Raw genomic sequence first — 117,470 nt, 5'->3', positions numbered from 1 at the left:
TGAAGGAGACACTTCGGCCTAGATTGAGTTAAGATATGGAGGAGGAAGAGCATATGCTGCATCAGCACAACCAAAACATGAGAAAACTGCACCATTCAGCCAACACTGAAAGAGGACAGCTGCATAATATCGTTCGTCAAAAGAAGGAAGCCAGTGTGAATTCTATAATATTGCATGAGTAAATAAATCAATTAACAGTGAAGCGACACATTATAATTGTAACCCAGCTTTTACAATCCCTTATCTCTTATGCCTTTGCACCAACAACGGCCGGGGCCAGAAGCATTATGTTAAAAGTTATACACAGTACATGCTGTATGAGCAAAGGTAGGATTTATCGGTTGCTGTTTGTAAATGCACCACTCAGAGTTGGCCCCTGGCTCCTCTCTGGTTCAAGGAATTAGAGAGGAGCAGTGGAGCAGCGATGTTCGAGAGAGGTAGAGAGTGAATGAAGTGAGGGAGCAGCCTTTGTGAGAACAGAATAGTGAATCAGAGAAATACAACATTATTTTATGATTGTTCCACAGTGGTTATGCTTTAAAGCACAAGCACAGTGTCGTGTGCCCAGCGCGTCTTCTTTATCGGCTCGCTTTCGGTCATCTCATCACTTTCTAAATAAGCTGCCAAGACGGTGACCTAAAAACCCAATCCTTGCCTTAACCCCAAAATAAACTCACAGGCGAACTTGCACCTAGCTCTAACTAAAAATAGGGATGATTTTTTTGATTTTGGTTAGTATATGTAATATACTTAAGGATCTGTATCTTGATGTCAGTGTCGTATCTTGCCCAAATGGGCTTACAAACATCAAGTAAACTTATCTCATATTGTATGTGTGTATTATTCAGTCTAGACTACACACCACTGTCCACAAGCTGATGTCCAGAAACATCCCAAACACAGCAAAACAAGAAAACACAGGCCGAGGTCGAAGCATCTGCAGATACAACCACCACCACACACTTCTAGTGGGTCACGAGTGAAGACTGAGAGCAGTTATTTTAATGAGACTACATTGTTTTGTTTTGTTTTGTTTCCAGAAAAATCCTGCTTAGTAGGCTTTTATCTTTGAATCTAAGGATTAGCGATGTTACTTTTTACTTGAGAAGTCTGAATTAAGCCTCTGATCTTTGGTATTATATGTAAGACAAAAACCACATCCTGTGACTGGAGTAAACAGCAGAACACGTTTTTGTTTTCAACAGAGATACACATACCGATAGCTCTCAAAAATTTTTTAACACTACACGGGAAACACTAATCAGGTTGAGTTTGAAACCAGCCACTTTGGGTCAAAACCATTTTTGACGCAACACCTGCCTACATCTCTAAAAGCACCTAGTGAAGGTCACAGTTTCCACTCTAACCTCTGTTACTGAAAACAACGTCTGACAAATTCTGTAACTCACAAAAAAAAAAACCCAAAAAAAAAACATGGGGGTGAGAGATGCTGCCACATTTAACCGTTTTTTTTTTTTACTTTATCCCTGATAGACAGCACCTGTGTGTGTGTGTGTAAGTGGGTTATCAACCCTGATATTGAAGCCTCTGACATAAAACTTATCTCTGCATGAGGTTTCTTCTGTTGTTTTTGTAAACACACATCACTGCAGCTATTGGCTGTGTAAAACTGGGCTAGATTACTATCTCTCTCTATGTCATATGGTATTTTTGTACTTCTTGTTCTGACATACCTTATCATTTGCTGTTTCCTGTTACAGGTTAAGACAGGTATGGAAACTGCTACAGTTGCACAATCAGGACTTTTCTGCTCTGAATAAGATGGGACATTTGAGTTAAAAAAAAAAATGTCACACTTAGATTAACTGTGACTTCGTGGTGAAAATGTTTTTGGCTTCTTGCTGCAAATGCTGGTTTTTTTTCTTGTAAAAGGGGGGGTCTCAGTTTCCGTTTGTATGAAACCACTCACCTCAAAGTACCGTTTCTCACTGGACGGTTTACAAGTTCCTTTAAGTGGTCCCCCTGTGCACACACACACAGACAGAGACCTATTGCCTACTCACACCACTTTACCCTGCTGCTTACCCCACATACAGGCGTAAACACACATTTCATACTTAAATGCTTTGGCTGATCTTCGCTGCTCGGTGAAGGAAACAAAAAGTCACAGCTTGTGACCACACAGAGACAAGTGACAAGTAAACACTCTCCCATCTTGTTTGTGGCTATGAGATGAAGTTCTTTTTTTTTTTTTTTTTTTTTTTTTAACATTTTAATGTTGAATAACAGAGCGTGTCTCCTGAGTTTGGATGCGACTTGTCCTGACTTATATTGTTTGAGCTGCTTCTTGATTTACAGTGTTTGACGATCCACTGTTTGCGTTAGTGAATACATGTGCTAGGCTCCACTTGGCACTGGTAGTAAATTATTGCAATGTTTTTCAAAAGGTTCTTTCTTCTTTTTGTTCTTCATCACGGACCAGGGCTTGCTGAGAAAAAATGCATTTGAAATTATTCTACTTCTTCACATAAACAACCCTCTGTTATTATTATGCTACAAAAAAAGAATAGTGTGTCAATCATAATAGAATTGACTTCACCACACTGACTGATGTGGGATGTGGTGGCTTAAGCAGGGTGAAAATTTGAACCACAGACATGTGGCAAAATAATTATGAGAACAGGAGAGGTTTTACCTGAGTTGTTTGTTGGTTCCCAAGACCCTGACTGATACTATCACATGCTCAATTATCCACATAGTTCCAATGCCACACTTCTTCTTGGCTTCTTCTTGAAAGGATGAGGTTCTACCCAGAACCATTATTTCTCAAGAACCATTTTGTGAAGAAATGGTTTGTCAAGGGTTTTTTGTAAGATTAAGGATTCCATTAAGAAGCCTTTTCATCCAAAGAACTCTTTCTGAGGGAGAGAGGATTGTTGAAGGATTGTTGAAATCCATGAAGTCAAGGGTTTGTCAATGGTTCTTTGTACCATAACATACTAAAAGGGTTCTCTCTCTTTAGAAAATATTCTACCAGGAGCCAAAAAGGGTTCTCCTATCGGGACAAGTCAAAAAACCCTATATGGTTCCGGTTAGGATTTGTATTTCTAAGAGTGTACACACCAGTCACTAATGTTTGAATCAAAGCTCAGAGACAAGATTTGAGTGGAGGTCTGGGAGTAAAAAAAAAAAAAAAAAAAAAAAAGTGGGGTTGGGGGGTTATTACCAATGTTACTAATTATGGTCCTGTTCCATTTAGTGCGGCAGAATCTTTCCAGTGAACCAACATGCACAATACCAGCATCCTGATTCTGTTCGACCTGAGTGGAACAGACGTGAGCGTGATCACTGAGAACGTCTCTGTTTTTTTGTGGTTGAGCCTCCAGTCTTCAGCGTGACAGAGCTTCGTCAACCTTTCGCCAGCGAGGAAACAAACACTCGTCCGTCTCCGCTCGCTGCAAAACAAGCACATTCATCTGGTTTCTGAGAACAGAGATGACTCACTAGACTTTTTTTTTGTGCCACTTCCCTTGCGAACCGGCACGTTAAAGCAAGACTATATAACTTTTAAATTCACAGTGCGTCTTTCCTCTTGAGCAGTTAAATCCACCAGACCTTAATTCAAAACACACAGGGCTCCTATAGTTTTATATGGTCTGGTATGACCAATAGTTAATGATGGCTTGTTAACTTAGCAAACTTTAAGTAAATATAGCTGCCATTTCTCACTCATTACTCAAATTATGTACTTACTAAATTTTAGCAGATTGTGTTAGGTTGTTCAACTAAAGCCACAAAAGTGTAAGGTGCTAAATAAGTGTGTAGCAGAAATAACCTCAGAATCAGAATCAGTGATGACATTGAATACTCACACCTTTGACTGCTCGTCTGATTCAACCAGTTGTTTATATGCTTTTCTGGGTCAGACAGTGAGCAGGTCCGCCCACAGTTGTCAACGCTGATGTGTTTCTAATTTCAGTCTCAACACATCAGAAAGTTCATATTTCTTTGGTAATGAAGTTACTGACAAACGTGCTCTGAAAAGCATTTTTTTTTTTCCAGAGACTAATTTCAAAATCTACTTTTGGTGAAATTTGATAATATCGTGACGTTTTTCCTGTTTGAAAACACTTCCAAGAAGCACCCAGTAAGTGACATGCTCACAAACTTTTTTTCATGTTAAAGTTATTGAGGAAAAGCACTTGCCAATCATCAAGTCAACACTTGCATAATCATTTTGGTCAGTGCTCACTGATGAGACCCCAGAGAGTGATGGGATGGAGATCAGCAGAGTTCTGAGAAGGTCCGATGCATAAACCGCACCACACTTCCTGTCAGTGTCTCTTTAATGTAGCACGTCTTCTTCACCTTTCTTCTTCTTTGCTGAAGGATCGCTTGCATGTCTTTTAGGTTTTGTCCTACATGCCCAACCACAACTGTGTTATCTCTGGATGCTCTGCGGAGACCTTTGTTCCCAACATGCGACATGCCTCTGCAACTAGGAAGGCTTGTTGCTAAAAACTTATTCTCCTGACCTTGAAGTCCATCACTCCACCTTGCTCTGTGCATTTGCTCAAGGAGACGCCATCCATTACACAAACTGTTTCAAACAATCCCAACACACAGAATAGCATCCATTACCCAGCATTCATAGAGACTTTGACCTGCCTGGTTAACTGATCCAAGTGTGGTGTCTACCCTATAATGGGTTATTTAGCTTGTCCCTATAGGACAACCCATTTTAGTTCCTGGTAGAACCTTTTTTTAAAGGTTCCACTTGGTACAATTTCAATGAGTTCTACCTGGAACCCAAAATAAGGGGTTATATTTAGAGCCATCTGTGAAAGGTTTCACCCAGAACCCCTATGAGTGGTTCTACAGAAAACCCTTCTATGGTGTAATGGTTCCACCCAGACCCTCTCTTGGGGTTCTATCCAGACCTGAGCCAGGGTTTCTACCAAGAGCTCTTTTATACTCTTTTAGAACCCACCCAGAGGGGTCTACTGAGAACCCTTTTTATGATACATAGAACTATAAAGGATTATTTAATTTTTTTTTTACTTTTTGGTTCCCGGTAGAGCATTTTTTCACAAAGGTTCCACTTGGAACCCTTTCAGAGAGTTGTTCCTAGATTCTAACATAAAGGGGTATACCTAGACCCATCTTTAAAAAGCTTCACCCAGAAGCACCTGTAAGAGGTTCTAGAGAGAACCCTTCTATGGTGTAAAGGTTCTGTCCACAACATTGTCTGGCGGTTCTCACCAGAATCTTTACAGAATATGGATAACCCTCTTGTCTTTTCAGGGTTCTATGAAGGTTTCACCCAGAAGGCCCTGTAAGAGGTTCTACAGAGAAGAGAGTTATTTTTGTGAAAAAAATTCTTTAAAAGGCTATTCTGTAAATGGCCTGGCACCCTTTGTCTTGTGTTCTGGTTGTGTTCCTTTTGGTGTCGTATTTTCTTTGTATGGTTCTGTATGTCCCTTTAATATATCTTCTAATACTGTAAATAAAGTAGTAGAAAAAATAATGATGTGATAATAGCTTTCTGAATTGTCTCGATGGACAGCCCTGAACATGCTTTCAATAAACTGAATGAATGAATGTTCAGAGCTGGACATGCCAGATAATACAGATATCTGCTGTTTCGAAGCAGGCCAGAGTGCAGAGAGGAGGAGGACGAGACACGGCAGCGGCCACAAGAGGTCTCTGCAGCTCAGAACTGCAGCTCTGTCTGTGTGGCAGGATGTGAATCCAGGTCTACGGAACACGAAAGAGGTTGCCACAGTCTGACACGCAGAATCTTAAAAAAACAGATATGGGCCAACTCAACACGTGTCCTCGCCCTGCCAGGCAGCCGCAAAGTTTATAGGACAAACAAATTAGACACACACACACACAAGCCAGCCCACACAATACACACGTGGTGGTGTGTGGGTAACGACATGAGCTCTTTGAATAGTACCACTTCACACATGTAGACAGTGATTACCTGTAGAGTCACTCTAATTTTAAGGATGATCATCATGTCTGATAATCTTGAGGTTGACTGTTATCATTCAAATGTGTTTGTGCCCACTTTACATGTTGCCCAACAGACCACACTCTTAGAAATAAAGGTGCTAACTAGACCCATAAAGGTTTCTTCAGTTTGACCCCATAGGAGACCCCTTTTGTTTTTGTTTTTTAACTTTCCACTTGGAACGTTTTTAGATAAATCTACCTAAACGTATTAGTTATATCTGTAAGGTTTCACCCAGACCTTCCTATGAGAGGTTCTACAGAGAACCTTTCTGTGGTCTATTGGTTCCATCCATTACCCTCTCTGGGTGAACCATCCAGAGCCTTTCCAGCTTCTGAGGGTAGCAACAAGAACCCATCTAGGGGGTTTTACCAAGAACTTTTTTTCATATTCCGGTGGTTTTATCAAGAACACACCAAGGGGGTTCTATTGAGAACCTCCTTATATTCACAGGGTCTTATCAAGAACACACCAACAGGGTTTATCGAGAACCTTTCATACACCAGGGGTTTTATTTGGAATCCACCAAGGGGGTTCTTCTGATAACCATTTTCTATTAAATGGGTTTTATCCAGAACCCACCCAGGGGATTTTACTGAGAACCTTTTTTATATTTCAAAGATTTTATCAAGGACCTGCTGAAAGGGTTCTACCAAGAACTTTTTAATAATTCGAAGGGTTTTTATCAAGAACATGGAAAGGGGGTCCTATCCAGAACCCTTTTCTTTTCCAAGGGTGTTATCAAGAACACACCAATGGGGTTCTGCAAAGAACCTTTGTACATTCCACTGGTTTTATTTGGAACCCACCAAACAGGTTCTAGTGGGGTTCTCAAGAGGGTTCTACCAAGAAAATCTTTATGACATAGTACAAAAAACCCTTGATGAAAGAGTTCTGCTATAGGATTTCAACAATCCTTGAAGGATTAAAATGGTTCTTTAAATGCAAATGGTTCTGGGTAGAACCTCAGCCCTTCAAGAAGAACCCTTTTGGAACCCTTACTTCTAAGAGTGCTGACCTGAGTACTACTGGATTTCAGGATGACCAAACTGTCCAGTTCAATGAATTTGTTGCAGATAGTTCAAACTTCAAACCCTTAATCCCGCAGTAAAAATGATTTAACCATGTCTTTACTGAACCTCTGGTCTTTGACATGCGAAAGCCTCCACATGCAGTCACTGCGCAGTAAACCACTCCCGCTCCTGGACTGGGCGTGCGTCAGGAGCGCAGGTGTGATTCTGTCCATTCCCAGCAGACTTGTCTCCCCAAGTGGCTCGCGCTGGAAATTAAGACGGGGAAAAAGTTCAGGAAGTTCGGGAAGAAGTGAATTTACCTGCGCCCAGGTGACCGTCCAGGAAACAGAGGAGGAAACAGAGGAGCAGAGAAAAAGAAACAACCTGGAAAAGTTACGGATGCAGACGTGCCCTTAACACTTAAACAGCAGAGCGATTCATCAACTCTCAACAGCTGTAAAACCACCTAAAGACTAAGAGAGGAAACATCTGCAGTCATGAAGAAGTCTTCATATACAGGTGAGTGTGTTTTCTTAGAAGAGATCTTCAGATTGTTGCTGTAGTTTGATTAGAGGAAAGGTTCCAACATGTGAAGTAGCCTGCTGTGTGGGCGTATAGAGCAGGGAGGACTGGCATAAATGCAGATTAATGTTTAACAGCGTTAACTGTGAATACGCGCTGTATCACTGCTCCTGCACAGATGTGATTATTCCAGACTTTCTTCTTTTGGATGCCTCCTTTGCAAAATAAGAGCCCACACACGGATCCGTGGGTGTGGTTGTAAAACATTTCCCTCTGGTTTTAAGTCCAAAGGCCAGATGATGTGTGACTGTGGCCTCACGCACACACGACATCATGGCACAGAGGTGGCACACAGAGCCGAGCTCAGTATCCTCAGGTTCTTTAATGCTCTGAAGAACAGAACAGAGAGGGAAGTTGAACGTACCACAAAAGAGAAGGATTCATTTATGGTTGGTTTAAGTACACTGTTTACTCCGATCATGAGACAGTTACCTCGTTATCTGTTTTGATTGACAGTTTTATGGACCAGTTCCTGCACTCCTCCCCACAAGCGCCCTGAAAGATGACTTGATTTATACATCTGAATCAAATCGACTGTACACAAGCCAATTGGTTCAAGTTTATTCTGGGACTGGCTGGATGTGATTCAGGTTATTGCGAAAGAGTTTTTGCTATGAAACACACAGATTATCTGGGTATTTGACAGCTTGCATCAAAGATCCTTGGAAGACTGCATTGTGATTATCCTGATCAGGGTTCAACATTTTTTTACTTGCCTATGAACAGGTGCAGGAATACCCAAAGTCAGTTTTTACTTGCCCCCTATACAAAATGTGTTATTTATTAGCAGTTTTCAAATAATGCATTCTTAATCATACTTGACATCTTTTGAAAGAAGAGTTTGAAAATGTAAATGACATTTGTAGGGCTGCAACTAGCAATTTTTTTCACAGTCGACTAATCGGTCGATTATTTTCTCAATTAATCCATCCATAAAGCAGGAATTATTCACATTTAAGAGGCTGGAATCGGAGATTATTTAATAATAAGTATGGGAACTACTGGATATCTTTGTAGAACTTTTTAATAACAAATTTATTAATTCATTTGTGCTACAACATTTTTCCTGTGAGTATAAAACTTAATTTTCATAAAAACATCAGACTTAGGAATCTAGACAGCAGATAAGGGAAATCCTTCAGTATCGGTACCCAATACCAATATTGGATCAAACTGGTTCCAACTGTAGAAAGGATTTCTGCCTCAAGGCTTGAATCAAAGCTGGTTGTTTGAAGGAAAGTCTCACTAACCAAAAGGGCTGCCTTGTTGTCACATGCATCATGTCCTGACTGATATTAGTTACATCCCTCTAGGTTCTTCCTCCCTCCTTCCTTTGTCTCTCTTCTCCTCTGAAGCCCCCTTTCTCTTCCCCCTCTTCCCCCTTCTCTCTCCCCAGGACTGCTTATTGTCACTTCCATCTTCTTCTGCCCCTCCTTGCCCCGTTTCACCCCCCTCTTCCTCCCTCCCTCTAAGCTCCGGCTCAGTCCAGTGTACACAACCATATCCCACGGAATGCCGGCTTTCCCGGCTCCTCTTCCCTGAGTCTTTGTGCGATGGAGCGTCCAACGGTTTTCCATCAGAGCCAAACACATGTTGGGTCATGCCGCCTCTCCTCTTCCACTGTGTGTGTGTGTTCTGCCTCTGCCCTGCCGTGCGATGTGTGTGGAGCTGTCACATTCCTTGTCAGAGCTTCACTCGGGGAAATAGTCTAATAACAAAGTGTGTGTGTAGTCTGATGTGTGTCTCTAACGTGTAGGGGTGTTTAGACAAGCATCAGAGATGTGGAGGGGTGACTTTGAGAGAGAAAGGTCCACCTATGTTTTGTACGCAAATACCATTGTGCACACACACAAACACACACACACACACACACACACACACAGACACACACACACACACACACACACACACACACACCTGAAGTTTGAGTTTTAGTTTGGCTTCACACGATTAAACTTTCAAGGATCTAGTTTGCAAACTGCAGGAAACAATTTCCATACAAGTATAGTATAAAATTGTAGCTTGATATGTGATTATATTTTATATAACAGGTCTGATTCTCATCCAGAGTTAATATATAGCATAACTATAATTAAGCTAGCAATAACGGTAGTCACCTGCTAACTGCAACATAAACAAACTTTGCCTCGCTCATGTTTGTTTGTTGCATCTATGATGACCATGAAGATAATCTTCTTCTGAAAACAACCACAATTCTATGTTTGTAATGTGGTGTGTTTGACGTCACCGTCTGACCCATTATCAGCGTTTTGATTGGCTGTTGCACGAAACTAGTTTCACAAAGTGAAACAAACATGTTTCAAGCTCTGTTTACACAGTGTAGCTCATTTGCAACTTAGCTTTACCTTAAGCTGGGTTTTACACAGTGAAACGTTCACAGGACTTTAGTTGGTTTATATTAAGGTGGCACTAAGTTGCAATTGAAGCCCTCTGCAGCACCTTGAAACTTGTCTGAAACTCAGCAGCAACAGTTGCAAAACTCTCAACTTTGTGAAACTAGTTTCATAGTTTCATAGCCAATCGACATGCTGATAACGTCAGATGATTGCATCAAACATTCCACATTCCAAACACCCCCAACTGATCTGAAGACTGATTTCAACTCGACACTGTCTCAATATTACTACTATGAACAGTTCAGAAGGATGGTAACACTGTCAATAAACAAATGTGAGCTCATCAAAGTTTGTTTACATTACAGTTTGTTTACAATTAGTTAGAAGTGTGCCATTTTGATGAGAATCAGCACTGGTATAAAATACAATCATAAATCAATCATCCAAATTGATATTATTCAGTGAGAAAACCAAACGAAATAAGATACAAAGATGCAAATGTTACAATGTTACATGAAAACAATTATTGCTAAAAAGAATTACCAATCCAGCCATCTTATTTTTAGTAACATTAAATAAATTATATCGCATGAGAGTTTTATCTTTGAACTGCTTCATGTAATTGTCAAATTACATGGGATTTGTGTTTCATGCAGTTTGCAACCTGAAACTAGTTGCATAAACCTTTCACCGTGTAAAGCCAACCTCAGACCTTGTGTATAGAAATGTGTGTATATGTTGTATTTTTTTTGGAGGGGGGGTGTTTATATGAATACATTAGTGTGTGTGTGTGCCTGTGTTCACTCATACGGCTGAACCCTGCTCGTGGAGCCAATCCCTGACTTGCACACCACTCCCTCAAGTTGTCTGGATCAATGAGTAACCTGCAAGAATAACAGCTCTCTCTCTCCCCCCACACACACAGAGTCATTATTTTCCAAGTAGCCTACACTCCTCCTGGTATGTGCTTTTATGTCCCACTCAAAACACACTCATACACACCTAATTCTACTTGTACCTCTGTGACAAATGCCTCACTTACTGCACTGTGCATTACGGCTTTTAGCCTGTTTATACTGGAGAGTCAGCAAGGACGCTTTGATACGGAGCCTAAAGCTATTGTTGGATGGTAACTTGAAAGTCAAGCTATAAACTGTGTTGAGACATATTTGCCCTGTCATCTAGCAGAGCATGCCGAGGATGGTCTAACCCTCAATTTGGCTTCCTAGAAGGCTGTGAATAATGGGCTAATAATGTATTGGAACACGTGGACATGCACGTACAGTAGCCTAGTCAGTATGCTCTACAATGCTGGACAATGTGGCTTTCAAATAGTTTGATTTAAAGGTGTTATTGCTAGAAATCCAAATATTAATATGAAACAATAGTGTGAATACAGGTGTTAACAGTGATTAAGGTCCTGTTCTATTAAGTGTAGCAGGGCCTTTCCAGTAAGCCATAACGGATGTGGGTAGGGCATGAAAGAGTATGACTCAAGGGACTGTTTTCCAGCATTAATTTAGTCCTGCAGAAGACATTATCACACATTAATTGCCTTCTGGTCATCTATAAAACCTGTATCAGGAGGCAAAACAACACAAAACAGCTTGGTAATGTAATAGTATTCAACAGTTAACATTGTGCACCAGAGGTTACAAATAAATGGCTCAATTTCCAAAGAAAACAATAAAATAATGCAGAAACATTTTTCCATACAAGTTACCCTCAGCACTGTGAAGGGCTGACTGGAGGGGCTACGGAAGCCCAGGAGGGACAGAGGGGGAGGGGGGGGGGGGGGGGGGGGATACTAATAACAGTAAATAAAAATTATTCAGAAGAGCTCGTATTTTCTTCAGTCATTGTTGAGAAACAAGCCAACAAAACTTGCTAGCTATTATTAGCTATTGTGTTTAGGGGATTGTTTTGCCTCTACCTAAACTCCACCCACAAAAAAAGCATCATAATGTTTACTAAAAAGATAGGGGTCTATTGACAGGTGTAGGAACAGTAACTAAGGGGGCGTGGCTTTGTGAACACTGGCCATTTGTCTCAGACTTATTTCTGCAGAGGTAGCTTTGTTATTACTCACAAACCTCTCTGGTTATCTACGAGGCTTAAACGCATTTAACTTATCAGTTACTTCACCACTTTGTACTACACTTTACTCGATAGTGTTTGAAACACAGTGTCATAGATATACTCTGGAATGTGGAGTTCCCCTGATTGCAGGAGACCTACAGTCTATGTCTTGTCTCTGCTGTGTATGGTCCTCCCCTCTCAGCCGCGTGGAGCCTGCTCTGAAGTGTCCACTCTGCTCTGTGTTTATTATCTACAGCCAAGAATGCAGCTCTGTGATGCTGGCTGCTGCTGCTGGCTGCTGCTGGGGGTGTGAACTGATACAACAGACTGCCTGTACTGTAGGCCTGAGGCCAGGAGAGATCCTGTAAAAAGATAATAGCAGGCTCAGAGTGGTTCTGATGTGTGGTGGAACATGTGCACTGACATCTAAATGTGGGTATTAGAATAATAAAGTGCATGCACTGTCAGGCACCATTTAAATTACAAACCGGACTGCAAAAAAGTTGTAATGTTGTGTAAATGATTTGCAAATATAGAGATATTTAATGTTGAAACTAATCATATTAATTGTTTTCAATTAAGGCAGGCCAGTCAAGTATCTGAACTCTTTTACTTTGAAGCCAGACTGTTGTAACACATGCAGAATGTCTTGGCATTGTCCTGCTGAGATAAGCAGGGACGTCTCTGAAAAAGATGTCATCTGGATGCCGGCATTAGCATTAATGGGGCCTTCACAGATGTGACTGTAAGCCATGATGCCATGGGCACTAACATGCCCCCATACCATCACAGATGATGGCTTTTGAACTTTGGGACTGGTAACAATCTGGATGGTCCTTTCCTGATTGTCCATGACTTTCATAAACCATCTGAAATGTGGAACTAGAGACGTCTGCAGGATTTCTAGATGTTGTTGATATATGGCTTTGCATGGTAGAGTCTTAACTGGCATTTGCAGATGCAGCAACAAACTGGTTTTACCATCAACGGTAAACAACAGTGTTCCACGAGTCCACGTAGTAATATCCTGCACACAGTCTTAATGCAGTGCCTCATGAGGGATTGTAGGTCAGGGGCATTCAGTATGTGGGTTTTGGCCAGATACTATAACCTGTTTTTGATTTGTAAATCATTGCATTCTGTTTTTACATTTACATTTTACAAAACTTTTGGAATCAGGGTTTGTAGCTGTATTTACTGAAATACTTCAAACTTACCATAACTTCAAGTTCATTGCACCAGCACCTGATTAACTTACAGACTTGACAGGAAAGATTTTCTCCCTATCTAACAGAGACAGAGCACATTCAAAGAAACAATAGGAACTCCACTGCTTGGCAGAATCAACCATGTCCTGTTGTGACATGAATACATTTTTTATTGCAACTAGCATTCACTTTTAAGTGTTAGTGATTCATATCTGTTCAGAGAGCGTATTGGAGCGGAGATAGTGCTCCTGAATTAGCAAGATAATGCATGTTAGCTGCATGTGAGTCATACTGTTGGCAGCGCACAAAGTCTTGATCTAATTTTTAGCACAGATGTGTTCAAGACAGCCACTTTTTTATTATAACATTAAGAAAAAACAAAAGAGAAAGAACACAATTAAACCCAACAAGTCACTCTAAGTAACGTTATGCCGAAGTTACAGTTGCTGTCTGCTGCTTTGCAGAGACAAACTGTAGAGGTGATGATGGATGAATAAATGCATGAATGGATGAATGAATGAATGATGATCTTTCCTGGTAATTTGATCAAATTGTTGTAAATATCACTGTTTCTCTTCTCTCACTAGGCAATGTTGAGTTTGCCTATACAGCTTTTCCTCTCTGGTGGACGCAGGGTGTGAATTGTTTGACATGCTTAAAATTGATGTTCTTAGCTACACTATAAGGGTTCAAAAACGGTTATTTCTGAAGGCTGAGGTTCTGCCAAGAACCATTTGCATCTGAAGAACCCTTTTTTGAAGAAAGGGTCCTTTGAACCTCTAAAGGTTCCATTAAGAACCCTTTTCATCCAAATAAAAGAAAATGATTTCTACACAGTCATTTTGTTAGCATTTCAGCCCTGTTTTCCCCTTTGTGCTTTTTCTCTTTATCACAAAAGAAACTGGATATATATAATAAAGTAAAATATAAGTTTTCATGCATATATACTAAACAGTGCACATACAAGTGTGTGTTTGTGGACAGACCACCATGCAAACATGGAAATCCTTGTGAACACACAGATGCTAAAACCCACATTTCTGAACTTGCACATAGATGCAAACAGTCACCTGTGACATACAGTAACTACATGTTTCCTGAGGGAGTTTCAACCCATAAAGCTCTATTGACTCTTTAACTGACTCAAGGTTTTAACAACCTCACAAGAAGGAAGGCTGATCCTTATCTACCACACCAGTATTGTTTTATAGACTGCTGTGGTATCCTGTCTAACCCTGGCTTAAAACACTTTTATATATATATGGGCTTGTGTTAGCATTGTGGAGAGTACAGAGAGGTGACTGTGTGTTTGGCAAAGCTGTGCTGGTTTTCAATGAGAGTGGTGAGTGAGCAATGGGTTTGCGCTGAAAGCGCAGAGGTAGGAAAAGGTGTTGCCGGTTCATACCTTTGGCGCCAGAACAACAGCTATTCATTTGGGAGGAGTGCAGTTCAGGGTCATGGCCAGTGTCTTTTCTTGATGTGTGACTACATGTGTGTATGACTCTGCCTGTGTGTGTGTTTGCTGTAGTCCGTCTTCATTAAGAATCCATCCAGGTAAAGGCCTTATCCGGGCTGTGAAAACAATCTTGAAAAATGGCTGTCCAGTCGTTGAGTTTGTCTTGCTTTCTTTCTTTTTTTTTTCTCTCATTCCCTTTCTCTCCACCCGTACATCCGCTCCTCGCTCTTTCACAGGCAGAGTTGTGAAACGCTGTATTTGCAGCCTACTCCTCACATGTGTAATGAGGGCCATAAAAACACAATGGAAGAGGTGGAAGAGCAGAGACACAAAGGAGGGAGGGATGTAAACTTTTTACATTTTGAGTCTGACAAAGTGATTGTGAAAAAATTGCGATACATGAATAATTATCCAAAGTTAGAGCATCTTTAGTCTCCATCATGATGCATTTCAGAGTCAAACTAAATATGTGGGTGCATTCTTAGAAATAAGGGTTCCTCCTGAAGGGCTCAGGTTCTCTACAGAAAGATTTACTCCTGAAGAGGGCAAAAAATATGGAGAGAAACTAAGTTGAATGAGCCTGATTTATTTAGGGAAAATAGAGTTTGCTGATGTTATCATGCTTTTATCATTTTTTATTAGATGCTTCCCCAATTTTTGTTAATGATTAATAGAAATTGTGGGATGGGGTATGAACTCTTTTTTTGCTTCTGAAAGGGGGCATGTCTGGAAAAGTTTGAGAACCACTGGTTTAAATTAACAATGTTTACACAGTTTAAAAAAAAAAAAATCCCCCAGGTGATGTGGCATTAGACTGTTTAGTGATGATAGCTTTATAACTGTGGGCAGAATGGAATGACAGCAATTATTATCAATTAGATGCTTTTCTTTTTTTTGTTAAAAATACCTCTTCCATAACTCCAACAATGTCAGCCACACAATTGATTCATGTTTTAATCAAAACACCCCCTAGCCTCAAAGGAAAATGTGGAAGTAAAAGAAGACAGGGTAAAACGGAGGGAAAGAAAGAAGGTTAGGATCTTCCTCCTCCTCCTCTGCCCTCCTGCTCACATAAGATACAGCAACACCTCCTTTTGCAAACACGAAAAATCTCAGATAGCTACACAGCATGCATCATAGTGTGTGTTTGGTACACCCTTGCAAGTCTGTGTGTGTGTGTGTGTGTGTGTGTGTGTGATTGCTCTTCTGTTTCAAGCATGTTAAAGTGCTGCACCCTCTGCCCTGTGTTTACTCTCTCTAGTCATCTGAGACAAATAACTAATCAGTCGACATGTTTGTCCAGGCATAGCCATGCACTTGACCGGTCATGTTACATGCACACACACACGCGCGCGCACACACACACACACACACACACACACACACACACACACACACACACACACACACACACACACACACAGAGCTTCAAGCAGTGCAATTGACATCAATCAGCGAGGCCTATAGTAAAGACACATACAGCCATACATTTACTCCCTGCTCAAATAGTGCAAGCATTATACGACATAACTCCAAACAAAGTGCAACGGAAACTCTTTCAACCGTTCTAGTCTCATATATGTGGCTTTAAGAAATCCAGTTGGGGAAAAGTATTGAAAAATGCTGAAATCTGCGATACTACAATTTCCCATTGCAGCTATATTAAAAAACAAAAACAAAAATTAATTTATGAATGTCTTCTTGTCTGATGACCACACAAAGGGTTCAGTGGCGTCCACAATCAAACTGGAACTGTGCTTCACATGAGACGTGGAGTGTTAATCAATGCCAGCGTTAATATGGATTAATGCCAATTTATGCTGTCTTGTATTTAAATAGCCTATACTAATATTTTGATGTTGATTTAAACCCACAATATGTATTTATTGTGCCACTAGGAGTCTCTCATAATAATAAAGACGTAGTTTGATGATGTCATGAAGTAGCGTGGGACCATGGCGGTTGTTAACTTCACTTTTAAACCACCACTATAGCTGATGAAAATCTACCTAACATGACTCAGGCAGAAATGATGTTCATGGATGAAGTAATATAAAGGTTTTGTTTATATTTATTTGTGCTTGGTTACATTTGCCGACTTCCATCCTCACTCTCTGACGTATCTGACGTATCCTGTGTTTTCCCAGAAGTTTATAGCAACTAGCGGCTAGCAAAGGAATGCACTCTTACCTTGAATAAATCCATCCCATATTGTTGCACCTAAAATTCCTTATTTCACAGCAGCTTTTCTAAAAAGTTGAGAAATGTTAATTTCAAGGACAAACCTTGTATTCTTTTCAGTACCTGTGACAAAATAAAAAATAAAAATAATATAATGATAAACAGTAAAATATTGGGTCAGTTCACTGAGACACTGACACATACATGGATGACATTTCTAATAAATAAATGATATTGAAATAAAGATAAATGAGGAGAAATTATGGATGTCTCTTTGTGTTGTTAACATTTTGGATAAAGTAATCACACAATGTACCAAAATATAAAACATGTCTAGTTTTTTTTAGACGTTTTAATGCAGAAATGTCACATATTATAGCTTTAAATTGTTATTTTAGGAAGTAAAAAAGTAGTGCCAGGTTGGTTAAGAAACACCTTTGAACCTCCACTCGGATCTCTTTTATGGTATAAACATCTGTCAGATTTTTTGTTGTAGTTTGTTTGAGGTTCACCACTTTGTTCTCTCAAAACGCCTGAACTAAAAAAGGCATTTTTGTAAGGATCATATTTAAGTGGTTTTCAAAACTTTCCTTTTATACGATTCTTTAAGGCTTTTTTTGCTCTCATTCAGAACACGCTGAGGACACAAAATCTGCTGAGTCTGTTTATGTTGCAATTTGTGTGAGGTTGACCCACACTTTTGGGTAAAATGCCTGGACTAAAAGTGGGTTTTTTCCATGAGCATAAACACTGGTTTCATTCTTTTCACGTGTCGTGTGTGTAATGACCTCTGTTGTACAGAGCAGTGTCATAAGACAAATATGACCTCAGAAGATGACAGAAGATTACAAATCCCCCTGAAGTGGATCATTGTGTCAGGAGATTTTTAAGAAACTCGTTCGAGCTGCAATATGTGCTCTGTGTGTGTGTGTGTGTGTGTGTGTGTGTGTGTGTGTGTGTTCTTGTGGCCCCAGACAAGACTGAGCAGGTGAGTACCGCCACAGACTCTGCATGTAGAATCACATACACACACACACATATACACACACACCTTTGTGCCAGTTTAACTTTGCAGGTGTCACTCCCTCAGTTTGTATTTAAACTGGCTGTGATTGGCTAATGCATATTTGCTTTATGTCTGTCAGCACTTTGCCCTCACTTTAAACCCCACAGCTACTGGCGGCTATGTTGAATTAAATAATTTCAATGCCAACTATTAGCATATCAACACAACTTTGTGGTGTTGTTACGGCTTCTGTGGCACATTACTCTGTGGCAGTATTAAACTTTGGATGGTCTGTTTGAAGCACATTGTGTTTTGTTGTAAGGGTGTGTGTGTGTGTGTGTGTGTGTGTGTGTGTGTTCACCTCACCTCTCTCAAACTGTATTCCCAGCTCAAAGAGTAAATAGGCACAGGCATGCTTTTTTGGCTGCAAGGCTTGAAAGACTTGGCTGGGTTTTATTTGTTCAGTCATTTTTCCATACACTAAAACACACGTAGATGTGTACACACTCACATATTAGACTGATGCTGTTATCACTTGGCTCATGGCAGATTACTGATTTACACTTGAAGCAGGATAAAAGAGTCGACTCTTTGACTATAGCAACTTTTGACAGCCTGAACGCCCAGTTAGTGATTTAAAAAGCCTGAAAAAATGAGTCAGTACTTCCTCTTTGAATCAACAATGAAGCCAGAAGCAGCTCTGTTACTGGCATTTAAATCAACATTAGATTTACTTTTACTGTAAAACTCTACTGTAGAGAAGAGCAACATTTCCTCCACTGAGCAGACTGACACAGGTTTCTTTAGTTAAATCTGTGCTGCATAGATAGTTGAAAATCAATTTTAATCTGTTTTGTTGGAGGTCAGATATTCACATCATGTTCTCTAACTGCTGGGAGTTCTACGTAGAACACTTTTATATTGTGATACAAAGAACCCTTGACGAAAGATTTCTTCCATGACTTCATCCGCCCTCTCTAGGGTTCTGTCCACAATCTTTCCAGTTTCTAAGGGTGCTAACAAAAATCCACCCAGGGGGTTCTACCAACAGTGCTTCTACATTCCAAGGATTTTATCAAGAACCCAGGATTCTATATTATGGTACAAAGAACCCTTAACGAAACTCTTTCTTCCCTTAATCTTACAAAGAACTCTTCTTCTTTTCTTCATAAAAGGGTTATTTAGAAGCAAACGGCTCTCGATAGAACTTCAGCTCTAATTTCTAAGAGTGTACATACATGTTTTCTGTTTCAATACTTTGACAAGGTGCTTTGTTTAGTTATCTGCTGTTGACAGTAGAGGCACACTGATACATCAGTTTGGATTTTATATAATCCAGTATTGGTCGGACTCTACAGGTTACAGGTTATTCTGACCTGGACACAGACACACTGACCGGCTCGTTTTACTGCAATGCTCTTATCTCCACCTGACATAAATTCAAAATAATTTACGCTTTTTAAAGGATCCAGCCTCCTCTGCCAATTTTATTCACAATCCTCCCTCCTGTAAATGGTGCAAGGAAGAGAATAATACTGTGATCACAATACCACGAGTCCGCTGTCTAACCTGGAATGACGGCGCTAGGATTGTTGTAGGTATCAGGGTAACCGCAAGGTGTCACAGCAAATGAAAATGACCGAATACATAGGTCATTTTCATTGTTGTTTTTTAGTCTAGGTAATATGGATTTTTTTTGTTTGCTATGTGTTTATTGGCCATTTGCTTAGGTAGAGCAGGACTGTAAAATTAGGTGAGGGCAGCAAAGGACACTAGCAATGGTAGATAGCAAAGTGCTGTCCAAAGTTAAAATATTTTAACTTTTTGCCTCCTTCCACCATGGAATTTACAACTGGATTATTTCTAGAATACTTACATAAAATGATAGAAATTATTTTATTCAAAATGTTTTCTTCCTTCCTTTGTAAACAATATGCACCCATCCTGCCATTTTGTCACCCTGTTTGTTTTTTCCTGTGTTGTCCAGAAGGTGTTGTTCATCTGCAGTCTGTAGCATTGCAGAGACAGTCTGACACAGACGGCTCCCAATTTTGTTATCTAAAAGATGTGGGCGGAGGGGATTTTTGAAGGTATTTAACCATCTGTTTTGATGAAGCTTACTGGCAGCTTCACTTCACACCTTCTATTTCTCACATTGAAGATGCAGCGTGGTAAAATCTTGGCTTGTTTCATTTAGTTTCATCTGCTACACAAATTGTTTGTTTGGTAGTGTCAGAAACAGCGGGATACTGATCTCTGTTTGTCTGTGAAGCAGACAAAAGCCCTTCTTAAACAGAGATCCGGCAATACTGCCATAAAGAAGGCCTGTAATTACCCCAGCTTTGCATTTTTACATGGAGATAGTATGCCGGAGCAAAAGCAAAGGAGGGTTAATGTGTAACAAAACTGCGTTGGTGTGTAGTTTAACAACTGTGTCACTACCTCTGCTACCTTCTCAAAGCTAAAGCAACAATGACGCTCCATTCCATGTTTTTACGTTTTATACAGAACAGTGAGGCAGAATAATGGCGCAACATCCCGCCTTTAACAGGCTACAGAGAGAAGGCGCATGCCTAATCACCGAAGAAGTGCACATCACCATCACTTGACAGTAGTTTCTTTTATTTACTCGCCTCTCTTAAAGAGTGGCCGACTTCTCTGACTTGGTTTCTCTCACCCTCTCTCCCTCACACACAAACACACATTACAAAAGCTTTAGTCACATCTTCCAGTCATACAGTGGCACATTCACTCCCTTTTCCTCGGACCAGCTGTCTTTGTGTTGAAACCAGTAACAACACAGGCAGAAAACCACCATGTTTGCCGGGGCATTATTGGCAGAAAATGAATGTCACGTTGCGCACTTATTTGTGGTAGGAAGTATTTCTAAGAACTTAAAAACAGGACGGTACGACTGACTCACCCGGCACCGGATGAACTTACCTCATCTGGTGACTGGGCTGTTGGAAGTGGAAAGAAGAAAAGAACTAGTGTGTGGTTGATCTCAAAGAGCTACAGCATCTTGTTATCATGCCACCACCTGGTCTAATAAGGCACAGCTGTGCTTTGAGCTAATTGCTAACGTCAGCATGATAACATGTTCACAGTGACAACACTAACATGTTAATCTTGTGCAGGTATAATGTTAATTATGTTTACTGTCTTAATTTACCTTGTTAGCATGCTAGCATTTGCTAGTTAGTGGGGCTGTGACGTATGGATTTTGTCTTACTGTGGTGAAAAAGCAACGTGTTCATGCAGGAGACTTTGTAAAATATATCCATAATGATAAATAATTCAAAATAGTTATTGTTGTTATTGTTGCTGGCAATGTCATGATGCCTTCGGTTGAGTCTGTTGACCAATCAGAGACTGTAGTCCTGACTGGTCATATGGTATGTGTGCCAGCTTTAACCTCAAATGCATTGTGCAGTGGAATAACATGAGATTGACCCTACAAAATAAAATTTGTGGTGATGATCTCAACCCTGTGTTAGGCATTATATGACGGGAATATTGCAGTCATGCGGTCATCATCCCAGAAATACGCACTGGCACTAAACAAAAAGTACAACTGAGGCTGATGGGAATGTCATAAGTTTTGAGGGTATTTGATCACAAACCAAAGTATTGGACAAATTTAATGTGTACCTGGTGAAAAGGTTGCCACAATTACTCTCAAAGCAGGACATGAATGTATGTCCAGTATTTCATGGCATAATAGTTGCTGAGACATTTCTCTCAAAACCATAAATGTGAACCTTATGCTGGCGAGAGGAAAAGTCAGGGGATCACCAAAGTCATTAGGATACATTGTCTGTGGACCACGAATGTCTGTACATAATTTCATGGCAATCCTTCCAATTATTCAGTAGATATTTTAGTCTGGACCAAAGCAATGGAAAGACCACTGACTCACCATCTGACCATCAGACACAATGACATTGTCATCTGTAGATCTCCACGCTGCCTTTGTGGCTTTAAATACACCAAGAACATACAAACAAAAACCATTTAGACGTTGTGATTCTTTTACTCTTTGTATGAATATAGCCTTGAAATATTAAACCACACAGTCATATGTACCATTTAGTTAGATACTTTACAGAAAACAGACTTCCCTACTTTCCTAATGGTGTTGAAGCACCCATCTGAGCAGACAGCAACACTTGTATCTCTGTTTGGCCCATTTCCCGCTCATGCAATGGCTGGTGATTCAGCAGAACTTAACACACACGCCCACACACACACACACACACACCAGAGGCAATCAATGAGAGATTACCCGGAGCATTCCACTAGTGTCAGGATCCAGACCACCAGCCAAGAGGAAGTGGCATTCCTCTGATTCCTCAACCAGCGGCGTCATGGAGGACCTGGCTGTTTGCGCTGGGGGCTGTTAGATGAGCATGAATGAGGATGTCGTGTGTACAGGACCAGGTCTACAGTATCAGGCAACTGAGGTCAACACAGTGACATCTGTCTGCTTCTTATCCTCACTTGTTTCCTTCATTACCACTCCTTTGAAAGACAAAATCAATTTTAGAAGATAACCTTGACTTACCTTGACTTATTGACAGCATGTTTCCCTGCAGAGTTCAGGTTGTTCCACACTTTTATTGGCCCTTGCTGTGTATATTATTATATTAACTTACCTGCTGGTATTTATTAATGCCCTGTTTCTTCATTTATTCCTTTGATTTTCCACTTGACACATTAATTTTAACCTGACATTTATTGAAAGACAGTGGTTAGATGATCATTTGTGTTGCTTGGGAACTTTCCACGTGACAACTGTAAATTATTTGGTGTCAAGGAGAATGTTAAGTTCCCACTTGGTGCTTTACTGTCAAAAACCAAACCTGCCACCCAGGCTAGTCCTCTTCAAATACGTCACTGCAGTGAAGCATTTATCAGAAATTGTGTATCAAAGTCATTCATACCCAGTCTTGGAGCTCATTGGCTATCTTCTGATGATGGTTTAGCCTCTTGGGACAACAGCCAGGGGGTATAATAACGATATAACTTTCTCTTCTACGTGCCTGTGATTCTTCCTTCATATGCAGATATCTGCTTTGATGGAGTGGCGTGGTACACCTGTTGGGTGCAGTACAGTTTCTCTTGACTTCACTCACTTGTCCTTTTGTCCTTGTCCCCATTTTCAGCGAGATCAGCCAGTGCTCGGGTGAGGAGAACTGAAAGAGAGGGATCTGGCATCACCAGTCCCAGTAAGTAGACTGCACCACTGTCATTTTTCATCTCTACATACATTTCATTCATACACTCAATATCTAGTATAAACATACATTTCTTGTTTCCACATCTGAAAGACAGTCCACTGACCAATCCATGTCTGTGTATCTGTCAACCGTCCAGATTTGGTTAATGTCAAAGTCTACACTGCCTTTTCCAGCTTCCACTTAATCACTCACTATTCCTGTTAAGTATTACATAAGTCAGTGTCATTGACCTCAGCATGGTAACACTGAGGGCAGAGCAGGTACTGTTTCCTTTCCAGACAACAGCTGATAGCAGGTAAACAGCAGATCACTGACGCAGTGAAAAAATCCAGTTAGTGCAGATAGTAAGCTAGTTAGCCAGACATGTTAATGTTTGCAGCATATGTCAGAGCAGATACAAAGTTTAATTCATTCCTTGCACATCTGTTCGTTATGTTTTTGAAAGACTGCAAAAAAATGTGCCACCCTCCAAACTGAGTATCATCTTAGAGTCCCATGCACACTACCTCAACATGGTTGCTAATCTATGATTGGATAGTTGCTGCAGGAGAGGGGCTTAGCAAAGAGCCAAATAATGATGTTTCTTTGCGACTTCTTTTGCCGCTGTTTGCTTTTTCGCTGTCAGAAATAAAACAAGAGGGAAGTGAAACCAGGTGTCCAAATGAAAACAGATTTCCATTAACCTTCATCATCAGCCAAGCAAAATCTAAAATCACATTTTCTCTATTTTCTGAGGTTTTTCTTCTTTTAATGTGCAATTTCATAATGTGTATAAAAACATGTTTGTGTGTGTGTGTGTGTGTGTGCTGCACGTAGCTAATACACTGAAGCTGTGGCTGTGGCTCACCACTGAGGCATCTTCTGCAGCATCAGCACATAGAGGGGAGGAAGACAAGAGAGGAGGGGGACAGAAGCAAACACACACACACACACACACACACACACACACACACACACACACACACACACACACACACACACTCTCACACACACAGATACATGCTAGGTTTGCACACAAACTCACTGTGTGAGGGGCCGTGTGTCACGCATCAAATTTGCAGCATGCAAATTTTGACTTGAAACATACACACTTTCTGTTCATTTTGATACCTTTAATGCATGAGCATCCAAAGTTCTGTAAGACTCACAAATATATCTGTTTGAGCCTGTTCAGACCTGGTGTTAACATGCATCCACATGTGATCCGATCACAACTGGAGAGGTCGTAGCCCATGAGTTCACATCTGGCATGAAAATATGTCTCCAAATGCGTCTCGAATCACCACCTGTGATCAGATGTTGTTTCCCTGTTGAATGACCATTTCCGTCCATGTGGTTGTGCAATATGAACAACTGACTACTCGTTTAACTCCAGTGTCAGTCCACAATGAGCCTCACGTTTTACCTGCACTGTCAGCAGCTGCTCCGTGGGGCTCAGGGTTTTTTATAACAGAACAATGAGCACAACTCACAATGTTGATGACAAAGAAAGCCATTTATGACTGATTTGTGACATTTATGATTTAGAGTCAGAGAAAGTAAAAGTGTTTCCCAGCAACAAAATGTTTTGTACAAGGAAAGAAACAACTTAATTACATTAATACCAAAATTCCAAGAAGGCACGACTAATTAAGAATTCACTGTAGCTGTTTCACTTCCTCTTTCTGTATGAAAAAAAAACAAGTTTGCAAAATGTGTTGTTGTTTTTAACGGATGACTCAACAGTAAAGTATCTTTTTACTCAAAGAAACTTTGCCAAAATTATTAGAAGGCACAAATAATTAAGAATTTGTAGTAGAGAGTATTTAAAAAAGTTTATGAAGTTTCTCCTCTCTCAACATCTCTCAAAATAACATAATTTATAAAGGGGGTGTGGAGATATTGCAGTTATTAGTGTGTTCACAAATACCTGCTGCAGGTAAGAGAGTCTAAACACATAATTTGCATTACAGTGAACCAAATGATGCACTTACAGGAAGTCAGTTGAGCAGGCGGTCCTTCAGTGACGCCCAGGACACACTGTGTTCACACTGCTGAAAGAACGCATGTTAATACCAGGTCTACACAGGGCCTGTTAGTGAACTGACCCCAGGATGTGTATTCATCTGACAGACAGCTGACAGGCGATGAGACAACAAACACATTCTGACAGTGCTGGGTGGTTGTGTGTGTTTCTGCATCCACACAGATGTGTATCTGGAGAGTGTACTTGGTTGTGTGTTTGTGGCCGTTTATATGTCTGTGGAAGGTCATTAAATACAAACAAAATGTGCAAGCACAAAAAATGAGAAGTGTGTGGAGCACATGAGCACAGCAACATGAGCATTAATGTAATAATGTAATGAGTACACAAGAGGAATTGTTTGCAAAATAAATTCTTCCGTGTCCTTTTCAGACACACACTTTCTCCCATTCATGCTCAGAATTTTCCTAAACAACAGAGGAAATGACACAAAATCAAAAATAAGCTCCACATTCAGTCATTGTAGTTTTATTCTGGGTTTTATTCCGAGCATATTGAGTTCTTGAACTGCTGTGCCCTACTATCCGTGATACACAAACACACAAAAAAAGGCCAACAGACAGAAACACACACACATTTCACAGATGCAGATATGCCTGAGCAGATACACACACGTGCAGGTTGTAGGGAATTGCTTAAGGCTGAGGATAAGGCCTTGCTTGTCAGCAGACCTCCCTGACGTTGATGCTGTCGCCACAGGGCAAGTTTGTGTGTGTGTGTGTGTGTGTGTGTGTGTGTGTGTGTGTGTGTGTGTGTGTGTGTGTGTGTGTGTGGGTATGTGTGGTGTGTGTGTGTGTTCCCAGTTGGCATTTGGAGGGAGATGTCCCATACAAAACATCTGCCAACGGGGCAGATTTACGAGCTGGCAGGCGGGTGTTTGTGAGGATGCTTTACTGTAACCTCAACTCATACACACACTCACACACACACATACACACACACACACACACACACACACACACACACACACACACACACACACACACACACACACACACACACACACACACACACAGGTCTATCCAATACTGTCACTATTGTTTATCTGCGTGCAGTTAATTCCCATCTGGCAGTCAGCAGATCCTGCTCTGTTGGACACACACACAGAATTAGAGCGGATCACAATCTGAGGTGTGCACGTCTACGAGGTGAAATAAACAAGGAGTCAGCAGGCTACACTTACATTTCCTCTCACCTCATCTCATTTGACTAAAGATTTATTTTCTCATATATCATTTGATTTAATCCATAATTACCCAGGTTTTATGTTCACATGTGTTGCCTTTATCATTGCAGATCCAAAAGAACTGCCAAAAGAAATAAAAACATACTGTGTTTGTAAGCTGTGTGCCTTTTACTCATGGCAACTTTTACAATTAGAGCCTGTCAGTCAACCAATATTATCGGCCCGATATTGTCTTATCACAGCTATATCAGTCTATATCAATATTGTTATATATGTTGCTGGACATGCGGCTATATGAAAAAGTTTTTTATCAAGCAATAAAGCAGATTTTTTTATTTGTTAGCTTTGCGGGCAGCATTGTATCTTTATGTTTGATCCATCTATGAGAGCTGGCTTTAATTAAGAATTAATGAAGATGTGGCTAGAGATATATAAACACACAAACACACACTAAATGCTGACATGCATACACAAACACATGATACACTCAGGTCAACCGCAGCAATCTGCGTTGCACAAGACTTCAGACTGTCATGTCTGAGTGTGTTTGATCTCTCTATCGGAGCTCAGACGCTTGCCATGTGACCTCTGACCCGCAGCACAGTGTGAGCGGCGTGCCAAAGGTCAGAGGTCATCTGAGTTTCCTGAACACAGAGACGCACACTCACTAGTCCTCCAGTCTCGGATATTTGCTCTTGCTGTCATTTTTCCTCGCCGGTAACACACTGCACTGCCTCTCCTGCATTAACCCCTGAAACATTTCTGAGAAGCAAGTTCACATACACTCTCAGGAATAAAGATTATAACTAGAACCTGAAAGAGTTCTTGGCCTTGTCTGCATGGGAGAACCCTTTTTGGTTCGTGGTAGAACCTTATATAAAGGTTCCGCTTGGAACCCTTTCAGAGAGTTCTACACAGAGCCCAACATGAGGGGTTATACTTACCATCTGTAAAAGATTTCACCCAGAACCTCCTATTAGAGGTTTTACAGAACCCAGAACCCAGAACTATCTCTGAGGGTTCGATCCAGAACTGTTCCACCTTCTAAGGGCGCTATCAAGAACTAACCCAGGACGTTCTACTGAGAACCTTTTGATCCTCCAACAACTTTACCATCAGGGGATCTACCAAGAACCTTTTTATATTCCAAAGGTTTTATGTAGAACACAGTGGGGGGTTCCGCTGTGAATCTTTTCATATTCCAAGGGTTTTACGTAGAGCACTGTCAGGGGGTTGTACAGAGAACCCTTTTATATTATGGTCCAAAGAACCCTTGATGAAAGAGTTAGTCAAGGATTGTTGACATCCCTGTGGGGTTCTTTGGATGAAAAGGGTTCTTAATGGAACCCTTAGTCTTACAACAAACCCTTGACAAACCCTTTCTTGAAAATAGGGTTCCTCAGAAGCAACTGGTCCCGGGAAGAACCTCAGCCCTTCAGGAAGAACCTTTCATTTCTAAGAGCGTAGCGTTCCCCCCTCTTGCTTCCGTCCTGTATTGTTTTTGCGTGTCAGTGTTATTTCAACAGGCTGTCATCCCTCCACACGTTCACTGAGGCCGAGCTGTATCTGATCCATTATGAGGAAGTCTGGAGGTAGTTCAGGGAATGTCTTTCACTCCGGCTTGACAAGATTGTTGTTGGTATCAAATGAATCAAGGCCGAGGCGTGCACACACACACACACGCGCGCACACACACACACACACACACACACACACACACACACACACACACAAGAAGCATTATAAGTTAGCTGACGGAAGAGTTTGCACATCCAGTGGGTTATTTTAGTCTGTAAGGAGCCTGTCCATGTCACATGGTGGAGCTAATGGTTTCTATTTTCAAGATACAATGCTCCTTCAGTCTTTTGCTCTCATCAGAGGAAAGAGAGGGTGAAGAGCGAGAAAGAGACAGAGAGCGGCGAATGCAACATATGATCAGCACATGGGGATGTCGTAATTCTGAATTCATTAGCAAGACACACTGAAGGAATCAAACTTGGGGAGGAGGGAGGGAGAGCAGAGAGCCCAAAAGGAAAGAGAGAGTAAGAAGAGGAGGAAGAGGAACAGAGGGAGGGAGGGAGGGAGGGAGAGAGAAAGGGAAGTCCAAAAAAAGACAGAGAGGGAGAGAGGGAGAGTGTGTGGAGTCAAAGAGCAGACACTACATGTGGCTGTGGAGGGAGTGATCTGGTTATGGAGGGGGACAAATTCTCAGGTAAGACAAACTGTCAGCCCAGATGACTTCATGCCTCTGAATGGAGAACAAAGTAGTTTAAAGTTCTTCAATCGGCTTTTTTACTGTGATCGAGTGTCTATTCTGTAAGAGCCTGCCTCTATTTTCCCCCTCTATGGTATTTTCCACTCTCTCATTCTGTCCTGTTTGCTGACTGCATGTTTTCTTTGGGGTTTGGAGCTGGAGCTGTGCAGGGTTTGTGGAGCAGCTTAAGCGGACCTGTTTTGGTTTTTCTGCCTTTATCTGTTCTGTGCGTTTGCAGGCTTTTCTATCTCTTGTTGTCTGTCCCATTGTTTCAAGTTAAATATCTTTGTCGCCACCTCTTTTTCCAATCTCTGTCCGCCTGTCTTTGCACATTTTTCACCTTCACTTTGATTTCTGTGGCAAAGTGATACAGAAACAGCACTTATTTCTAAGATGTTTCTCTTTTTTTCTCCATCTGCATTCTCCCATTCTTCTTTGGTGTGAAAACAGGAAAGGCTCTGTTTGAACAGTACTACTCTTGTCCCTTGTGGCTCTGATCCCGCTTCGGCCATCAGTCAGTCCCTCCTTTAGCTAACAGGATAGAGAAAGCCACTAGCAAAGAGTCAGCCGACTCTGCAAAAATAAATAGTTACTCTTTATGCCCCGTTGGATGCTGTAAACAATATACATACTTAATTGATAAGAGTGACTGTGTGTGTGTGTGTTGTACATTATGCTAAAGTCATTAGTGAGGCAATGCTGTCTGCTTCTTAATGGTATTTTTATGAGTGTTAGTGTGACTGTTGTTAAAAAGGCATGAACAAAAAAAAAAAAGCTGGAGTGGAAATGGTGAAGTGGCTGCAGCATGTGTGTGAGGTTGTGTGTGTTTGTGACCCAACATAGCTTGTAGCACCTACACGGTGTGTGAAATGTGGATGTAGGTGAGACCATTGACAAGTGTGTGTGTGTGTGTGTGTGTGTGTGTGTGTGTGTGTGTGTGTGTGTGTGTGATGGAGGTATCACCCCGCTTTCTCTCAGTGTGGCCCCTTGTCTCCAGGTGCTTCCTCTAGGGAGCTGTAATGGCTTCAGCAGGACATACTTTTTTTGTGTGTTTCTGCTTTCAGAGAACCTTCACTGGAGGATTTATGCATTTGTTCACACTTTCATATACACAGTGTGTGTGTGTGTGTGTATGTATGTATGTGTGTTTTTAGGTCAGTAGGATGTTGTTCCACATGTGCAGAAATGTTGCTATTAAAAACAAGAACATTAAAGGAATGCTTCAGATTACTTGAAGTGAGGTTGTATGAGGTACACATCCATGGTTAATGTATTAACTACAGTGGATGGTGGTCGACACACCTCCAGTTAGAAGAAGCAGCATCGCGGAAGCTGAGCAATGAACTGCTGAGGACAGGGTCAACAGCAAAACATAGCCACCTAAAAAAATGTCCACCTTAAAGAAATCAATATCAGTGTAAGTGTATGGTATATTTAGAATATTTTCAGTGTTTTACCTTGCCGTCAGAGAGCCTCTTCTGATAGGAAACTGCTGTTAAATAAAAATAATATTACTCTCCCCAAGCCAACCAAACTCCACTTCACAGGGAGCTGCTGGTTTACCGCTGCCTCGATCTGTTATACCATTTTTACACCAAAAACTTTAGACATGGGTAAACCCGCTAAAAATAGCCGAATCATCCCTTTCCCATTGCCAGTAGATCTGCTTGCCTGTCTTTTTTTTTCTGGACCAGGATTTTGATTTTGAATGGATCTCCGTGGTTTGAAGTTTAGATTCTCTTCTGCGTCACTATTTGTCCTTTGAGATGTGTCTCATGTTCACTTTCAGCTGCAGGGGAGTCAAGTTAGAAATGCAACATTTCTTTATTATGCCGCTTCAAAAGCTTAAATTACAAAATGATGGGGTACTTTTATTGTGGAAAAATTTATAGAAAGTAAAATGTTCATCCATCTTTTAGCCTGATTGCGAGTGCTTCATCATTAATACCTTCAGGCTGGTGCAATTGTTGCTGTGCTGGGCTGCAGCATCGAATCAAACTGAGTCAAGCAGTTTGTGTGGGTGAAAAAGGAGCAAAACAGGCAACAAGCTTTCACTGCTTCTGCCAAAAAGGACTGAAAATAGCCTGTTTGCCCTGTGTTGAGTTTACATTACTGCCAATAGGAGCAGGAGACGATAAATACCCATGACCAGTGCAGAGTCATTTGACTCGGGAGTGAATGCTGATTGTGCCCTTTTCCCTTGAAGAAACAAGGCAGATATTAGTGGGTGTTTCTGTCCAGTGCAAAAGGGATTTTAGTTTGTTTGTGTAACTCTGTGATTTTGACTAATCTGAACTATCCTTTGAAAACAATGAAGCCACACAGTAACACAAGCAAACTTACAGGTTGATAGACCCATCAAGCAACTCCTGTTTTCTGTAACATAGAACTGACAAAAGCTATCTGATGGCAAGATAAAGCAGTGAAAATGTTCTCAATATAGCATGATATGCATGTTGATCATCACACACTGACTTTCATTAAGTACTTCGTACAATGGCCCATCACATCACATCCAAACAGGACACATTTAAAAATTTTTTTATATACATTCAAACATAATAGAAGTTACATGAAAAGGAGCAGCAGGTGCTCAGTGATGAGGACTGGGTCTTCAGGAGGTTTCAAAACCAGAGTGGGACGTCTGGAGGTTTTCCCCCAGTTAATGTGGGTTTCATAAACTTTGTTTCCTGCATTCTGGTGTTTTTTTTTTTTGCAAACAGATGCCTGCAGATGACACATGAGACCTCAGCATTTAGCCTTATGTAGTCATCCAATTTCAAGTTTGATCACAAAAACAGAAAGTTTTTCTAAGCTTTTAGAGAGACGATGCATGCCAACCTTTGTTCACAACACACAATACAACTAAGCAGTTGTATTGCAATTGTCACTGTACTTTAGAATTTTAAGAAATATATACATTAAAATGTTTAAAATGGCCTAGAAATAAATACAAAGAACATGACCTCAGTGTCCTCAGTGGTAGCTATGGGCCTGGCGTTAATGCTGATTTGCGAGGCTCCCCCTTTGTTTCCTGTGTTTTCTTCTCACGTGAATCAACAGTGATGACGCTTCGGAAAACAGAAACTGTCTATCAGCTGCGCAGAGATTGTGAATAAAGCATGAAGGGGGCTGATGTGTGTCCCATTCATTTGAGTCAGACTGAGGTCAGCTGATGATGCTTGATGAAAGTCTGTGTGATGCAGCCACAGTCAGCAACCACCGGCTCATGACTTATAAAACGCCCTCATGGGAACCTTTTAATAAATTCAGTTGCAACGATTAATTGATTGACTATTCTGGTAACTGATTTATCAGTTTAAGTAATTTCTAAGAAAAAAAGGAAAAATTCTTTGATTTCAGCTTCTTAAATCTGAATATTTTCTGGTTTCTTTACTCCTTTATGACAGTAAACTGAATATCTTTGGGCTGTAGGAGACAAGACATTTGAGGACATAATATTGAGCTTTAACAATTTTCACCATTTCCTTACATTTTATAGAACGAACAATTAATTTATTAACTGAGAAATAATGGGCAGATTAATCAGCTCTGAAAATAGTAGCCCTAAATTCAGAGAAAGATGTCAGTCATCTTGAATCTGTGCTGCAAGTTGTCTGTTTAATGTAATATATGTTTTCCCCACCAGGTGGTGGTGCTGGACCAAAATACTCTTTTTACGTTACCCTCTATCAGTTGTGAACACTGTCAAGAGGCCACAAGTGTTGTTTCTGGTTGATTTCTGTTGTGTTCTTCGTCACAGCCTTGTTGTTGTGAATATAAGCCTCTATAGGTTAAAGGAGAGCTTTTATTAAAGGAAATTGCAGGCCGCGTTGCTTCCTGGTGAGACACGCTTGGTGTTGTTGGGTGGGTTGCCATGGCAACGTGCTGAACAGAACAATATGTGAGGGAGAAGCGAGGATGGCGTTCACAATGCTGGCTTGTTGACGCACCAAACAGTGTTACTACCCGGTGGAGCGATGGAGCCGAGGGCGGAGGTGGGAGAAAGAGAAAGAGAGAGGCCTACTGAGAGTCGTCCATGATGGAGGACAGCTGCTCTCTCTATTTACCGAGCCATTCCATCCCATGCGTGAGGGAAACACACACACATGCAGGCAGCAGCATGTGTGCAGACAGTCGATACACTCAGTCACACACACACACACACACACAGGCGCCGCTCACTGCAAAGAAAACCACTGAGTGAAAGCAATTCAGGGGGTATGCCAGCGTGTGTGTGTGTGTGTGTGTGTGTGTGTGTGTGTGTGTACAGTGCAGTGCAGTGGAGCCATGTTTCCAACAGGTGCTGTATTTGATTAAAGTTTGCAGAGCCTGGCTGGGTGCTGCTGTTTAACATTTGGTTAAGGGCAGCTGCTGTCACCACAGCTGTGCATTTACTTTAGACGAAGCTACTTCACCATGTGGGCTCTGGGGCCACGCGAGGGGTTTTCGTGTGTGTGTGTGTGTGTGTTGATAATATGAAATTGTCTGGCCTTCTGTGACATGTAAGGGATCAAGTCCTGATTGTGGGCATTATCCTGCTTCTATCATGGTCACTTGTCAAAGAAAAATAAGACTATTCATTTACATTTTCATGTGTTTTGTTGAGTTTTTCAGAATTATAACATTGTTTCTTTACTAAAGCCTGAGGGTTTGACTAATGCCTGGAACAATGATTACCACCCCACAATTTTCTTATGCAATGTAAATGTTGTTCACTACTTCAGTATATAAGATAAACCTTGGATATGACTTGGCAACAGGATATGTTCCCAGTCGCTCAGCTCATAGAAGCCCTTGGCTCGGCTATAAGCCAGAAAGCCATCGTATCTAGTGTGAAAACGCCATTCATTATATAAATATATATTGGGGGGCACAAAATTAACCACCTGTTAAGTACAAACAGCAAAAGCGGTAATGATGATGTCAAAACAAGGACACTGACAGCAATTTTTGTCATTTTGTCAATGTATTTCAAAATAGTATGACTTTGCGCTCAAATCACAGGAAGAAGTAACTTCCTACTTCACAAAAACAAATACTTGCGGACTTAAAAACACGATGGATGATATATACTTACGCATGTAACTCTCTACAAACTCTCCTCAACTGCTTCTCACTTCCTGTCCCTGTCACTTATACTGGTCTCCCAGCAACATTTTTCAGCTATCTTCAGAATTTTGTTTTATTTTTAACATAAACAAGCACCTAGCATATCTACTTACAAGAAACAGGAGAGGAGAAGGTTATTGGCGCACAGAGCAAAAGGGGGCGGGACTTAGGAAGGGCAAACCGAGTATTCATCAAGACCATGGTATCACAGGAATTAATAGACACCCTGCAGCCAATCAGAATTGAGTATTCACCCAGACTGTGGTATTAATGTCTCTAATTCAGAAAGTGTGGGCAAGTGCTTAATTGTCTTTTGTTTGCAGTTGTTTATTTAACATATGGGACAGTCAGCGATCCTCACTGCAGCGCAGCGTTTGTCTCTTGCCATTCATTCCCACATTTAGCTGAAAGCACAGTATTGTACTGAAAGCCAGGCACTTTTCTGGTTATGTTTACAGGACCAGTGCTGCTGATTCCATTAGTCATGCTAAAGCTCTTTTTCTGTATTTCTGTCTTTCTCTCTCACACACAGCAGGGAGAAATATCCCTGTTTCCTAGTTTCCATTAGAGTCATCTCTCTGGTTCTATGTCTTTCTCTGGCACACCTTTCCTGACCTTTCCCCTTTTCTTCTTCATGTCTTGTCCATCTACCCCTCCTCCTCTCCTCTCCTCTCCTCCTCTCCTCCTCTCCTCCTCTCCTCCTCTCCTCCTCTCCTCCTCTCCTGAGTCCTGAGCCAGGTAAAGCTGCTTATTATGGGGGTTGCCATGCAAACAGAGCTGTGGTAACTAGCTAGTCACATCCAAAGTATACACACATGTACACATGTAATCAATGCAAGCAATGAACATACTCGCCAACACACAACATGCACAGACTCTACCTCTTCCAGATGGCTTACTTGATACAGCCTGACTCACGAGTGAGTCGTCTGCATCAAGACCAACAAAGCTTTTGTTGTTTTAGGATGTGCTCAGCAGGAAGCTGGGGTTTCCTCTGTTGCTGATACTGGTAATGTTTGAAATAACAATGACTGTCCAAACCTGACATGAGCTGATGGAAACACTGATCATTATTGTCAATGTAAAACAGCTGGCTGCTGGTCACTCTTGACTTTCAGCAAATATAATGTTATTAAACTGTTCTTCTTCACAGTACCATACATTTCTATTTATAAGTGCATCGAGTCATTTGATAGATTAGTATTGACACAGTTATTGACTAACACGGTGTCACAATTCTCCGAATCTATGATTAAATTTGACTTCTGACAGCTATGCCATTAGGATATTGAGTCTTGGATTTTAAAGAGCAACAGATCATTGGTCATTTTGCAATTTCAGATTCTTTAAAAAGAAAGACTCTGTGATGTAAAGTGTACAATAACGCTGTGTCGTTTTTGAAGTGTTGTTTTTTTCTTCCCCTTTCTCGAAAACTTGTTTCGATTTACAGTTTTTACCCACTGCGTACACACTTGTTGGAGAATTTGGCTCACTGTGTCAAAACTCTACAGATAAGCCAAATAAGACACGGCACTTGGAGAGGAACATCTGACTTACATGAGAACATAAAACTCTGCAATCAGAACCTCACAATCGTCTTACAAAACGGCATTTTTGCAACAAAATGATACACGCATGCACCAATTATTCTATCAGACCAGCAGCAACACACTGATCTCTTATCTGTGGAAGATGAAAAATGGTAATATAATAATAATAAAATAATAAATAATAAACAAAATAATAATGATAGTATAGAAAGTCAACCACATACCTGTTCTCAAGTCTAAGTGTCCGACCCCAAGTTCTCAAAGAGGAGGTGAGTGCACCTTAAGTCTATTTGTCTATTCGACTCAGAATGATTGCAACATTAGTGTATTAATGTTTTCGTGTGTGTGTGTGTATGTATGTGTGTGTATGAGTTGAGGTTACAGTAAAGCATCCTCACAGGTGTGTTATTTGTATTTTGAATAGAGGTGTTTTCCCTTCTTGAACCAAGTGTTTCGTGTAGGAAACAGCCTGTATTGTTTTGCAAGTGTGTGTGTGTGTGTGTGTGTGTGTGTGTGTGTGTGTGCAGAATTGCAAAGCAGAAAATGTCTTTGCACTTTTGGTGCCTTTGTTTAAGGCTTTTATGCCTTTGTCTTAGCAGTCACTTTTAGTGTGTAAGCAACGGGTAAAAACTGTAATATGGAATTTGTGACACCCCTTGACTTCTTTTTCCCAAGATAGTTCCCGTTTCCCATCCATTGTTTTTATTATTGTAAGAACTTACAGTTGACTTAGCTGCTGTTTGGAATAAAACAGTTCAGGTGTGTCCTTGCATCCCAGTGGCCAGTGTTGGTTTAGTTATCATTGCGACATTTCTTTGAGCTGCATCTCAGATTTCAGGACATCTGTCCACTGGCACAGGGCGGTGGAGGGGGAAGACTAGCTCCAATGCATGCAGACCTGTTGGTGTCTTTGTGTGTATGTGTTTGTGTGAGCGTCCATGTGCAGATCAACTGCTGACATTCACAATCTGCTGTTGCCCTGGCATTGCCCCAACAACCTCCACACCAGCCTGGCATCCGTTTATAGAAGTTATCCTCTTCTCCTCCCTCTCTGCTCCTCTCATTTTTCACTTTGGAGTGGTGGTGGTCTGGGATTCTTTTAGCAATAGGCGGCTGTTTCTGTCTCTCTTCATCTCTGTGCCTCAGAGCAACATAACACCAGCAGCTGCCCATTCAAATACACTACAATACGGATACAGTTATGTACAGGAAACCTCAGGCCCCAAGAGGTTCATAATCTGGATTTAACGCATTAGTTATTTAAAATGCTCAATATGTAAGATATGGCCAGAATTTTAGTTTAAAATGTTCAAAAACTACACCAACATTATCGACAAAATGCAAAGAAGAAACAGATCTGACACACAAAGATGTCTATTCACTGGGTTGCAGAGATATCTACTGAAGTTTAGCATGCTAAACAATTAGCCCCAACTAGCTTTGTACCTCAAGAGGCAATAGTGTAATAGAATAGCTCAGTCCTGCTGCGCCTTGTAGTGCTCCATTTCACAAACTCTGTTAGATTCTTTAGTTCATTGAATCAATAAAACAAACTCCCAAAATGCCAAGAAAATAAACATTTTCACCCCTATTTTCTTCTTATTATATTTCTTATTGTTATTTATTATTAAACGCAACTGTACACCTTCTGAATTTAATTTCTCTAGTTCACCATACAAAAACTAGATGAATTATGTTGTTAAATCATCAAAACACATTAGCATTGCTATTTCCTTCTTGGGATAGTAATGCCAACGTTGCTGTTAGCACTGCATTATTTCTACATCTTTATTATCAGTGATGACAAGGAAAAATTTTAGTTAGAAGCAATCCCTCCTCCCTTTACTCATAAAGAAGACAACCGTGACGCGGAAATAAAGTTTACCAGAAACATGAGTCAATAGTGGAATCCACACAATTATTGGTTAAAGATTTCAGTGCTGATGCATGGAAAAAACATGACCTTGTATTACCTTTCATAGTCATACAAACATCTAGGCCATTAGATACTGTATCTGAGGCATATGCTCTGCTAATGGCAGATTAAAACTGTTTTCATAGCGGTGCATTGCTTAGCCTTCTGCGTCACTATGACTGCTATGATATGAATGAAGGTCTTCACAGATCAGGGTGAAAAGCATTCAAGTCCTCTCCTAGTGTGACATTTGTTATAGCAGATTGGATTAGTGCTGTCTGGGCTTGCTGGAGCTTGCAAGGATATACAGTGGAGGGCAATGTGCTTTTCTTTGTGTGTGTGTGTGTGTGTGTGTGTGTGTGTGTGTGTGTGTGTGTGTGTGTGTGTATGTTTTTCAGCGAAAGGGTTGGGTGCTTAGCTGAGTGTATGTTCTGTGTGCACGTTCGAATTTGTGCATGCATCTGCCACACACATAGTTGTTGCCTGTGTGTGTGTGTGTTCGCATGCAGCTCTGTGTGTGTCTGGATATGAATGTGTGCCAGGGAGTGGAGGAATCCGACACACATATGTTGGACAGGAAAAACTGTGTGGGTTGAAGGGTGTGTCTGGAGCAGGATTCTCCTCATGTCTCCATCTTTATCTGTTTCCAGATCACATTACTGTATGTAGTGACACTGCTACCACTAAAACACTGTTGCCTATAGCAACGGGTTTTATTTATAGGAGCAACACTGACCCCTGCTGGAGAAAGTGACACAATGCCAGATGTTGTGAAGTACGTGTGATATACTATATGGATATGTGCATAAATGAGTGGGGCAATTATCCTAAAACTTTTGAACAAGACATTAAATGTCGTTAGTCAGTCTGTTACCTATACATTAGATGCCAATTGACAAGCCCCCACTTTGGAGTACATCAGTTTAAATGTATGCTTTATTTGGAATATTTACGCCACCTTACCTTGCTACCAGACAGACTTTTCCCATAGGAAACAGCTGTAATGTAAGCCAAATATCAAAGCAAAGCAAAGCAGCAAGACTCTGTTGGCAAAAACAGTAATTTTATCTTGCAAAACACTCAAAGTTTTTCTGCAGATCCTGTCCACAGCAGCTTCCTCCCCTGCAAGCCATCTTCTGTCAGTAATACACTAACAAGTACCTCATACAACCCCACCTCAAATAATCCAAACTATCCTTATAAATCTCTGCTGTCTTCGTGAACACTACCTTGCTCTGTCAAACAATCAAGCAAAAGGCTCCTTATAATCTGGTTTTCATCTGGTTTTCACCTGTCCTGACTTTTAAAAAAAGACAAGTCAAGTTTGCATGTTAGCCAGATATTCAGTGTTTTCCCACGTATTTTGTGAGTTACATACTTTGCATCGTTCAATGATGGGGGAATGCAATGTACAATTAATCTCAGATTGCAGGTTTTGGTACAGTAAAGCCTCATATTTGTTTTTAAATCTGTGTGTTAGTATGTGTTTGTGCACTCGTGCACATCTGTGTTTAGGATTGGTAAACACGCCTAAATCAACAGAAAACGCAAACTCTGATTCCAGTGTAAGCAACAAATTGGCGGTAACCTCGCCAGACATGCAAGATTTTGGTCCCAAACACATTTCCCGCATCTCTCTACTGTCTATCATCTCTCCAAACACATTTTTCATTTCATGCATCTTCTCATTTTTGCCTCAGGTGTTGGTGTCTCTCAGGGCTGCCATTATTTTGGAAGCAGTAAATCTTTGCAGTTTCCTGACACATACACATGCAAGTGTGCACACACACACACACACACACACACACACACACACACACACACAGCAAGACACACACACTACTGCTACTAGTACTACTATTACTACTACTCCTACTCTTTATGCATTTAAAGTGAAAGATGCACTTTTTAAACTGAAACACAGAGTTTTATATCTGGAACACAGACTTATAAATCTGAAATATCATCTACTTTTAAGCCGAAACATGCATTTTCTTTACAGTAATCCCACAGACAGACTTTTTAATCTGAAACATGCACATATTCAATTGAAACATGGCGTGTTTCAATCAAAAACACAGATTATTCTATCTGAAACATGGACTTTTTGATCTGAAGCATACACTTTTTAAATTGAAACATGCCTTTTTTACAGTAATCTGATACACAGAGTACAGCATTCTGAAACAGAGACTTTTCAATAAATTCTAAATGGTTAATTTTAGTTAAGGATGCCAGCTGTAGTGGTTCACTGCCATTGGCCTGTGGCCTACAACCAACGCCCCTGTCCACCCTTCCCTCCTCCGCTGCCCCCACACACTCACAGAGGCTCATTCACATGGTCATTAAGTCATTAGGCTACTTATTTATTGATGTTTGCCTCCAGAGCGACTGAGCATGTCAGACGATCTACTGAACGCCTGCATGAGCCTGTCCTGACCATATTAGTCCATAGTATGATTCTGTCTCCACTCTGGATTTATTTATCCATCTAACTTTTTACTCCATCCACTGTGAGACGTGTTCGAGTGGAGACGTGTCTTTTTCCAATGTGACTTTAAGTGAGTGGGTCGATTTATGTGCTTATTACAGGATGCTGATGTTGGCATATTCAACAAAGTAAGGCTTTAAACGTCTTAAAAGTGTGTTTCATCAGTTGCCGAGAGTGTTAGTCATGTGATCGAGCCCAGAGGAAGTGAACGTAGCATGCGTATAATTTGACCAGCCAAGTCAAAAATGAGAGCTTTCACAGAAAGGAAGCAGTCAGAGAGGAGAGGACGGCTGCAGAAGGGGAGGGAGGGAATGGAGGGAAGGCAAAATGGGGGGGAGGGAAGACAGTGAGCTGGAGCGAGGGTGGGTGGGGGGTTGTCATCGCTGGCTCATTCCAAGCTCTGGAAGTTGAGAAGGAGGAGAAGAGAAAAATAAGTTGCTGCTTTAAGACAGAGAGGAGAGATAGAGAGAGAGTTCGGATCAGTGAGCTGCTCAACTCTTGTGTTTTTTTCTTCTTCCCCCTCCCCTCTTTTCTCTTGCACGGGCTCCTAATTTGGGATTTGTTTAAAAGCGGGACTGCGCCCCAGGAAGACTTCTCCTTGCTGGGGAAAGGGAACCCTGCTCCCTCTCTCTCGCGTTATACACACCCGCACACACACACATTGCTCCCCAAAATGTCTGATTCCACTGTCAACGCTCACTTGGAAGGGATCATATCAGACTTTGAAGGTTAGTTTTCTTTGTTTCCACTGCTTTTCTTCTTTTTTTTGTCACTCTGTGGAGCGGGGCGCTCTTTAACCCTGCCATGAGGACACTATAGATAGTTTCCACATGTTTGATTGGAACTGAGCGGATCTGGAAAAATGGAGCGTGTGAAGAGCTTGCTGACGTCTGCGGTGAGCAGTGGTGTTTTGAAAGGGAAATCATGCTTAAAGTGTTGCTTTTTACTGCTCTTTGACTTTTGTCAAGATGCGCTAGTGTGTTTGTTATGGCTGTCATGTTTGTATCCGATGCTAGGATGGGAAAGTGTGCAACTGATTCAGCCTCTAACCTGCATGATAGAGAGGCCATGTGAGTGTCTGACCATACGGCTGTGAGGGGAACACCTGGAACACCCCCCCCTTCTGCTCCCTGCTCCCTCTTCTCTTCCTTTTCATCTCTCTGCCCCTGGCCCACAGATTCCCCCTGTCATCCCTCTCCTCCCTCCTCCTCCTCCTCCACCTCCTCATCCCCCTTTCCCCTCTCTCAGCAGCTCGTTCATCCTCAGCCCCTCTCCCCTCGGCCTGGCTGCTGCTGGTGGTGGATGCGAGGAGGCTGGGTGGGTGAGAGGGGGGTTGACAGGCCCGACACCTCTCCCCCTAACCTGTCTGTCTATCTGACAATCTGTCTCCTGTCTCTCACAAACACATAGCCATTAGAAACGCATCCGCACTTGTCCGGAGCTGCTCCTCTGTCAACACCAGTTTGCTTGTGGTATGTATGTACGGTGGATCTCTCTGCCTCTCAGCCTTGTCTTCAGGTCTCTACACCACCAGCTTACACAGTGCAACAGAGCAGAAAGATAAGTGGTGTTCAGAAAAGAGAGTGTGCTTCAACCATGTGGCTCAGAGTCATGCTTTCAGACATAATGGGTTACTGTTGTGATTGTCAATGGTGTGTGTTGCCCCTGGTTTGGGTTGAGTGTGTGGTAATACCTTAGTGTCACCACCATGCACCATGATGTATGACCCCGTGTGGCTCACAGAGCACAGCATGGCACAGATGCAGCAGGGGTGTGATTCCCATGAGCCAGCAAGTCAATAAGAACCAGCTTTGTAAAGTAAATCATTTCAAGTGCTCATCTCACAGTGGCAGAGCAGCTTTGTCATGTGCTTTAAGAAAAACACTCCACTTTCAGTACATTAAAGCTGCTGTTTATTAAACAGCCTCGGTTTATTACTGATGCCTCCTATACATTAATTTACAAAACCATCAGTGAGAAGATATTTCTGTGGAGTTCTTAATGCCTGCCACCGAGTCTCCTTGAAATCAGATGAAACACACCTATGTTTACATTTTCCCAAGCCAAGTTACAATGAAAGGTACACTGGCCAGTTAGGAGAAGGGAGAAGATTTTTATTCAGATGTTATCTTGGACTTTATATTTTGTGGTTGCTATAGTGGAAACTCTGCCACTTGTGTGCAGGGGCCTCCAAAATCAACACATTATGAACGTTCCTCAAAGTAGCTTTAAATATGATAGAATATTTAATTAAAGGAGAAATATATAATATATTTTCTGTACTAAATAAAAAATGACTATGGTTTGCCATCATAGATTAAGGAAACTAAATGCTAAGAAATACTGGCTTCTCTGACAACAGTGCTAGCCTTTCATGTTTTGCATGAGTTTTGTGGCCACCATAGGTTCTGACAGAGGTGTTTGCATGCTGCAAGCTCAAAATTCGACACCACTGAAGTCCACTGAAATTATTAGAACCTCTAAATTTGTGCAAGTCACTGCCACTATAACACAGTATATACATATATATTGTAAACACTATACAGTAAATTTGTGAATGAAAGTAGGAAGAGTAAGTAACAGTGTGTAACAGTGTGCATATTTGGTGTGTCCATTCACTCTGTCATGTCCATAGCTGATGACGGCAGTGAGCTGAGAGACAGAAGACAGGATTTTCTTGTCCATGAGGTTGATGACCTCAGCTCTGACTTCACCCTCGCAAACTGACACAGATCATTGACCAGGCCACTGGGCCTTCCGCTCTGCAGAATCAACACACACACACACACACACACGCACATTCACAGAGTGTCATTTTTATAGTTCCTACAAAGAGGTCTGTTCTTTCTCTTGCAAAAGCCCCTTGTGTTTCTCTCTCGAACACACTGGCACCACTTCATATTAAGGTGCCTCTAATAAGCATTAGTTAATAGGTAATAAGCCCTTTATAATAGTCTTATCAAAAGTCTTGGTGCATAACCATGTTTATTGTTAAGTCATTTATAAGCACTTATAAGCAACTTGTTACCTTGTCCACTTTATTTTGCATTTATTAGCAGTTAACTATGCTATTACAAAACAATGATTTAAAAAAACTTCAACAGTCAATAAACTGTTAATAATGCCTTATAATATAACAATAAACATGTTTCTGTTTTATTATTTAGATTTTTTATTTTACTTGTTAATACTTATATAGTCTTATTAACACATATTAATGTTAGTAACCATCTTATAAGGACCTTATTACTATAAACAAATGCCTATTGTAGGCACCTTACTATAAAGTATTTTCAGAATATCTATATTTTGGGGGAAAATAAGTTGTTTAATATTCCATGAATCATATATGAACCAGATATCTGCCTTATGTTGATTCCTATTTCAGTGGCAGTGGAAAAGCTGCCACTGCAACTGGTCTCTTTCCCTCTCTGTATGTTGAGGGAATTTACTGGTCCAATGAGAGGAAATTCCACAGGAGTGGATTTCTGTGGTGGGTGAAAATGTCTTGGTAGGCAGCGGAGAAGTGGAAATGAGCACAGCCAGGCCTCTCTTTACAGATTCCCGTGAGGCCCAGTCTGTGTGGCACTGACTAACCAATCACAGTGACACACATTTTGACCATCAACAATGAGGTGGAGTTAAAAATGTAATCAACAGGTACATGAGGTGTTGATGGATAAATAAAGTAGAACTGAAGATTATAGATACAACACCTTCATGAGCCCACCTTTGAACTGCTATTGTTTTCATAGGTGCTTTTTAATTACTCTAAGTTAGTGGTTCTCAAATCGAGGTTATAACAAACAAACAGCAGCAAGGGTGCAGGCAGTGTGGTAGTTTTGTTGAATATGTTAGTCTTTATCTGATTGAGGTTAACGAAAGTCAGAATGAATGGCCCCGACCTTGGCTCTGAAATAACAGTAGCCTAACTGGGCTGTGTGATTTTTCTGAGTCCTGCGCTTCTGTCCATTGTGTTTTTAAAAAATACAGAACAAAAATAGTCATTCATGTGTTGGTTCGTTAGTCATGGGTGAACAAAACAAACTTGCCCCTGTTAAAAATTAACAAATCGCCTACTGTCTGTAACCCATAATGCACTGGAACTGTTCTAATAAGCATTGGAATATGGGGTTAATGTGCTATTGATCTAAACCATTAAATCTCGGCCTTGTGACGAAACGCCACAAGGGGCCTCATTGATAGAGCTTGTGGGAGGAAGTGTCTGATGATAACCGTCCTCAGGAGTCTCCACGCTTATCAGGATCATCAGGGTGCTCTATACTCATCAGCTAGGACAGGTTTCCTGCTAATGACGCCAACAGCATCGGAGCTGCTGAGAAGCACCAAGGGTCACTCTGAGGTGCAGCGAACACAGCAGATCTTTGTTAGGCTTTAAAGGTACTCCTCGCTGTTTTTCCTCCATGTTGGACATGTGGAGAGAAATCTGCACCGATGCCGGCCCCAGGCAAGACCCCGGAGTTATCAGCAGGCTCCTTGCTATGGCTAAAATCAACTAGCCTCTGATGAAAGATTTTCTTTTTTACATTGAGAGGAAAGTGTTTTTTCCTGCGTGGAATGGAAAGTGTGTTTGACAACTGTAATAGACACCTCCAGGAAAGAGAGATGGACTTTAAATATAGAGCCAAATGCTCTTATTTCAGTGGTCCAAAGCACATTTTGACATGCAGAGCCTTTTATGGCTACTGCGGCAAACTGCAGAACCTTTTGCAGAGAGTGTATGCGCATCAGTGACTTCAGTAGAGTGCTCAACACGTCAAACTGGCGTTAGTATAAAGTTTTGATAGGTGAAGCTTAGTCCTGGCTGATTTGTCGACACCTGTGGTTACCATGGTAACAGAAAAAGCAGTTTAATACTGCAGCAAACACTTTTTAAGCAGAGCCTTGTACGGAGGAGATTTAACTCATTGACATATATAAAGATGGACAACATGACAGCTCCCCAAATCTGAAGCAAATCTGGATGGCCCCCTGGTGGCTGGCTGCAGTATAGGTCATAAATGCTGCCCCCTCTTTGTTATCAGATGGGACATGTGCCAAATTAAAACATCAAAGTACACATCAAATAAATTTAAACTACTTTAGGTAGTTCTTATCATGCTGATGTTTGTTCAAGTGTTACTTTTTCTGATAAGTTTAGTTTGAATTAGATAGTTGATGGCATAAAAAGGGGATTTCACCTTGTGACTGACAGCTGATCCCTACTCAGTTGAGCTGGCCAGATATATACGGCTCCAACCTAGATCACTACTGCTCAGACTCTGTTTCCAAATGATGCCATTGTTTTTGTACAGTGGAAGGAAGCGGAAGCACAGTGTTCATCTTTAGTATATTGTGTATCTGTTTACAGTGCAACCAAACAAACTTTTGGGTTACCTTGGTGAGGAGTTGGAAGTGTGCAGCCTGTCATCTGCTGCCCCCTCATCTAACTGCTCATTGTGAATGCACCGTCTTCTCAAAAAATTAAAAATCCACTGACAAAAATATTAATTAATCAAATGTAAAAAATAAATTAAGTTATGAAAATGGCCACTGTCTTGTATTGTTACAGAAACAATCATGGTCAGGGCTAACCTCTGTGACAAATCCACTGAAACTGCTGTGACAGCTTCACAATTAAAGCCATCTTGTGCTTCACTTGTTGAATGCTTTTAAAATGGAGCAGCAGCAGAAGCAAATGTTTGCAAGTGTTTGCATAAACAGTAACTTAATACATCCCTGATAAAACTGTGGGAGAGTGAATATAACAGCGAGCCTGATTGTGATAAAATGAAAATCACAAACATTAAGTCTGTTTCACATGCATGCCTCATGTACTGGGAGACTCTCATGCATGTGAAGGCAATTTGAACCTGCAGAATGATGGACCACCACTTACACTGAAAACTTTACTATATAGAGAAAATGTATAACACGCTGAATAGATGCCAAAAAGTGCCAACCATAAATAGTATTTTAAAACAGGATTTTCTTTCTTGAAAATCTTAAGGATTAGATCTTACCCTTTACAACCTTTTGGGTTCTAAGCATTTTTTTCCCTTTCCTATTTTTGGTTCACATATTGCTCGTACATTAGTTGCATGATTGATTGTGACAATAATTCACATTAGAGAGAAAACAGCATCTTCTAATGAGTTTAATTGAAAGAGGAATGTCAGGATTTCTTAATACTCTGGTATACCTTAGTATCTTGATGCCTACAGTTTGACAGAAGCCCTGCTTATACTGCAGTGATCCTTAGTTTCCCCTCAGTAACTGAGGACAGAAGACAGTGCTACATCTTGTTGACCCGTCCAGCTCATCTACCGTCATGCTCAGAGAGGCATAGAGAATGTCCATGTGGTGCTCATCCAGTAACGTTACATGCTACACTGGAGAACAGAGTAGCATCATCATATGATTTTCTGGCAGTTTAACCATGTTTCATTGAGTGTTGGTCGAAAAACATCAAGCTTGGCTGCAATTCCTTCCTTATTTGGCAGTTCAGTCCGCTAGCATGTTTAAAGTATAATTGAATGGAAGTCCAAAAATTAACAGGGTTCAAAAACCTTCAAAGCAGATGTTGTTTCAGTTGCAGGTTAAATGAGAGGTAAAGATAGAGGGAGAGGCAGCTAATGAGCAGAGCCAGAGAGAAAGAGAGAGAGCACTTTGGTTGACATTTGGTTTACACTGGTGCTCATTAGTATTATCTTAGCTTTGCTGAAAGGGCTGTAATCACTGCTATCGCCTCAGAGCAGTACACAGCAGCTCAGAGACATCAAGTGGTTTTATCTTTGATATCATGCACACAAACACACTTCTATGGCTATGACCCTGACACAAATCACAGCCTGCACAAACACACACACTGCCATCAAAACACAAACATTCTACTGTATGTAGTCATGCATAAACACATTTATGATAACTGAGATATTACAGAGGCAAAGCAAGAGTGCCATCTTTTTCATGCAAATACACAAGGAGAGAGTTATTAAAGGGGTAGTTTGGATTATTTAAGGTGGGGTTGCATGTGGTACTTATCAGGTCAGTGTATTGCATACATTAGATGGTGTTTGGCATGACGCCAGCCCACATGCACTGTTCTACCTTGCTGTCAGACATCCCTTTCTGACAGGAAGACAGTTATGTATTCCAAATATAGCTCTCTCTCGCCCAACCGGACTCCTTTGGTGGAATTGGTCGTTTTAGTTTGCAGAACACAAGAGGTACTGGTTTACTGCTGTTTCCATCTGTTAGTTTGTATTATTGTGTGACTAAGTGTGTTTTAAAAGGTTGGTTCTGATTCACTGAAGTAGCCACAGTAACACAAACAAACAGAGCAAAGCAGCAGTACTCCAGCAACTCCTGTGTTCTGTGAGATAAAATTGCTAATTTCACCAATGGAGTCTGGTTGACTGACAGAGAGTGACATTTGGCTTATATAATGATGATTTCCTGCTGGAAAAGGCTGTCTGACGGCAAGATAAATCGGTGAAAATATTATAAATATAGCAGACAATTAAACTAACAGATTTTTTAGAAATGGCTTAAATAAATGTTGTTGCTGACCTTGTCCACAGCATTTGATTGCTTAGTTTCCTACACCAGTATTTGGTTCTGTTTCTCCAAACTGGGGGTGTGCATATGAAACACATGAAAAGTACCTCATACAACCCCACTTCAAATCATCCCTTTAATGTGTGACCTCCTTATCTAGCTTCATTCATACACACACATCCCACACACATCCCAGGATGCACTGTGGCATGACGTTAACAGAGGCAGAGTTTGGTTCTCATCGGGGGTAGACCCGGCTGTGTTTGCTTTACTCTACAGCTGTGTTTAAACACACACACATACAGAGAGGCAGATAGAAACAAAACTGACAGGGCCTCTGTCTCCACTGTGTCTGCGAGGACCTCGCTGTGTTGGGCTCTTCTGTCACCACAGAGCAGGCACGCTTCACACAGTTAGCACAATTCAAGGCAAACAGGTCATTATATCAAAATCACAGTCAAACACAGTTTTAAGTGGTCTGTGGTACGTAGAATATGCTTTTTATGCTTTTTTACAGCTCGAGCTCTTAGTCTTAAAAGCTGAGCCTCATGCAGAAAGCTACATTAAATTAGCTGCTCCATTAGTTGTTCACTTCCTGTCCTTACTGGCAGGAAATTCTCATCCCTGTCTTAATATATTTCAAGCCTTCACTGCATCCAGTGAATTTTACTTCACTGTGACTGGTGGGTTCTTCCTGTGCTTGTTTCTCATAAAGAACTGCACACACTGACCCTGTCTTCCATGAAAATTTCAAGGCCAATTTTCTCAAATATAATTACGCTATTCCATGTGAGCAACACAGAGGGCTTATTATCAGAGATGAAACCCTGCGTGATTCATGCACACAGGGTTGGGAGTGCCATTTAAAAAATGTATTCTAATACCTATTAAAAATGTAGGTCAGTAATGTAATCCAAGTATTGCAATGTTGAAGTAATTTAACCTGATTACTTTCCATCACTTTTGAATTATCTCAGTATAAAATACTGCAAAAATGTTTAGTCAAATATAATGTTTTATGTTTGTTTAGGTTTATTGATTGTTTGTCCAACTATTACTTCCTTTGTCATGTGCAAATGCACATTTAGATCAATAGATGCAATAATACACATTTAAAGGTACTTTCACACCCAAACTCCTCTGCCATAAATGGGTTTGTGTTTTTACCCAGACACCAGCCCAGCATCCCCACCTGCAGTCCTTAAGTAGTATTTCATTCATTTAAATTTGGCTCATTTAAAATGCATTTTTAAATTGTAATCCTACTAACCCAATTTTTCCAAATTTATTTGTAATCTGATGATGTCTTATTTCTGTAACTATAAAAGAATAAAGTTACATTTTTTATGTATCCTCATTACATAACCTCATTACATGTAATCCATTACACCCCCCAAGCTTGCATGCACATACAGTCCAAGTTTAAATTTAATTTAAATTTGGCCTTGACTCTTATTTTTCTGGTCATTCTCTATGGTGTAATGAGAGTTAACTTGCAGGAATTTATGTTTATGGTTTCCTGTTTTTCAGAGGATTTACTGAGGACATGGCAAACCATTCCACAAACTTTTGAGGATACATTGCACCAGGGCCTATCTAGCAAAAGGAAAAGCATCTGTATAGTACTTGACATGCAGTGATTGCTGTTTGCAGTTGCAGTGAATGTATAGCTGCAGATATAGAGGGATTTTTGTAAGTGACTTATAGTGCGCTCATTCCAGGTATGAAAATTATGAATTATTTGAAGTGGGGTTGCTGACCTGCAATTCAAAGTTGTCATTAACCGCTGAAGGTTAGAAACATTAAAAGAGCAATATGTAGCAATTGTGGCTGGAAATTCCAAATGAGAACTACAGTCCAAATAGTGAAAAGCTCACCGCTCTGAAAATACTCACTCTGCCTGCCAAACTACATTAACACACTGCTCAATTTAACCATTATAAACATGTATGCCTTCTACAAGATTATTAATGGTTTCTTACAACTCATAAACCAACACTAACTTCTTCAGTGAAAATTCTGCTTTAATTTGAACTTAAATTACTATGAAATGGTTAAATAAAAACAGTTATTCCAGCCTGGAATAGAAATGGAGACACTGTGGTTGCAGTGTTGTTGTCAGAGATGGGAATGTTTAATCCTGACATGTTTCCTTGATCGTTGAAGACAAACTGTGTTAATTTTATGATTAATTTCAGTAAATATAGAGTTCTCCTTTAAAGGGTGAACTGTCCCTTTAACAGCAAGTCAAACTAACAGTGACCAAACCAATATTTTCTACATTTATAGTGAAAGTGTCACAAAGGAAAATTGTGAGGACTAATCTTACTGGTATAGACACCCAGCTAAACCAGTATTTCACGTTATACTCAGTGGATACTAAGCTGCCTGCTTCTCAGCAGACCCTCTGATATTAGACACTAAAACCTGCTCAAACACTAAAGATGTGAAGAAAACACAGAGTTCCAAGAAGGCGGTCTTCTACCATGCTGGTGCTTGGCCCGTCAGCCGTGAAGCAGGCCAGAAGCCTGCGCAGGCGTGGGTGTTTATCTGGGACAGAGGCCGTGTTGCTCCAGGGTTTGTAGCTGCTTCGGTCTGTGGGACGAGCTGAGGTGAGCCAGGTGCCAGCCGCACATCTGACATGGAGCTTGCCATGGCCAGAGAAAAAAAAAATCTATCAAACAACAACTAAAACAAAAGCCTGCTGGTGGAATACTAGCACATTAAATGGATGTGGAAGGAGAGGGCCTGTTAGCGTGGGAATGGATTTGAGAAAAGTGTACATTATGTATAGTGTACAGTGCACATTTTCACTTCTCTACCTTTGCATCACACAGCCTTTTCTGCAGGGAATCTGCCGTTATATAAATTAAATATTGCTCTCTCCAAACCAATCAAACTCTGCAGGTGACATCAGTGATTTTGCCTAGTAGAGCACAGATTAGATAAGTTAAGATAGAAGTTGATTCCAAAAGATTTTTTTGTGCCAGAAGTTGCTCCAAAATTACAGTAACATGAAAACAATAGAAAAGTGAAATATAAAAAATATAAAGTGTATAAGGATCAAAGACACAGTACCTAATAGAATCACAAAAGAAGTAAGATAAGTTGAGAAAAAACAAGTAAACTAAATTAGAAAAAGTGATATTGGCAGTAATATTGATATATAATAATGAATATTGCACCATATAATTAATTTAAAATTGCAGAATATTAAATGCAATATTACCCATGATGATAATATTCAAAAGTAATATTGCACATGATAATAAACATAATATTCCATTTCATATTAAATGTAACATTGTACATGATATTTACTAATACTAATACTGCACAGAATATTGGTATTATTGTTCTCAGTCTTGGTTGCAAAACGAAGCCTGAAAAGTACCCTGGATGGGCTGCTCTCTTCCGTTGCTCCCTGTTACAGTTGTCCCTGGTCTCCCCTAATTGGACCAAGAGGCCATGCGCAATTAGAGCGGTCGCGAGGCAGTCCTAATACTGTCAGGTGTGCGAGCTGGGTAACATATCGAGAGATGAAGTCCGTGTAATTTAAAAAAGCTTTACTTTGTTCGTTCAGTGGCAGCTACTTGTGTGTTTGTATCTGGCGATATTAATAAAATCAACTTGGTGGGAATTTAAAAAATATTCGAGTGGAGCAGAATTAAACTAAACCATGCTGCTGTCGAGCTATGTGAAGCGTGTCAAGTCTGGTAAGATTAGCCTCTTCACTTTTGACGATTTATTGGCTTCAGCAATGTGCAAAATGTTGTTAAGTGCATTTTCACTGACTTGGCAGCCGAAGTGTTGACGCTCATTCTGGCTGAACGTGTTTGTATGCAGCGGTTTGGGCCTGTCCTGTCAGATTAAACGCAGCCACATTCATCATTTTCTTCATGTTACGTTCAACGTTTCATTTGTTCCCAGCTGTTATTGGTGCAGACTGCTTCTCATCTTAAGTTTTGTTGGTCCCTGAGCAGTGCAGCAAGTCGAGGATTTGGGCTCAAACATGAGCTTTTGCGTCCCCACTTTTATTAAAAACAAACAAACAAAAAACAATCGTTGCCCTGAACTTTTCCCTCTAAAACAGCGCAGCTAAACAACGGAGGCTATTAGCCAACTGAGGCGACAAAATATAATATTTGCACGGAAATACAGTTATATTTATGGATTATATGGATTCCGAGACTGTTGACATGTGATGTCAGGTGTTAGACAGACACGTAAGGAATTATTAATATTTATTTTTCCCTGAGCAGTCTCCTCAACCAGTCAGACATTTAGCCTGTTCTCTGTGATCTCCTTTTGGCTACTAATGTCATATTTTTTTCACTTTCATTCACTGAGCCTCACCTGAAACTGTTTGGATACTTTGATAACATCTGTAATAGACAATGTCAGCATATTCAATAATAGATAGTGTCAGTTTATTTTTTCTGTCATGAAATGTAAATGAATTGAGCGTTAAAGAGAACTCAGACATCCGTATGTTATTTTTATATCATTTATCATGTAATATCGTTTATCATATCAGTGACTTTCTGTCTGATCCAAAACAAACATTTGAACGCTGTCCAATGCCACCACTTTGTTTCACCAAAGAAAAAGTCATGAGAGTTATCGCTGCTTCAGGGCCTTATGTTATCTGATTTTTTAAATGTTTTTTCTCTTCTTGTGTTGCATAAGAATCATAAGATGCTTTACAGATGCTGGTGCTGCAGCTCAAGCTAGTATAAGCATTTGCATGGGCTAAGAAACTCTTCTGTTTTTTGTCTAACCGTAAATGCTTTCTGTGTTTCCCAGCGCTGAAACGGTCGTTTGAGGTGGAGGAGACGGATTCATCCACGCACCCTTCTCCCCTGACTCGTCGCACCACCAACCCCCTCCGCTCATCCACCTCCTCCACATCCAGCCAGCGGAGCTACGACCTGAGCTCCCGCAACTCTGACTACTCTTCTTCCAGATCTTCCCCCTCCGAGTCTTCCAATCCACGTTCCCCAAAGACCGGCATGAGGCGCATTGAGTTATCAGGGGGTCGTAACCTTGACACAGCCTCTTCCCGCCGCACAGAAATCTCCATTGAGGTCTCTTCGAAGCAGATTGACAGCTCGCCCAGTGCTGGCATTGCCCGCTTTGGCCTCAAGCGACCTGAGGTGAGCCTGAGCAGTCGGAGTACTCCCCTGGACAGCTCCTCAAACTCCATCTCCAGCTCCACAAACAGACGGGCCGAACTCAGCATGACACGACCAAGTGAGCCCCCCGCCCCTCCCAGGAGGATGGACGCTCAGCTGTCCTCGGCTCCAGTCTCAAGGATCCCCGAGCCCTCTCAGAGAAGAGCAGAGCCCCCGTCCCCGAGCCTCAGCCCAGTGGAGGGGGCCTCCAGGAGGCCAGAGATGCCTGTCTTCAGACAGCCGGACAGTTTGGTGCAAGGCAGCGCAGTGGAGAACAACAACCACCCGCCTCCTGCACCTAGTGCTCCCCTGCCCTCCCTGTCCGAACCACGGGTGGAGAGGGTGCAGTCACCTGTCACAGAGCCGCCTGCAGCCCGACCAACAGACAGTGAGTACCTGATCAGTTCAGCACATTTTTAACTCTTATGTGTAAAATAGGGTGATTCAGTTAAATCTAAAAGTATCTAGCTATCTAAACTATCAGATACTTGGGTATTGCGATTCTACAAGTAATGCAATTCAATATTATGATCTATTGCAATTTTTGTTTGTTTTTTTAGCACCAGACCACAGGAAAAGTGAAACCATACACTTCTAGAGTCTTAATGTCATGATTAATATTTCCATAAAACAATGCACATCGCGTGTCAGTCAGTCTTTCAAAGTTTTATCTCAGCAGCATCATTGCTGTATAAAAGGGGTAAATAAAAAACTTTTTGAAGTAAACTGCTACATTTAGCTGTTCCTGCTTAGTAAGCTCGTGCCATAAGAAAATAGTAAATAAAATAAGACATTAGTGCTAGTTACATATGTGGGTCATTCTTCAACTGTTGCAATTTTTGTGTCCTTGGTAGATATTAAAAAAAAACAACAACCAGGCATTTTGGTCTGTTTACTCCTTTACAATCTGTTTGTGTTTTTGATTTAAGTGACCCTTGACTGTCCCCATTTTTGTTGTATCCGGTTTCAACAGGGCCCGTCTTTCTGAAGCCAATGACTTGCAACAGTTGGCAGCAATTAGATGTGATGAAATCATCTTATCGTTGTTTCTCCATGTCGCTGCTCAGTTTCTCTCCTCTGTTTATGACGTTTTAGTTTTTACCTAATCTTGCAGCAAACTCATCCAGTCTTTCTGAGGCACTCAAAGATCCAGACACGTATTCACACACACAGAACTATGCATCACATTTATATATTTCTCTTCACCATGATTCACTTCATTTAAATTCTCCTCTTTCTAGTCACCCACACACTGAACACAGTATTGAGTATGATTATGGAACAAAGCTTTGTAATTCAATATGACACAAATTTTGAAGCTCCACTGTCTTTATTTTGTATTACTCAGAATTTATACCCCACTTTGTGACCAACCAACCATTAAGAGCACAAGCTTGAGTCCTTGTGACCTCATCGGTCTAGACTAACTGTGAATGTAGGTCAGGGAGGGTGATGATGAGAATCACAGGGATAGTCCCCAGGATGCAGTTAGAAAAGAACTCAAACAAGCGAGCAACTAAACAGGCCAGCTCTCTTGAACTTGAATCAGAAGCTGGTTAAAATCTGTAGTGTCTGCTACCCAGTTCTCGAGTTGCATTTACTTATTTCTAAAGGAGAGGTTTAATTTTGTTGATGGACTTCAGTGAATCCAAACTAACCTTTTTAAAACATTATACAAATAAATCTGTCCTTGTCTAGACAATACAGAGTGAGTTTTTTACTTTTCAGATGCTGCTGACTAACCTCCCAGACATGTTGCACAGAGACGATGCCAAGCTCATACTGAGTATCAGATGTTTGTGTAGTAACTTGCACAAATAGTTTTGGTTTTGCTGAGAGAAAATATCAAGAAATGTCCCATAACTGTGGTAAGATACTGAATACTGGTGAGTCACTGTTCTGTTGGATTAACCTTTCAGACAGACCAGGTCAAAAGTGGAAGAACAAGGCTCTTGACTCTTTTAGCACCACCCTGTGGACAAACTCTATATTTTTAGCTGAATCACTGCTAAAGTTCTGTGAATGCTTAAATTAGGCTAAACTGTCATCTGGAGTGTAATGATTTACATCCTGACATGCAGGCTGAGAGTTATGAAGCACAGGTTACGTTACAGTTTCAGTGAAATGCTTTCACAGTAATTCACATGCAAGCTTCAACAGAGTTTGAGCTTGGAGCTGGTTCTTGCTATGGTGGGAAAATATGTGTTTATTTGTGTTGGTTTGTATGCAGTGGCGTCAAAATCTCCACTTTCCTTGCAAGTTATTTGTGCTGCTTCCTTTCCTAGCTCTTATCCTATTAGAACGGCTATGTGTCTGTCTCTCTGTGTGTGTGTGTGTGTGTGTGTGTGTGTGTGTGTGTGTGTGTGTGTGTGTGTGTGTGTGTGTGTGTGTGTGTGTGTAGCAGTGTTATCTGGAGACAGCTGTGCTCATGGGTTCCTCTCACTGGTTGAGTAGTATCCAGGCGTAGGCGGCTGGGAGGTGATACATTCCAAATCTGGAGGTCATAAAACATAAAAATAGAAAGCCTCCAATTTCCACTTTTTATGCTGTGTGTTGCCTCTCTGTGTCTCTCTCTCTATCCACTGCACTTCCTTTGCGTGCAGCTCAAGATTTAATCTCATTTCTTGCTTCTTGCTGAGGATATTTCCTTCCAATAGTTTCTTCGGTAGCACAGTATTGGTGAATCAGTTTGCAAATGTGCATGCTATCTGAAATGTGTCCGTAGAAGGGAAACAAGGAAGAGCAGGGAAGAAAGTACAGCTTTTTCTATTTCCCTCTTTACGCAGAGATGAATTTGTTCAGAGTATCCATATATACATACATATCCATGTATTTTTTTAATTTGGACAAAGCCAAATAAAGAAAAAAAAAACGTTCTGGGACAGTAGTAACTGTTTGAATCTAACTTAAAATAAGCAACTACTTACAACCCCAGTTTCAAAAAGGTTGGGACATTATGTGAAACTTGAATGCTGAAAACTGAATGCAATAATTTGCAAATCATTTCTGACTTGTGTTCAATTGAAAGGAGTACAAAGCCAAGATATTTAATGTTCAAACTGATAAACATTGTTCTTTTTTGAAAGTATACACTAATTCTGAATTTGATAGATGCTAACCATGTCAAAAAAGTTGGGTTGGGGCAACAAAAGACTGGGAAAGTTGCTGAATGCTCAGAGAACACCTCTTTGGAAAATTCAACAGGTAAACAGGTTAATTGGTTAAAGGTGATAAAATCATTATTTGGTAGTAAAGGGGCGTCCGTGAAAGGCTCAGTCATTCACAAGCATGGATAAGGTGAGGGTCACCCCTTTCGGGTCTGTTAGTGCCCATGACATGGCTAACTGTCACATCTGTTAAGGCACCATTAAGGCACATACAGGTTTTGGAGCAACATATGTTGCCATCCAGATGACGTCTTTCAGGGACGATCCTCCTTATTTCAGCAAGACAACGCCAAGACACATTCTGCACGTTGCAACAGCATGACTTCATAATAAAAGAGTTCAGGTACTAGTTCATATTACTTTCTGCTATATTCAATTTGAATATAGATCAAAAAGTTTTTGTAAATTGTTGCATTCTGTTTTATTTACATTTTACACAATGTTCCAACTTTTTTGGAATTGGGGTTTTAGGTCATCCTCGTCTCTCAACCCATAATCTCTATGACACTCTGTAAAGTCCAGTACAGTCAGCAATAAACCTAAATTTAACACAGAGGGAAGTTTCATTAGCTGTATAATCAAACTTGCTGTGACTTGCTGGTCACAGCAAGTTTGATTATACAGCTAATGAAACTTCCCTCTTGTTTCTGCAGTTTCATTTACAGGGAAACAGTACAAACCTGTTCTTACAAAAACACAGAGATTAGTCACCTTTTGGAAACAGAAATATGTGGTGCATTATGAAGCACAAAACACAACAACAGAGACCCTGGACTGATGAGTCGTATATCAAGAAAGATTTATTATTTTGCCCGTCTCTGTCAGGACAGAGAAACAAAGATGTGGGACGAATGTGAAGATTGAATAAATTGACCGCAAGACAAAATCCTTAAAGCAAATGTTAAATTTCATTATTGTATGAAATTAGTCCAATGCTCACCTTAGTGTATAATCACTTCTTACGGACTGTCCCTCAGATAAAATAGCCTGACATGCTCAAGCTCAAATATCTGGCCTGATGGGACCTCTAATGATCTTCATCCTAACGCTGGGCATTTCTTGTAAATCCAACTGTATACTGGGAAAAGTAGTATATCTTTCTGTCCCGAAGCTAATATGATAAATTAAACCTTCAATGATACAGATGATTTACATTTACAGTCTTCAACAAATAAACATCACCTTTAAAAACAGAAAGCACATCTGTTTTTTATTTTTTACTTTCAAAGTGAAAACAAAGTGGCAAAACTGATTGGATTGGGACGATTTTTCACCTGTGGACTGAGTGACGGGGTGGACTTTTTTGTGGACTTCCATGTTACATGAGAAAACGTCCGTGTTGCAGCCGTCCCCACGATACTTTGATCCCTGCTCCCCACTAAGCAAGAAAAAATGAGAGGATTCAGTCTCAACTTCTGCCACATTTGGCTCAGATTACCATCCTCCTGCTCAGCCGCGCATGTGGAGGGAGGGAGGCCCTGCCGGAGAAAAGCTCGGAGAGACGCGAGAAGCAGATAGGACGTGGAGATAGACGGAGAGGAGGGTCAGTGAGCAGAAGAGCAAAGGGAGAAAAATGGAGAGAGACATGAAGGGTGCGAGAAAAAGAGTGTTATTTCCTGTAAAGTCCGTCAGGGAGAAAACAAAAAGAGAAAAACCCACCTTAACCTCCAGTTGTTTGGGAGTAAAACTAAACCAACAGACCACACTGCTTTGACAACGTGCCCAAAACTACAGTTTACTTTCCATTTCCTCAAGAAGTACACACACTGCACGGATTCACGCAAAGTGTTTATGTATTTATTTATTTTTTGATAGTCGTTATGTTTACATAAACATTTTGGATTTTTTAGAAGGGAAAACTTGGACTGTTTTCAGTTTATATCTTTGCTGTTTACCCTCGGTGCAGCATGATCAGCACTATATCTGGTGGGATGCTCACTGAGTTTTTGTGTGGCCCATTAGGTTATTGCTTGACAGCGCGTGACATTTAAAGGAGAAATCTGTACTAAATCATGAGTTGAGAGATTAAGAGATTAAGCAAATATGCCGAGTTGAAAAACTTGCTTCTCTGTCAACAGTGCCAGAGCTGGTATGTCCTCCTTTGAAATTTCTGTTCTGCTCCAAAACTTGTGTAATTATTTGCCATTTTCACATTAATTAGAGTTCAAATGATGCTGAATTAGTTGTCTGTTCATGATTTGTAAGAAATCGTTAATAATCTTTTAGAAGGAGTAGATATTTATTACAGTTACAATTGAGCAAAATGTCAATGGAGTCTGGCAGGGAGTCACTGAACTCAAACTGTGTGTAGTCTCAGATTGTCGCAATGGGAAACGACTCACTTCAACCATAGGCTGTTACATATTGCTCCTTTAACTAGGATCTACCTGTCTCTGGGCTCTTGGTGTGCTCGTGTGTCTGTGCTCATGTGCTTACATGTATTCAGTGTTTACATTCACCCTCACAGAGATGACAAGGTTAAGATTGTCTCGCCCCGGGGGGGAGTGACGGATGAACATGCTGATAAGTGATAAGCTGGTTGTTTTTGTGTAAAGTACAAGGTGCTGTAATGACATGCTCCGTTTCAGTTCATTTGTTGGCTATAATGATGAGCAGCTGTATCCAGTAATGTGGTGTTTCAACAGGATGTGATCTCATGTTTAGGCCTACAGACAGACGCACACATTCATTCATTCTGTACACTGCTAGTCTTTCCTTAACCTTGATTTATTTTTTCCTGGCCGCTCTGTTAGGGAAAAGGCCCTTTCATTTTGCAAGCGTGAACTTAGCAACATTAAAAAAGAACGACTGGCTTGAGGACTGACTGAGATCTGCACAGAGGTGGAAGCAAAGGGGTAGTTCAGATTGTTCTTTAGAGATAATGTACTCTGTTATATTCTGATGGTGATACTGATGCCTGTAGCCATGCAGGCAAAGGAAGTTCCATGGTCAGATGTCAGAAAAGTCAGACAGGGTTCCACATCAATATTGTTTTTACATGCAACACGACACAGGGATGTTGTGTTTGTTTGTTTTTTTTACCCTGGATAAAATTTTGTTGCACTAAATTTTTATTTTGTCCTGACAGAATACCTTACAGTGTATATCATTCTACTATATATATCAAAAGCATTGAGTAAAAGCAAAAGAATGTTGGTGTTTTAACTTTCTAAATTTGTGCAACAAAGAGCCCTAAAATTAAACTTCTTGGTTAATTTTATCAATCTGTGGCCAACACACCAATGCAGCTAATCTACTACTTTATGTCTGTGTGAGACTGAGTAAACAGGCTCATTCTTTAGACATGTATTCATTCCGAATATATGTCTCAATTAGGGGTTTTACTGCAGTCTGTGACACACTTCCTCTTTCTTGTTTACGATCAGCTCTGTGCTATAAACAAACCAGCCAGCCAACAGTGTGTAAGGCTGGGGCAGAGATGCATGCAAAAAAGGAAAGCCCACATTACTGGTCAGAATGAGAAACACAACTACTTTGAAACATTATGAAAGACTTGGATATTAACAAGCATGTTTACATGTGTGCAAGTATCACAATATGTTCTCAAGAGGATGGTTAAAGGAATGAAATAGGGAGGCTGTGTTCCACTGGTAGATAACTTTGAAAAAATCTTATTTTGACACAAAGAAGCATCTGTAATCAGATTATGTGCAGCTACATGTAAGCAGGAATATTAGAGGAATACTCATCACCATATAAACAGCTTTGTAGGACTCGCCTTTTTCAGAAAAAGGACAACAAACAATATTTTGTGGATGTGAATATAGTTTGTGTGCACTGATATCATTACTCACAGGTAATGAATTAATATCCTGTTAGTGTTGGACATGGATTGATATTACAGTAGCACACCAGTGAGTGATTTATACCCCTTAAGTCAACTGATATTACTCTTTATTATTACAACTTGTCATTAACAATAAGTCTTCTTCATTAGAAGGGTGTTACCTTGATTACACCTGTGAAGATGAGGCGTGTGTAGGAGTGAAGCCACACACAGCAACTTGCAAGACCAGACTGTCAACATGATCCATTCCCATGCCATCCACCCAAACCCTCTCATCACTGACCTCTTTATGATCTCAGAGAGGCATTAAGGTCATCCCTGGTCCAAGAAATGGTGTTAAGCACCTTATACATTCTTTCAAATTAAATTGAGCAACTTCCAGGAAATATTAAATTTGAAGAGGAGTGTTTATCGAAACACAATCCTGTTGTTTAGCTTTGAAGTCATGCTGTGTGAATTGGCAATCTAAAACCGAAGGTAATAGTTTATCTGCTCTAATATTTGAGTGCAGCATTATGTGGGGTGTGTGTGTGTGTGTGTAAGAATGTGAAAAAAGGGAATTTATATCATCATTTAGTCAGAATGTTAAGCAGCAACAATTCTGACAATAGATAGATTAATTGTAGATTTTGTTTAATCAAAAAAACAATTAGTCTTTGGTTTCACCTGTTTAAATTTGAGGATTTGCTGGTTTTCTGTGGTAAACATGATCTCAAAGTGAACATCAAGATTTGAGCTGTTAATCAGACAAATTTGTAGAACTTGTGCCCACTTGTGTTTAATTTGATTTCATTAATAATTTAGTAGTTTTTTAACATTTAATATATTAAGCAGTTTATTTATGAATCAAAAACATAATTGACATTAATCCATAATGAAAATAATAGTTAGTTGCAGCCTCACCTTACAACTTTTTGTAACTTCCATGTGCATAAAGTAACTCAGTTACCCCTAGCTGAATTAAGGTTGTTACTACAGTAAGCATAACCCACCAACAATTGGGTTTTGGTTCTGTCCAAATCTCCAAATGCTAATGGACGAAATGGATAAAAATAATATTTTCTGCACATAAATGTCAATTATTGATGAGTATATTTTAATAATCTGTTTTGTTGCAGAAATAAGATGTTTCCTGCAGACTGTTGACCTGGTTGTAAAACAAAACATGTAGTCACACCTTGTTTAGAAAATGTTATAAACAAATGATGAAATTTGTCAGCTTTCAGACTTCTTTTTGTCTAACAGCAGTGCCTGTTTGTCATTAACAACTGGCTCTTGAGAGCCACGTTTGAATTGTATTTTCTTAAAGCTGAATCTGCAACAGTTTTTAATCATGACTCATTATCTTATGATCTGCTGGGTCTTGTGCTGGCTGGCTGAGTGCTATCCTAGTTTCCCCACACTAACAGTATTCATCTCTTACATACAAACATAAAAGCCCTTTGATAGGCCTGCCTGGGACTTGGCTACAAACAAGTACTTGTGCATGTCACAAGGGATGGAAACGGTCTTCCTGATTAATCGTTAATATGTGTGTGGGTGTGTGTTTGGCATGAAGCAAACATGCAGTTAAAAACTGCACCCTGTTCTTATCTGGTTTCCTTGAAAATAAAATAATAAACAGACAAACATGGGTCTGACTGATATATTATAGTTTAATAAACACATGATTGAATTTTCAAGAATCCAGAAGAATACAAAACCATAAATAAAATACACTCCTGTTTTTTAAAGCTTGTACTGTAGATAATCAGGGAAGACTGACCTTATCAGACTGTAGAGCCTTTGACTTATCTGTTCCATTTATCCAGCAATTTACATTCTCTTCATCTCTATCAGACACAGGATGAACAAGCAGAACATTTGGATGGAGTTTTTTTTATACCAAAAGGAAGTCCAAATGATTTACAGCAGATGTCTTAAGCGGTGCCATGTTGGTCAAAGTGTGCAGGTTTTCAGTCCAAACAGACATTACACCACCTTAATTTACTGATCACCTCTTCCTCTGTAGGTGAGGAAGACATGTTGATCACTAATAGTTTTAAGTCTGGTCCTGTAGTCTGAACGAAATTAAAGTACTGACTGGGGAGGACTGAAACTTTGACTCAGACCTTCATGGCATCGATTTTAAATAATTGGCCTTAAATCACAAGCAGTTGATTTTAACATTCACTAAAAGCTAATATGGTACACAATAGGATTAAACCTACAAAGGTAAAACAAACCAGGCAATTAAACAGCCTCTTGCTGATGTTGAAGTGTAGGTCGTAACTATACAGCCATGACAGTCTCTGTAGAATGCAGATTATATGGAATTAACACTCTACTTGCCTCCTTCCCTCCCCAACAAAACAGTGACAGAGAATTGAAACTCAAAACCACTGAGACTGAATACAAACGTAAAGCATAAAAGAAAACAACATTGAAAAACACACCAAATATAAAAGAAGCAAATGCTGCAAAAAATATCAAAAAAGATACAATTTCAAGAACATGATCGACAAAAAAGTGTTTTAATTAATTGTTTTTGGGTTTTTTTGGCTGTGTTTTATTTTTCAGTCACATCTTTTTTTAGACAGTATCTAGCAATGTTACTCTCCCTCATTTCATGTTACCTACTTTCAAAAAAATACGCTACAATACTAAATATATAATAAAATATAATTATGTATAAAACAAATTTAAATATAATGCTGATCTCTGAAGCAGCATTACGACGGTAATTTTGTCTGTTTCCTGGTCTGTTGTTACGTTGGTTTGAGGAATACTTTTCCTCGATCACAATGAACAAGAGCAGTCCAAGGCAGGCAAGGTTTCCCCATCTTTCTCTGATATAGAAATCATCAGCATCAGTCCCAAAGTGGTTTATGAGATGCAGCAGAGGTCGTTGGCCTTCTGTCACAGAAAACTGTCTGAGCTGTCTTAGGAGGTTAATAGTGATCTGATAGGTGTGATCTGGATCGTAACGTGTCCCCTGATATTCAGAAGTGTCATAATGCTGTGTGATAAACACTTGGTCTATTCTTCGCAAAGCTCCCCGCCCTGTGTTCTGCTCCTGGACTCTAAATATGATCCTGTCCCTGTTTTGTCCTTCATACTCTGTTGGGGGATCAACAACATAAGATGGAAGCTGCCTGGATGTCATGTCTTGATTGAGATTGCCTACAGTGTAGTACCTGTATCCTCGAGGCAGTGGGTCCAACATCCCCTCAAAGTTGCCGTAATGATGTGAGCCATAGTCTTCTCTGTTTGGGTCAAAGTTCAGCCACATGACATTGTATCTGTCGATGTCAACTGCGTTGGCAAACCAGTGGAGCAGTATGAGACTGTGCTTGGGCACAGATCGGCCAAAGTTGATTTCCTTCAAATCTTTGATTGAATCGAGCCTTTTATGTGTCGCTGACACAGAGCTCAGGACAAGCAGCAGAGCTACACAGCATCTCATGACTCCTCCTGACATCTTCATCATCCTGTATAAATATTTTAAAAGATATTGCTCATATTACTCATCCATGTTGTACATTGTCAATCCATATATGTGTTTGTAAGCAGAGAAGGGGTGTCCTTATCCCCAGTCCTTGTTCTGTGCAAAACTGAATTCCAAAGTTTATCTGAAGTTAATGAAAACAAATGAGCATCTTCCAAAGTTACAGTATTTTTCATACGAAACGCCCTCTTTGTTTTTCCACTGACAGCATTGGCAGGATAGTAACACAAAGAGGAGAGAACCCTCACTGAGAAGATTTGAGTTAAATGCTTCAGCAGTCATGTGAAATAGTGCCATGGTGAATCCAAAACTAGCAATTGGAAAATAAGAGAGCTCACCTTTGTTAATCTGTCTTGTGAGCGCAGGCATTTATGGTTTCTCTGTAAACGAAACTGCTGAAACAACCGTTGCTGGTTACAGGAAGTTTGACAGCGCGGCTGTTTGGTTGAGACTTCCTTCTGTATTAAATGTGGCTTTACTGTCGACTGTATTACGTGACATTACACAGTAGAGTGTGACAAGGATGACCTAAAACCCCAATTGCAAAAAAGTTGTTGTACATTGTGTAGAACGTATATAAAACCAGAATGCAACGATTTGGCCCATATTCAGTTGAATACAGTACAAAGTAGTATGAACTAGCACTTGAGTGTTTTCTTGTATGTACTTGTATGTACCTTTCAGCATTAATGAGGCCTTCACAGATATGACAGTATCCCATGATGCCATGGGCCCTAACACCCCCCTATACCATCACAGATGCTGGCTCTTGGAACTTTGATGGTCCTTTTCCTCTTTAGTCTGGAGGACACAGCGTCCATGATTTCCAAAGTAAATTTGAAATGCGGACTTGAATGCACACCAGTCCATCTCATCTTATCTCAGTTGAGCCCAGAGAAGACCTCGCGTCATCTATGCAGAGATTTCTCCAGATTATTTGAATCTGATATCATGGATTATACATGGTGAAATCCGTGAATTCGTTTTGTGTTGAGAAAAATTGTTCTTATAGTGTTGGACTATTTGCCCACACAGTTTTTCACAAAGTGGTAAACCTCGCCCCATCCATGCTTATGAGCGACTGATGCTTTCGACTATGCCCCTTTGATACCCAATCATGATACTGTCATCTGTTATAAATTAACCCGTTTACCTCTCGAATGTTCCAAACATGTCCCAGTCTTTTGCTGCCCCGTCCCAACTTTTTTTTTAATGTGTTGAAAGTACAAAAAAAAACATCAGTCAGGTGTTTAAATCGTGCCCGAGTCTCTCCTGAAAGTTGAAACTTGTCTTTATGATTTGATACATCTAACTTGTGCGCAACCAGTTTCCCTGAATTTAAAATAAAAACTCTGACACAATTTTTAACATTAAAGAAAGACAATACAAGAAAACATTCCCACTTTTATAGTAAAGCTACACTAAAGATACGCTATAGTGGTACAATGAATACATGAAACATGGACAAGACAATGCAACAAAATCCATAGAGAATCGAGTTATTACACTACAGTAACCTGACAGCAGAAGTCTCTGATTATAAACTTTTAAATGCGAAGAAATTGCAGCATAAGAGATTTTGTTTCTTTCAGAGGAGGTGGGGTTTCTGGTTGACAAGACAATGCTAGGAGAAACACTGCCTGACTTCTGTCAGTGCCAGTGTCAGAATACAAGTGCTTCAATACCCACATTTCCTTTTTCAGTTCAGGTTTTGTTTTCAAGTCATTATCCTGACTCCATACGTAACTGCCTGAGTCAGTGTTCCCAATCGACTTAAACATCGGTGGTGCATTATGATAACAACTTGGTTTAGATAATCTCTAGGAAAATTGGTCTCCTTATTTCTTCTCACCTTAGTGCAAAATAAATGTACAAAAAGATTAATAAAGCAAGAAAAGATAAAATAACTAATGAAATAAATAAAATACAGCAGATAGCTCTGGCACAATTACCACAATTACTTCTGTAACTTCTGTTTTCTGATCTGTTGTTCATTTCCATTCTGTTGTTTTCTGGTCTGTTGATGATTTCCATTTGGATGTTGATTTCTGGTCTGTTGTTGATTTTTGGTCTGTTGTTGATTTCCAGACTGCTGTTGTTTTCTGGTCTGTTGATGATTTCCATTTGGATGTTGATTTCTGGTCTGTTGTTGATTTCTGGTCTGTTGTTGATTTCCATCTCGTTGTTCTGCTGTCTGTTGTTGATTTCCAGACTGCTGTCGTTTTCTGGTCTGTTGTTGAGTTTTGGTCTGTTGCTGCGTTGGTTGGAAGAGTACTTTTCCTCGATCACAATGAACAAGAGCAGTCCGAGGCAGGCAAGGTCACCCCATGTGTCTCTGATGTAGGAATCATCAGCGTTACTCCCAAAGCGGTTTATGAGATGCAGCAGAGGTCGTTGGCCTTCTCTCACAGAAAACTCTCTTATCCGTCTTAGGAGGTTAGAAGTGATCTGGTAGGTGTGATCTGGATCATACTGTGTTCCCTGATTTTCGGAAATCTCATAATGCTGTGTGATAAACAGTTGGTCTGTTGTCTGCAAATCTTCCTGTCCTGTGTCCTGCTCCTGGACTCTAAATATGATCCTGTCCCTGTTTCGTCCTGCGTACTCCCTTCGAGGATTGACAACATAAGAAGGAAGTTGCCTTGACGTACCTTGATTGAGATTGCCTAAAGTGTAGTACCTGTATCCTCGAGGCAGTGGGTCCAACAACCTCTCAGAGTTGCGGTAATTATGTGAGCCATAATCTCCACTGTTTGGGTCAAAGTTCAACCATATGACATCATTATTGTCAATGTCAACTACGTTGGCAAACCAGTGGAGCAGTATGAGACTGTGCTTGGGCACAGATTGGCCAAAGTTGATTTTCTTCAAATCTTTGATTGAATTGACCCTTTGTACAGCTGACACGGAGCTTGAGACGACGAGCAGCAGAGCTACACAGCATCTCATGACTCCTCCTGACATCTTCATCCTCCTGTATGGATATTTAAAAAGATATTGCTTCCATTAATCATCCGTACTGTACATTCTCTATCTACATGTCTTTGTAACTAGAGATGCAGCTCATGATTACTTTCATGATTTGATAAATCTGTTTTTTTTTTATTATGATCAATAGGTTATTCTAATACCCAACAGATAGAATAACAGTTTTTCCATGTCTGTCCTAAAACAATAGTCAGACGGGCATACGAACACTGAAACAGGTTTTGCTTGTTGTGGTCATTAGTTCTCTTCATACTGGCCAGTAAGAGTTGGGCCAAAAATATAAAGGGATCCAAATGCACATACAGTCAAGTCAATTCAATATTGAAATTGAACAGAATGTCTCAAATCACAAATTTTCCTCAAGGGGCTTCACAATCACATCAGCACACAGCACGCTCTACCCTTCGAACCTCAATTCAGATAATGAAAAACTTCCACCACAAATCCTATGAAGGTGTTCAGCAGTCCAAGAAATCAAAGCAAGTATTTTCCAAAGATAGTCTTTTTTTGTACAGAATTCCTACATACAGCATCGGAGGGATGGGAACACAAAGAGGAGAGAAGATTCACAAAGAGGACTTGAGTTAAATGCTTCATAATATAACAAAAAAAACATAGTCATCAGAAAATAAGAGAGCTCACCTGTGTTAGTCTGCTTCCATCAGGCATCTGATCTGTTTGATCTGATCTCTATGTTTGTTTGAGAGCAGGCGCAACTCAGTTACCATTTTGCTGCAAACGAAACTGGAAAAGCAAGCATCAGATTTCCAGCACTACGCAAAGAACACACAGCCATTAAAGCTAATGCATTATGAATTACAGCCGTCCTTATCACCACAAAGCCTTTCACAATCTGTTTCATGTAACCATCAGATCAATATATAAGGTTGAACGATTGGATGAATATATCTTATATTGACGTTGTGCTGAATCCATCACCAGCTGTTTTTTTTTTTGTTTTTTTGTTGGGCCAAATTTTGGGGTGATATTTATCATTTTATTTAGCTGATTTAATGGTCTGCAGAGTGACAGCTGTTGCTCCCTACTGCACGCTCATCCAGTGGCACAGTACACACCCACTCAGCCAGACCGTGAGTGCACTGAGCTGGGTGCAGGGGGATGAGAAGTAAACGGTGTGCAGAGCCAGACTCCTTGCACTCTTTTTCACATGGTAAATTAAGGATTTATTACGACCAAATCAGAGTTGTTGGAAGAGTGGACACACTAACAAAGATGGTTTAGGTGAGTTTTGCATGTTTTTCTGTCAAATTTGAAAGAAGTGTGTTTTACAAGGAGTTAACGAGTCAATTAAGCTCGTCTTAGTTCGGTGAAAGAGAGAAAGTTTAATTTTTAGGGTGGATGGTTGTACTTCTCTGTTTAAAAAGGCATGAGGATATTTAATTTCTTGATGCTTTGTGAGTTTATTTTGTTTACTGGGTGTAGTGAATGTACGCAGTGTATGTAACAGGGGATTCAGGTGGGTTGGGGGCAGGGGTGATGGATGGATGGGCTGGCAGTGGTTGGTTGGAAAATTCTAGCCCTGTTACGTTCTCCACATCAGTAGCAGACACAGGATGAACTAGAAAAGGCTGCTCAGCAGAGTGCAGATCCCCGCCCAACAACAGCTGGTGAAGCATCTGCTGCAGTGCCACCACAACTGTCAGATGCAACTGGCAGAAATTTGCAGTTTGCGGTTAAGAAGACTGACCACTGTTAATGGTTGTATAAAACAGAGCAGTCAAAAAAAAGAATTACTGCTTCACAGTCGTATGTCTCTACCAACCAGTCAAGTTACAATTTACATCCATGTCTGTTCAGACTCATGTAATATATGTAGTAAAGACTATGAAGGAATTTAATATGCTACTTACCTCTATATCGACCTGTAATTTTGAGGGAATTTAATGTAAAGGATGTTCTCACTATATGTGTATGATTCCATTAAATAATTTCCAGTGAGGAACATTATGTCTTTATTTGGAGACTATTTTTTTTTTACAGAGGCATACAGAGGACTGATAGAAAGCTGAACATTATGACTTCACAGGATATAAAGTGCCATTACCTCATCATTGTAAATTATTAGATATTTGTGTGGTATTGTTCTGAACACATAATGCCACACACGAAAGCAACATAATCCCCTCCTGGCTTACACCTGGCAGGGATAATAAGAGCCAATTTCAGTTCCAATAGTTTTTGTTACAGTAAACAGTGCTTGAAATAAGAAGCTTAAAATGTCCAGATGTGTGTGGGGTGAAATACAACCCCGTTCACCTCCCCATTTGGTATAATAAAATGTAAAATTGTTCATCCAAAATGTCCATCTAAATTTTGTTCAGATTTATTTACAGCAGATGTCTCAAGCTGCACAATGTTGGTTAAAGTCTGCATGTTTTCAGTCCAAGCAAACATTGCACCACCACTGATTACCTCCTCCTCTCTTGGTGAGGAAGACGTGCCGATCAAGGACAGTTTTTGCCCTGGTCCTGTGGACGAAATAAAAGTAAATGAATGCCTTGGGGAGACAGAAGCCCTGAAGACTCTCAAGCCTTTATGACACACAATTTGAGATAGGTGATTTAAAGCATTTTGCCTTAATTACAAGCATGTTTTACAAAGCGTGTAATACAATCTTGTCTGAATTACATTTACAAAAACAATTCATATAGTACACAATAAAATTAAACTGAAGGCAAAACAAAGCATATAACAAGAACTGCTTTTTGCCAATGTTCAAGTGTACTGAGTTGATGCAACTCTTGAGTCAGGACAGTCTCTGTAGTGTGCAGATTAGATGGATATCACATTCTCCTTGCCTCCTCCACTCCAACCCCTCCCCTGCACACCAGAACAGTGCCAGAGAATTGAAACGGGAAACCATTAACATTGAATACACACCATCCGCGTATAAAAACAATAAATCAGAAGATTGTCTTTGAAAAACATTTAGCATGTGGAAGCATCCAAATAAATCCATGTAAGGGCAGCAAACTGAAGTGCCCTCTGCAAACCACAAAGCAATAAGCCACTGACATCTGGCAGGTGACATTAAACTCAGAAAGAAGAACAGACATGAAAAAGAAAGGAAATGACACTGATGGACAGCAATAAATAAACGTTTGAATAGACATGGAGGAGCACATTGGAACATCATCGGAGAGGTTTCTCTGTCGCAGGTGCAGCAAGGTCATGTGCTCCTCCACCTACCATCCCCTCAGCCAGCAGGCCACCGCATTAAAGATTCTGTGTATCACATTTGGATGTTTAATAGATTATTACCTTTTGAGGAAGGACAACGAATGGGATAAGATGCCTTGATGCGCACGAGCACAGTAGATTTAGCTGGTTTGCTGAGCAGCGTTATGTAAACTGAATGAACTGTGGTGGTGTTTGGAAAACTTTGGGACAACACATAACATGTCCATGGTGTCTGTAGCTGTCCATGTGCACATGCTTTTGGGAGTTATCCAGGCTGAAAGCCAGAGGGCTAAGAAAGCCAAGGTGGTGGAGGATCGTTTTGTCTCCGATCTGAGTTGAGGCTCCAAAACAACACCCAGGTTCTGAAGAATCTGTCTTGGTATCCTAATCATCTACGAGTGTTAACATTTGTAATTAGTATTTTTCGTAAAATAGCCTGAATTACTTTTACTTCATCATTATTAACATTTCACAGCACAAAATGCATTTTAGCTTTTGTGCATACTGGCCTATGTGTGGTTGAAGTCACTTTTGTCACTGACAAAATCGTTGCTGAATGCCACAAAAGTGTGTGTGTGTTTGCACAGACAATTTAACATTGAATCTCTGCATATGAACAATTCATGCATGAGGCCCTTTGATTCCCCTTATTTCGTCTCACCTGCTTGCAAAATAGCTGCTCAAAATGATAACAAAGATAATTATTAAAAAACAGCAGATCACCAAACCACGACAACCACAATGACTGTTTTCTGCTCTGTTGTTGATTTCTGATTCGATGTTGATTATTGTTTGGTCGTTGTTTTCTTGCCGGTTAATGTTTTCTTGTCTGTTGTTTTTTTCTCGGTGGTTGTTGTTTTCCCATCTGTAGTTTTTTTCTGGTCTGCTGTTGTTTTCATGTCTGTTGTTAATTTTTGGTCTGTTGCTGCGTTGGTTTGAAGAGTACTTTTCCTCGATCACAATGAACAAGAGCAGTCCGAGGCAGGCAAGGTCACCCCATGTGTGGCTGATGTAGGAATCATCAGCGTTACTCCCAAAGCGGTTTATGAGATGCAGCAGTGGTCGTTGGCCTTCTCTCACAGAAAACTCTCTGATCTGTCTCAAGAGGTTAATAGTGACCTGGTAGGTGTGACCTGGATCGTAACGTGTCCCCAGATTTTCAGAAGTCTCATAATGCTGTGTGATAAACACTTGGTCTATTCTCTGCAAAGCTAGCCGCCCTGTGTTTTGCTCCTGGACTCTAAATATGATCCTGTCCCTGTTTCGTCCTTCATACTCCGTTGGGGGATCGACAACATAAGATGGAAGCTGCCTGGATGACATGTGTTGATAGAGATTGCCTACAGTGTAGTACCTGTATCCTCGAGGCAGTGGGTCCAACAGCCCCTCATAGTTGCCGTAATGATGTGAGCCATAGTCTTCTCTGTTTGGGTCAAAAGTCAGCCATATGACATTGTTATTGTCGATGTCAACTACGTTGGCAAACCAGTGGAGCAGTATGAGACTGTGCTCGGGCACAGATTGGCCAAAGTTGATCTTCTTCAAACCGATAATTGATTTGAGCTTTTGTACAGCTGACACAGAGCTCAGGAGGACAAGCAGCAGAGCTACACAGCAACTCATGACTCTTCCTGACATCTTCGTCATCCTGTAAAGATATTTATAAAGATGTTGCTCACATTAATAGTGTTTATAACCAGAGATTAAAAATTGAGGACTTTCCATTGGCAACCAATTTTAGGCCTTTGGTTGTCATCAATGGCAACTTTTTAACATATAAAAAATAAGGACAACAAGCAGCAACACATGCACACTATAACCAGTTACATTTTTCATGTTTGTTGTTTTAGTGATATTCAAATATTCCTGTTCAACAACCAAAGTGTCCCACCAAAAACCCCTCAACAGGGGAAAAAATAGAAGAAACTTCAAGAGGAGCAACTGAGGAGGGATCCGTCTCTCAGCACGGACAGTCAGGATGATAAGATTATAGACTATCCTATCTTTTACATTTGGAGCTTCATATGTTCACAAAGTCCACAGTTATCTTTCTTTTCAAAAATGCCTTCCAAAATTTGTCTTAAGTTTAATTTAAAACAAGTCAGTATCTTCCAAAGATACGGTCCTTCTGTGAAGACTTTACAGACTTTACTAGTTGGAGGGATAATAACACAAAGAGGAGTGAAAACTCACAAAAAAGATTTGAGTTAAATGCTTCACTAATCACTTGAAATAGTGTCATTGTAAACCAAAAGCTAGCGATCAGAAAGCTTACCTGTGTTAGTCTGCTGCTGCCAGGTATCCGATCCGCTTGATCTGATCTCCGAGTTTGCATAAGAGCAGGCGTTACTTGGTTATCGTTTCACTGTAAATGAAACTAGCTGACCAAATATAATTTGTGGTTACAGGAAGTTTGATAATACTCTAATCTTCTTAGATGAAGCCTCTTTTAAACTCCCTCAGTGTTTTGTTGTTCTTTGCGAGTCATGTGCCTTTAGAAAAGCACAAAGGTGATCATTTTTATTTGCAGTTTTTAGTGTAATTATTCTATAAAACAAGTCACCTGGGAATTTTATGAGCAGGTTTAGGATGGAAACTAGTCTGCACATGCCAAAGTTTGACAGTGAGTGTGTCCTTTGGACTGCAGGATGAAGAACTAAGAGGTTTGTTGTAGTGCCTGGCTTATTATTAGACAGTATTCACTTACTACAAACCAATTTCAAATTGCAGTACACACATTCGTTCAGTTTCCTTGAAGTTAAAATAAAACACTGACATGAGTCTGACTGATATGTTACAAACTGTAGTTTAATGAACACAATATTTGACATAACAGAAAAAGTACAAACTGATAAGTAAAATACAAAAAAACAAATTTTCTGCGAAGGCTGGCCTTACCATATCTTAGAGCATTTCTCTTATCCGTTTCATTTCTCCATCAGATCAGTTTACATTCTGTTCATGTCCATCAGACACATGATAAGATAAACTTTATTTATCCCACAGCAGGGAAATTCCCCCTTTTTTCCCATTTCCAGTATTTTTGCAATAAAGACAGATTTCTCCAGTTAATAAAAACTGCAGTCTTGTCAATAGTGCTATACAGTTCAAAATAGAGATTGAGGAAGATGTTCTGCTGATTACTGAAAGTTTTACACTGGTCTTGTAGTCTGAATGAAGGTGAATCACTGACTAGGGGCAACTACAACCCTGAAGACTCTCAGACTGTCATTCTGGTTTTGTGGTTTTCATCATCCTTGAAAAGCACCACCATCACGCCTTGGTTTAGACGATATCTAGGTACATTGCTCCCCCTTATCTCTTGTTATATACTAAATATATGCACAAAAATTTAGCAAGTATGAATAAAATGATTATAAAACATCTACAGAAATCTGAAGCATCATCATGATAATGATTTTCTCTGTTTCCTTCGCTGTTGTTGTTTCCTGGTCTGTAGTGATCTGGTAAGTGTGATCTGGATCGTAAGGTGTCACCAGATATTCAAAAGTGTCATAAATTCATAAATTAGCCTGAATTACTTTTTCTTCATCATTATTAACATTTCACTGTACAAAACGCATTTGCATAATGGCTTACGTGTAGTAGAAACTGGAAGTACAGAATCGTCGATGAATGCCACAAAAGTGTGCGTGTGTGTTTGTCCACACAATTTAAGATCAAATCTCTGCACATGAACAATTCATCCATGAGGCCCATTGGTCTCCCTTATTCTTCTCACCTGGTTGCAAAATAACTACTCAAAATAATAACTAAGAAAACAAGAACAAATATTAAAAATGAAACCAAACAACGACGACCACAATGACTGTTTTCTGCTCTGTTGTCGATTTCTGATCTGATGTTGATTATTGTTTGGTCGTTGTTGACTCGTCGGTTGTTGTTTACTCGTCGGTTGTTGTTTTCTCGTCGGTTGTTGTTTTCTCGTCGGTTGTTGTTTTCCCGTCTGTAGTTGCTTCCTGGTCTGCTGTTGTTTTCTGGTCTGTTGTTAATTTTTGGTCTGTTGCTGCGTTGGTTTGAAGAGTACTTTTCCTCGATCACAATGAACAAGAGCAGTCCGAGGCAGGCAAGGTTACCCCATGTGCGTCTGATGTAGGAATCATCAGCGTTACTCCCAAAGCGGTTTATGAGATGCAGCAGCGGTCGTTGGCCTTCTCTCACAGAAAACTCTCTGATCTGTCTCAAGAGGTTAATAGTGACCTGGTAGGTGTGATCTGGATCGTAACGTGTCCCCAGATTTTCAGAAGTCTCATAATGCTGTGTGATAAACACTTGGTCTATTCTTCGCAAAGCTCCCCAACCTGTGTTTTGCTCCTGGACTCTAAATATGATCCTGTCCCTGTTTCGTCCTTCATACTCCGTTGGGGGATCGACAACATAAGATGGAAGCTGCCTGGATGTCATGTCTTGATTGAGATTGCCTACAGTGTAGTACCTGTATCCTCGAGGCAGTGGGTCCAACAGCCCCTCAAAGTTGCCGTAATGATGTGAGCCATAGTCTTCTCTGTTTGGGTCAAAAGTCAGCCATATGCCATTGTTGTCGATGTCAACTGCGTTGGCAAACCAGTGGAGCAGTATGAGACTGTGCTTGGGCACAGATTGGCCAAAGTTGATCTTCTTCAAACCGGTAATTGAGTTGAGCTTTTGTACAGCTGACACAGAGCTCAGGAGGACAAGCAGCAGAGCTACACAGCAACTCATGACTCTTCCTGACATCTTCATCCCCCTGTAGAGATAATTATAAAGATGTTGCTCACATTAATAGTGTTTATAACCAGAGATTAAAAACAGAGAACCTGCCATTGGTAGCCTACTGAGAAATTGGCAACCAATTCTAGGCATTTGGTTGCCATGAGTGGCAGCCTTTTAACATAAAAAAAATAATAATAATTGAATTTAAAAATTACTGTTACAGTTGGAACCAAAAACACAACTGGAACCAGACAATGAAGGACATGCATTAGTGTTTTAAGGGCCGTCAACACCGATGGCTATAACTAAAACTATAAAAAATGTGGTTCTAAACTTGTTCTAATTAAAGTGAATGGTGCAATCCAGACAGCAGCTTTATGGTTGTGGTATGGACTCCACTTGAGTAGGAATGATTTTTCTGTATTTCTCATAGTTATAGTTCTTGGTGTGGACAGCCTTTCACTCACTTGTGCACAGACATTTGTTTTAGGTACAATGGCAAAGCAAATTAAGTTTTTTCACTAGTGGGTGAAAGTTTGACTATCCCCTCAACATCTTAAAAAAAAATGTGCAAATTGATCACATTTGAGAGGTAGAGAGGGGAAAAAAACAAAGCAACCAGTGACTTCCTAGATTCTTTTTCGAGGGATCTTTGATGAACATGACAAGAGCTGCACTACTGGCATTTTATTTACCAGGAATTGAGGGTTGACACTTTAACTGATAACATGTACGGTTCAAAGTCTGTAAAGTGCAGATAAAACACAAACCACAAAGAATTTTGTTTTGTTACTATAATAAACCTTTTAAACATTATTTTGTCACATTTACATTTTAAACTAATGTAACTGCATAATATTTTGATTACTCAAAATAATAGACAAAATGTCACAAAAAATTAAAGAAATTTTAAGAAGGGCAACTGAAGAGGGATCCATCTCCCAGCACGAACAGACATGCTATAGATGAAGTTTGCACAGAATAGAACAACATACTAAAATGACAGTATGGACAGTCAGGATGATAAAATTATAGATTGTCTCTCTTTTACATTTGGAGCTTCGTGTTTACAGTCCACAGTTTTCATTCTGTGCAAAAAATGCCTTCCAAAATTTTGTTTGAATTTTACTTCAAAACAAGTGAGTATCTCCCAAAGATAATGTTTTTCTGTGAAGACTTTACAGACTTTACAGACTAGTTGAGGGGATAATAATATGAAGAGGAGAGAAAACATTGTCAACCAAAAACTAGTGATCAGAAAGCTTACCTGTGTTAGTCTGCCCCTGCCGGGTATCCAGTCCATTTGATCTGATCACTGTGTTTGCATAAGAGCAGGGGCTGCTTGGTTTTTCATTTCACTGAAAATGAAACTAGCTGACCAAATTTAATTTGTGGTTACAGGAAGTTGGGAAATACTCTAATCTTCTTAGATGAAGCCTCTTCTCAACTCCCTCAGTGTTTAGTTGTTCTTTGCCAGTAATGTGCCTTTAGAAATGCACAAAGCTAATTATTTTTATTTGCAGTTTTTAGTGTAATTATTCTGTAAAACAAGTCACCTGGGAATTTTATGAGCAGGTTTAGGATGGAAACTAGTCTGCACATGCCAAAGTTTGACAGTGAGTGTGTCCTTTGGACTGCAGGATGAAGAACTAAGAGGTTTGTTGTAGTGCCTGGCTTGTTATTAGACAGTATTCACTTACCACAAACCAATTTCAAATTGCAGTACACACCTTCGTTCAGTTTCCTTGAAGTTAAAATAAAACACTGACATGAGTCTGACTGATATGTTACAAACTGTAGTTTAATGAACACAATTTTTGACATAACAGAAAAAGTACAAAATGATAAGTAAAATACTGTCCTGTTTTTAAAAGCGAATACATTTTCTGTGAAGGCTGGCCTTACCATATCTTAGAGCATTCCTCTTATCTGTTTCATTTCTCCATCAGATCAGTTTACATTCTGTTCATGTCCATCAGACACAGATAAACTTTATTTATCCCACAGCAGGGAAATTCCTCCTTTTTTCCCATTTCCAGTATTTTTGTAATAAAGACAGATTTCTCCAGTTAATAACAAGCTGCAGTCTTGTCAATAGTGCTATACAGTTCAAAATAGAGATTGAGGAAGATGTTCTGCTGGTTACTGAAAGTTTTACACTGGTCTTGTAGTCTGAATAAAGGTGACCCACTGACTAGGGGCAACTACAACCCTGAAGACTCTCACACTGTCATAACACACAGCTGGAAATGGGTGATTTAATTTTTACTGAACCACATTTATAAGAAAAATTGATATAATACACATTAAGAGCCTGTAGAGGCAAAAGAAAGCAAGCAAGAGAACAGCCCCTTTGCAGTTTAACTGTGCTGAAGCGTCATAACTATTAAGCCAGGACAGTCTCTGTAGTATGCAGATTATATGGATATCAAACTCTCCCTGCTCCTCCCCTCCACAGTGACAGAGAAACTGAAACTGAAAACAACTGACACTGAATACAAACTGTCAAGATAACAACAGACCATCATAGATTTTTTAAAAATATATATAAACATCGGTATGCAAAAATATCACAATAAGATTGGAAATGCATGGTCAAAAAAAAGCTTTACATTCTTTCTGTATTGCAAGTTTGGATTCATTTTAATGATTGCATTTTATTCCTCAGTTGAACGTCAAGTGTTTCAGTACCAATGTTTTGTTTTCAAGGTTTTGTTTTCAATGCCAAAATCACTGTCCTGGCTCCATAAGTAACTGCCCAATTCACAGTTCCCAGTGGACTTTTAAGTCATTCTGGTTTTGTGGTTTTCATCATCCTTGAAAAGCACCACCATCAAGCTTTGGTTTAGACGATATCTAGGTACATTGCTCCCCTTTATCTCTTATAATATGCTAAAAATATGCACAAAAATATAGCAAGTATGACTAAAATGATTATAAAACATTTGCAGAAATCTGAAGCATCGTCATGATAATGATTTTCTCTGTTTCCTGCTCTGTTGTTGTTTACTGGTCTGTTGCTGCGTTGGTTTGAAGAGTACTTTTCCTCGATCACAATGAACAAGAGCAGTCCGAGGCAGGCAAGGTTACCCCATGTGTCTCTGATGTAGGAATCATCAGCGTTACTCCCAAAGCGGTTTATGAGATGCAGCAGTGGTCGTTGGCCTTCTCTCACAGAAAACTGTCTGATCTGTCTCAGGAGGTTAGTAGTGATCTGGTAGGTGTGAGCTGGATCGTAAGGTGTCCCCTGATATTCAGAAGTGTCATAGTGCTGTGTGATAAACACTTGGTCTATCCTCTGCCAGGCTCTCCTCCCTGTGTTCTGCTCCTGGACTCTAATTATGATCCTGTCTCTGTTTTCTCCTTCATACTCCGTTGGGGGATCGACAACATAGGATGGAAGTTGCCTGGAGGTGTCTTGATTGAGACGTCCAACAGAGTAGTACCTGTATCCTCGAGGCAGTGGGTTCAACAATCCTTCATAGTTGCCGTAATGATGTGAGCCGTAATCTCCACTGTCCGGGTCGAAGTTCAGCCTTATGACATTATTGTCGATGTCAACTGCGTTGGCAAACCAGTGGAGCAGTATGAGACTGTGCTCGGGCACAGATTGGCCAAAGTTGATTTTTTTCATATCCTTGATTGAATTGAGCTTTTTATGTGCAGCTGACACAGAGCTCAGGAAGACAAGGAGCAGAGCTACACAACAGGTCATGGCTCTTCCTGACAGCTTCATCCTCCTGTATAGATATTTAAAAAGAGATTACTCACATTATTCATCCATGCTGCACATTCTCAGTACACACATGTTTGTAACTAGAGATGAGGGACAAAATCTCCAGTCCTCATTCTCAGTAAAAATATATTATATATTATGTTATATATGTTTATCTGATGGTAATATGAGGCTTCAGCAGCCAGTTCAAGTGAGTACATTCCAAGTCTTTTAGTGTCTTTTTAGTAAGAAATTCCCTCTGTCTGAAAGTAGTGAGCACTTCCAAAGAAAACTTGAGTTAAATGCTTCATTAATCATGTGAAATAGTGCCAGGATAAATCAAGAAGTTGTGATCAGAGAATAAGAGAGCTCACCTCCGTTATTCTGCTTCCCTCCAGTATCTGAACTCTGCATTTGTGTGAGAGCAGACAGTCACTGTTTCTCTGTAAATGAAACTGAAACAAGCGTTGCTATTGGTAAGTGAAAGTTTAGTGATACAGCTGGGATGAAACTTCCCTTTCAGGCAAGGAAAAGCAGAGCTCCCTGTGAGTGTTTTGTTTCTAGTGGAATGATTTTGTAAAGAGAGGAGTGATTCTGTGCGTCATTTAGGAATTTCATGAGCAGATTTAGGACTGAAACCTGTCTGTGCAGATCTGAGTTTGAGTTTGATGTAATAATGTCTGGATAATATTTTTTTTTCAAACAAAGTTAGAAGATGCTTTGCATGGTTGAACCAGGACCAAAAACATTTCAGAACTTAAATGAAATCAGACATTTACCATAATATGAGAATTTAAAAAAAGTATTCACTTACTACAGCTCAGTTTCAAATGGCATTCCATATATTTTTAAAGGCTGCTTTTTAATTTTATTACTTTATTTATTATTGACTGTCATCTTATATGAACCATGATGTCTGTTAAGTCTATTTTGCTACTGAAATGTCCACAGACACTATCATCCTCTTCAGTCTGAAAAGGTGAAGCATTTAGTGAGTTGTTGTTTTGTACATTATTGTGTAAGGTTTGTATTGCACAGCACAAAGTAGGGCACATTTCAGTGGCATTTAAAGTACGATTTGGTGATTTTAGACTGTGATTAATGGCTTCAAATGACTCGTAATACACACAGTATTTTCTTAGTGTTAGACTAGTCAACTACTCTAAATTAAATTTTGCATTTAATTTGCTTGGGCTGGAATGAGTGTGGTTGTCATTGGGGTCCTTGCAGGACCCTCTCGCCAAAGGACCCCATTACCATGATTACAGAGCATTTGGACCTGAATAAAAACTTAACACTGATTTGTGTTCACATTTTTTTATTTTAGCAGAGGAACACTTTTTATTTATTTATTCATTCATTTATTTATTTATGCATCCATCCATCCATCCATCAGGTACGGTGTTATAGGTGGGCCTAACGGGCCTGGGCCCACCCACTTCTACAACTGGCCCACCTTTAATGACTGGGAGAACATATATTTTCTTAACTTTTATTTTTAATGATTAAAATCAGGATTTTAATACACCCTTAAGACTAAAAAGTTTCCATTTGACAAAAAGACAACATTTATGTTATGCATTTACAGTGAGCTGAACAGTTAGGGAACCTCCATTTACAATTCATTTACAACCTTTTTGTTTGTTTGCTGTTGTTTTTTAACGTAACGGTCGGAAACTCTCTCCTCTGCTCCCTGAGTGTGGGTGGGTGTGTCTGTACTGGTTCATGAGTGTGTGCTGTGAGAGAGGAGCGAGGGAGGAGACCCGCCCGTCAGAGAGGAGAGGAGAAATTCATTGTAATGAATGTAATGAAACGACAGCAACGCATTCGACTCTGAAATCGCACAAATTAGAGTTAGCTTTTTTATTTGATAAAAAAGAACACATGTTATAGGCCCTTTTGATTAAAATAAAAATGAAATAATGAAATTAAAAAGAAATCTACAACTTGAATTTCTGGGTGAGGGTCCTGTTGGCGGGGCGCCCTCCCAAATAAACTATAGGGGACTATACTACACTATAGGGGAAACATTGTGGCACACTGTCACTGGCCATGACAGGGCTCCGTTGTAACAGAAACAAGAGAGGAAAAACATAATCATAATAATAAAAAAAATGATACAAGTCAGTGCTTGCCCAACCGGGCATGTCTGGGCAGGTTTTGCTTGCCCGCAGGTTATTGTTGGTTGCCCCGTGCATTCGGGCAACTGTTATTGTCAGACTCTGACACAGAAGGAGCACACAAACATAGATGAAGTACACCACTTTAATACATTATCAGTGAAAGCTGTCCTTAACAGATTATAGAGCATTTGACTGTTTCATTTATCCATCTGAACTTTGTACTTTCTCTTCATCTCCATCAGAATGAATTCGCAGTGAGTCACTACTGTTAAATTAGATGTTGTTGCATGAATGAAGCCTGAAGCCTTATGACTGAGCCATGAAACTGATTGTGCTGAAACACAATCTCCACCTTGCCGTGCTGTTCTACCTTCAGTGTTTCCTCTAGGATTTTTTTCAGCAGCGGGGGCAGGTGTTCCCTTTCTCTTCTTAGAGAAATATTTCAATAAACTCATCTGAAAAATGCAGTCATTTGTTACATAATGGTGTGTAGATATTAACATTAGCCTAATACTATTAATTAGTTTACTCACGTTAGCAACACTGAGTTGGCAACGGGCCAAATTAACTTAAACTACTGATAAGTTACGTAACGTTAGCTGGTCATCAACATATTGTGAACGTCTGTTTAACTTGTAAAATCTATGTCGAGTTACTTACGTCTACCTCTTCTCCGGCCGGTAATTCGCTGCTTTATTGTTTATTTGTAATTCGGGAATTCGCTCCCCTGACTCTGCCCTGTCGCCTAGGTGCTTGACGTGCTTGACGACCGCGCCCCCCAAACAACGCTAGCATCATGCAAATGAGCACGTGCAAGTATATTTCCATACTGAGCAAGATAGTTATCTGCAGTTTACCTTAGTGCTCGCAAGTACCCAACAGGAGTCTGTTTTGAAGGTGGAGAGATGCGGCGGTGGTGTATTTGCGTCAACAATAAAAAAAAAAAGAAAAAAAGAAATTTGAAGGAGTGGCGGATGGATTTACGAGTGGTGGGCCGCCACTCCTAAATGAATGTAGAGGAAACACTGACCTTATTTACATTAGATTCTCAAACAATGCCATGTTGGTTAAACGCTGCAGGTTTTAACATTACACCACCTTAATTCACTGATCACCTCCTCCTCTCTTGGTGAGGTAGAGTTGTTCACTGATAGTTTTTACACTGGTCCTCTTGTCATGAATGAAGTTGGTTGATTCACTGGAGAGGACTGAAATTTTGAAGACTCTCAGAACACAGTTTAAGATGGGTCATTTAAAGTATTTGGCCGTTCATCACAAACATGTTATACTGAGCCTATGTCTATTATCATTTTCAAGAAAGCTGTAATAGCATACAAAACAAAACATATGAAGACAATACCAAACAAACAACACAACACCTCCTCAGTGCTGGATTCTGAGCAGTTGTGCATGTCTGATTCTCTCTTACAGCTGGCTCTGCCACCATCCCGATGAATCTGCAGGGATTGTTGTATGACACTTTGTAGGTTAAATGAGTGCCTTTCCTGGATCACAATAAACAGGAGAAGTCCGAGGCAAGCAAGGTTACCCCATGTGTTTCTTATGTGCTCTAACTGGAAATGATCAGCGTTACTTCCGAAGCGGTTTCTGAGATTCCACATTTCGTGTTCTCCCACAGAAAACTGTCTGATCTGTCTTAAGAGGTTAGTGGTGATCTCATAGGTGTGAGCTGGATCATATACTGACGTCCCATTGTGCTGTGTGATAAACACTTCATCTATCCTCTGCCTAACTTCACATCCTGTGTTCTGTTCCTGGACTCTAAAAATGATCCTGTCACTGTTTCCTCCTCTGTACTCCCATGGAGGATTGACAACATAAGATGGAAGTCGCCTTTGTGACGTGCCTTGATTGAGATTGCCAATAGTGTAGTACTTGGATCGCCAAGGGGCATAGTCCAACATCCCCTCAAAGTTGCAGTAATGATGTGAGCCATAATCTCGTCTGTTCGGGTCAAACTCTAGCCATATGACATTGTTACTGTCGATGTCAACTGCGTTGGCAAACCAGTAGAGCAGTATGAGACTGTGCTTGGGCACAGATTCGCCGAAGTCGATTTCCTTCAAATCATCGATTGAATCGAGCTTTTTGTGTGCATCTGACACAGAGCTCAGGAGGACAAGCAGCAGAGCTACACAGCAACTCATGACTCTTCCTGACATCTTTATCCTCCTGTATGGATATTTTAAAAAGATATTGCTTACATTAATCATTCACGCTGAACATTCCCCGTACATTTGTTCATAACAAGAGAAGGTCACAGTCCACAGTCCCCATTCTCTACAAAAATGTTTATCAAAACAATCTTTTGTATGAATTTCTCTCTCCATGTTTCTACAGACAACAATAGAGGGATAGCAACATAAGGTGGAAGACAACCCTCATAAAGAAGACTTGAGTTAGCTGAAATAATAATAATAATAATAATTCCTGTAAATCAAAAACGGTAATGAGATAATTAGAGTGCTCACCTTCATTAGTCTGCCACCATCGAGTACCTGATCTGTTTGATCTCATCTCTGAATTTCTGCGCCAGTAGGCGTAACTTGGTTATTGTTTCCTTGGAAATTAAACCAGCCAAACAAGTATAACTGGTGGTTTCAGGAGGTTGTGTAAAACAGCTCTTTAGATGAAACATCAGCATAGGGTTCTTTTGATACTGATTTATCCAATATTTACCCATCCACAAGTGGTGATATTTTCATCCTTTTTAAAGAGCTGAGAAATATAAATTTGTATGCCAAATTCTGTCTGAGCCTCTCCTGTGATTATGTAGAATAGGGACTAGTTAAAGTTGTGTAACTATGATGTTTAACAGCCGTGTTCAGCTGCCTGCACTGCTGCAACTCTGCCAGCAGCCAGCAGGAGATGCTGTCACACAGGTAGTTGGTCTCACACACCTGGAGGGCCTGAATCCTGGAGCCTGTAAAAGCTTTGTGTCAGTGCTGCTTTTAAAGCCTGATTGCAGTTTAGATTTAGACGCAGGCCAAACAGCTGATCAGCAGTTTGTATACATGCAACTCATGACATGGGTCCGTGTGGCCCTTGTGGTGCTGTAGAAGCTTGTTTCTCTGTTTGTTTTTTGTTTGTGCTATAAATCATCTACACCGGAGAAGTGCTTCCGCTTTTCCCAGAGAAGTGGATTCATGTGACACCTCCAATAACACACACACGCACATGCACATGCAAACGTACACGCACGCACACACACACATAGATGCTTACACAGAGAGACGGATCTTTTGATATCCTGTATGGAGGCTGTGGTATTCCCTTTGGGAAAGGCAGACAGGGAGTCAAAACACACAAAGGAAACATTTAGTTTCTCTGTGGTCACCACCCACATCATTCACATGGGCAGCACAAGAGCGTCATACAAATGATACTTCATAATGATGCCCTCTTAATTTTTCCTCTGAAACCTAAACATGAACTGTTCAACAGTGCAGCTCCAGATAATGATAATGACATGAAATTCAGGGAAATGAATTACTGTTGTTCTGCATGGCAGAATTAAAGCAGAATTTGACCGACTTAACTCCATCCTCCCGTCCTCCCTAACCACTGCAACCCACTGTATGCAAATTTAGCAAACTTGTGTAGTAAACGATGTCTTGGTATGAAGACTTTTTCAGAGACTTTTTCAATACATGTATTTAAAAACAATATCAACATTTGATGGTGTTGAATGTATCAGAGCTCTTACAAAAAATGATCTGAATGCTGATTCAAGCCTTTGTTCAGCAGTTGCAACAGCAAAACTGGGCAGTGTTGACTGACTTTTTCTGTACCAGCACTGTATGCAGGTTGTTAATGAGAAAAAAAATCTTTTCTGTGCCTAGTAGTTTTTTTTTTCCTTTTTGTATGGTATTGAGATGGGTATCAAGTATCTTATTTTAAAAAACTATTATTGTATTAATGTTTAAAATTCTGGTATTGTGGCAACTCAAGAAACCAATGTAGGGATTTTTTTTTTAGCGTGAATAAACACGGACCTTTTCAATGTGGATTGTGCACCGCTTTTGCGCAGATATGACCATACGAAGATACTCAAATGATTGTTTCCTAAACTAATGACTTTATTAAAGAGTATTACATATTATATTTGTCAGGTTAAATAATTTAAATATACATATGCCCAGCAATTGTAGAAAGGAACAGTACATTGAGAAAATAAAGAATAAATTAAAATATATAGTTCAATAAACTGTTCAGTATCAGTCACTTGTTGAATATTTTAGTACCATCTGTCAGTTAGGGGCAGGTTGTAAAATAAGAAGCATAGTTTCTCTGTAATTACACCTGCCAGAGAGCTCCTCTTGTCCTCATAAATATTCCCCATCAAGCAAAATCTAGATCAACCCAAGAACTGTTTTCTGCATATATGGCTAAACATATTTAGCACTAGGCCCATATCAGGCCCACAAATGCTCATACACTTATCATACCTCTGCACACACTCCGCAGAGGAAAAAGACCAGACAGTGATGCATTTAATATAATGCACCCAGTGAGTCATGCTCCTTCTATCCATCATGTTTCTGTGTTATGAAAGACCTTGGACAGCTGCGAGGAGCGCTGTCAGGGGTCAGCCAGGCAGCCCTACACTCCGCCTGCCAATACATGACACCATCTTGGCTCAGCACGGCCGAGAAACATCAGCGCCTGCCATTGGCTTTCTGTCACTCCATCCCCCGTCTCCTCAAAATGAAGATCTTTTTATCTGAGAAGGCCGCGTCCCCAGCAGGGCAGCAGCCCTGTAAGAAAGGAGAGTGCCAAGCTATGTCGGATCAAACAAATGGTGGTTGGCTCGCTCTGCGTGCAGGGTTCACTCAGGAGTCAGCCTCTCTTAATAAGACGCTTCAGAGAGGAGAGAATGGAAACTCTTTTATACAAAAGTGCTTTTTTTAACCTATTAATAACATCTGTGAAGTAATGTGTCAGCTTACATAGTTTTTAGACTTGACAAAGACTGAGCTACAGTGAAGTCTGCAGTGAATTAGGGTATGTTGGGTGTCTGTGGCGAGTCGGGAAACTTACCCTGAGGGCAGAGGAGCTCAGAGAGAAGTTGACTCAAAGGTTTGGTGTAAAAGAGTGAAAGATAAGTCTGAGTTGTTCGCGAACTCAAGAAAGGGTAACAGAGAGATGGAAATGCGGGAAAGTGGGAAGAGGACGTTTGTGGTTAGAGCTCAGAGTTGACAAGTAGAGACATTGGGAACCAGCACTAAACCAGTACCGGCTTCTGACTGGTCAGAACTGAAATGTCAAGAAGGTCATGGACAAACAATACTAGCTATTTATGTAATGTGACATAACTGGCTAAGTGCAATAAGTGAGAAAACAATTTACCTTCTTATGGAGCTGAACGATTTTGAAAAATATTTAATTGAGATTATTTTGACTTAAATTGCAGTTGCGATTTGATTAGGGATGTAGTCAATCAAAGAAAATCTTGGTCAACTGAAATTCTACCCACTCGTCAACAAATTGATTGGAAAAAACAGAGCGAGAGAGTGAAAAAACAGCATTTTATGTCTTGGTTTAACTAAACCAGCCACAGTGCACTTAGTGACTGTACCTAGTAGACTAAAATGGTAATCAAGTACGAGCGCACAAATTCCTGTCATACAATTTATTTTTTCACATGGTTATATCCTGACTTTCAGGGCTTGTCTATCAAGTAGATTCAAAATTTCTTGCTGCTTTATACAGCAGAACCACAAATAAGCACACACAGCAGCAACAAGGGTCAAACTGGCCTCCATATATAAACAGAGCTCAGTGCTAATGCAGCTTGCGCTCCACTATAAACTTCCACAAAATGCACCATAAAAAAAACACTAGCGGCATCCAACCTACTATAATTTGTTAGCAAATTTTGATACTTTGAAAACTGGAAAAAGCAGAAAAATGCCAGGTGCTGAAAAATTAAACTAAAGAGTTGAAACACACAAATTAAGTTCAACAACATTGTTGTAGGTTTATATTTTTATGTTATGAAATTGCTCTGAATATGCTTGTGTAATATTCTCCTGTGGTCATATCTGCACCATCCACAGCACAAATTTATAAAGAACGTAATGCGAAAGTGCCAATCTATGGTTCAAGAAGTATGTTAAGTATATAACCTTTATTTGAACTCGGGAAATCAAGTACAGTGATGTCAAGTAACAGTTATAATGATTTAAAAGCTAAAGCATTAAAAAGGTACAAAGTAAAAGAAAACAATAAAAAAAGTTCACAAAAGTGGAGCTGGGGTGGTTAAACGTTAGCAGAGACCAGAAAACTCACTCTGGTAGTTTCTAAATCCTCTAGTAACTCCTGTCAGTTTTATCTACATTTCAGCTTATCCAGTTTGAACACCAGGTTTTTTATTGGGGGTGATAAAGCTGAGCTTTAGAGAGAGGGGGAGATGAAAAGAGAGAAGGCAAAGACCAAACAGTTTTAAGACAGGGGGGCCCTCAGTTTGGGGAAAGCGTACCGTTTCCCACATTGTAAAACTAAATATTACAAGGGTTTATTTTAACTCCTTATTTGGTAATACCTGGTTTTGATCACACTTACAAGGCCATCTGTGTTTGTGTGTATCTGTGAGTGTTGTTTTCTTTATATACAATGTTTTTTTTATGTACTGTGTGTTGGTATAGTGCAGAATTTTGAAGGCTCATGGTATGTGCTCTGGGTGTAGCAGGCATTCGTCGCTGAGGTGGGAGAAAAGTTTATCTTGGCAACAGCGTGTGTGTAATGAAATGAAACAAATCCATCTTTCCAGCCTGTTGTGCCTGCATTTTCAGAAACATGACTCTTCATCAGCAGGAATGCAGGTGCTGCCCTCTTTGTGTGTGTGTGTGTGCGCACGGACACGTGTGTCTGGTAAGGTTGCACTAAAGCCCCTGCACTGGTGTGTAATTACACTTCCTGTGAGGCTGGAGACAGCTGTTTCCTCTCCTCTTTAATCTCACAAATATACATGCACCATAAGAATAGTAATCAGACAAAGTAATTGGTTTGCTCTAAAATAAAAAATAAGTAAAGGCTGCATCTCTGACTGCGCTTTTGAGATTCACTACCCTTTAACTGTCTTTCTTCTCTAAAACATTAGATATTAAAGTGGAAAACAGTGGCTTTTACTTTATTTTTTGAGTAATATTTCTGAAAACACTGCACATCATATGCCAGATAGTTTTTGGGTTCTATTTCAGCAGCATAATTTCTATACTGCATGTAAAAATAGAAAATTAAATACTTTTTTAAAATAAACTGCGCCATTTGGCCATTCCTGTGTTAAGCAAGTGCCATAAGAAAATAATAGAGTACCATATTGATCATATTGGCAGTGTGAAGTCAGCAAGTATTAGTTTGTTTCCACAGATCAGAGGAAGTAAATGTGTGAGCACTCATGCCATTTTCTGTTAAGCATGTGCAGTAAAATGGATCAGTTTTTAAATATAATATTAATTAATATATTTGCGGGGCAGCACTATAAGATAATGGGGCAGCACTACTGCTCTGTCATGCAAAAACATTGTTATATATAATTATATTATTGCCAAAATATTTCAGTACAGTGGTGGAATTATGCAATAGCCCAAACCTCAGCCTTTTCAACATTTTCAAGAACAAATGTCTACATATCCTCTGCTCGTTCTGCAGCACATGTTGCATAATAGACTAAGTGTTTTCCCAAAACTGTGCAGCCCTGATCCATGGATTTATGATGCCGATATCCCAAAAGTATTGAGCAAAGCAAAGTTGATCGGAGGACAAACAGATGTGATGACAAAGGGAATCCCAGCGGTCTGATGTGATGTGTCTCAGGTCTGTGTGAGAGGAATGAGTGGGATGCGATGAATGCGGAGCCCGAGGAGCAGATGAGAGGGTCAGGCCAGGTAATTAGGGTTGTAAATGATCCCAGGAGCTTAGGAGAGGGACATTCGGCTGGCCCAAAGTCTGCAGTCATTACACCCACACACAATCTCAAACACATTATTGTCACCCAGTTTCTGTATGCTCAGCTCATTTATTTCTTCTCCTTACACGTTTAAACAACCTTTTCACAGTCCTACACTCCCTCTGCTAAAATCTTCTCCTTTGTGCGTACAATTTGGAAGTTTTTCTCTCTCTTTTTTTAAATTTGTTGGAAGGGGGGAGTGTATTAGAAGGAAGTGGGTGTGTCTTGTTGCCTTGTGTGTGGAGTCACATGACAGGTAGGGGTGGGAGGGGCAGGCGGGGAGCTTCCACAGCAGAGTCACAGCAGAGTTTGGCCTCTCACTGGAGTGCTGCACTTTGGCAGGGGACGACTCATACACACATACACACACTTCACACACGGTGAGTGTTTTGCATACCGGGAGAGTGTGTGTGTGTGCGCGCGCATGGGGGTGTGTGGTGTGTGCATTTTGTGAGAAAAGAAGATGGAAGTAGAGGGAGTAAATGTTGCTTCTTTATGTTCTTTCTGTTTTTTTTTATTTTTTTTTTATTTTTTTGTTGCATGTTTCTTGTCTTCCCAGGAAGAAGAGATTTGATCATCTGTTGTTTTCACATACTTGATGAATATCTCTGCATGCCTTCCATACTTGACTGAGGAGCCCAGCTGTTTATATGTGTCTGAGTGTTACTGTTCAGTTGTTCAGCTAAGCTTAACATTAGAAACAGTAGGATTTGTCTGGACTGTGTGTAAATGTCCCAGAAAGATAGTTGATTGTTCACTGTCATTCCTAGGACTTCATATACTGAGGTTTTGGGTTGGTAAAGCATCTTGAGCACAGCAAAATAGTGAGAAAATGAGGAAATAAAGGCAGAGGTCAGGGTCTCTGTAGGTACAACCACCTTCACACACTTCTAGTGGGTCATACGTGATGATTCAAAGGGGATTATGTTCACATGAGTCTACACATTATTTTTTAGGAAAATGTAGATTGTGTCTTTAATATTCATGATGGCTGCAAAGGAGTCAGAGTAACTTTTTCAGTTTTTGCTTTTGTTTCATGTCATTACTATTGTTCAGGTTTTGCATTCCCTCGATCTCCCATCACCGAAATGTTGAGTGTGTCTACTCTTTGGCAAGCTTTGTAATCAATCTGTCACACATGTACACAGAGGGATGTTCCTTCATGTTTCAGCCCCTACGCTGTTTAAATTAGCTTTTTTTCTACTTTTTTCATGCTTCCTCCCCTCTAACATTGTCCAAAGTTATCCATTACCACATCATGCAGGGAGGACTCAGGAAAGTGTGTGTGTGTGTGTGTGTGTGCGCGCATGCGTGTACACGTACGTGTGTGCACAGCAGAAAGGTTAGCTCCATGCATGTGGTTAGTAGGCTTGGGAATCATTTAGTTTAGTTTCTTTGGAAAGTACAGTGAAGGAATCCTCTAAGCAAATGGTAATCAGTGGAAAGTAGTCTGTATTCCTTTCCAGTGGGAAATGCGAAGTATCAAATTTTGACCAAAATTGAAGAATATGCTCTCTTTTTGGTCTGTTGTAGCTGTTTTGTTCATCCCATACATCTTAAGTTTCACATTTTTTTTTCATGCCTGCTTGTCTGTCTATTAGGGCTGAAGCAATATATTTATTATATCAATATATTGTTATGAGATTAGATATCTTCTTGGGTTTTGAGTTTTAAAGGCTGCATTTCAATAGTGATGTCATTTTCCGAACTTAACAGGCTGCTCTAACTGTTCTGTCATTTGCTTTTATCTCAATATTGAAGTATTTTGTCAAAAATATAATGATATTTGATTTTGTCCATATCACCAAACCATAACAATAATGTAATTCTTTTGTTTTTTTTTGTTAATACCAACCCGACTGTAAAAAATACTCACAAGTAAAAGTTCTGCATTCTAAAGTATGTAGGTATTAACTTTAAGTGATCATTGCAGTAAAATGGTCTCTGTGATTTACTTTTATATTTGCTATTTTTTGAACGAATTAGTATTGGATTATGTTGCATTTAACTGCTAACTGCCGAGCTAATTTAAACTACTTTATGTATTGTTGCGTAGTTTAATCTACAGCAGTGCATCATAGTCTATAAGATCATCACATGTTTACACCATTTGAGAATTTATGGTATGTTATTTTAGACAAAATATGTATATTGAGACACATACTGTATATTGTGGCATAGCCTAACAATATTAAGGTATTATGTATATGCCATATTTTCCAGCTCTATTGTCCGGGCTTTTAATTGAGACAGAAAGAGATTGTGTGAGGACTGGGCGAACTGGCTGATGTGGCAGTAGTTGGAACAAAGCTGAGCCTCAGCAGCATTGTATCATCCAGACTTTGTTGTCTGGGGTTGACCTGAGGGAATACAAGGCACGGCTCTCTGACGATATCAAACCGATGGAAAACAGCAATCGCCCTTCACCTTTTTAGAGAGTCACCCGCCTCTGTTTTGCCTCACAAGCATGCACACACACACACACACACACACACACACACACACACACACACACACACACACACACACACACACACACACACACACACAGAGCTGTTGAAAGGAGCTCTGTTGTGGCCCCTGTGCATTGCCAGGCGAGAACAGACAGTGGCCTTTCACCAGTGTTTGATGGGGAGCTGAAAAGGTCACCGTTACCTTCTGTATCTCGTGTGTGTCTGTTGCTGTCGGTGCAGTAAGATTATGTGTCTGTTGTGGAATTCAGCATCATGGCTTTGAAATGCAAAATATTTCACCAGTGTAACCGGAGCTCTGTAATTGAAAATCGATAAGGTTTCTGCTTTGTAGACTTGCAGGTCAGTCTCATAATGATAACTTGAGTTTTCTAATATGTGGAAGTGCATCGATGCATGCATTTTGTATTTATTGTAAGAAAGGATTGTAAAACATGAGGCGTAAGATATGTTAAAGTTGCTGATGAAACAAAATCTCTGTTCATTATTGCCTGAGAAGTAAATACGAGATGAAATAGTTGGCTCTGTTCAGCCGGACAACCTAAATAGATCACAGTAATTAACCATGTTAGAACATTAATAAATCTAGCTCCCTTAAAACGTGAGTGCCTGATGTTCACCAGTGATCTTTCAGGTGGAAAGAAGACTGATGTATAGTTCCCAGTTAAGACAAAGCACCGTGGATTAAATGTCTTGGACACCTGAAAACAAACCATCTCGCTGTGTCAGTCAAGCTAAATGTCAGATATGTAAATTAATTTACTCAGTAACATGTAGGACTGTGTTAACTCCCCTTTAGAACTATAATGTTAGTATAAAAAGTTCTGTGTGGATTCAGGGTGTGTTGCCGAGCTGTTAGCATGTCGTTAAATTTAACGGAGCCAAGCTCACAGCAAAACGTTTACTCCTTCTAAAAGGTCATTTATGATTCCTTACAGCTCGTTCAGACGCTAACTTATTAGGCAAAGGTTCAACATAATTTGGTTTTAGTTTCAGCTTTATGCAGAGTGAAACGTGATGTTTCCCAGATAATGCTTGACACAGTTTACACATTTTTCAACTGAGTATGACATGATGCCCAATTTTGCAGAAGACCTCAGTAATATGTTGAAAGCCCATTTTATCTTTTGTCAGTATCTGATAACCAGTAACGATGCATTTATATCTATTCAGGGTAAATCAGACGTTTCATCACAAAACAATATTATATCGATCCTTTGGACAACAAATTGATATTTGACAATATCACAAAGTCTGTCACAATCTAATTTCAAGTTGATTCGAGTTAGGAGTCTGATTACTAAATTATGATTTGACAGTTTTCTGACTGAACTCTTCCAGACCTCGGTGACGGAGACATGCCATGGGGATTTCAAAATACAGTTGTATCTTTAAGATATAACAATGTAAATCAGTATTTTTAGTTTACATTGATCATATTGGATCATCAAACATTGAATTGATATATTGATCCAGACTGATGTATCGTTACACCCCTCATACCTATGACTTAGGCGTCATCCTTGTACATTCTCAGCCTAGATGACTAAACACAGTTCAGTGCTTATACGCTTACTTCTCATTTGAATTTTTACAACCAGGAGAAATATCCTTCAGCAAAATCCATTACAGTATCATAAAACTGTCTGAGAAAATTATGACTGAACTTAAAACTGAATTTTACTCACTACATCTACTTGACAAAAACAAAAGAATAAAATGTGACTTTAACTAAAAGCGTTTTTCTCAAAATCAACAGTGTTTATTGCCCCTCATCTGTCAGAACATAATATAATGTAGTAACAGCAACAGCCCTTAAGTATTTAAAGTGTATGTCTCATATTTAATCTGGATTTCATGCAGTCAAATGGTAGAAAATGAGAAGTGAATAAGACGGGAATCACACTTGGTTAACTGTCTCAGAAATCATGTTGAACACATTGTAGGACCTCGCAAACGATCCCAGTTGGTAGTGAGGTCTGTTGAAGGTATTGTCTGCTGTTGTAGTCTTGAGCTTTGTATGTGGGTCAGTCACAGTCCATAAATACTGCGCCAGAGGCCTGGAGAGGACCAGCACGACAGGCTTTATATCACATACTCACACACAGACGTACTGAGGGGTGTGTCGGAGAGACGAAGGACTCCCGCTGGCCGTGTTGTTGATAGAATGATGGACGCGTGTTTGTGCACATTCGCACATACACAGCAACATTTTATTAGTGGCCTTGGAGACCTTAAGCTTTCCCATCTCAACTTTGAAAGAAAGTTGACCTCTTAGAATGAGCGAACGCACCTTTTTAGTTGGTTAAAGGCAACCAACCATCTTGCCTTGGTCTCGTCTTTCAGATATTACAGTATTGGTAAGAGCATAAAAGATATTTTAACATTAATTTTATTAAAAACAACGGACCTCATGAGGTCATACAACTAAATGTGGAAAACCCTGTTTTATATGAGTTTGATTTCTTCTGACTGTCACCCCTGATGTGAGGTATGTGTGAAGACGGGGGTCAGATTCCTGAGCCCCCCGGTGCTGTGGACCCACGCTCAGCTGTCAGCCAGCCATTCCACTGATACACTTTGACCTGCGCACGAAGATAAAGAACAACACTGGCTGGCTACCAGCCTGGTTAATGACTTTAACATCTCTGTCAGTGAGCAGCTTGCAGATAATAGCTGGTTAACTTATTATTCCGCCTCTTTGCAATGAAAATTGCCTCAGAAAATTGGCAACTTCCTGATTCATTTAGCTTTTGTGTAAACACACTCAGGGGTTAATGTTTGGCGGTTGCTTAGAATATTGCTTTGCAAGGATTAAAAATTAATGCCTTGCAGTTACACTTATGTGAGGAATGTAGTGTTGCTGTGGAAAAGCCTCCCTTAAATGTAGATGTTCAGTTAGAAATCGAATCCACAGATTTTGAATAACCAGAGCACTTAACCTTATGGACTGACACTAGATCAGTCAAGGCGGTCATTTTGACTGTTGTCAAATTTCTAAATAGTCCTAATCACTAGAATAACACAGAAGACTTGCAGAATTTTGTGTTAGAGCTCTTAAAGTTTGACACAGAGTAGCCTTACTTACTATAAATAGCGATGTTTCCACTTGTTTTGGTTTTATTTTTTACTTGTTTCCAGCCTTTTCCCCCAAGCTATGATTATTTTTTTGTAGTGGCTCTATAGGGAATTATATCATGTTCCCATGTATATCATGTTATTATTCATGTTAACATAAGATGTTAAAATACAGACAATACATTTAACTGTTTCTTTGAGTTATTTTAGATTAATTAATGGGATCATTGATGGTTATTCTAAAGAAAAAGGCTGCTGTGCATATAAATCATAATGGTTTACTATATACAATGGTTTTTGCATTGATAAATATATAATTAAACTTTATAAAACAGAATAACAGAAAAAAAAAGCCTAAATTTGGAATTTCTCCTGAGAGATTATAGAGTTCAGCATTCAAAGTTCAAAGTGACCACTCACAGCATGTCCAGTAGGTATGAAACTACTACTGGCACTTCTGGGCTGAGTTGGACCAACAAGGATTCATTTTAAAACCCAATCACAAATCACGTTTAACTTTAAATTATGTTGCACCAAACTTTTGAACTAGCTAAAAAATAAGTTAAAATTTAAACCCCAGATTTGTTTTTACTCAAAACCTGCACCAAATTTTAAATTTGAATTTAAAATTTGATCCAGTATTAACTTCAAATTTAAACTTAAAGTGGTTTAAAAAAAAAATAATCATGTTAGTTGCAGATAGTTAGGAGACAGACTTGACCTAATTGAGTTTTATGAAGCGTCTCTTTCTGTCGTTCCAGTTTATAGGAGAAATTACAACTGCTGAGCCATCAAGATTATAACTAGTTAAAAAAATTTTTTTAGCTAGCTAACAAAATGTACGACCTACAAATAATCTACATGCTGATTAAAGTGCATCACTAAACTTGGATTTGAGATTAGTTTTTAATTGTGCAAAAAAAATTTAATATGGATTTATTCATTTTGACCTTACTTTTGCTAATTTCTGCTCAGAATTTATCTTAGGTTGAATTAATCTTTGTTGGTAGAGCCCAGTCCTAGTGTTAAACCTGGCAAAATGCACTTTGTTTCAGTTGAAGAACCTTTTTCTTGTGAGCTGCTTGGTGTCAGAGTGCAGCTGAAGAGCCTAGAAAGACAACAGCTCTCTTGTGCACCACCGCAGTTGGAGACTGCACACATTCCTCTGGCAGTCTAGACAAACCTGTGGGCTTCTACTGTCATTACTGCAATTTACAAACATTTCTCAACTGTCTGCAAACTAACTGTGGAAGCTACTTGTACTGACATGGATACAACGTGGGCTTTGTAAATTCAAAGTGCCAAGACTGTTAGAGATCGAGAAGCGTTGGTTTGTTGCTGTGAGGAGGCGACAGGTCGTTATCATGCACCTTAAAAAAGACCTGCGTAAGAAAACTGCATATTGTACACAGACATACATCATACATGTTATGAATAGAAGAAAGCATACACTGAAATGACACACGCGCACACACACATGGTCCAGTGCCAGGTGACACGATGAGTAAGTCGGACCCTGCAGGGGTCAGAGGGCACATTTCTCCAGAGAGCTGAACGATGAGGACTCTGGGAACTGGGCCTTGCTGCACAAACACTCTGACTTTAATAACACAACAGGCCATATTTTCATTGCCACCACCCCAATTTCCCCCTTTTATTAAGGGATTCACTGTCAGAGGGTGGGAAAAAGTGTTTGGGTGTGTGTACATGCATGTGTTTATGTCCCTCTCTTGGGTCTGTCCCAGACCCATGTGGTCTGGGGTATCTAATTGATTCTGTGCTGGAGGGCTGCTTGGCTTGATGTAATTTAATGATCGCATGCACTGTATTCTCAAGTTTTTCAGTTGTGTTTGCACAATATCCTCCTCACAAAAATCAACTGTAATCTTAAGAATCATTGGAAGGGCCTCTCAGAAACCTTTTCTGATTTTTATCGTTTTGAGTAAGATTTGCAGCAACCCACACACTTCTGAAGAAGCATCTGGGTCACCGTCCAAACAAACGTAGCCAAGTTAAGATGAGACAAGACTGCAAACCTCCTTTGTCCTGTCTGGGAATGTAAATAAGGGACAAGAGGAGCAGATGTTTTTAAGAGGGCCCATAAAAAGATTTTAGTCCAGAGCAAAGATGTAATCGACCCATTTAGTGGATCAGTCCACTAATGTGTGTTTGATATGACTTGACATAAAATCCATGCATTCAAGCTGCATCTCCACTTGGAGGGATTTGTGTATAGAGCTGTTTTTATTTTGTCGAGTTTGAATGAAGCCGACGATGATATTAAAATTTAAGATTTTCTGAAGGGAGTCTGGTTAGTTTGGCAAGAGCAATAACGCAGCTGTTTCTGGCTAAACAAAACTTATATCTTACCTTATGTCTTAGGTCTCTCTCTGCAGCAATCCTTTCCATACCTATATAAATCATCATATCTGTGCTAGGCCTATATCGAGCTGTTAGTATTGCCTAACAGATATATCGGTCTGGCTCTAGTAGTTGATTGTTACTATTAAAACTAATAACAAAAACACAGTTGTCTATAATGACTTTCAATATTACTACAATAATACAATATAGGCTAAATGTAGCCCACTCACTAATAACATGTATAAACAACAGTGTGACTCATCTTGATGACTCATCCTCAGAGTTTATAGACCATTGTATAATTTTCTTTCGAGCAGAGTGCTCTCCCAAAAAAAAAACTTAAATAGTAGAAAATTGTTGTTACTTTCTACATATTGTATCATACAGCCACAAGAGTGTCTAAATAACGAGAAGAGTTTGTAGAGTTTCAAGCATTTGGTGGGTGAATCACTACATATGAACTTCTCTCGGTCATAGTTTCCAGTCCGTCCTTTTCTCTGGATTCCTCTGTTGTGATTCAGGTCAGTTTGTACAGAAGGTCAAACCACTGGGTTGTCATACGGGGACTAACCTCAGCGCAGTTCTTTTCCAACCTAAACTGGGAACGTGACCTCTGACCCGCTCGCCACGCTGTCAAGATCAACACCCTGGACAGCTGAGGCATGGCTCAGTGGTTTTGACCACATCTCCCCTAAACATAGACGACACAGTCGAAGCGTTCTTCATAGTTCTTCGTAGCTTCAGTGCAAACAGGGACAAGTTTAGCTGGTTTCAGCTGTATTTACATCCCTGTTTGGAGGTCTGTGTGTAGTTAGTGAGGAATGGCCCAACAGTGGAATAAATCACAAACGCTTTTCCCCACACAGTTTTCTTTTTCGTCCGCTCCTCCTCCACTACACACTCCTTCCTCTGGTCTCCTTTTCCTGACCTTATCTTTTTTACCTCCCCTTGCTCAATAGTCCGCTTCCTTTTTGCTTCTCTTTATCTCATGGCTCTCCCACCACTCCTGTCTTCTGTTAACTCTTCCTGACTTCATCTTTTCTTGCTTTTTTTTTTTTCATTGCTTTTGACTCTTTGCTCCTTTCTCCTCTTTGCTCTCGTCCTTCCTCTTTTCTCCACTCCAAAATGCTTCGTGGTAGGGGAGACTGCTGGTCATATTTACAAAAAACAAAGTAATTTGATACCCCTGGAAGCAAGAAAAAAAAATATTCTTTAGTGCCTGTAATTGAAAACAGGATCACACAAGCCCAGTGAGTCATTCTCTGCTTTCCAATTTCTAAAATTAATTTTGCTTTCTTACAGACTCAAAGGAAATACATTATCCATGCCATCCCATAACTGGACCAGATGCAGGGGAAAACCTTTCAGAAAATAGCGTTGAGAAATAATTCACTCTTAAATCAGTGATGCATTGCGGACCTTGTTGGTGATTTATAGCCCCTGAAAACATGGTTTTGAATCCTGAGTATTAAATCTGCTTCACTGGGACTGTGTGGGTGTAGTTTGGTTGGATTTGACTGATGGTGATGGCAACACAAGCAGAAAACCCCACAACTGTCATCACGTTTTGATTCAAATGTTGCTTTAGTTTTATTGGTGTACTAATTTACATGAGGTCTCCCTTTTCTGTTTATAAAGGAGACTTCAGGCCAGTGGGAGGAGTACTGAGATACAAAATGCTGAATGTTGCTCAAACTAATAACCATTACATTGTAGTAACTTTGACGGAAAATTGTGGTCACATAAGAAACTCATTTTTAATGCAGTTTGTTTTAATTGTATTTAATTATTTGTTGCAGGGGGAAAAAATGAAAAACTCAGTAAACAAATTGCTTTAAAAAAAGACTCCCTCCTTCATAGTAATAAGCTGATTGCACAAAAGACAAGCTCATCAGCTTATAAATTGCAGATATTTCTTCATACAGTGTTGCCTGAATGTGAGGTTTTAGTTGCACTGCTTCAGGTCATGGATTCTGATGGGTCACAGAATTCACTGTAACACTGGCTGTAGGCTGAACACAAGTTCTTACTTTAATATTGTGCATAATTATTTAAGGTTGCATTAGGTAATAATTTCCTTATAATCATGGTTGAAATAACTTTTAATATTCATGGGAAGAGTTTCTTTTAAGAAGTGTCTATGAGCGCCCACTTCTTGTGTTGGGGTTTTCTTTCTTCTTTTTTTCTTTTTTTTCCCTCGGATTTTTAAAGTGTAAATTTTTAAACTGGACCTGGTCTGAATCAAACAACCAATCAGGGTTAGCCAGCACATAGTTAAACAGCGACAGTGACAGGGGTCATCCGGATCTGCGTCTTTCACTGCGTCCAAAATTCTTTAATAATGTTAATTAGTACGCTAAAACAGCACATGAGAATTTTTAGTATGTCCAAATGTTAGTAACCCAATAGTACATGGGGTGCATATTATTTCCAGTATTCAAGAACTATAAACTACACCACCGTAAAGATACCACAGTGTTATGAAGCTGTGATGACAACAACAACAACATAACAAAGACAGTGACCAAGACAACTCTGGCGTAACATCAGTAACACCTCAGTTTAAATGTCAGTAAGGTTTCACTTTGTTAGCTTTAATATATTTTGTAAATTAGGTCAAAAGTGTAAAATGCATGTGCATATTTGGTGCGTCATTTGGTGGGAAGAGCCTAGCTGTATGATACAAGGTTTTGCATTATGTCTGTTCAAATTGCTTACTGCAGCTTTAAGCAGCAGACTGGCTGTTGCAAACTTTGTTGTACCATCCAGTGTTCATGTATTTACTGTCACTGAGTTAGCATGTGTTTGTGTACATCACCAGTCAAGGACTCAGCTGAGAGTCACCCCAAGCACTGACATATTGAAGCCGGATCATTTGGCCATTTCGACCATGTTTACAGTATGCAGTGTGCTCTTGTTCATTTTTTGACCTGGCATGAACCTGTTGTTTCTCAGTCAGGCCAGTGTTTTGACTGGCCTGTGTCTGCTGTGGGTGGTGACCACCAGCCAGACATTTTTCACGTGGAGGTCAAATGTCTTTTAACATTTATAGGGTCATGCTCCAAGCAGCTGTCTCCTGACACCTGTGCTTACTGGCTAAGAACCATTATAGGTCTGCAGCACTTTGGCAAGGCATCACGGAAGACCTGAACGTCTAAATACCTCTGTTTGATAAATGGTCAGTTAATCCAGATGTTTTACAATAGACAATTCCTGAGTCAGGGTTTCTCATTAACCATGGCCCGTGGCCACAAAAAGCTGCTCCGTGGCTACCAAATATTAGGACCGGAGTGAATTCGATACTATCACATTACTTGGGTACAGAGTCAATATATATTGTCATTTTTAAATGTTGCTATTCAATATTATCACACTTCTAGAGACTGTATATCATGACTGATATTTCCAACATCAGGGTGCATCATGTCAGTCACTCTTTCTGAGTTTTATTTCAGCAACATTGTTGCTATACAGCATCTGCAAGTAGTAAATAAAATGCTAGTGCTACATTTAGCTGTTGTTCATCAAGCTAGTCCCATAAAAAATAATAAAAAAAAAAAAGCCATAATGAATAGAGCCCCTGAAAACTGCACACAACAATTAATACAGAACAAACAAATAAAGAAAAATCAAATTGGTAATTATAAATAAATTAATTAATTACTTTAAAAAATGTAATTTTATGTTAAGCATGTGAAGTAAAGTAAGTCCTTTTAGGATAATATTACCACCATTATGTGATAGCATTGAGCTAATGGACTAAGCGCTAGTTAATTATGTAACATAAAATTAATTTAGCAATCCAAAAAGCAGTTCAGGAATTGTAAAAAAAAAAAGAAAGAAAGAAAAGAAAAGAAGAATCATGATACTTAAGAGAATCCTATTTTTCTCCCATCTTTATATATATTCTTACTCAAATATTCCTGTTTTATTCCCTTACTGCGAGCCTACACCAGCACAATATTACAGTTCCACGATGTACAGTAATGCAGTGTCACGGTTAACAAAGGCTGTGTCAGATTGTCTTCTCTGCATTGTTTAGACACATTCACATTTGGACCACAAAAAATGTACTTTGGCCACCAAATTTATGTGCTTGGTGGCCTGTTGGTCCAGTGCTTAAGAATACTGGCGTCTATCCTTGCGAGTCCTTCACCGGGCGGCTTTTATTGTGTGTCAAAACAACAGAAATGGCACAGTACCTACAGCTTGACATTCTTATATCAACACTGCTGCATTGTCAGATTCGTAGTTTACTGAAATTGGCAGGACTGAAACTGTTTACTACCTGTAATGAAAGTGATTTATTTTCATTGTTTGGTTCGGTTTCCCACAGTAATGGTCCAGGACTTTGTGTTCTTTCTGTGCGTGTTGTGTGTTTGCCAAGTCGTTTACAGTGTTTGACTCTACTTTGACTTGGGCAAAAGGGACTGTGTGCATTCATGAGGGACAGTTAACAATGCCTTGAAGAGTCTCGCTGCTTCTATCTGGGAGACCAGCTAGTTAAGATGCAGGATTCACAGATAGTTAGACACTCTTTCTGTCTCGCTTCCATTCACTCTGTGTTTTGGGGGTTTCGTTTTTTTCCACTCTTGCCAGGAGATTGGTGTGTGCTTACTATTTGTTAAACAGAAGAGACAGCCTGTTAACACAATAGATGTGGTTAGCATTGTTCTCATGACCCTACAAGGAAATGAGCCACTTGTTTCAGGACAAGACCTCACATAAAAAAAAGGTACTGCATTGGTTTGGACACATAAAGCTTTCAAAAATGTAATTGAGATTAGGCACCAGATCACAGAGCCACTTAAAATACATAATGTGTCCCAGGGAGTTTCTTTGGTCATGACCAAGTTTATCACTGATTAGATGAATCCAGGTAACATCCATTATACCTTATTTTTACACTTACACTGATAATAAAATAGGTGAGAACACTACTGTGTTGATACTTTTATAGTACCATGTGTTTCAAGTGACACAATTAAAAAAAAAAAAAAAAAAAAGATCTGAATGCTCATTCAAGACTTCAAACTTTATTGTCTTGTCTGAAATTTGGCTTGCAGCAGACAAAAAACAATGTTCAGTAGGGCTGCAACGATTAGTCAAATAAGCGATTATTAAATTAGCCGCCAGCTATTTTTAAAATTGTTTTATCTATTTGAGCTTTTAAGAAGAACGGGTCAATTCTAGCTACTTAAAATCTGGCTATTTTCTGGTTTCTTCACTCCTGAATATTTTTGGGTTGTGGACAAAGCAAGACATTTCAGGACCTCACCTTGAGTTTTGGGAAACACTGATCATATTTATAGACCAAACAACTAACAGATTAATCAAGAAAACAATCTACAGATTAATCGACAATGAAAATAGATAGTTAGTTGCAACCCTAGTGTTCAGTGTCTTTTCATGCACCAGCACTGTGTGTGGGGTGTTAATTAAAAAAGTCCAGTGGATGGTGAATCAATAATCAGTTAATTTCTTTGTCAGCAAAATGACAGAAAAATATATATAAAAAAAATTGAGCAATGTTTGCCACAATGGTCATGTCTTTAAGTGTTGTTTTGTCCCAAAACACAAAATCCAAAGATATTCAATTTAGTCTCAAAAAGAAATGCAGCAAATCCTCACGACTGAGAAGCTGGGACCTTTGAGTGTTTGGCATTTTTCCTAGAAAAGAAGAAAAGAAGCAGATCAAGTTTCTGTGAAACAACTAATCTGTTAATCAGTACACTGTTTGAGCTCTGGAAAAAGATGTCACCTCAGGTTAATCATCGTTTTAAAAGAGAAGAAGGATGAGGGTTATTTTATTTTAGCATATTGCAGATGTAGCTGCTGTTGCATGATATTTGAGTACACTGAGCCTACCACTCAAGTGTGTGTGAACCCCATTCATTCATTTATGTCCCTTCCCTTTGAATCTCTGCTGGTATTCTGCTTTAGGTTAGGCTCAGTAGTCGCAGACTTGTCTGTCAAGGTGTGCTAGCCCCTAGCCAACATATCTGTTTACAGCACATGGCTTTCGAGAGAGAAAGACCGACATAAATAGTGGCAAGTGCAGGATAAAAAGAAACAAGAGCTGCATGGGGCAGAGATAAATGAAATCAAAATTTTGAAAAGGGATGACAAATGTTGAAGATAAAAGCCCGATGAGCAAGGGGAGGGAGGAAGACGGTGAGTCAAACAGAAGGGACAATAGAAAACTAAGAGATGGAGCGTAGAGGGGAAACCGACGACAAGAGAGATAAGAGAGAATCAGCGTGCGGGGAGAGAGGAAAGGGTGAGGTTGAGAGAAAAAGACACGAGCAGAGGTACGGGAATGTGGGAGGTGCAGAGGAGAGAGGTGGAGGGCAGTAAGTCGCAGTAAGTTGCTGACTGACTGCTGGAACAGGATGGGGAAGTGGTGAAGGAGGCCAGGAGAGCTGCTTCCATAGGTGGGTCTCTATGACACATGCACACACACACACACACACATACAATGGAGCACATTATAAAAGCAAGACTCAACGCTGAACATGAGCTTGTGTTCAGTTTCCACAGCAGTGTTATTCTTCACTGAATTTCTTCCATTAATCAGCGCGGTGCCAGTCTGTGGTGCCCTGAGTGATAGGAGTGAACTGGCTAGTTGTCTGGACTTCTTCTCCTCATGGCAGGCCAAGTGTTACCGAGTAAAATTAATGGCTGAGCTAGAATCCAATAGCTGTCTGATTCTTGGCAGCCAGTTTGGGCTGACGGACATTGTGTATGTGTGTTCATGTTTTCATGTGCTTGTACATGTGTGTGCCTACAGTTCAGCTATGTGAGTGTGTTCTAGGGCTGAATGATGTAGAAAAAAATTTGATTGATATTGCATTTGCAATACAATTTTGATGTTGGATAGAATAACAGTTTTACACCATTATTCTCTTTGTAACTAACCGTTAGCTCCATTAAGCATGTTGTGGTGTCCATATTCCGGCTGTCAGCGTCTCTAAACTGCCAGTAAGTCCAAGAGTAGTGCCGAACTGTAGATCGGTCGTTGGTCAGTTGATCACCTTCACCACAGATTGGATGGATGTCTCTTTTCCTAGTAAAACACCAGCAATGGTATCGTTAGATACTCTGTGTGTGACCCCGGCTAGCTGTGTGAGTAGATCAGGTTTCAGCCTCTTTTCCACCCTCATATTAACAGGACAGTAACACTGCACCGTGCAGAGCGAGGGAAAGGGAGGCCTTGCGAGGGGTAGCAGCTGCATGAATGACTTTACATGCAGTCACAAACACACACTGTAAATTCTTCACCTACGCTCACTTAACACATTGTTTAGCAGAGCTACAACCATTTTCTGCATGCATATTCGTGAATGTTAACATACCTGAGTGAACATATTAAATGTTGAATATTTATTCTAGAATTGGACATACATCCGAAGGCATTCCACAGAAGGACATTAAGCTAATCATTACCAAAGCAAACTGCAGGGATAACTTCCTGCCAAGTGCAAAGCACTTTAATAGCACAGAGTACATTTTGTTATAGTTTCCTGTTGAGTCAATAGTCTGTGTTGGCAGGAGACGAGCCATCCTCTGTTTGAAAGTATGGAGGTCGTTTTAATAGGTGTGTGTGTTGTTTGATTAAAAAACACGCTAGAACACCTAAACAGATTTATCAGCTGCTTCGGTCACACTTGTCCAGCAGGTGCAACTAAAGTATTGATGTGTGGGCAATTTACCAAGTTTTTTGGTGCCTATTGTGTTCGTTGAATAAATGTGACGTGTGATTGGCTCACTACTGCAGCAGCTACAACTCCTACAGACTCTGGCGTGGTGAAGTCAAGCACAGTGTATTTGATGATACTGGTATTGGTACTAGTATCTATTTTTTCCTTAAGAAATAGGACGGTGCGTAGCATGTGTGTGCCGTATGCAGGGGAGGGACAGAGAGCGAGCAGCAGACAGTGCTCCTCACAGTGGAGCAAAAGCTTAAACTTAGTTTAGCTTAAACCTAGCACTTAGTTGTCAGTCTGGCAGTAAATATACTACAGGTTACAGTCTGTCAGTTATTAAATGCTGCAGCTTCCCAACAGTAAGAAAAGTCTCACCTGTCATGTCTCAACTGCTAGAAAAGTGATGGGGGTTAGCCCCAAATAAAATGAGCAGGAAAGGCAAACATTAAGCTAACACTAAAGCTACTGTTGTACTTTTACAAGGCAGCTCTGGTGCGATCGTATCATCGTAGCTTTGTAATACAGCCTTGAACTGCAGTGTCTTTTTTTTCCATAAAGATAAATCCACTGAAGTCTTCTGTGGTTGTTTATCATTTTTTCTGTGTTGGTGTTAGCCATCCACTGGCAATCCCATGATGCCCATGATGCCTTTGATTAACTATCGACCAGTCAGAGGCTGCGTCACTGACCTGTTGTGTCACTGTTGCTTTACACATCACTTCCTCGTCTTACTTACATTACCAGTTTGTCATATTCGCACCATTGCTAATCAGACATTTATCTGTCACTCATCTCCACCCCCATTCCCTTCATACTCTTAATCCCTTCATATCACACCTCATCTCATCTTTCAACCTTCTCTCTCATCAGGGCCGGAGGTGATTCCCAGCTACAGCAGCAGTGCCATGTCTGAGGCGGTGGTGCCGGAGGCCGTGGTGCCCCCAGCAGTGGGTGGCCTGTACGGGGAGAAGGCCGGTGGCCCTGTGGTGGACTTCAGTTATGTGGGGATTGATGCCATTCTGGAGCAGATGAGGAGGAAGGCCATGAAGCAGGGTTTTGAGCTGAATATTATGGTTGTGGGTAAGTAGTGAACGTTGTACACTAGCTAGTTTAAGTTTTTAAGTCCATTGTCCAGATTTGGTTTGAGTAAGCATGCATGTGTAAGACAGCACAGTTGCTTTACAGCCAGACTTTTCTAGGCTCAAATCTTTGGTTGTTTACCTTTCACACGCATGCAAAAGATGTGCTTTTTAGGCATTAGAAATATTCCTGCCATTTCCCCCGACTAAGGCTGTGGGTGGATATTTACGGTAGGATTGCTCAGAGAGAATGAATCCCTCCATAAGGACTAATGAAATATAACTTAAAGGGGACCTGTCCATCAGTTGAGCAGCAGCAAGACATCAGAGGAAAAAACAGAACATGTGAAAGTCCTTCACAACCAAAAAAAGCACTTTAGGAGAGACATATGAAACACAAACATAATCCTGAGTGAAACCTGAGAGTTTTTCAATACAGGAATCACTTTTAAATACTTAAACCTCGTTATTTGAAACTTTGGGCACGTTTAGTATGATAATCCAGCATTGTATTATTATTTTTTGAAAATAAGGATCAGTAAGAATGGTACCTTTTTAAATGTTGAGATTCTTTCTAATGGATGGTTGTTAATGGATATATCTGCTTGTTTCAGGAATTATACTTAAAACCTGACATTACTGGCATGCAGGCATAATAACATACTGTAGAGTGAAAAGGTGGATTTTAATCATGGAGATGATTTCTCTCTCTTTCTCTGAGCCTTGTCATCAAATGCAGACTGTATATTCCATTTTACATGCATCAACCCGGTTACTATTACACTTAAATCAATGTTTATCTCAAAACATCTTCAGTCAGCTGTTATAACATGTGTCCTGTTATTCATTTTTTCTCTCTAATCAAGCTGTGACATAAAACAGAGGCCTCAAACTTATTTTAATAAGCAGCCACACACAGGCAGAACTCTACTTCTTACTGAGTCCTCATCGCTGTGATCAGACTTTAAAACAAGAGCTAATTACACACACACACACACACACACACACACACACACACACACACCTACCTCACAGTAGACAGGGCACCATAAAACCCGCACCACCTCCCTACTGTGTGTCTCCTCTGGATGATGTCGTGCCGGTTGGTCTGTGTTTCATCCTCAAATTAAAAAACTTGCACAAGAAGAAGCCTCAGGGTTGAGATTGAGTTTAGGAGGCAATGGAAAACAAACTTTTTGCATTCAGGTGAAATTATATTCAGTGCTAGAAAGAGTGGTGCTTTGTAGAACTGGATGATTGGGTGTGTATCTTTATGTTCAAGAGAGCTTTTTTTAAGATTTCATATATAGTAGATGACTAAGAGCTGTATTACCATGACAACAAACAGTGAAAATAATGTACTCAAAGTTTTTATTGGGCAGAAATGGGTGCAAAAGAGGGAAGGGAAAATGCAGTCTGTGTCTGATCACAAAAACACATGGATAATCTTGCCGAGGTGTTGTTTGCATTTTAATCATCGATACTACGAACATATTTAGTCAGTTTTTGTTTGCTAATGAGTTTGTCTGCTCCTCATCAGGAAGAAAAGGTTTTCACCAGATGTGTTAAATCACAGTTTTAAACAAAATCTGCATGTCAGTGGCGTACCACATGTGCAAGCGTGAGACTTTGGCTCCAGATTGCTGTTAGTGATGGTTGTTAGTTGGAGAATGTTGGACCGAGACACTTTGGGAAGCGCAGCTGTCACAGAAACGATGAAAGCTGTGGCATCAGTGCTGCCAAAGCTTTAGGTCTGATAGCGATGATCACTTCTTCTGACCAAGGAATTAATGTCCTCAATGATAATTTGCAGCTGCCAATGCTTTGGTGCTTGTAAAGATCCATGTTTGCATGTAACCTGTGGTGCTGACTGCCCGGACACATGACTGTGTTTGAGTGTGCGTCTCCATAAATCAGAAAAGGTCTTGACCTGAAGTTGAACTGTGACTGTTCGCTGCTCAGCTTGCCCCTCCAAACTCCTCTTCATTAACCTGTGGGGATGTTAGTGTGTTGTGTGTTTCTTAGCAAAGGAAAAGTGCTACCTTACGTCTCTGTTATCATTGAGCATATATAGAATAACAATATAGAAATAGCCAATTGTCTTGTTTTGCTCATGTAGGTAATGTAGAGGCATAACTAGTTAAAATTCCATGTAGGTTTGCGATGTGCAGATGATTCTTTATGTCTGGTCACTCTGTGCACATTAATCCAAGCCTCCTGACTGTTTGAGAAACAGACAGTTAACCTCAGGGTCCAATCTGTCTTGCTGATGGCGTGTTTGGGTTGTTGTCATGTGTACTGATGGCTTTGCTGGCAGTGTTTGTGCAGACAGACACCTGCAGCTTGTCACTGCCTCGGACAGCCTGGAGTCGTCCCGAGTCGTGGTAAAATAATCACTGAATCTTGTTTGGGTTTTTTATGGCTCCAGTGTTATGACGTGTAGACCGCTGGGTACCTGCAGCATAAGCAGTCACTGTAAAATATATTTTTTTTTCAATCTTGTGGCGTGTTTGTGTGTCTTTCTCACTGTCTGCCTCTCCGACTGTGTGCTTACAGGACAGAGTGGCCTGGGAAAGTCGACTCTGATGAACACACTGTTCAAGTCTAAAGTCAGCCGTAAGTCGGTGCTGGCCACAGCCCAGGAGAAGATCCCCAAAACAATCGAAATAAAGTCCATCAGTCATGGTATGGAACTCTTCAACCACGCGACTCTTCTCTGTGCCTCTTGAGTTTTCTGTCCGTCAGTGTCTGTCAAATAAAACACCCAATCAATTTTTACATACATCATATTGTATATTTTGTTATTATTGACGTGTTGTCTGCATTATTGTAGTAGAATATATAATTTTTAGAGCCTTCTTAATTTCTTCTTTCTCTAATCTTATATATTTTTTCTACTTTTGATGGGAGCAACTTTAATTATGCCCAAAGTATTTCGGATTCCAATATTTAAAGTACCTTATCCTTTTAATTCTCCTAGATTACTAATTATAAACATTATTTGTGTGCAGATATCGAAGAGAAAGGAGTGAGAATGAAGCTGACAGTCATTGACACACCAGGCTTTGGAGACCAGATCAACAATGAGAACTGGTGCGCTGTTCTACCAACACTGTGTTGACTATGTAAACAACAAGACTTAAATTGTGCCTAACCAGATTGTAACCCTCCCTTTCTTTTCCTGTTGTCTTGACATTTCCTGTTCCTGTGTCCCTACATCTTATCCATCTACCCCTTTTCTTCCTTCTCTGCCTCTCTGTCTCTTCCGTCTTTTCGTTTATATCTGTGCATCTCTTCCCGTTACACTTCCCCCTCATCATCCCCCTCTATTCATCCCTGCCCTGGTCCAGCTGGCAGCCCATCATGAAGTTCATTAATGACCAGTACGAGGCGTACCTCCAGGAGGAGATCAACATCAACAGGAAGAAGAGGATTCCAGACTCCAGAGTCCACTGCTGCATATACTTCATCCCCCCAACAGGACACTGGTGAGGACGCATTCAAACATGGTTAAATATAGACACATGAGCACTAGAGATGTTCCAGTACCATTGTTTTCCTTGGAGACACCCAGTCTGATGCCTTAATTTTGCATGGATGTGATATTATTGCTCAGGTTCAGGTTGAAGAAAATCTGATGTATGGGACACTGCTCAGAAGTAGCAGTGTCCCACTTTGGGGCTAATAAATGATGGGATATCGGATTGTTGCGTAGACATGCATAGGCATTTTCTTTACTGGCATCAGTGCTAGTGAGCTACCTTACTAAGAGTTACATGAGAAGTTTGAAACCACTATCAGGCCCAGAGTTATATATTTACATTGAGTGTTACTTACCAAAACATGTTGTATATATTGTTTTAGGTCTAACAAAAGTGTTGAATGTATTTTTTCATTTCATTTCCTCATAATACATTTGCAAAGCTGTTTTTTTAGGAGTTTCAGATCTGGCATTGTTATAAAAATATATATTAAAAAATTCAAAACCAGCGTCTCTTTCAAAAAATCATCAAGATAATCCACAGACCTCATTCTGGGCAATTTCATGTAGGAACATTTTTTTTTTCTGTAGTAGAGTGGAACTCTTTGTTTTTTTACTAGAAAGAAGAAGTCAGAAGTCAGTTTTGATTTGATTTGGGGGTGAGCTGTCTTTTAAAGCTTTTTTGTGTTTTTTTAAAAAGCCAGTTGCTAACAAATATAGCAGCCACTGTCATCTCATTAAAAATTGTGTTCATTTGTAAGGATTATCTTTCTGAATGAAACATGTTTGCCATAGATCTTATTTTCTGCAATAATCCAAATATGATGGAAAAACCACATTGACTTTTTGTCGAGGGAACTGGACCAATGCTAACTAGCCGGTTGCACTCTGTTGGTGTGCACTGGCATGTGCATCGTCATCTGGGACAAAGAAAATGAAAATCATAAAAAAAAAAATCTCTGGTCAGGAACTCCACAAGCTACCTTTAACATTAGCATGGAGACTGGAACAATAATTTGCCTGGTTCTAGCACTAGGCTCTACCTAGTTCATCTTGTTCCCACTTTTTGGACAAAGCTAGGTCAGACAGCTGCCAGCAGTAGCTTCATGTTTTCAGTACAGACAGAAGGGTGGTATCAAAAAAAAAAAGTGTATTTAAAAAAAAAACTGAATTTGAAACACATGGTGACTTTTGTTATCAGTTGACTTGTCCTGACTTGCTGTTCAGTGACTCTACAATAAAATTACATCAACTGGAAGAACAACTGCCATTGTTACTGGCAGTAACAGTCTGTTGAACATGTGCTCACAGATCATGCATTGATACAGATTTTTATTTTCAGTGTGAAGTAATGTGAAACATCTCTCCGCTCTCTTAGCCCTGATATTGAACACACACATGTCCACGCACATTTCCGCTTAGCATGAAGCAACATATCCCAGAACACACACACAGACACACTGGAAAGATGGGCTGCTCTCGCCAGGCTCTGAAGCAGCACAATGTCCCCAGTCTCTGCTGCTGGATCTCTTACAGACACACACATCTGGCTCTGATCGAACTGTATAAACTGCCCGCCCTCTCCACACTGAGCTGGTTTAGTCTCTCACTGTTCGGGATCTACTCTACTATAGCAGAAGAGGTGAGGGGGGAGGGTGCGCACAGTCCCGTGTGTCCATCAAATGATAGATTCACTGTGCATTTTATAGCTTTCGCGTTTGTGTAACTCTAGTCGAGTGCAGCGGCCGGTCTTGGGAAAATGTTGAGCAGCTGTGGATTGTCAGCCGTGTTCGAGCGCACGCACACGCAGACGCACAGTCGACCACAGAGTGCCATTCAAGTGCTGTGCTTTTGTGTCACAGCCTGTCTTTGCTCAGGCAGGGGGCTGGTGTGAAATGGCCCCCTGTCTCTGTGCCTCATCCAGCAACGTTTCATGTCGATCCAGCACTGCAGATGTGACATAGGCTGGCCGGCAGCTGCTCGGTTTGCCTTAAAAGTCTAATGGAAGAGAGACAGGAAGGACAAGAGTCTGTGTGGGTGTCTGGGAGCATGCAAGCAATTTTGCACTTTTGTCTTTTTCAGCGTGCTCTTACATGAGTGTACGAAGCAGCACGTTGACGATGGCCAGTCTGTGTTGAAGTGTTGTTAACCAGGCCAGAATCTACCACTGTAAACACATGCAGGTGCTTGTGTCAAACTGTGGGAAAGACCTGAGTTCCTCAAACTGACCACAAGTCCTGTCATCCTCATCCAGCAGCTGTTCACACACGTTGTATATATGATTAGGTCAGACCTGTGACAGCTGGAACTGTAAATACTGTATGTTAGGAGGCACAGTGTCTTCATTCTGGAAGAGTTGTGAGTAACATCTGCCCTCTGGTGGAAGAGTTTTGTGTTACACATCTTTTTTTTCCCCCACATCTGATGTTTGCTTCTCTTCCCTCCCTCTTTGGTTCAGTTCAGTTCAAAGAGCGTTTTTCCATTGTATTATGGTTTTTATTTGTTTTGTTTTTAACAATCCTACAAATTTAATAGATTTTTACGAGAAATTCAGTGTTTTCTTCTCCCCGACACTGGCCCATTGTTTCACGGATTACCTCTTTGGTTTTTTGAACTGTGTACATTTCTAATGCTGGATGAGGCTGTTTGTATCGAAGTTTACATCTTTATGACTTTACGATGTACAATGTTTGGTCGGTTCCAGCGTGTTCCTCAGGCCAGGGTCACACACTGGGCCTCTCTAGTTCAGTTTCAATTTAGTGAGCTTTATTGGCATGAAAAGACAAGGCTTATGTTGCCAAAGCAAACAAAGATTAACAATAATTTTAAAAACACACACACACACACACACAAACATTGGTGGTTACTAATGATCTCTCATTCTCTTATGTTGTTTTTTTCCTTCTCAGTCTGCGGCCTCTTGATGTTGAATTCATGAGACGTCTCAGTAAGGTGGTCAACATTGTCCCAGTCATCGCCAAAGCGGACACGCTCACCCTGGAGGAGAGGGACTTCTTCAAAAAGAAGGTAACATCTTTCTTGCTCCATGTCTTCTTGTTGTTTTTCTCTAATAGGATTCTATTAACAATGAATTAATGAAATCATATCATGATAATGGAAATATTACAGTTTTATGAAGTCATATTGTGATGATAGCAATATTAAGGTGGAGGATTTGGTTCCAAAAAAAGTGACTGCAGTCGTATGGAAGTGGTTTGGTGACAAGTGTGCAATAGTGAAAAGGAGCAATACAACAAACTTATTTCACCACCTCAAGCAGAAGCACTAATTTCTGTTCTTCTGTTTTCTTGTTTTTTCTAACATTAAATCCACTTCCATAATCTTGAAACATCCTCTGTTTGTCTCCCTCTTCATACTTGCATTTTTCATGTTTGTGGTGCAGTAACTGGAGATGGGATGAGTTCCTGTGGTTTTCTATGGTGGCTCTTTCTTGTACTCTCCACTCACTCTCTGGATAGTCAGAAAACATGGATACTTTCCCGCTAGAGCTCAAGAGCAACTCTGTCTTTCTTTCCCACTCTTCACCCTTTACTTCTACACTTCCTCCACACAGTTAATAAGGCTGCAGCCGTTCATTTTTGTTTTTATTGGCAGCATTTTCAAGGATTTCAGGATTTCCCCTCCTCTCATTAGCAATGAGGAGGCTAAACTCCCTCTGGTTTATGTGTGCAGTGTGCACACTGTGTGTGTTTGTATATGTGTGTGTGTGCACACGTTTATGCATAGGCATCGATCTTGTGAGGTGTTTTATTTTGTTTGTACACAGGGAGCAATTAACGACTAAGCCCAAACTTTTGGAGTAGATTAGAATGCAGATTAGCGTTAATACCACGTTAATCTGCACACTGCGCAGATTTAGGTCCATTTGTTTGATGTCTCTCAAGACTGCATCAAGCATGTCTGTCTAATTACTCCTGCAATTAAAGGCCTTAGCTTTTATCCTTTGAAAACTGTAGCGGGTTAAAAGTTTGTTTTGTTTCTCTTTATGTTTGAACATGCTCTCACCAGATCAGGGAAGAGCTGCGAGCCAACGGGATTGACGTGTACCCTCAGAAAGAGTTTGACGAGGATGCCGAGGACAGAATGATCAACGAGAAGATCAGGGTGAGGGGATCATTTCAAAGCGCAGGTCCTAACAGATGTATGCAGCAGGATATGCGACGCTATTATGCTCATTTATGCTCAGACATGCCTTTCCAGAGAGCGCAGCCATCGTTAATCCACTCAGAGTCATTTTAAATGTACTTAAATCATTTCTGACTCCATTGTCTGTTGTGAACAGGAGATGATCCCGTTCGCTGTGGTGGGCAGCGACCAGGAGTACCAGGTCAATGGCAGGAGGCTGCTGGGGAGGAAAACCAAGTGGGGAACCATTGAAGGTATAACTCTCGTTCTCCTCGTCTTTCCTCTAGTTCCAATCCCTGTTTTCTAGGGCTGTTCCATGTTGAATCAGATTTGGCAGCATAATACAAATATTTGATGATTCATTTTCTTTCTTTTTTTTCAGTTCAGTGTCTCCAAATTTAGCTTATATAAGTATGTGTTACCAGTAAGATTTGTGTTTTAATGCCTCTGTTCATCATATGTGATGTGAAAACTTCAGATTTGAAAGTAAAAGCACTCCATGCTTCTTCATGACGTTAATTAAGGGTTAATTTTGGGCAAACCAGAGTTTGTGATTGTTTGAACAGTGATTTTTTTATTTTCTTTTGTGATCAAATATTTATTGAGGATCCTGTTACGCATAACAAACAGTAATGGTGTGCACAATGTTGATATACAAAACAAAAGCAAACAAACAAACAAAAACATCATAATAATAATACAAATAAACTAATGGCAAATCCCACCTCCTAAATCTCCATATAATACACTGAAGGGTGTGTATGGATGACAATGCAAAATGATTCATTAAGTAATAATTTAATAAAAGATTTTTTTTTAAAAAGGCGAATACAGAACTAATAATTGAAATATTAGCCAAATCAGTACAACATCCAAAATTGCAGAGACAGCACTTCAGTGACACTCAGCTTAATATTTTCCAGTCAAAATGAAATGCAAGAAGACAAATTTGAAACATTTTTGGTTTCAGTTGAGTTTGAATGAAGCCAACGATGATTTAAAATGACAGTGTTTCAAAGGGGATCTGGTTAGTTTGGCGAGAGCAATAAAAAGGCTGTTTGTGGTTAAACAAAATGAAACGCATTCACCAGCTAATAAAAAAAATATATTCATGATTCCCTTTATTGATAGTTCTTAATTAAAATGCTGTCACTGTGCATTTCTGTAAGATTCCATGTTTTTTTATCCTGTTATTGTAATAACACTGATGGACAAAAAAAAAAAAAGAAACAAAAACGACTTGTAGTCTGGAAAAGCTCAGTTGACTCCAGCTAATGATTTGAATCAGCGACTTTCAGGGGGCAGCCCTGCTGTTTTCCTTTTTTTTTTCTTCCATTGAAATTTACTTTGAAAGACACTTCCATGACAGAATGTGTCAGAATGCACATAACTAATTGGGAAGTGTTTTTGTTGAGGAGAAAAGACAAAAGGGAGCTGGGTAAAGACCTCACTGAGGCCGTCAGTCAATAAAAACAATGCTTCATTCAGTTTTCAGACTGGTGTCGTGTGCCGTGCAGCTGGATGAGGCCTCCAGCAGATACAGTCTGTCTGAAGAGGCCTGATTTGTTTACTTGGTTCCCCCACTCCACGTGTCCCCTTTTGTATTACAAAGGACACACTGTGGATGTTCACAAAGGAGAGGAAGAGGAAAACTTCATAGTTGTTTTTGTTGAAATGTATAACAACTAATAGATTATTGGTTGATTGTGTATTATTTGCTTTTTTAATGTTATTTATCTTCATCAGCTGGCCAGCAGTACCAGCGCAGCCGTGTGTTTTGTTAACATCCATTCTTACTGCAGGATTTGTCTTTCAATATTTAATTATGTTATCCACTCCAGACAGGAGGCACCACCCCTCTATCAAGTATCTCATTAAGGAAGTTTCATTTCCTGCAGAGTGTGCTGTGCAGACACACACACACACATGCGCACACGTCTTTGAGCAGATAGTCTCTTATCTCTTCAAAAGGACTCTATGTACATGAAGTTAGTAACAGAGATCTTTATTGGTTGAGGGCATCAGTATGCATCGGCGTCTACAGGGAGATCACACTGAGATCACTGACTCCACCTGGTGGATTGTTAAGGAAACCTTTCAGAAACAAAACATTGTCTGTCCTGTGGGACTTTTTTTCACCAGTCACCCCTGTTGTTGCCTGTTTTAGCTCGCTTTCAATTATTTCTGATAACTCATAACTTCTCTCTGTCCTTTAGTTGAGAACATAGCCCACTGTGAGTTTGCCTATTTACGGGATCTCCTCATCAGGTGAGGACATTTTGTCTCCATAACAGTCTTAAATTCTCTCATGTCGCCTTGTGTCTTTGTGTTCATAGATTTCCTCTAAACATGTTTTATGACATATAAAATTCTCTGCTTAAATGTTAATGTTAATTAAACCATTTACAAAACATAACGAGTTATAGAAATAAATACTACACATCTCATCCTGTTATTGCCAAATTAGTAACCAATCCTGTTGCAATAAAAGGATGACTTTTTGAGTTTTTTTGGATCCCAAAAAAACACTTAAACATGCCAGTCCTTTTCTTTTGTTTGAGTGATATCTCAGAGAAATGTTTCCCTTTCAGCAGATAGATGTGAAAACAGTTTGCACGCTGTACATTCATCATCACACATCAAACAATCAGCAAAACACACTTTTGAGCAGAGGAGGGCTGTGGATATTATTGTTAAGTGTGTCTCTTTTATTAATTATGGCTGTGTGCATGTGTTTCTTTCAAGGACCCATATGCAGAACATTAAGGACATCACCAGCAGCATCCATTATGAAATGTATCGCGTGAGGCGCCTCAATGAGAATAACACAGTGGTGGCTCATGCCAACGGTATCCCAGAACATCATCTTGCCGCTCATGAGATGTAGACGACCCCGTGTCCCACTGCAGTCGACCTCGACTGGGTTATAATTCATTTACAATGAGACTTCATTGACAGTCTTCCCTCCACTCCATCCAGCTCCTCCTCACAGGTGGGACAGAAACTTAAAAGCCTGCCAGTGGGACTTTATTTTCAGTGACTTTTGGCGGCCGAATGGACTGTTCATTAACAAACATTATCCTCTCACTATCGCTGACAAAGAGGGTGAAGAGAAGTTTGATTCTTTGTAATGTGCTGCAGCTTGATTTTTACCTGCTTCCACATCTTACAGTTAAACTTTGTGGTTTTCACTTGTGGTGCCGAACATTAGGCATCTGCCAAACAGAACAGACTGACGCTTAATATCAGGATTTAATGTCAGGATTGCCTTAATCAATAACATGTTAATCTCGTCCACTTTTATTTTTCTCAAGTTTTATGTTTTTTTTTTCTATCAGTGCTTATAAGAATTCATGCCGTAACAGAAGCACAGTTTTCTGTCTTTATGCACACAGCTTTACCAACATATGTGGGAGGTGATGATATTCATTATTGCACTTGTTCACTACATGTTGGAAGAGTGCTGGGCAGCACTTTGCCAGCATGTGACACACACACAGTCATACCAGCCTGTGTGTGTGTGTGTGTGTGTGTATGTGTGTGTGTGATGCAGCGTCATTCAGCTCTGTCCCCATAGTGAAACAAAGAAGGTTACTACATAGCACATTATCTTTTTTGTCACAAGCTGTGTTTTGCTTTAAATGTTCATGTCATGTTGAGTATGGATGTCAGGCCCCTGACATCATTTTAAATTCCCAGTAATTAATATCATGGTTTATTAATAGATATATCTTAAGAGTGATTTAAGATGAATAAGTATTTATGCACGATATAAAATGTGAATGTTTGTCATCAGTTTTGGTCCACTTATTCAGATTACTGACACATGCACTCACTCACTTACTTTTCCTGCTTTTGGGCCCTGATATCATGGTGCCGTATTTATTGGAGGATGTTTGCATGTTGGTTGAAACTGGAAAGAGAGCAGGTTTGTTGGTGCCAAGTTGAGCTACATTTGGACATTTTTCAACCCCCCCCCCCCCCCCCCCCCCCTAGTCTAGTCTTCCATTGAGCAGCCAACTTTTTCTTCTATTTTCCATAATATACCAAGGATCTTTCTCTGTTTGAACCATATATAATTCCCTAAGCTGTCACTGTCATGCTCTGTCCTGTATATTCTTATGTGTTCTGATGCATTTTTGTACTTGTATTATTGATAATAACAAATTTTCCTTTATCTTATTTTAAAGAAATAAAGATTAAAGTTGTAAATATATATTTTCTCAGATTTCCTTTAATTTTCTCCCCATTATTGAACTTTTTCCCTTTATAACTACACTGTTTTCCCCCCAACAACACTAACCCCCATTCCAAAAAAGTTTGTGACGTCGAAGAAAAGGAGTATATGTAAAGCATAAATAAAAACAGAAGAAGAACAAGGTATTTAATGATAGTATTTAATGTATTTGATTGTTTGTGACTGAGGACAGTAATTGTCGAAGTTTTGAAAGTGAATTTTTTTTTTGCCAGTTTTTCTTGATGAATGAATTAATGTGCTCAGTAGTCGGCCGTTCCCGTTATTGTGCTTTATGCTTCATAATGCACCATACATTTTCATTGAGAGACCGGGTTGGGCTGCCGGCAGGTCAGTCTAGTACCTGAACTCTTTTACCAAGAAGGCACATGCAGAATGTGTCTTGACACGGTCCTGCTGAAATAAGCAGGGACGTCCCAGAAAAAGATGTCGTCTGAATGGCAGCGTAGTATGTTGCTCCAAATCCTTTATGTACCTTTCAGCATTTGTTCATTGTTACCCATGATGCCATGAGCACAAACACGCCTCCATACGGTCACAGATGCTGGCTTTGAAGTTACTGTTGGTAACAATCTGGATGGTCCTTTTCTTCTGTAGCCCAGAGGACACGATGGCCATGATTTCCATAAAACAATCTGAGAGATTTTTCCTAACTGTCCCCAAGCCCATGTAGTGTCCTTTATACAATTATGTGGGTTTTTAATGCAGTGCCACCTGCAAGGTTGAAGGTCACAGGCATTCATTTTTGGTTTTTGGCCTTGCTCCTTACTTGCAGAGATTTCTCTGGACTCTTAAAAGCCTCTAATGATATTATGGATTGTAGATGGTAAATTCTCTAAATTAAAGTTTAGTATTTTTGGACATTGGTTGATAAACTGTTGGACTCTTTGCCCACACAGTTTTTCACAAAGTGGTGAACCCCACCCCCTCCATGCTTAAGAACAGCTGAGCCATTCAAGGATGGCCCTTTAATACCTAATGATAATACTATCACCAGTTACCAGTCAGCCTGTTTACCTTTAAATTTTTTTTGAGCGTTTCACATTTCCAGTTTTTTGTTGCCCCTGTTCCAACATTTGTATGTATATATCTTGTCTTTGAGCTTTATTCAATTGAATACGAGTCCAAAAGAATGTACACATCATTGCATTCTGTTTTTATTTACATTTTATTCAACATGCCAACTGTTTTGGAAAAGGAGTTTGTACATTTTACAGACTCGGCCTGCAGAGGAGCTCAAGATGAACAAGACTCTGACTGTATAGGCTCCAAAAGACCACACTTGAGATAATTTTCTACCACACTGAATCCCAATAGCATTTAATCGCAGGTGTAATTCATATACTGAA

General features: G+C 40.1%; 7 protein-coding genes across 12 annotated transcripts; 1 reads left to right on the top strand and 6 right to left on the bottom strand.

The window, feature by feature from the left end:
- The first annotated feature begins 7,216 nt into the window (after nt 1-7,216).
- On the top strand, nt 7,217-115,737 carry LOC146309632 (septin-9-like). 6 transcript variants are annotated; one of them, XM_084744126.1, is made up of 12 exons: nt 7,217-7,512; nt 23,028-23,090; nt 52,000-52,755; nt 104,031-104,240; nt 106,796-106,924; nt 107,251-107,332; nt 107,590-107,727; nt 110,630-110,747; nt 111,750-111,845; nt 112,024-112,120; nt 114,083-114,134; nt 114,612-115,737. In XM_084744126.1, exons 1-12 carry the CDS (start codon nt 7,491-7,493, stop codon nt 114,751-114,753), a joined length of 1,905 nt encoding a protein of 634 aa, XP_084600252.1. In that variant the 5' UTR covers nt 7,217-7,490; the 3' UTR covers nt 114,754-115,737. The 6 variants fall into 6 exon arrangements, with proteins under 6 accessions (XP_084600252.1, XP_084600255.1, XP_084600253.1 ...); XM_084744129.1 differs by lacking the exons at nt 7,217-7,512; nt 23,028-23,090 and adding an exon at nt 28,391-28,523; XM_084744127.1 differs by lacking the exons at nt 7,217-7,512; nt 23,028-23,090 and adding an exon at nt 40,188-40,361.
- LOC146309638 (uncharacterized) lies at nt 54,794-62,811 on the bottom strand. Its single transcript, XM_084744054.1, has 2 exons — nt 62,058-62,811; nt 54,794-54,861 (listed from the first exon to the last, which is right to left on the bottom strand). The coding sequence occupies exons 1-2, from the start codon at nt 62,809-62,811 to the stop codon at nt 54,794-54,796; spliced, it is 822 nt and encodes a 273-aa protein (XP_084600180.1).
- On the bottom strand, nt 64,668-67,523 carry LOC146309637 (uncharacterized). The gene is made up of 3 exons (XM_084744052.1): nt 66,460-67,523; nt 64,791-65,803; nt 64,668-64,681 (listed from the first exon to the last, which is right to left on the bottom strand). Exons 2-3 carry the CDS (start codon nt 65,797-65,799, stop codon nt 64,668-64,670), a joined length of 1,023 nt encoding a protein of 340 aa, XP_084600178.1. The 5' UTR covers nt 65,800-65,803; nt 66,460-67,523.
- Nucleotides 69,563-71,520, bottom strand: LOC146309636 (uncharacterized). Its single transcript, XM_084744132.1, has 2 exons — nt 71,294-71,520; nt 69,563-70,666 (listed from the first exon to the last, which is right to left on the bottom strand). The coding sequence occupies exon 2, from the start codon at nt 70,663-70,665 to the stop codon at nt 69,676-69,678; it is 990 nt and encodes a 329-aa protein (XP_084600258.1). The 5' UTR covers nt 70,666; nt 71,294-71,520; the 3' UTR covers nt 69,563-69,675.
- On the bottom strand, nt 71,806-74,274 carry LOC146309635 (uncharacterized). The gene is made up of 2 exons (XM_084744050.1): nt 72,761-74,274; nt 71,806-72,314 (listed from the first exon to the last, which is right to left on the bottom strand). Exons 1-2 carry the CDS (start codon nt 73,759-73,761, stop codon nt 72,239-72,241), a joined length of 1,077 nt encoding a protein of 358 aa, XP_084600176.1. The 5' UTR covers nt 73,762-74,274; the 3' UTR covers nt 71,806-72,238.
- Nucleotides 76,193-78,267, bottom strand: LOC146309634 (uncharacterized). Its single transcript, XM_084744134.1, has 2 exons — nt 77,821-78,267; nt 76,193-77,471 (listed from the first exon to the last, which is right to left on the bottom strand). Exon 2 carries the CDS (start codon nt 77,465-77,467, stop codon nt 76,607-76,609), a length of 861 nt encoding a protein of 286 aa, XP_084600260.1. The 5' UTR covers nt 77,468-77,471; nt 77,821-78,267; the 3' UTR covers nt 76,193-76,606.
- LOC146309633 (uncharacterized) lies at nt 79,881-81,758 on the bottom strand. Its single transcript, XM_084744133.1, has 2 exons — nt 80,600-81,758; nt 79,881-79,939 (listed from the first exon to the last, which is right to left on the bottom strand). Exon 1 carries the CDS (start codon nt 81,750-81,752, stop codon nt 80,853-80,855), a length of 900 nt encoding a protein of 299 aa, XP_084600259.1. The 5' UTR covers nt 81,753-81,758; the 3' UTR covers nt 79,881-79,939; nt 80,600-80,852.
- Nucleotides 115,738-117,470: the final 1,733 nt, after the last annotated feature.

The sequence above is a fragment of the Lutjanus erythropterus genome, chromosome 19 (assembly GCF_056507025.1).
Source record: "Lutjanus erythropterus isolate fLutEry1 chromosome 19, fLutEry1.hap2, whole genome shotgun sequence".
In the NCBI taxonomy this organism is placed as follows: Eukaryota; Metazoa; Chordata; class Actinopteri; order Lutjaniformes; family Lutjanidae; genus Lutjanus; species Lutjanus erythropterus.
Note: the sequence above shows the minus strand (reverse complement) of the source record. Positions and strands in the feature narration are given on the sequence as shown.

What these genes read in the sequence shown, in the direction of transcription:
- LOC146309635 (XM_084744050.1), bottom strand. Translation starts at nt 73,761, where the DNA reads ATGAAGATGTCAGGAAGAGTCATGAGTTGCTGTGTAGCTCTGCTGCTT. An exon ending in AGTAGTTATTTTGCAACCAG is followed by an intron (nt 72,315 to 72,760) that starts GTGAGAAGAATA and finishes CAATGTACCTAG; the next exon opens with ATATCGTCTAAACCAAGGCG.
- LOC146309632 (XM_084744126.1), top strand. Translation starts at nt 7,491, where the DNA reads ATGAAGAAGTCTTCATATACAG. An exon ending in GCTGAATATTATGGTTGTGG is followed by an intron (nt 104,241 to 106,795) that starts GTAAGTAGTGAA and finishes GTGTGCTTACAG; the next exon opens with GACAGAGTGGCCTGGGAAAG. An exon ending in GGGACTTCTTCAAAAAGAAG is followed by an intron (nt 110,748 to 111,749) that starts GTAACATCTTTC and finishes TGCTCTCACCAG; the next exon opens with ATCAGGGAAGAGCTGCGAGC.
- LOC146309637 (XM_084744052.1), bottom strand. Translation starts at nt 65,799, where the DNA reads ATGAAGATGTCAGGAGGAGTCATGAGATGCTGTGTAGCTCTGCTGCTC.
- LOC146309638 (XM_084744054.1), bottom strand. Translation starts at nt 62,811, where the DNA reads ATGATGAAGATGTCAGGAGGAGTCATGAGATGCTGTGTAGCTCTGCTG. An exon ending in AAACAGACAAAATTACCGTC is followed by an intron (nt 54,862 to 62,057) that starts GTAATGCTGCTT and finishes TATGACCTCCAG; the next exon opens with ATTTGGAATGTATCACCTCC.
- LOC146309636 (XM_084744132.1), bottom strand. Translation starts at nt 70,665, where the DNA reads ATGACGAAGATGTCAGGAAGAGTCATGAGTTGCTGTGTAGCTCTGCTG.
- LOC146309634 (XM_084744134.1), bottom strand. Translation starts at nt 77,467, where the DNA reads ATGAAGCTGTCAGGAAGAGCCATGACCTGTTGTGTAGCTCTGCTCCTT.
- LOC146309633 (XM_084744133.1), bottom strand. Translation starts at nt 81,752, where the DNA reads ATGTCAGGAAGAGTCATGAGTTGCTGTGTAGCTCTGCTGCTTGTCCTC.